The sequence below is a fragment of the Medicago sativa genome, chromosome 8 (genome assembly GCF_051527215.1).
Source record: "Medicago sativa cultivar Bolivia chromosome 8, Bolivia_mono, whole genome shotgun sequence".
Lineage (NCBI taxonomy): Eukaryota > Viridiplantae > Streptophyta > Magnoliopsida > Fabales > Fabaceae > Medicago > Medicago sativa.
In genome coordinates this window covers 69,854,718-69,969,391 of record NC_140756.1, presented here as the reverse complement: position 1 = coordinate 69,969,391, position 114,674 = coordinate 69,854,718, and the positions used below count along the sequence as shown (strand labels likewise).

At 33.6% G+C, this 114,674-nt stretch overlaps 9 protein-coding genes, 2 long non-coding RNA genes and 3 pseudogenes across 30 annotated transcripts in view; 8 read left to right on the top strand and 6 right to left on the bottom strand.

Moving 5' to 3' along the window:
* Positions 1-13,921: 13,921 nt before the first annotated feature.
* LOC146901021 (uncharacterized) lies at positions 13,922-16,106 on the bottom strand. The gene is made up of 2 exons (XR_015021035.1): positions 15,964-16,106; positions 13,922-14,256 (listed from the first exon to the last, which is right to left on the bottom strand). It is a non-coding gene; the product is annotated as an uncharacterized LOC146901021 (long non-coding RNA).
* Positions 16,107-24,272: 8,166 nt separating this feature from the next.
* Positions 24,273-26,542, top strand: LOC146901020 (uncharacterized). Its single transcript, XR_015022828.1, has 3 exons — positions 24,273-25,122; positions 25,254-25,370; positions 26,233-26,542. It is a non-coding gene; the product is annotated as an uncharacterized LOC146901020 (long non-coding RNA).
* Positions 26,543-33,439: 6,897 nt separating this feature from the next.
* Positions 33,440-35,359, top strand: LOC146901019 (uncharacterized). Its single transcript, XM_085735373.1, has one exon. The coding sequence runs from the start codon at positions 33,627-33,629 to the stop codon at positions 35,061-35,063; it is 1,437 nt and encodes a 478-aa protein (XP_085591499.1). The 5' UTR covers positions 33,440-33,626; the 3' UTR covers positions 35,064-35,359.
* Positions 35,360-38,453: 3,094 nt separating this feature from the next.
* LOC146901018 (uncharacterized) lies at positions 38,454-40,841 on the top strand (annotated as a pseudogene).
* Positions 40,842-42,162: 1,321 nt separating this feature from the next.
* Positions 42,163-43,852, bottom strand: LOC146901017 (UDP-glucosyl transferase 73CC6 pseudogene; annotated as a pseudogene). The gene has a single exon (XR_015021417.1). The product of XR_015021417.1 is annotated as a UDP-glucosyl transferase 73CC6 pseudogene (transcript).
* A 2,856-nt stretch (positions 43,853-46,708) lies between these two features.
* LOC146901016 (UDP-glucosyl transferase 73CC6-like) lies at positions 46,709-51,060 on the bottom strand. The gene has a single exon (XM_085739477.1). The coding sequence runs from the start codon at positions 48,377-48,379 to the stop codon at positions 46,907-46,909; it is 1,473 nt and encodes a 490-aa protein (XP_085595603.1). The 5' UTR covers positions 48,380-51,060; the 3' UTR covers positions 46,709-46,906.
* A 423-nt stretch (positions 51,061-51,483) lies between these two features.
* On the bottom strand, positions 51,484-52,014 carry LOC146901015 (scopoletin glucosyltransferase-like). The gene has a single exon (XM_085737004.1). The coding sequence runs from the start codon at positions 52,012-52,014 to the stop codon at positions 51,484-51,486; it is 531 nt and encodes a 176-aa protein (XP_085593130.1).
* Positions 52,015-62,403: 10,389 nt separating this feature from the next.
* On the bottom strand, positions 62,404-63,204 carry LOC146901014 (UDP-glucosyl transferase 73CC6-like). Its single transcript, XM_085737003.1, has one exon. The coding sequence runs from the start codon at positions 63,202-63,204 to the stop codon at positions 62,404-62,406; it is 801 nt and encodes a 266-aa protein (XP_085593129.1).
* Positions 63,205-68,702: 5,498 nt separating this feature from the next.
* On the top strand, positions 68,703-70,546 carry LOC146901013 (UDP-glucosyl transferase 73CC6 pseudogene; annotated as a pseudogene). Its single transcript, XR_015024247.1, has one exon. The product of XR_015024247.1 is annotated as a UDP-glucosyl transferase 73CC6 pseudogene (transcript).
* Positions 70,547-70,960: 414 nt separating this feature from the next.
* Positions 70,961-79,072, bottom strand: LOC146901012 (pre-mRNA-splicing factor ATP-dependent RNA helicase DEAH1-like). Of its 3 annotated transcripts, none has more exons than XM_085739479.1 (14): positions 78,865-79,072; positions 78,277-78,381; positions 78,032-78,159; positions 77,698-77,911; positions 77,513-77,584; positions 77,000-77,086; positions 76,055-76,110; positions 75,017-75,080; positions 74,303-74,382; positions 73,809-73,876; positions 73,640-73,697; positions 73,422-73,469; positions 73,278-73,346; positions 70,961-72,987 (listed from the first exon to the last, which is right to left on the bottom strand). In XM_085739479.1, exons 4-13 carry the CDS (start codon positions 77,878-77,880, stop codon positions 73,325-73,327), a joined length of 738 nt encoding a protein of 245 aa, XP_085595605.1. In that variant the 5' UTR covers positions 77,881-77,911; positions 78,032-78,159; positions 78,277-78,381; positions 78,865-79,072; the 3' UTR covers positions 70,961-72,987; positions 73,278-73,324. The 3 variants fall into 3 exon arrangements, 2 of the variants coding, with proteins under 2 accessions (XP_085595605.1, XP_085595606.1); XM_085739480.1 differs by having other exon boundaries at positions 70,961-71,204; XR_015024248.1 differs by lacking the exons at positions 70,961-72,987; positions 73,278-73,346; positions 73,422-73,469 and adding an exon at positions 74,018-74,182 and having other exon boundaries at positions 73,638-73,697.
* Positions 79,073-84,799: 5,727 nt separating this feature from the next.
* LOC146901011 (Ran-binding protein in the microtubule-organising centre protein) lies at positions 84,800-96,503 on the top strand. 4 transcript variants are annotated; one of them, XM_085738112.1, is made up of 13 exons: positions 84,800-85,179; positions 85,283-85,384; positions 85,824-85,904; positions 89,188-89,297; positions 89,416-89,551; positions 91,234-91,332; positions 92,289-92,376; positions 92,640-92,741; positions 92,835-93,088; positions 93,156-93,332; positions 93,461-93,658; positions 95,207-95,533; positions 96,120-96,503. In XM_085738112.1, exons 1-13 carry the CDS (start codon positions 84,919-84,921, stop codon positions 96,210-96,212), a joined length of 2,028 nt encoding a protein of 675 aa, XP_085594238.1. In that variant the 5' UTR covers positions 84,800-84,918; the 3' UTR covers positions 96,213-96,503. The 4 variants fall into 4 exon arrangements, with proteins under 4 accessions (XP_085594238.1, XP_085594239.1, XP_085594236.1 ...); XM_085738113.1 differs by lacking the exon at positions 96,120-96,503 and adding an exon at positions 95,980-96,039; XM_085738110.1 differs by having other exon boundaries at positions 92,640-93,088.
* Positions 96,504-97,713: 1,210 nt separating this feature from the next.
* LOC146901010 (BAG family molecular chaperone regulator 4-like) lies at positions 97,714-102,634 on the top strand. 12 transcript variants are annotated; one of them, XM_085738104.1, is made up of 11 exons: positions 97,872-98,038; positions 98,263-98,307; positions 98,385-98,545; positions 98,638-98,710; positions 98,987-99,133; positions 99,564-99,629; positions 99,782-99,983; positions 100,077-100,196; positions 100,968-101,024; positions 101,924-102,138; positions 102,252-102,634. In XM_085738104.1, exons 3-7 carry the CDS (start codon positions 98,415-98,417, stop codon positions 99,839-99,841), a joined length of 477 nt encoding a protein of 158 aa, XP_085594230.1. In that variant the 5' UTR covers positions 97,872-98,038; positions 98,263-98,307; positions 98,385-98,414; the 3' UTR covers positions 99,842-99,983; positions 100,077-100,196; positions 100,968-101,024; positions 101,924-102,138; positions 102,252-102,634. The 12 variants fall into 12 exon arrangements, with proteins under 12 accessions (XP_085594224.1, XP_085594235.1, XP_085594226.1 ...); XM_085738102.1 differs by having other exon boundaries at positions 100,077-100,306; XM_085738098.1 differs by lacking the exon at positions 100,968-101,024 and having other exon boundaries at positions 97,714-98,038; positions 98,215-98,307.
* A 3,418-nt stretch (positions 102,635-106,052) lies between these two features.
* LOC146901009 (pentatricopeptide repeat-containing protein At5g39350-like) lies at positions 106,053-108,224 on the top strand. Its single transcript, XM_085738094.1, has one exon. The coding sequence runs from the start codon at positions 106,053-106,055 to the stop codon at positions 107,799-107,801; it is 1,749 nt and encodes a 582-aa protein (XP_085594220.1). The 3' UTR covers positions 107,802-108,224.
* Positions 108,225-109,138: 914 nt separating this feature from the next.
* Positions 109,139-114,674, top strand: part of LOC146901008 (uncharacterized) — an 8,336-nt gene continuing 2,800 nt past the window's right edge. The window contains exons 1-8 of one of the 2 annotated variants that reach the window (XM_085738096.1): positions 109,139-109,270; positions 110,775-110,873; positions 111,722-111,809; positions 112,073-112,174; positions 112,268-112,521; positions 112,589-112,765; positions 112,894-113,091; positions 113,859-114,185. In XM_085738096.1, coding sequence (XP_085594222.1) covers positions 112,090-112,174; positions 112,268-112,521; positions 112,589-112,765; positions 112,894-113,091; positions 113,859-114,185 — 1,041 coding nt within the window. In that variant the 5' untranslated portion in view covers positions 109,139-109,270; positions 110,775-110,873; positions 111,722-111,809; positions 112,073-112,089. Of the gene's footprint in view, positions 109,271-110,774; positions 110,874-111,721; positions 111,810-112,072; positions 112,522-112,588; positions 112,766-112,893; positions 113,092-113,858; positions 114,186-114,674 lie in introns of both variants that reach the window. The other variant, XM_085738095.1, reaches the window with a different exon arrangement.

Here is a 114,674-nt window from a genome sequence, read left to right as displayed (position 1 = left end):
AACAAATTTTCCTATAATTCAACTTTTAATTATCTAAAGAGTTAAAAAAATTACAGTCTTCTATTTTGTATTCTCTAATTATGATACTTAATGTCTACCAAAAATAATATCTTACCCTTCTTAATCTTATGACACGTCATCAAAATTATATCTTTTTGTGTCTTTTGTTTCAACTTCCCCCTATTTTTTCTCTTTTAAAAATAAACTAAAACAAATTCACTCAATAAAACACACTAACCTAATCTACAAACAAACTTAATCTTAATCCCAACCAAAACATTAGGATGGATTGTTTGGGAAAATCTGAGTTTGATTTATGGAGGGAATAATTTTTTATTCGACTTTACTTACCTTCGGACTAAACTTCCGAATAGTAGGACCTATGTATTTCCCATAGGAACTAAAGGGTTAACACAAAATAAAAACGTTCAATTACAACAAAAAAAATTAGAGTTTTTAAATATGATTTTTTTTTTTATAAATATGAATTTTTAATATGAATCATAGTTTTAAAACTCGGCTCAGCCATTAACTCTACAGAGGTACTAAGTCACTAGGTCAATGGTTGAACTATAGGGTCATTGGTTGAACCGCATGACTGAACCGGATCAACTCGGCTGACTCAGTTAGATAACTCGGTGTTGAGATTAAATTTATATAAGTATTGAACCGAATTGACTCAGTGACTCAGTCAATTTAAAAACTAAAATAATGACACCTGTAAAATAAAAATCCAACAATAATAATTTCACAGGCTAATTACTCAAATTCAAAACATAGTCATAACTCAAAATACAACTAAAAATTCAAATTCATAGGCTACTACGTTTAAATAAAATATTTGACCATACCATTATACAGGTTTATATTGACGGTGTTTTGTTTTCTTTTCAAGGATATGGATGGTGTATTTTTAATCCTTAAAAAAAATTGATGATGCTTTAATAACTAAATAAACAAATTGTGGCGATGATTTCAATTTCCATTCAAAACTATGTTTATTGTATATTTAATATTAGAAGTTGTAATATTAAACAAGAGTAACATGTCGTCTAGTGGGTATGTTTATTGTATATTCATATTATAGGTTGTATATTAAACAAAAGTAACTTGTGGTCTAGTGGGTAAGTTATATTCCTTTACCTTTAACATGTGTGTTCTATGATCAATACCCTCCTGCTCCATTTTTTAACAAATTTATTTAATCAATACCCTCCTGCTCCATTTTTTAACAAATTTATTTAATTAAAAATGTGTTTATGTATCAAACTGGTCTGGTTTTTCAAAACCGTCGAGTCGTCGATTTTCACCGGTTCAGGTCGAGCGAATTATATGACAGATATGATGTCTTGTTCGACCCGGTCTAACCAGTCTGACTGACTGGGTCGAGCCAAGTTTTAAAACTATGATATGAACTCTTTTACAAAAAATTAGAATAAATTAAATATGGTTCTAAAAATTTAATTTTGAACTCATTTTTGACGGATAAACTTTCAATAACGTTTTTTTTTTTAAGAAGTCAAACTAGCTCACCTAAAATGGCACATGTGAGAATCAAACATGTTTTTTTTTTTTTTTTTGATAAGGCAAGGGCACGAAGATATCAAGAAAGAGAATAGGTGATTTCTCAACTATACTCTAATCTTGTGTGTCAAGTGCTCATATATATTATTAAAAAAAACGGAAAAAAATACATAATAACTAGGGGGACATAAAACCTGACCCAGTGAATCCAAATGAATCAACCTTGAAATACAACCAATAACAACAACACATTCGATCCAACCCTAGTCAAGTCTAACAAACAATCTTTGCAAGCATCAACTAGGTCTATAAGTTGGCGAATGAACCGAATGTCAACACATAATGGATCACGTACCATCAACTCCCTGCACCATTAGCAGCAAGCATTAACGACTCTTTCGAGTCCTAAACAGTCTCTACACCAACCATTCATTGAACAACAATGAATTCAAAGGAACAAAGTGGCGTAGAGGTTGACCATCATCATACCAAATTCTTGAAAGCAGGGAGTGGATCCAACCGCCAACACGGTAAATAACAAATCCACTCGCACCAACCATTTATTGTGATGAGCCACAACAAATTAACAGCCATTTTTGGCCAAACTGTCCGAATTCAAGCACGAAAGAGTGAACTGAATTTCACGACACGATAAGGACGGCTACCGAACACCAGCTGTGTGTCGACAAACTAAACTAGGAAAACTGCAGATCTCATCAGATCTGAAAAAATCAGAAATCAGCAAGTGGTTTATCAACACGACGGCGTGATTCCGGTGGCATACCAGAGAACTGCCGCCGGAATTGGAGGAGGCGCCAGACTTCTTTGTATTGGAGTCGCATAGATCCGAATTAGAACAAAACCACCCAAAGCCGACGCGTTTGGTAGTCCAAACCACCCACAAACACATTTGAAAATCCAAAAATAACCAAAAGCTTCCGCAACGGAGACTCCGTTCAGAAACAACAATCATGTCGCAACAAGACGCCGACGACTGCTTGTGACGATGGTGGCGTCGCGGCTAAAGAGGAGCCGATCGCACCACCGATAAAAGACGATTCAAGTTTAACTATTAGAAAAGAATCAATTAGCGACATAATTTAAAATAATGACTTTATTCGAAGAAATCAAACAAATGTATAAAGAAATAAATAATACGGTGAACGAAATAAACAGAAATATAATTTTATTAATAGAAAATACAAATAAAATTCTAGATTATACATTTAATAGAATTAAAATTGAACCTTTCAGACTTTGATGAGATATTCATGGAAAGAAAACAAGTAATTCAAAATAAAAAAGAAAACGTGAAGATAATCCGAACCCACATAATTCTTGAAAAAAATCAATAGTATATATATAAAGTAAGGTTTTTTATGCCACATGTCACTTCCACATTCATTCTCAATATTTTTATTATTTTTTCTATTTTATTTAACATAAATATCTCAACAAACTTTTGATCTTATGCACTCAGTATTTTTTATCTCAACAAACTACACATCAATCAATCAATCAATAGTATATACATAAAGTAAGGTTTTTTATGCCACATGTCACTTCCACATTCATTCTCAATATTTTTATTATTTTTTCTATTTTATTTAACATAAATATCTCAACAAACTTTTGATCTTATGCACTCAGTATTTTTTATCTCAACAAACTACACATCAATCAATCAATCAATAGTATATATATAAAGTAAGGTTTTTTATGCCACATGTCACTTCCACATTCATTCTCAATATTTTTATTATTTTTTCTATTTTATTTAACATAAATATCTCAACAAACTTTTGATCTTATGCACTCAGTATTTTTTATCTCAACAAACTACACATCAATCAATCAATCAATAGTATATACATAAAGTAAGGTTTTTTATGCCACATGTCACTTCCACATTCATTCTCAATATTTTTATTATTTTTTCTATTTTATTTAACATAAATATCTCAACAAACTTTTGATCTTATGCACTCAGTATTTTTTATCTCAACAAACTACACATCAATCAATCAATCAATAGTATATATATAAAGTAAGGTTTTTTATGCCACATGTCACTTCCACATTCATTCTCAATATTTTTATTATTTTTTCTATTTTATTTAACATAAATATCTCAACAAACTTTTGATCTTATGCACTCAGTATTTTTTATCTCAACAAACTACACATCAATCAATCAATCAATAGTATATATATAAAGTAAGGTTTTTTATGCCACATGTCACTTCCACATTCATTCTCAATATTTTTATTATTTTTTCTATTTTATTTAACATAAATATCTCAACAAACTTTTGATCTTATGCACTCAGTATTTTTTATCTCAACAAACTACACATCAATCAATCAATCAATAGTATATATATAAAGTAAGGTTTTTTATGCCACATGTCACTTCCACATTCATTCTCAATATTTTTATTATTTTTTCTATTTTATTTAACATAAATATCGCAACAAACTTTTGATCTTATGCACTCAGTATTTTTTATCTCAACAAACTACACATCAATCAATCAATCAATAGTATATATATAAAGGAAGGTTTTTTTATGCCACATGTCACTTCCTCATTCATTCTCAATATTTTTATTATTTTTTCTATTTTATTTAACATAAATATCTCAACAAACTTTTGATCTTATGCACTCAGTATTTTTTATCTCAACAAACTACATATCAATCAATCAATCAATAGTATATATATAAAGTAAGGTTTTTTATGCCACATGTAGGGCTGGAAATGAGTCGAGTCGAGTCGAACTCGTCTGAGATCGACTCGACTCGATAAGAATTAGTTCGGCTCGAAACTCGACTCGAGTTCGATACGAACCTTTTTTTAAGCTCGAGTTCGGCTCGTTTAAAATTAACGAACAACTCGGCTCGGCTCGTTAGGTTCAGTTCGTCATTTCAAATCATTTTTTTTAGCTTTCAATTTTTTTAAAGGGTATATATAAATTAAAAGCTATAACGCACAAATTTGTGCTGAATATAAAAACAACAAATCATAAACTTGCCACTCAAAGATAAAATAGCGCTTAACAAATGCTACTGTTGAGTGGTTAATACAATGAAGCACACACACTTCCGTCTTTTTATATAGCTGATCTTATCTCTATTGTTTTAAACCCACCGATGTGGGACTATTTTAACTTATGTAAAATCTTAGACTACTACAATGCATATGTTTTTAATTTTCAATGTGGAGCCTTTTTTCATCATTTTTTTTATTATTGTTAGTTGTTTGACATATTTCTTTTTTATGTTGGTGTGTAATTTATTATTTAATTAGAAAATACTTGAAATTATTAGTAGAACATACCATAAACCAACAAATTAGTGTATATAAGAGAGACAAAATCCAATAAAATTCAACCATTTAAATTGAGAATATACTCTTTCACTTTTAAACTATATATATATATATATATATATATATATATATATATATATATATATATATATATATATATATATATAATCGAGCCAACTCATGAACCAATCGAGTCGAACTACATATAGCTCAAGTTCGGCTCATTTATTTAACGGACTTAACTTTTAACTCAAGTTCAGCTCGTTTGGTTCATGAACCAAGTTCAACGAGTTAATTGTCGAGTCGAATTCCGAACTATGTTCGAGTTGGTTCGGTTCATTGCCAGCCCTAGCCACATGTCACTTCCACATTCATTCTCAATATTTTTATTATTTTTTCTATTTTATTTAACATAAATATCTCAACAAACTTTTGATCTTATTCACTCAGTATTTTTTATCTCAACAAACTACACATCAATCAATCAATCAATAGTATATATATAAAGGAAGGTTTTTTATGCCACATGTCACTTCCACATTCATTCTCAATATTTTTATTATTTTTTCTATTTTATTTAACATAAATATCTCAACGAACTTTTGATCTTATGCACTCAGTATTTTTTATCTCAACAAACTACACATCAATCAATCAATCAATAGTATATATATAAAGTAAGGTTTTTTATGCCACATGTCATTTCCACATTCATTCTCAATATTTTTATTATTTTTTCTATTTTATTTCACATAAATATCTCAACAAACTTCTTTTGATCTTATGCACTCAGTATTTTTTATCTCAACAAACTACACATCAATCAATCAATCAATAGTATATATATAAAGTGAGGTTTTTTATGCCACATGTCACTTCCACATTCATTCTCAATATTTTTATTATTTTTTCTATTTTATTTAACATAAATATCTCAACAAACTTCTTTTGATCTTATGCACTCAGTATTTTTTATCTCAACAAACTACACATCAATCAATCAATCAATAGTATATATATAAAGTAAGGTTTTTTTATGCCACATGTCACTTCCACATTCATTCTCAATATTTTTATTATTTTTTCTATTTTATTTAACATAAATATCTCAACAAACTTCTTTTGATCATATGCACTCAGTATTTTTTATCTCAACAAACTACACATCAATCAATCAATCAATAGTATATATATAAAGTAAGGTTTTTTATGCCACATGTCACTTCCACATTCATTCTCAATATTTTTATTATTTTTTCTATTTTATTTAACATAAATATCTCAACAAACTTTTGATCTTATGCACTCAGTATTTTTTATCTCAACAAACTACACATCAATCAATCAATCAATAGTATATATATAAAGTAAGGTTTTTTATGCCACATGTCACTTCCACATTCATTCTCAATATTTTTATTATTTTTTCTATTTTATTTAACATAAATATCTCAACAAACTTTTGATCTTATGCACTCAGTATTTTTTATCTCAACAAACTACACATCAATCAATCAATCAATAGTATATATATAAAGTAAGGTTTTTTATGCCACATGTCACTTCCACATTCATTCTCAATATTTTTATTATTTTTTCTATTTTATTTAACATAAATATCTCAACAAACTTTTGATCTTATGCACTCAGTATTTTTTATCTCAACAAACTACACATCAATCAATCAATCAATAGTATATATATAAAGTAAGGTTTTTTATGCCACATGTCACTTCCACATTCATTCTCAATATTTTTATTATTTTTTCTATTTTATTTAACATAAATATCTCAACAAACTATTGATCTTATGCACTCAGTATTTTTTATCTCAACAAACTACACATCAATCAATCAATCAATAGTATATATATAAAGTAAGGTTTTTTATGCCACATGTCACTTCCACATTCATTCTCAATATTTTTATTATTTTTTCTATTTTATTTAACATAAATATCTCAACAAACTTTTGATCTTATGCACTCAGTATTTTTTATCTCAACAAACTACACATCAATCAATCAATCAATAGTATATATATAAAGGAAGGTTTTTTATGCCACATGTCACTTCCACATTCATTCTCAATATTTTTATTATTTTTTCTATTTTATTTAACATAAATATCTCAACAAACTTTTGATCTTATGCATTCAGTATTTTTTATCTCAACAAACTACACATCAATCAATCAATCAATAGTATATATAAAGTAAGGTTTTTTATGCCATATGTCACTTCCACATTCATTCTCAATATTTTTATTTATTTTTCTATTTTATTTAACATAAATATCTCAACAAACTTTTGATCTTATGCACTCAGTATTTTTTATCTCAACAAACTACACATCAATCAATCAATCAATAGTATATATATAAAGGAAGGTTTTTTATGCCACATGTCACTTCCACATTCATTCTCAATATTTTTATTATTTTTTCTATTTTATTTAACATAAATATCTCAACAAACTATTGATCTTATGCACTCAGTATTTTTTATCTCAACAAACTACACATCAATCAATCAATCAATAGTATATATATAAAGTAAGGTTTTTTATGCCACATGTCACTTCCACATTCATTCTCAATATTTTTATTATTTTTTCTATTTTATTTAACATAAATATCTCAACAAACTTTTGATCTTATGCACTCAGTATTTTTTATCTCAACAAACTACACATCAATCAATCAATCAATAGTATATATATAAAGTAAGGTTTTTTATGCCACATGTCATTTCCACATTCATTCTCAATATTTTTATTATTTTTTCTATTTTATTTCACATAAATATCTCAACAAACTTCTTTTGATCTTATGCACTCAGTATTTTTTATCTCAACAAACTACACATCAATCAATCAATCAATAGTATATATATAAAGTAAGGTTTTTTATGCCACATGTCACTTCCACATTCATTCTCAATATTTTTATTATTTTTTCTATTTTATTTAACATAAATATCTCAACAAACTTCTTTTGATCTTATGCACTCAGTATTTTTTATCTCAACAAACTACACATCAATCAATCAATCAATAGTATATATATAAAGTAAGGTTTTTTTATGCCACATGTCACTTCCACATTCATTCTCAATATTTTTATTATTTTTTCTATTTTATTTAACATAAATATCTCAACAAACTTCTTTTGATCATATGCACTCAGTATTTTTTATCTCAACAAACTACACATCAATCAATCAATCAATAGTATATATATAAAGTAAGGTTTTTTATGCCACATGTCACTTCCACATTCATTCTCAATATTTTTATTATTTTTTCTATTTTATTTAACATAAATATCTCAACAAACTTTTGATCTTATGCACTCAGTATTTTTTATCTCAACAAACTACACATCAATCAATCAATCAATAGTATATATATAAAGTAAGGTTTTTTATGCCACATGTCACTTCCACATTCATTCTCAATATTTTTATTATTTTTTCTATTTTATTTAACATAAATATCTCAACAAACTTTTGATCTTATGCACTCAGTATTTTTTATCTCAACAAACTACACATCAATCAATCAATCAATAGTATATATATAAAGTATGGTTTTTTATGCCACATGTCACTTCCACATTCATTCTCAATATTTTTATTATTTTTTTTATTTTATTTAACATAAATATCTCAACAAACTTTTGATCTTATGCACTCAGTATTTTTTATCTCAACAAACTACACATCAATCAATCAATCAATAGTATATATATAAAGTAAGGTTTTTTATGCCACATGTCACTTCCACATTCATTCTCAATATTTTTATTATTTTTTCTATTTTATTTAACATAAATATCTCAACAAACTATTGATCTTATGCACTCAGTATTTTTTATCTCAACAAACTACACATCAATCAATCAATCAATAGTATATATATAAAGTAAGGTTTTTTATGCCACATGTCACTTCCACATTCATTCTCAATATTTTTATTATTTTTTCTATTTTATTTAACATAAATATCTCAACAAACTTTTGATCTTATGCACTCAGTATTTTTTATCTCAACAAACTACACATCAATCAATCAATCAATAGTATATATATAAAGGAAGGTTTTTTATGCCACATGTCACTTCCACATTCATTCTCAATATTTTTATTATTTTTTCTATTTTATTTAACATAAATATCTCAACAAACTTTTGATCTTATGCACTCAGTATTTTTTATCTCAACAAACTACACATCAATCAATCAATCAATAGTATATATATAAAGGAAGGTTTTTTATGCCACATGTCACTTCCACATTCATTCTCAATATTTTTATTATTTTTTCTATTTTATTTAACATAAATATCTCAACAAACTTTTGATCTTATGCACTCAGTATTTTTTATCTCAACAAACTACACATCAATCAATCAATCAATAGTATATATATAAAGTAAGGTTTTTTATGCCACATGTCATTTCCACATTCATTCTCAATATTTTTATTATTTTTTCTATTTTATTTCACATAAATATCTCAACAAACTTCTTTTGATCTTATGCACTCAGTATTTTTTATCTCAACAAACTACACATCAATCAATCAATCAATAGTATATATATAAAGTAAGGTTTTTTATGCCACATGTCACTTCCACATTCATTCTCAATATTTTTATTATTTTTTCTATTTTATTTAACATAAATATCTCAACAAACTTCTTTTGATCTTATGCACTCAGTATTTTTTATCTCAACAAACTACACATCAATCAATCAATCAATAGTATATATATAAAGTAAGGTTTTTTTATGCCACATGTCACTTCCACATTCATTCTCAATATTTTTATTATTTTTTCTATTTTATTTAACATAAATATCTCAACAAACTTCTTTTGATCTTATGCACTCAGTATTTTTTATCTCAACAAACTACACATCAATCAATCAATCAATAGTATATATATAAAGGAAGGTTTTTTATGCCACATGTCACTTCCACATTCATTCTCAATATTTTTATTATTTTTTCTATTTTATTTAACATAAATATCTCAACAAACTTTTGATCTTATGCCCTCAGTATTTTTTATCTCAACAAACTACACATCAATCAATCAATCAATAGTATATATATAAAGTAAGGTTTTTTATGCCACATGTCACTTCCACATTCATTCTCAATATTTTTATTATTTTTTCTATTTTATTTAACATAAATATCTCAACAAACTATTGATCTTATGCACTCAGTATTTTTTATCTCAACAAACTACACATCAATCAATCAATCAATAGTATATATATAAAGTAAGGTTTTTTATGCCACATGTCACTTCCACATTCATTCTCAATATTTTTATTATTTTTTCTATTTTATTTAACATAAATATCTCAACAAACTTTTGATCTTATGCACTCAGTATTTTTTATCTCAACAAACTACACATCAATCAATCAATCAATAGTATATATATAAAGTAAGGTTTTTTATGCCACATGTCATTTCCACATTCATTCTCAATATTTTTATTATTTTTTCTATTTTATTTCACATAAATATCTCAACAAACTTCTTTTGATCTTATGCACTCAGTATTTTTTATCTCAACAAACTACACATCAATCAATCAATCAATAGTATATATATAAAGTAAGGTTTTTTATGCCACATGTCACTTCCACATTCATTCTCAATATTTTTATTATTTTTTCTATTTTATTTAACATAAATATCTCAACAAACTTCTTTTGATCTTATGCACTCAGTATTTTTTATCTCAACAAACTACACATCAATCAATCAATCAATAGTATATATATAAAGTAAGGTTTTTTTATGCCACATGTCACTTCCACATTCATTCTCAATATTTTTATTATTTTTTCTATTTTATTTAACATAAATATCTCAACAAACTTCTTTTGATCATATGCACTCAGTATTTTTTATCTCAACAAACTACACATCAATCAATCAATCAATAGTATATATATAAAGTAAGGTTTTTTATGCCACATGTCACTTCCACATTCATTCTCAATATTTTTATTATTTTTTCTATTTTATTTAACATAAATATCTCAACAAACTTTTGATCTTATGCACTCAGTATTTTTTATCTCAACAAACTACACATCAATCAATCAATCAATAGTATATATATAAAGTAAGGTTTTTTATGCCACATGTCACTTCCACATTCATTCTCAATATTTTTATTATTTTTTCTATTTTATTTAACATAAATATCTCAACAAACTTTTGATCTTATGCACTCAGTATTTTTTATCTCAACAAACTACACATCAATCAATCAATCAATAGTATATATATAAAGTATGGTTTTTTATGCCACATGTCACTTCCACATTCATTCTCAATATTTTTATTATTTTTTTTATTTTATTTAACATAAATATCTCAACAAACTTTTGATCTTATGCACTCAGTATTTTTTATCTCAACAAACTACACATCAATCAATCAATCAATAGTATATATATAAAGTAAGGTTTTTTATGCCACATGTCACTTCCACATTCATTCTCAATATTTTTATTATTTTTTCTATTTTATTTAACATAAATATCTCAACAAACTATTGATCTTATGCACTCAGTATTTTTTATCTCAACAAACTACACATCAATCAATCAATCAATAGTATATATATAAAGTAAGGTTTTTTATGCCACATGTCACTTCCACATTCATTCTCAATATTTTTATTATTTTTTCTATTTTATTTAACATAAATATCTCAACAAACTTTTGATCTTATGCACTCAGTATTTTTTATCTCAACAAACTACACATCAATCAATCAATCAATAGTATATATATAAAGGAAGGTTTTTTATGCCACATGTCACTTCCACATTCATTCTCAATATTTTTATTATTTTTTCTATTTTATTTAACATAAATATCTCAACAAACTTTTGATCTTATGCACTCAGTATTTTTTATCTCAACAAACTACACATCAATCAATCAATCAATAGTATATATATAAAGGAAGGTTTTTTATGCCACATGTCACTTCCACATTCATTCTCAATATTTTTATTATTTTTTCTATTTTATTTAACATAAATATCTCAACAAACTTTTGATCTTATGCACTCAGTATTTTTTATCTCAACAAACTACACATCAATCAATCAATCAATAGTATATATATAAAGTAAGGTTTTTTATGCCACATGTCATTTCCACATTCATTCTCAATATTTTTATTATTTTTTCTATTTTATTTCACATAAATATCTCAACAAACTTCTTTTGATCTTATGCACTCAGTATTTTTTATCTCAACAAACTACACATCAATCAATCAATCAATAGTATATATATAAAGTAAGGTTTTTTATGCCACATGTCACTTCCACATTCATTCTCAATATTTTTATTATTTTTTCTATTTTATTTAACATAAATATCTCAACAAACTTCTTTTGATCTTATGCACTCAGTATTTTTTATCTCAACAAACTACACATCAATCAATCAATCAATAGTATATATATAAAGTAAGGTTTTTTTATGCCACATGTCACTTCCACATTCATTCTCAATATTTTTATTATTTTTTCTATTTTATTTAACATAAATATCTCAACAAACTTCTTTTGATCTTATGCACTCAGTATTTTTTATCTCAACAAACTACACATCAATCAATCAATCAATAGTATATATATAAAGGAAGGTTTTTTATGCCACATGTCACTTCCACATTCATTCTCAATATTTTTATTATTTTTTCTATTTTATTTAACATAAATATCTCAACAAACTTTTGATCTTATGCCCTCAGTATTTTTTATCTCAACAAACTACACATCAATCAATCAATCAATAGTATATATATAAAGTAAGGTTTTTTATGCCACATGTCACTTCCACATTCATTTTCAATATTTTTATTATTTTTTCTATTTTTAAAAACCAATATTTTATTTAACAAAAATCGGGTTTTCGGGTTACTTGATCGGATTGCTCCGAAACATCCCCAGAAAATCAGAAAAAATTCAAGGACCATGACTCCCGTAGAAGGGACTTCTTACGGGACTCCGCCCCTCAAAATCCAAAATTCCATGTTTAGACCCATTTTTCATTTTTATTAATTTTTCATTTTTATTTGATTTTTAGAATTTTTTGGTACTATTTTTTATATTTTTATGATTTTATTTGACAGGTTTTTAGCATTTTTTACTTAGTTTTTTGTTGTTTTTAAAAGGAAAACTCAAAACTATTGAAATGTGAGAGAGTCTGATGGCTGATTATACATAAGAATTGTCCGTATTATAAAATCCGAAATAGTAAACATGAATCCAAATTTTAAAATCCGGAATGCACAAGGACATTTTTAGAAATTTTACAGGGCGCGGGAGAAGGCAATAGGGGGGGAAAGTAATAGTCCATGTTTAAAGGACCCAAAACTATTACCACTTGGACTAATTCATTATTGATTTTGTTACACTTTTTATTCTTGCATTGGACATTCATCTTCATTTATATTTATTTTTAATTTTTTTTGAAATATTTATATTTATTTTTATGATATTATTATAATTGTAAATTTAAATAAATTCAATCTAATATACTGACACGTGTATTCGTGCACACAAACTTATAAAACTTATTTAATATCTAACCCGGGCAACGCCGGGTATCTAAACTAGTATGAATATGAAACAATGAATCAAATATGTTATACTAGAGTCAGTGGAAAATGGACAAAAATTTCAAATGAATTTAAACCCTATTATGAAGAAAGAAAATCGAAACAATTATTAAACCTGGACTGTGTAGGAAATCCATACGAAATTTTAGAAAAATGGTCTAATGACCTGATCATCTTTTTAGCAACAAATGAAAGATTTAGTAAAATAAATCTAATGGATTTTAAGAATTTAATAGCCAATAGAACACCAAGAAATGTGCAAAAAAAATTAACAAGTATTGAAGAAGAGACTTGACAACAATATGCTAAAATGGTAGAAAATAATCAACAATTCGCTAAATTAATAATGAAATTTGTGACACCCTTAATCCCCAAATGCAATAAATCATTTATTCGAAAGAGTTTAAGATATCACGTCTTCTTTTTCTCAAAACATGCATAATTCGGTTTTCATAAAACTCGCAGCGGAAAACAACATCATAAATATCTCAACAACATATAACAATCTCAACAACCATGTCTCAGGTCTTATAATACATCACCAACAGTATCTCAAATCTCATACATAATAAACAACAAGTCTCAGCAACAACATAAATATAACATTAAGTCCCGACGCTCCTAATCAAAGCCTAATCTAGACTCCAAGCAAAAGATAAAGAGGTAGCTCCAAGCTAAGCCTCAAGCACTCACAAGCAAAATGAACTTAAACCTGCACGTCGTCTACACCATTTTTTAAAAATAGTGAGGCGGTCAAGCAAACGACCACTGGGGTTAGATATCATTCACATAATAAGATATAAGCATAAAAATAGCATTCTAGGATTCCAACTAATTCATGCATATATATATATATATATATATATATATATATATATGTATATATGCATATTCATAATTTCTAGAATACTAACATCATGTGAATAAAATTGATCATAACAAATCCAAGCATATTTTCATTCTTTAATCATCATCAAAAGTTCATCATCTTAACGACATTGTCTCAAATATATTAATATCACCAATCAACATTACATGTACATGCTTTCAACATCATATAATGCATATACATTTATCACCAAATCAACAACAGATCATCAAAACAAAGAAGCAATATCACTTCATAAGCACAAATCACATAATAGACGAACCATCACCCACATCACAATAACCAACATGTTATACACCTAACTATATTTGGTTCATTCTTATTTCATCATGTTATCATGAATACAAAGTCATTTGCAAATTATCAAATCATAATTCCTTATTTCGCCGAAGTTCGTCTATTTTCACAAAATTCGTCTATTTTTAATTATTTCACCAAATCAATGATTCAAGCCCATACACACCTTCATGTTACCCCTACATGTTAATTGATATCCCATAAGTTCAAACATAGCATTATCTTTCCACAAAGTTTGTCTATTTCGCAAACATTGCAAAATTCATCTCATTTTCTCCATTTCTCAAAATCCTTTCATTTTTAAAGTATAGCTATGTTAAACCACTCATAAAAGCTCAATTACACTTCAATGAAATAAGTTTAGGTATTTGAGACTCATTGGGATGCATATCGGACCTTAAAAATACGAAAATCGACTTTATGGGACCCTGCACACTGCGTACGGTTGTGCAGACCAAGTGCGAATGGTTGACACGGTCTGTGCCTACAACACGCACGGTCGTGCGTGACTGACATCACAACATTTTCAAAAATTCATTTTCGCGTGCGGGAGTCTGTTTTCAAAACCGTTTTCGCTCCCAATCGCACCAAACGCGTCCCAAACACTTACACCATTTATACTCACTCAAAAACATTGTTTCCTAGCCCAAAACAACTTAATTCAATTCTTCCAAAATCACTTATTTCTCAAAAGTGCTTAAATTGAATTTTAACCCAAAAAACCAATTTTCTCCCAAACGATTCCACACCCAAAACCTTTGATTCAAAATAGAATTTCTAATCAATCTAAATCAACACAACAACCTCATTAATCCATTCAAAATCATCAAAATCATAATTCTCCTCTTTTAACCCATTTTCACAAAGTCTCATAAAACACAACAACTTAACCAAACAATCACATTTACCACACTCAAATTCATGGATTCTCAATACAAATACATACCCAATAACATTTAGAGCACATATGTCATAATTTCAACAATAATTAACAACAACATCTCCATTTCCACCAATTTAAGCTAGAATTTCAAAGTAAACAACTTAACATATATCAACAATGAAATTCATGCTTCAGCAACAATTTTCCAACAATTTTCACATACCCAAAATCATCTTTTAACTCCAAGAACGAAAATCAACATACAAACTCATTAATTTCACAATTCAACAAAGACAAACATGACACAAAAGATAAAACATGATTATAGCTTATATTATAGAGAACAAACCTATCCCCTTACCTCAAATTCCCTCAGCTCTAGCTAAAACTTCACTCCCTTCTTGAATCCTAGCTTGCTCTTCTCTTTACTTCACTTGGGTTCTTCTCTTTTATTCTATTTTCACTTTTCTCTCAATTCTCTCTATTTTTCTCTAGACACCCTTTTTTGTGAATGTGTGCAAATGAGAGTCTAACCCTAATTTTCACTAGTGTTATTCTTTTATACTCTAACTAATGGGCTAGGTCATCTCATCTTATAATGGGCCTAGTGTCTCTTACCACTCAATTAAAAGACTATTACTTTTCCCACCTCATCCATTTCTCGCGCTCCCTATTTTTTTTCTTCCAAAAATGTCCATGAGATTTTCTGATTTTAAAATCCGAACTCGTGTTTTCCTTTGTTATAGGGTGAAAAAAAAATGAGTTTTTCACCAATTCGGATTTTATAATCCGAAAAAATCCGAAAATCTAAAAAAATAGGGCGCGTTACTTGATTTTTTGGATTATAGAATCCGAACACCACCTATTTTAAGGGATATAATCCGAAAAAATCCGAAAATCTAAAAAAATAGGGCGCGTTACTTGATTTTTTGGATTATAGAATCCGAACACCACCTATTTTAAGGGAAAAACAGTTCAGATTATATAATCTGAATTGTATTAGCACAAATTATGAATATGTTTGTAACATGGACATTCATTTTAAGGACAATATTAATTTTTCTAACTCTCATCCTTCTGTTTTGGGTCATTGTTAGTTGTTCTTAGTCAAAAATCGGGTTTTTGGGCTACTTGATCGGATTGCTCCGAAACTTCCTCAGAAAATCAGAACTAAATCAAGGATCAAAACTCCCGTATGTAACAGCCCGATTTTCGCTAGAATTATTTTAATTATTTATTATGTGTGTTTATATGTGCTCATATGTGATTAATTTTCTCTGTGTGTATTTTATCCGGGATTGGTAGATTTTGGCTTAAGAAGGGTATTTTAATCATTTTGGACTCAAGGGTATTTTAGTCATTTTACGATGAGGATTATTTTTAGTAGTGTTTTGAGTGAGAATAATTATTTTTACTAAGTTACTAGTGAGTGGGGTAATTAAATAGGAGACGGTAACTATTCATTATTTTTATCCGTAAGTGAGTAGAAACTCGGTGAATTAGTTAGTGAGAACTTTAAGCCCATTAAGACAATTGAGGGTTGATCCCATTTATGTAAAGCCTATATAAACTTTAGTCTTAAGAGAAATTAGGTCTACACACTCATTTTCACAAACATTGAGAGAGGTAGAGAGAGAAAGAGCTAGAGAAAGGAGAAAAGGGTTTGAAGAGAAGAAGAGCTTGGAGAGGAAGAAGTGGGTAGCGATTGAGGAGAAAAAGTGAAGCCAAGGCTAGGATTGTGCTTAGTTGAGGTAAGGGGGATGGTACTCACTCATAATTTAAGTTATAATCACTTTTTCTACTTAATTCTATGAGCGCTTATTTTATGAATTGTGCTTTTTGTGAATTTAAATGATGAACTTCGTGTTCTTACTTTGATACTAAATTTGGGTATTCGAAATTGATGCTAAACATGTTGTTGATGTTGAATTTACATGTTTGAATTGTGGTTACATGAACCTTTGTTGATTTTTGCTCAAATTGGTATAAAATGGTGTTGTTGTTGTTGTTTGTTGATGAATTCATGTTTAAATGATGATGTGGCTGTTGTGAGATGTTGTTGTTGTTGTTGTTGTTGTTGAATTATACTATGGGTATTCCAATTTGTGAGGTTGTGGTTTGAATTGTGAAGTTGTGTTAAGTTTTATGTGTGAAGTACTAAAATGAACTTTTGATGAACGAAGTTGTGGACTGAAATTTTGATGTTGTTGAATGAGTTAAACCTTGTGGAATTTCTTTTTTTATGTTAAGGTTATGTTAGTTGAGTCGTTTGGGAGTGTGAAAAATCGACGTTTAAGCGTCTTTGAAAATAAGTGATTATGTGAGATTCTGGAAAGCTATTTTGGGATAGTTGAAACTTTAATTTCTCTGTAGAATATGATAGAGCTAAGTGTCAGGAGCGCGTAGGCGAAAACGGCATCGAAAACGGATTAACGGTTTGAATTTTATGCGCGAAATGGTGAAAACGGAAAAATCGGAAAATTTGTGCTGTCAAACGAGCACGACCGTGTGCCCTACAGGCACGGACCGTGCGTGTGGCTCGACATTGAGCTGCACGACCGTGCGTAGGCACGACCGTGCGTGATGTCAGACTTTCAGTTTTTGTGTTTATGTGCATTTTTCACCCATTTCTGTTTTGAATTGGCTTTTGGTGTAAACATGAAATTTTTAGATAAAGATGTTGGATTTCCAATGGCTTTGGTTTGACTTGAAAATAATTTTTAGATTTTACGTTATGATGAAAATACTCCAAGTAGGTTTGGTGAAATTCCACGAAAATTCAGCTTAACTATTTTTAAGTCAACCCAAAACTTATGGTTGGTTTCCAAACCTCAAAACTCTAGTACTAGGAATTTAATTAGGATGTTTAAGAGTATTTAACCTATGGAATGATGGATCAAACTTAGTTTCTTTTGATAATGAATTGGTTTTGCAATATGATAAAAATGAGACGAACTTTGCGAATTTTAAGAATTTGTCGTATTTGGCCGGTGAAATGCACATGTATACACTATTGCACTCATATTTGATTTACGTGTATACATAGTTGAGGAAATTGAACTTATTTACTTGGTTTTGGAGATTTAACCGGAAAGGTGGGAATTTTACCGAAATAGACAAACTTGGTGTGATTTTGTGATTTCTTGGAATTGGCCTAGGATACTCATATGCCTAAGCTACTATGAACATATGTGAGTAATGCATATGCTTTGTTGAGGCAATTGAACATATTTTCTTAGTTTTTGGTTGAATTCTAGAATTGTTTTAAAGTTGTGAACAATAGACGGATTTTATCGAATTGTGTCCTAATGGTATGATAACTTAAGGAATGTCTTGTAATCATGTTTATATGATTAGAGTATGATGAAATGAGGGTGAGTTGATGTTTGTTTTGATGAATTCTTTAATGTTGACTTTTCGGTCAAGGTGTTGACTTTCTTTGAAAGTGTTGACTTTTGATTACTATGCTAATGATGTTAAATTTGATGACGGTGTTTTGTGTCGTTGTTTATGTCGATAAATTATAACATGATAAATATGTTGTTGGTTGTTGATGTGTTGAACTCATACATGCTAATTGGTGATGACATATTGGTGGTGTTGCATGTATGAAAGGTGTCGGTGTTATGTCGGTGAGTTGTTGTATGAGTGTATGCATAGTTGTGTCATATGTTCATGCATTCATAAGTATTCAGAGGCGATGTTCAGAGGTGATGGTTATGATACTAATATGTATCAGGAGGCGACGTTTTGAGGTGACGACCTTGACGATGATTCGGTACCACATGCATATAGAAGTTGGGTCTAGGCGCATTGCATGATTTGACATGAGTCATAGTGCTTATGAGCTTTGTGATTGTTGTGATTGGTGATTTGTATATTTGATGAGTTGTATACTTGTGAGTTGCATAATCTTTGTGCTTTGTAGAAGCATTAAATGTTGATGAACTTGTGATAAGGTGAACCCATATATGTTGATGGATTATGTTGATATCGATCTATCATTTTGCTTGTTTTTTGAAGTTTAATTCGATGATTACCTTCTCATTCGATTATGCTTAATTATGAATTGTGGACTAATCCCCAGTGGTCGTTTGGTCGACCGCATCACTGTATTTAAATATGGTGTAGACGGTGTGCAAGATTAGCTTATCTTTTCTTGGTGAGTAGCTGGAGGCTAGCTTTGGAGCTACCTCGTCTACCGCTTTTGGAGTCTTAGTATAGGGCTCTGATTTAGGATGTCAGTCTTTCTTTATTTTGGTGTTGACTATTTTATATGTGGTTGAGACTTTGTTTACTCATATGTTGAGTCTGGAGATTTGTTTTGGTGATGTATTGTGATGGTTATGACATGGCTATTTGGAGATGTATGTTAATTATCCGCTGCGATGTTTTTGAGAAATTTTTATGCATGTTTTCTTTTGAGAATTATTGAAGACGTGATGTCTATTTCTTGAATATTTGTAATATCGCGTGTGTAATCGCTTTAATAGAAGTAGGGCGTTACACCGTAGAAGGGACTTCTTATGGGACTTGGCCCCTCAAAATCCAAAATTCCATTGTTTAGACCTATTTTTAATTTTTCATATTCTCAGAAATATCCGAAAAAATTTGCATTAGTTTTATTTTATTTTTAGAATTTTTTGTTTGTATTTTTATATTTTTATGATTTTATTTGACAGATTTTTAGCATTTTTTACTTTGTTTTTTTTGTTATTTTTAAAAGCAAAATTCAAAACTGCTGAAATGGGAGAGATTCTGATTGCTGATTATACATAACCATATTTCGGATTATAAAATCTGAATTCACTTTGAATGTTTTCAGATTTTATAATCCGAAAACCCGATGGCACTTTTGGAAATTTTACAGGGTGCGTGAGAATGCAATTGGGTGGGAAAAGTAATAGTCTAATTAAAAAGTTACTACTCACTTAACTCATTAAATATCTCATTAACTACCATCTCAAAATAATTACTTCAAGTTATTACCAATCTTAGCAAAAATAACTATTCACACTAAAACACTAAAATACTCTTCATTCTAAAATCACTAGTTTACCGTCGCTCCTCAAATGACCAAAATACCCTTAGTCCTAAAAATGACTTAAATACCCCTCTCACCTAAAAATCCACTAATCTCAATTCAAACACACAAACAAACAATTAAACACATATAATAATAAATAATAAATAAACCTAACGAAAAACTGGCTGTTACAAAATACATGGCTGTTTACACTAGGCAACAAAGGAATCCTTACTCCAACGCCTACAATCCAGGCTGGGCAGAACATCCAAATTTTTTATGGAGAAGAGACAATTCTCTTAACCCAACCCAAACACCAAATCAGCAATAGTCGAAGAAGAGTTTGGAAGAATTCTTAACCCAATATATGCAGGCAACTCAAAGTCAAATTGAAGCTCTCTCAGAAAATTAAAAAGAAGCTCAAAGAAACAATGAAGCATCTATCAAGAACCTCGAGATGCAGATTGGGAAGATTTCTACACCACTAGCTAACATGTCTAGAGTAGGATTTTCAAGAACCACCTTAGACAACCCAATGGGAGAAAGTTGAATAATGGTGATTAAGGAGGAAGTTGTTGAGAGTGAAACTGAAAGGGAAAAAGAAGAAAAAAGCTTGGATGAAGAAGAAAATGAGGGCACAAAAGTGGGAGATGTAGAGTCTTTTATTCATGAGCTGCAACAAGTTTTCCAGTAAAAACCGTCTCTCCAGAGAAGAAAAGGAAAACTGGCAAAGACACCAAGATCTATATAAACTCTTTAGGAAAGTGGCCTTAACACCAAACCTTCTAGAAGCATTACAGAAACAACCTGAATGGAGAAAAAGTTGAATTATTTTTCCATAGTTGACCAGTTACTTGAAGAAAAGCCAAACATTCAATCTCATAGAAGGAAGGACATGGAACATAAGGAAAAAATCTCAATCTGAGAAGGACTTTCAAAACTAGTTGAGGGCTTACAGACGTTGGAAAGCCAAACATCCAATCTCTAAAACTACTAACATTAATCCTAAAATTGGTAAGGCTACTCAACAACTTCAATCAACAAGCAGGAGAGTTATCAAGCAATATGGAATTTTTGACAAAAGTGGCAAATTCTTCAAGAGAAGAAGACCCCTAGAAGGAAGAAGACCCTGGCTGTTTCAACCTTCCTCACTCCAACAATGGCATCTACATCGAAGAAGCTTTAATGGACTTGGGGTCCAGCATTAACCTGATGCCCATTGAAACTTTTGAAAAGATTTAAGGTCTGCAACTGCAGCCAAGCAATGCTATCATAAGATTGGCTAATGGTTCTAAAACCAAGGTAGATGGGATAGTCAAAGATGTACAGGTAAAAGTTGACAAATTTTCTTTTCTTGCAGATATTACAGTTATGGAGATAACTTATTACCAAGAGTGTCCCTTGATATCATGAGTATCATTCCTTGCAACTGCTCAAGCACTCATATATGTGCACAAATGGAGGATTGTGATCAGATCAAATGGTGATTCTCAGACCTATGAAGTTAATGCCAACACTGAAGGACAACAATCCAAACAAGTGTGCAAAATGGTAAAAGCATTCAAGAGGCCACGACTCACCAAACCAAAGGATCTAGATTAGGAGATTGGTGACAATTCAAGCATATAGGAATACCTAGATAGAGCTGAATGAAGTTTCGAAGAAAAACCAGCATTTGAAACAAGAGATAAGGTAATGCTTTGAAATCCTAACAGGTTAGATCATCCAAGTCAATCTAAAAGGAAAGAGTGGTGCAGACCGTTCACTGTGCAGTCCATCACAAATGGTGAACATGTCATGATTCAAGATGATGTCATGAGTTACATTGAAGTTCCTAAGTCTGAAATTGGATTGGTGGAAGAAACATACAGGGACAAGCAAGAAGTAGATGAAGTTTCTTGAGAAAAAGAAAATTATTTCAATAGTTTTGTTGATTGGGTGAACTTTTTGGAAAAGGAAATAGAAAAGTGTGGATGGTCAGATTCTGAAAGGGATTGGACAATAGAGGAAGACAAGGAAGAAGAACACAAAGAGCCTGAAGGTTTGGGGCTCCAAAGGTCACCTTAGACAAATAAGTCAAGCTCGAGACTCTAAACAAGTGTTGAATCTGAGGCAACCCATACGTTTATTTTTAGTAATTTTCAATTTTATTTATTTCAAATAGCATTCCAACTACCAATTTCTTTCTTTTACTGTTTGCTAACTCGAAACTAGGCACATTGTTTTTACATGAATTGCATAACCTTTCCTTTTTCAAAAACCTCAAAAATTTTGTTTTAGTCTAGAAGAATTATTCCAACCATTAACAACGTAGGCCTAGCTTACTTCCGAAGTTCAAGAACATTTAACTTTTCAGGCTTGCTGCGGAAGATACTCAGAAATATTCTCCATTACAATTCTGTATAGTATAAACGGTGAGATTTTGAGCCCAAAAATATATTCCACTCTTTCTACTATAATTTTTTCTATATGTGTGTTCTATGTGGATTGTAATTTTTTCTTGAGATTGCAGTCGTTCTTTACAGACTATCAGTTGTTTTATCATACACATGAGGCACTTGTTTTGGTGTCTTGAGCCTTTCAAGCCATCCTTTATTATTATTGTTATATTCTTTGTGGAACCACTTTGAGCCTCTATGAAAATTTTCTTTCTTTGTTACTTATGTGACTTGAATCATGTCACAAGTTTTGAACCCTATAATGATACATTTGTTTGATTTCTTTTGGAGTTAGATAGATTAGTGAAATACTTGTCCTGATTTGAAATTAAGTTTGGAGTTGCTCTTTGGAACAAGTTGTAATTTTATATTGAAACCTAGGGGGTGAAATAGTGGTAAATTTTTCTGGAAAGTGATTATGAAGGTTTGAATGGAAATGCAGAAAAATAAAGAGTAGAGGAAAGAGAAAGAACAAAAGGAAATTATAGTGGTTCCCTTACAGGTACATCCACTCTTTTCACATTCCGAAGGAATTCACTATGTTAGAATCTTTGTTACAACCAATCTCATCCCTATTTCCCTAACAATCTTTCTAACATAAACACAAGAAAGAAACTCTCTCTTGATTACAACACAAACACCAAACACTTTTGGTGGACTTTAAATCTCGCCGAGTCAAAGATCATTTTACACCAATCACAAGATATTACCCCACTATCTTTACAAATTACAACAATTCCCACCAATAATGGCGAGAAACCTTTTACAAAAGTAATTGAAGAATAATAATAATATGGCAGTATCTTTGATCCATATCACTCTTAACACAATAAGAATCTTAGTGCTCAGAAAACTTTCATGAATGTTAAAACTATTTCTTTGAAGAAAAGAATTATGCCATGTATAATAAAATAATTGGTGTTGGCCACGATAATGCATGTTAAATATATTTATATGATAAAAATAGTTGTGCAATTTCCATAATAAATTATGGCTTTTCATGTAAACATATTTTTTTTTAATGTAAAATCACTTTTAGATTAAAATCATTGTGAGTGTGTGATTTATTTTCAAAAGATCTTTAGGCATTGCTTCATATGAGGATTTTAAAAAAATGTTTGTAATTATTTTCTGAGCATTCTAAGTCTTGTTAAATGTTAAGAATAATAGTGTCAAAGATAAGGACCATACTTACAAAATTATAACTATGAAGCCAAGTCTCATTATCTTCATTCTTCAACTTGAGCCTCCGTAAGCTTTCTTCTTTTGTAATGTGTGTTTGTTATCATTAAAACCCAAGCAAAACTAAGAAGGAAATCGTCTTCACATTAACAACATCTTAAATTTGGGGTGGGGTACCAGTAGAACTTGGTTATCAAAAGAAAAAAAATAAAAAAGAAAAATGTAGATAAAACATCAAAATGATGGTCTACACACAAAATAATAATAAGAGTAAATTACGCTCACCTCCCTCAAAGATGCTTGAATTACACTCCCTCCCCCTCTTACGTTAAAATATACACTTTCCTCCCCTCTTATTCAAAACATCCTTTATTATAAAAGCCTAACTTGATGTGCTGGCAGTGTTGCCCTAATCACTCCTATTTTTCCCTCCCTAATCCATAATTAATGCTAATCTCAACTGCCAACCACACCTTAAATCTCAGCCTTTGATCTGATGACCTTTCAAGCTTGCATTAAGTGCTGACCCTATCTGCCAAGTACCCACTCATGAACCTTCAATGTCCATCCAGTTTTCAAATGAATTTGTATTACCCGAGGTGTCTCTCTATCTCCCCATTCTCTCGACTCTTTTCCTATTCCCATTCACTCTTATGTTTTCAATGCCAAACTCTTTCCTCCTCTAACTCCTTCTTCCTTCGGAGAGAGCGATGAAGTACCTCATGTGTTGTGTCTTGCTTGCTGTTCATTTGGTTATGCAAACCGGATTGTAAATCGGTGAAGTTATAACTTTCACAAGAAAATCGGTGAAGTTTAGTTTGATGAAATTGTGAGGATTGGAGTACGAATTGGACCCTAAATATAGCAATTTTAGGTACCCCTTCTCTCACTATTTTTCTCTAATTTCTATCAATTTGTTAGGGTTTAGAAATCTCTACCACTACTTTATATTTGCAAATCATCTTTCTTTTCTCTCAATTAAATCTTTAATTCTTCATCTGTTAGGTCATAATTTATCTTACTCGGTGGTTCTATCAAATTTGATTCTATATCTGAGCTTTCCTTGGCAAGAAATGCAGCTATTTGGCAAAAAAATCAAAATATAGCAATTGGGGTTTCAAGGTAGTTGAGTTTTTTTTTTTTTAAAAAAAAAATTATTCTGTGATTTTTTTAACCTACACATCTGCAAGAAAGTTGTTAATATTATGTTTGTAGAAGAAAATTATGAACTTTTCAACTCAAAATCATTGGTTTCTCTATTATTTGTGAAATTTTGAACAAAACCATTTGCTACATTGGTTGTTTCTTTAGTTTTGTTTTGAAAAGTTTACAGCCTTAATTTTCTGAAGTTTTGCGGCCAGCAGCTGTTAGGAGTTTTGTTTTTTGGTTTTAGTTACCATCTGGTGTAGCAGTTCCATTACTGTTACTGTCTGCTGTTTTGAGCTGGATAATATCTGAGAAAACGATAAAAATGGTAGAAAGACCAAAGTCATTGATATCAAATTAGAAGATATTGAGTAAGATATATATTAACGTGGATATTATATATTATGTGAAGTGAAAATGAATATCATTATACATTGCAGGGGAAGAAGAATCCACTGTTCTTTTTGGGGTGAACTTGCAAAAACAATTGAGAAGTATTTTGCTGTGAATGATAATTCCCAGCCGATAATATTGATATTACGGTTTGGCAAAACTAGGAAATACTATATGGGTAGATACAGTCAACTCCACATCACAATTCATGTCTGAACTATATTGTTTCGTTATTTTTTTTTCTGTTAACACATTGCATACACGTCCACGTTGCAATGGGTGTGGTGAACTCATTCTTTGGGACAAAAGTTATTTTAAACGGCGATCTGCCTGAAGTTGAAATGTACAAAAAAAAGTATTGTGTTGTAACATATAAATACATGATTTTCGAACATTTTTACGCATGACCATGGTTAACAACTTTACGTATTTTGTTTGTTGATAGAATGGATTCTGCTGATGTACAATTGACTCAAGGTGTGAGCATGATGTCTTCATATAGTGCACGTCCCGTGGCTGAGGAGTTGCTGGAGACAATGCGGATGACTATAGAAGATTTAATAGAGTGCCATCAGGAAATTGATTACGACATCGCATTAGAAATGATGAAAGGATTGTGGTCGGTAATTCAGTAATTTTATGATATGATCGAAGGATTGTGGTTGGATTTTATTTTGTAGTTTATATGTGATGCTGAAAAAGTGAACTTTGTTGTTTAAAACCTTTGAAATGGAAAATGATTTTCTTAGTTGCTTTTTCTTTCAGTTCATATTAAATTCAGAATTCAACTCAAGTTATTTGCATTTTCGATTTGAATTTAATATCATGTTATCGCTAAAAAAAATCCGGTCATTAGAGGTATGATAGGTGATTATATTTACAAGGGTTTTGGTCGTGATGATTCGCTGATGCCTTGATTGATAACAATAGTTTTGGCTCAAAAATCTGTTTTCATAAAAGTTAGTGCTCTCAATTTACGTTTGCTATCTGTTCTTATAAATTTCAGAATTTAAGTCAAGTTTTCTGCAATTTGGCTATGATTATAATATCATGTTATAGCAAGTGTTTGTACACTTCTTATAGGTCTGAGATATGATTATCAATACAAACATTCCTTGATTCTTCTGCATGTTAGCTGCATACTGAATTTATTTACATATATTGATCATTCCAAATCAGAAATTCATGGACTGTAAACATATCATTCAATGTTTGTGTTTTCACTTTCTAATGATTTCAGGGTTATTTAAATATGTAGCTGACTTAATTAAAGATAACAATAACATGAGTATTGAGTCCCATTGCAGTATACTCTCTGTTCACTTTATTGGAGTTGCATGGTCTACTAGAGAAATGGAGTTTCTGTTTTTCATGTCCCTTATGATGTTTTGAATGTAATAGTTGTGTTTAAACTTTAAATCAATGTTTTAAAAATTGAAGTGGAACTCGAATGAGTCAAGAAATAAGAGTTTTATAAATTAAAAATTATTGTAGAAGTTTGAAGAACAGTTGAGAACTAAAAACCATGAGATCAGCACTTCAAAATCAAAAGACAAGTGAAGACAAAGAGCAAATAATGGGCAATGATGAAATTACTTAGATTAATTTGGTAACAATTAGATTCTCTTGATATACTTGAATTTTGAGTTCTATTATTTCTATTTTTCAAGTTTGCATTGTAACCTTAAGTTCCGAAACTTACTCAAATCAGAAGCTTAATTTTTTATGGAAACAGACCTTATGTCTTAAAACCAACTCAAATCAATTATAGTAATTATGTCACAACACTAGCCTGAAAAATAGGATTTTAATTTGTTTTGGGACTTGGTTGATTTGAGTTTATTTCAGAACATGTCAAATGATATATTGCTATTGATTAAGCGTAAGATCAACATGCTTCAAATGTCCTTCATCTCAGTGGTGTATTGATTCCTTAAAGTCCATGTCCTAGTAGGTAATTATAAATTTCCGCTGCATATGTATGGTGTAGGAAGAAGTTTTGGTATGGTTTTGTTAGTCTGGCTTTAAGGACATTTGAAGTTTTGGTATGGTTTTGTTAGTCTGGCTTAGACTTTGTTCGGCTATTATTGAGGAAATTGGATTTAGGTTTGGTATCTATGAAGAGGAAGCTTTATGTTATTTTGTTATGGGATTTCCAGTATTTGCGTATGTGAAGGGTGTTAGAACTACATCGATTATATATCGTCTAATTGTGAATGGATTCGTGAAGAGGGAAATTTTGGGATATACATGATATTTGGTCTGCTTAACTATTTCTGGCGTGTCATCTTTGGCTGTTCTGTTCTGCTGCACTGGTGTTCTTACAGTGGTAAGGATGGTTGATATATTCTGGCATTGAATCAAGTTGCTATTGAGATTTGCTGGTATCGGGATTGTGGTCGTGTGTACATGTCTGCTGCTATATTGAAAGCATATTCAAGAAATTTGTGGGTAATGTGTGGGTTGGAGAAGGAATTTGGTGGCTGTTCATTGGGCAGTTGTGTAACCTTATGATTATGATTATATTTTGATATTGATACTATCGTAGGATTGTTGTGTAGCAATATTAATAAACAGCCATCTATGTAATATTGTGTAATGTTAGTATTCACATGTTAGAGATTTGCCATGCCCCTGTATTATCACCCAAAAGTTGTGAGCATACATATCATCATCTCAAATGTTGTTTATCATGAAGTCTTTCGTAATGTATCTTGATGATTAAAGTTCAAACCTTTTTCTGAGGTATACTATCATCTCATTTTGTTGTTATTGTTGTCGTGGAATGGAAAATATTTTTAAATTTTTATAAGACTTCTATTAACTATAAACGTTTACATTGTTGCGATTTATTCGTTTAACTTCTTCTCGGTAGGACCCGTGCGGTAGCACGGGTCAAGAGTCTAGTATTAGAAAACTTTTCACTCCCCTCCCCCAAGAGAAGCTTGAATTACATTCCTCTCCCCTCTTATGTAAAAATCTACACTTTACTCCCTCAATATATTTTTTTATTTCTAATAATCTAGGAAAAAAATAATAATCTAACACAATTCGAAAAAAATAGTATTGCGGGTCTATTTTAATATATAAAAAAATTGAATACATATTTTTATCGCTATTTTTTATTCACAATTTCATTAACATGTGGTTTTAAACCCTATTATAAAATATGAGACAACCCAAAATAAAATTAAAATATGTGAAAAATTACTAAAGACAATAAAGCATGGTTATTTAAAAGTTAATTTTATACTCTAAATTATAAAATTAGTAGAAAAATATTTAAATTTAATTATCATTGACATTTAAATTATATAAAAATGAATTAATTTTTCTTAAATGGTGGTTCAAAATTAATATATATCATAACAATATTTATTTATGTCAAAATTGATTAAAGTGTAGTGCATATTTAATTATTAAGGGATGAGGTTGTAATTCATGCATCTTATAAGGGAGGGGAGTATAAATTTTACTTTTCAAGGGAGGGGAGTGTATATTTTAACATAAGAGGGGAGAGGAGTGTAATAAAATCATCTTTGAGGGGAGGGGAGTGTAATTTACTTTAATAATAATAATATAGTTTGGTCTCTTAAAAACAAAGTAGTTCTACCTGTACCTATTTCTCTTAATTAGCATAAAAGCTAGAATCTCATAAACATTAGTTGTGACAGATTGTGAATCTTAGGAACAGTGATTATGGCTGATTCTGAATCGAAAGCTACATGATGGAAGAAAAGTATTTTAAATAGGGAATTCTTAGGAAACTAACTCCAAAATATTTGTTAGCCTACTTTCTCAAATATATCCCACCTTTAACCTAAGCCACGTTATAACCTTGAAAAGACCTATACGTGTGTGTGGTAATATGTTCCTTGAATGTCTGTTTAAAATTGCTTCAATTTTAGAGCAAGGTACAATCACATGACGACTGGAGTGTGGAAAATGCCTTGACCAACCCCACTGGCTTTAGGAGCTACATACGTGTATCTTGGAATTGTAAGTGGTTAAGAGTAGAAGTATCTTCTCTAAGTTGTTTGCATGGAAGTGGTAAGTTAGTCAAGTTCTAACTTCTTGTTATTTTGTTGATTGAGGACAAGCAATGATTTATGTTTGGGGTTGTAATGATGGAATAACATATGATGTTTTTAGTTATGTTTTTAGTATATTTGTTTGCATTTAAAGGGGATATTTAAGGATTCGCTAATCACCATTAGACACTTGAAATCAACCAAACCTAATCTCGCATTGGGTAAGACAATTAAAACTCTACAATCACTTTAAATCTTATCTTTTATTTGCTTTTCTAAATAGATTCAGCTAATTACCAAGTTGAACGACAATCCTATGGAGGCGATTAACTTACTACTTTATTACTTGGTAAGATTTGGTGCACTTGCCTAAATTTTAGATCAATATTCCCTCTCCTGACTTATCAATAGTAATAAGACCATCATGATATTCCTCCTCCTGGCTTATCCATAATGATAAAACCATCGTGATATCTCCCCTCCAATCTTATCAATGATGATAAGATCAACATGATATGGTAAATTGTCTGTCCGCCCACACAATGACATAGTACTATTGATCTCTTAACCAAGTACCTCATATTAGAATGGTACCAAACAAATAAATGTTTAGAGTTCAAGAACACGTATATCATTGTTTGAATTGTGTTTGAGCTATTAGAATTTGTAGAGTTATATTGATGTTCAATCTAGATCATTTGTTGTGATGTTGTCTATACTTTATGATTTGATATGCCACAATTTCTATTTTGATATTGTGAATTATGTTGACGTTTGAGGTCGATGATTTCTTTTAAATGTGGTTATATATGATATGGTGCATACTTGAAAATTTGTATGTTCGTTTCACTTGTTTTATATTATTACATGTTTTTCAAAACTCACCTCTTCATTATGTGTGTTTGTCTAGCATGACCTTGCGTTTGTGAAATTGCAATATATACAAATTGATAAATCTTGAAGTCTAGATTATAGGAGAAGTCAGCTGTGATAGTGATACCAGGGAATGGTTGTAGTTATTATCTTCAGATATATTTTTGAGAAACTCTCTATTTGTGATGTGATGTCTTGAACCTTATAAAGGAATTATTATTTTTTTTTTTAAAAGTTGTCAATCTAAAATTTTCTGCTGTATATTAAACTAATTTTTTGTATATGGATAATTTCTTTTGAACACTCTTTAAGGGTGCTACACCCAATCCACCACTGCTTACATAGCTAAAAAATACATTAAAAAAAGAAGTAAATGACATGGGAAAAAACAAAAACAAATATTAAACTAAATACTAAATAAAATCAAAAAAGAAAAAGAAAATTTTTCACAACCTTCTCTTGCTCTCTCTCTCTCTCTCTCTCAAACGTACATCTTTCTCCCTCTTCATCCACAAACCCATCACCAATCTCTCTTTCTCAGATCCGAACGGTGGTGGTGGATGATGGAGGTGGTGGTTGGGGTTGATGGTGATCAACGACGGTGGTGAGAAGGACAATGGTGGGGTGGGGTTGGACAATAATGAGAGAAGGTGGAGCCAGAGGTGGGGGTGGAAACCGATCGGGGTTTTGGTGGACAATTGGTGGAGAGACGATGGTGGTGATGTCGCGGATAATGGTAGAGTGAATGTGAGGGAGGCGGATGTGAGAGAAATTAGGTATGGGTTTTATGATGGGAAGTGGCAGACGACGAACATAGTGGTGAGGAGGGCGACAGACAATCTGGTTGTGGGCGTGGACGGTGGTGGATGTGGTGGAGAGAGAGAGGGAGAAGGATGAAGATGAAGGTTGGGACTTTCGGTCACACTCATGGAAAACAGAATAGGTCCGATGGCGGTGGAGGAGAGGGTGGAGGGTTTGGAAGAAGATAAAAAGTTAAAGGTTTGTTTTAGACAAAATTGTCCCTCATTTTTTTGTAAATGGACAAACTTGCCCCCATGCCACATAAAGGTGTAGAGTGGGGTCTACCTCATATTTTGTACATGTATCACCACTCAAATAATATTAATATTTTTGGGGCTTAGGGTGTCACACTTTTTCTCTATTTGCATCAATTCATCAATATTCAATTGCATAATGATCGAACCAAAAGTGAATTTGTCGCAATCGCTACTAATATTTTTAATCTTTTCAAAAAGGTGTGTCTTAAGATGAGAAACACTCAATATATTAAACATAAAAGTGGAATACAATAGAGAGGATGGCCATACCAGACCTTCAAGAAACATTAACAAAACCTATAATATGAAAGGTTTAGCTTATTTCTAGCTAAGTCCTCCTTAATACAACAAAGAGTAGAGTTCCACAGATAAAATTATGGAGGACCTCATCTAAAGACCTCACAACATGAGTAGAGTTCCTACATGTCAAATTACGGATGTAAAACATGTGTCTCACCAATTAAATGTGTGGTAGACGTTTAAAATCAATTACACAATCTAAAAAGTCATGTTTTTCTTTATGTGGTGATTGGGGTTTGAACCTCAAATCTTGCATATATTATTCATTGTCCTTACTAACTGAGTTAAGCTCACGAGGATTAAAAAGTCATGCTTTGATCAAACGTACACAAATATGAAGAATGACTTGTTAGATCGATTAATTTAAAAAGTGTGTCTCGGCAATCACAATGACAGCCCAAAACTAAGACATTTTCAAAGTATGGTAGTTTTTTATATATATTTTTTACAACTAGAGTATTAAAAAAAAATTCCTCCACAAACTTTCCTAACCACCGAGATGTGTCCCCCACGAGGCCCCATGTGAAAACACCACCGTTGTGACCTAAAACTAAGACATTTCCAAGGTATGGTAGTTTTATATATATATATTTTTTTACAACTAGAATATTAAAAATAAAATTCCTCCACCGATTTTCCCAACTTCCCAGTTGTGTCTCCCACGAGGCCCCATATGAAAACACAACCGTCCACAAAAGTCACAAAACCAAGATATATAATAAGAAAGAAGGCTTAATGATATCTTTAGTCCTTGCAAATAGGCGCCATTTAAAAATTGGTCCCTGTAATCGCTAATCCTGACATTTTACCCCTGCAATTGTTAATCATTTAAAATTTGGTCCTTTGACCAACTTAATCAATGCCACCTCACCAGATTAGCAAAAATGGCATGGGAATTGACGAAATTACCCCTGGCTTATTTTTTTCCTTAAAAAAATAATTCAGTTTTTTCCCGAATTTTTTTTACGATTTTTTTCCGAAAATTTTTCAGTTTTAATTTTAACAGTTTTTTTCCGAAATTTTTTTTTACTTTTAATTATTTTTTCAGATTTTTTTAATTTAAAAAAAAAATTTTGAAGGAAAAAAAAAATTAGACCAGGGGTATTTTGGTCAATTCCCATGCCATTTTTGCTAATCTGGTGACGTGGCAGTGATTAAGTTGGTCAAAGGACCAAATTTTAAATGATTAACAATTGCAGGGGTAAAATGCCAGGATTAGCGATTACAGGGACCAATTTTTAAACGCCGCCTATTTGCAGGGGTGAAACACACCATTAAACCAAGAAAGAATTAACCTTTAAAAAAAAAAAAGACCTAACACGAGGAAAACGAGTACATGCACTAAAAATAAGAAACGAGTACATATGCACTGCAAATTAACCTTCCAAGACCCAAGATATATCCTCTCAACCGATGTGTCGAACGACATTTAACTGCTCGACATTTAACTGCCGCTCGGTGGATGCTTGAGAGGAATCACTGGATGCCTAAAAAGATAGTAAAAAAAAAGACCCGTGATATATAAGAAGGATATACTCTATGCTTTTTTTTTTTTTTTGAGGGAAAGGATATACTCTATGCTATATTGCTCATCTCATCACATTTCTTATTCTATTCATTCCCCTAATTCACTCAACCCCATGACAGGCATTCTACTTATCTCAACTACTACAATCCAAGCAACAAAACATGGTGATGATGAAAACTCAACTCACAAAATTATCGATTTAGCACCATGGGATCTCAAATATCTTAAACTTGCACCAATCCAAAGAGGTCTTCTTTTCCATAAACCCAAAACAAACCAAATCGACCATCTTAAACAAACACTTTCCTCCACTCTAAACTTCTTTCCACCACTCGCTGGTCGTCTTGTAATAACACAACACGACGAACCTAACAACGCCTCATGTTCCATCATTTGTAACAATGTTGGTGCATTGTTTGTCCACGCCACAGCAGAAAGCACTAGCATTGTTGACATCCTTCAACCAAAATATGTTCCTCCCATTGTTTCCTCATTATTCTTACTCAACGAAGTGAAAAACTATGAAGGCACGTCACAACCATTACTTGCAGTACAAGTAACAGAGTTAATCGACGGTATCTTCATTGGTTTTTCCGTTAACCATGTGGGTGTAGACGGCAAGTCATTTTGGCATTTCGTCAATTCTTGGGCTGAAATTTCACAAGGTTTTAATAAGCCAACAAAAATCCCTTCTTTCGACCGTTGGTTTCCAAACAACATTAACCGTCCCATTAGGTTTCCTTTCACAAAGGAAGCACAAAAGCAGCCTTTCACAAATGAAGCACAAAATCAACAGTGTGAAGTTTCGTCTTATCGAATCTTCCACTTTAGTAAGGAACAAATTCTTCAACTCAAATCAAAAGCTAATGCAGAAATCAGCAGCAGCAGTAGCAGCAATAGTAGTAGTGAGAAAATAATAATAATATCTTCATTGCAAGCGCTTTTAAGTCACCTTTGGCGTTTAATTATAAGTAAACAAAATCTTAAACCAGAAGAAAGGTCTGCTTTCGTGTTACCTATAGATTGTAGGACAAGAATGTGTCCGAAGTTAGAAGAGAATTTTTTTGGAAGTGGAATCGGAGCAACTGTATATGTAATAATGCAATTAGGGGAATTAATGGAAAGTGGGATTGGTAAAATTGCAATGGAAATGAACAAGGAGATTTCATTAAAATCTCATCATGAAAAGGTAGTGAGTAACTATGAGTCTTGGTTGAAAACCCCGTCTATAGCGGATCCAAGTAGATCATCAAGTAATTTGTTGATAGCAAGCAGTTCACCGCGGTTCAATTATTACGGTAATGACTTTGGTTGGGGTAAGCCTATTGCAGTTAGAAATGGTGTTGGACTTGAAAGAAATATTGGTAGAGTTATTGTGCTTGGTGGTGCAGAAGAGGGTAGTGTTGATATTGAAGTTTGTCTTCCTTATGATATTTTGGAGGCTATGGAAAATGATCATCTGTCCATGGATGCTATGACTGTCTAATACATGCAGATCGGTTCTTAGTTTCATCAATAAGGCTATTGGAACACAAAAATTTGACAACAATACAACACATAAGTATTTTTACTACTGTATTTATACGATGAACCGTACTTATGAAGGAGGATTTTCTACCACAAAAATGCATACGGTTAACCACTTTTTTAACATAAATCTCATTAACCACTTAAAAATTTCATTAACCGCAGAAATGAAAGGCATTAACTATTTGTTTTATATATACATGTACTTTTGTCATTTTTATAAAACTATGTAAAATAAATGGTTAATGTCTTGCATTTTTTGGATGATGACGTATTTAAAGTGGTTAATAAGATTTATGATAAAAAAAAGTAGTTAACATGGTACATTTTTGTGGTTAATGATGACACAAGTAAATTTTTGTGTTACAAAAATCCTCCTCTAAAAAAAGCTTAAAAAAAAAAAAAATTGACAAAAAAAAATATTGTTCATCTTATATACAGTGAACAACATATGATGCAGTATTTGTTATCCAATATTTTTTGGTGTCACAACTCTAGTTTTATCTCTCTATGTTAGTTCTTTTGGTTGGAGTCATGTTGTTAGTGTAAGCCCAAGAGGCTAATAATTTTATTATAACTTGATATTTGTATCAAATAATTATTTATTAATAATTAAGGAATTTTTTTTATTATGTTTATGTTTAAAAAAAATGGCATTAAGTCCCGTAAGTGTAGCTCAGTTGGTAGCTACTATGGACATTATGTGCAGGGGGCGAAGTTCGAACCCCGGATTCCCCACTTTTCTACACCCACACATAATGTGTTTGAATCTAGGCATTAAACTACCTAACTACCTAACCAAAAAAAAAGGCATTAATATTTTTAATGCCACTGATATCCTTTTGTTTGTCATGTTTATGTTTTATAGGGGATATTAATGCCCCCTTTTTTTTTTTTATGTTTTATAGAGGATATTAATGCCCCTTTTTTAGTGCCACTGATATCCTTTTGTTTTTTCTCACTTTTCATTTGCTACGTTCTCATAAAACTTCTTTCAAGCAACGTTAACGAGCACTGTTTTCATCAAAACTCCATCATCTGATCTCATCCTCGCCATCTGATTTCCTTCTCCCTTCATTATTTCTTTTCAATAAGTTTTTCTATTTTCAATAATTCCTCTGATATATCCTTGAAAATAGGTACCACTCCACACATTACTAATGTGTAGTGGGTGGTTTCTCCTTTGATCTCTTCCTCGCCTTTTTTTAGCCAACAATTTGCAGTTATGTTGTCTACTCTACTTAAGAGATTTACAGGTTTCAAGATATATAATTTTTTTTTTTTAAATGTAATACACCGACCTTTTCAATGACAACAACTCTTTAAATAAATTAATTTATGTTGTTATGAAATTCATGTCATAAACATTTTCTATAGATCGATCTAACGAGAGTCATTTGGTTCTATGATAGGTCATCCGGTTAGGCATGTGGCTCAACCAATGACCAGATGATTTGAGCAAAAAACCAATGATTCGTACCTTGATGGGATTAATCATCAATTCGGTTTTTGAAACACTGTTGTATTCCATTAAATGGTAGTGGATGGTTTTTGATAACTAGTAAGTGGGTGGTTTCTAATAATAAACATTTTTAAATTCTTTAATATAAACCAATCTAACTCGAGTCATCCGATTCAATATGAATTATCACATGTCTAATTTTTTAATTTATAAAAACCGAATTAAACAACCAGGTCATCCGGTTCAACCAGTAACCTAGTGTCTTTAATATAAACCAATCTAACTCGAGTCATCCGATTCAATATGAATTATCACATGTCTAATTTTTTTATTTATAAATTATAAAAACCGAATTAAACAACCAGGTCATCCGGTTCAACCAGTAACCTAGTGGTTTTGACCAATAAAGAAGTGACTCGGTACCTTGATCGGGTTGGTCATCGATTCAAGTGGTTTTGACCAATAAAGAAGTGACTCGGTACCTTGATCGGGTTGGTCATCGATTCAGTTAATGAATATTTCCTGATACTTATAAGAATCGAACCACGTAGAAGTTGGTAACCCATCAGCAATTTTACCATTACACCACCAATAATTTTTTTGATTATTGTTGCTTCCAAAGAATGATATAAAGAATGTTAACGCCTTTTTTTCATAATGCCATTAACTAACGTCCTTTTTGTTTAGTTTAATTTGCTACGTTGTGTCCTCGTGAGCTTAGCTTAGTTGGTAAAGTCCGAGGTTCAAACCTCGACCACCACCAATTTTTATTTTTTTTGCTACGTTCTCATCATAACCTCTTTCAAGCAACATACATTATCCAACACCGTTTTCATCAGGGGAGTGGTTATGGTGCATAAGGAAATCCTTATGCACCGTGCATAAATCCCAGCCCATTAACTGGTAGTCCACATAATTGCTTCGTACACCCCAACCCATTTTGTCATACACCCCCAAGAGAAACCAATAACATATTTCAAGGCAACAACCTTCGTGAAAAAAGATTCTTTATCCAAAGTACCCAAAAATTTGAGAGGAAAAACAATAACCAGATGACAAGTTCAGCCTGAATTTTTACTAATAGACCGAATTTCCACTTTGAACAAACTGTGCAATAAAGTGAAACTTAAAGAATCAGTTTTGCAATGCGGAAATGATCTTACAACGCAACAACCTTGCCTTCGTGACAAGGCTCGGCCTCTGAACCATAAGTCCAACAGATTTTTATATTTGATAGTTTTGAATCATATATCGTCTACTTTCGGTTTAACACCAATGATCAAAAATTAACGCTACTGTTTCAAACATATTATATTGTTCACCCATTAAGCACATTTTCAACTAGGGGAAAAAAGAGTAAAAAGCATTCTAAGAATTTTAAGAATTCCAAGGCGCCTCAGAATTCGTGAAACTCCGTACGTAACGGCAAGACAAATAGTCACTAATAACTCTCCTTAAAAAATAAAGGAATTGATGGTCATGGATTACTGAAACCATCAGTATGGTTTAATGATTTTGATAGTCATGTATGTGAAACCAAGATAATTGTGTAATGGTTTTTAATGAAATTATTATTGTTAGATGGTTTTGAATAATGATTAAGATGTTATACACTGAAATTATTACTGAAACCATAATTATGGTTTAATGGTTTTGATAGTCTTCTATGAGAAACCAAAATAATTGTCTAATGGTTTTGCTATGGGTTTGGTTTCTGTGAGTTGTACTCCAAAACCATTTTGTTGTGGAAATGGTTTATGTGAGTTGTACTCTAAAACCATTTTGCTCTAGAAATGGTTTATGTGAGTTGTACTCCAAAACCATTAGATGTACTTAATGGTTTTCTTTGATCCAGCAGGGTGCATATGACAATCAAAAATCAAAAACATATGGAATTTTCAAAAGGGCCCTTGTCAACCAAGAGAGATTAATTTTCCACTTACAAAATTTGGAGATTCCTCTCGTAAGTTTAATTTGGAATGGTATTCAAAATATGGCGGTTGGTTGGAATATAGTCAAAAGGAAGATGCAGCATATTGCTTATGTTGTTATCTCATGAGATCACATCTTAAAAAACATAGAGGTAGTGGTGAGGCCTTTATAACAGAAGGTTTTACAAATTGGAGAAAAAGTGATAGGTTTCAAGTCCATGTTGGAAGTGTAAACAGCGCTCATAATCAAGCATGGAGAAACTGTCAAGATCTAATGAAACAAAAGCAACATATCGATGGAGCTATGCACAAACAATCCCATCAAGTTAAAGTGGAATATCGAATTCGCGTGACTGCCATTCTTGATTGCATTCGATATCTGTTGATGCAAGGTTTAGCTTTTCGTGGTCATGATGAGAATTCATCATCAAGTAATAAAGGTAATTTTATTGAGCTTGTGGATTTTCTTGTTAACCATAATGAAACTATTCGTGAGGTTTGGAAGAATACTAGTGGAAATCTTAAGCTAACATCTCCTCAAATTCAAAAGGATATTGTTAGAGCTGCTGCCTATGAAACTACTAAAGCAATAATTCATGATCTAGGAGATGATTTCTTTGCTATTATGATTGATGAATCTCGAGATATCTCAGTTAAAGAGCAAATGGTTGTTGCTTTATGTTATGTAAACAAAAAAGGCAAAGTTGTTGAGCGTTTTCTTGGTATTGTTGAGGTTTCTAATACTAGTGCTTTATCCTTGAAATCGGCTTTAGAGGCATTGCTTGCAAAATATGGGTTGAGTTTATCAAGGATACGTGGACAAGGATATGACGGGGCAAGCAACATGCGAGGTGAATATAATGGTCTCAAAATCTTGATATTGAAAAAAAATTGTTCTGCTTTTTATATTCATTGTTTTGCTCATCAACTCCAATTAGCTCTTGTGACATTAGCAAAAAAACATTCTGACATTGCATCATTTTTTAATCAAGTAGCTAATTTGTCTAATGTTGTTGGAGGATCATGTAAGCGTCGAGATGCTCTTCGTGAAAGTCAATTTAAAAAGGTAGAGGAAGCATTGAAAGTAGGAGAAATAACTAGTGGGCGTGGCTTGAATCAAGAAATCGGGGTTAAGAAGGTGGGGGATACTCGATGGAGTTCACATTATGGTACATTACTTAGTATAGTTTCTTTATTCTCTTCTATGATTGATGTACTTGACATGATCGAGGAAGATGGAACAAGCTCGGAGCAAAGAGGTGATGCAAAGCTTTTGTTGAAATGTATGCGATCTTTTGAATTTATTTTCATCTTGCACTTGATGAAAAAAGTTTTGTCAATTACTCATGAGTTATTTCAAGCACTACAAAGAAGTGATCAAGATATTGTTAATGCCATGAAATTAGTCAAAATATCCAAACAAAAGTTACAAACTGTAAGGGATAGTGGTTGGGATTCTTTGCTCCATGAAGTTTCATTGTTTTGTGAACATCATGAAGTTGTCATCCCAAATATGGATGATACCTATCAAACATATAAAAAGTCAAAACGCAACTCCGAGAAAGTTTCTAACTTACATTACTTTCAAGTTCAATTCTTCTATCAAGTGATTGATCAACAACTTCAAGAGTTGAATAATCGTTTTTCAGAAGTGAATACTGAGCTGCTTCTTTGTGTAGCTTGTTTAAACCCAAGAGATAACTTTTCTGCATTTGATAAGAAGAAGTTGATTCGTTTAGCTGAATTTTATCCTTCAGAATTTTCTCCTGTTCAACTATTGGAACTAGATTCTCAACTTGAAAATTATATTTTAGATGTATGCTCTGAAGATGCATTTTTTGAATTAGAGGGGATTGGTGATTTGAGTATAAAGATGGTGGAGACAAGAAGACATATCATGTATCCGTTGGTATATTTGCTTTTAAAATTATCTTTGATACTACTTGTGGCAACTGCAATAGCTGAAAGAGCTTTCTCAGCTATGAAGATTATCAAAACCCAGTTGCGAAATCGAATGGGTGATCAATTGCTAAATGATTGTCTAGTTACTTATATATAGAGAGAGATTTTTATTGAGATTGAAAATGACAAAATCATTCGATATTTCCAAAATATGACAAGTCGTAGAGGACAATTGTAAATGTTGTTGGCAGCTGGATTTTGGTTTGGTGATGGCCTTTGTTGTTTTTGTGGTTTTGGAGCTTAGGCAGAGGTGCCCTTTTCCTACTATATATTACAAATTTTTCTTTTTGCCTTTTGCTGTAGTGCTGTTGTGTTTTCCTGCTATATATTCCAACGGCCTATTATAGGTGTTTATTTGTGTATTTTGTTCTTAGTTTTTTGGTACTTTGTTGTTAATATATATTTATATATTCCTGCTATGTTAAAAAATATATATATATAGTGCCTCCACTAGTTGAAATTCCTGGCTCCGCCCCTGTTCCAAGATGACTCAAATATGATGCAAAGATGGAGTGAAGCTCTACAACCATTGGTGCTAATATCTGGAAGGAAGCAGTACAAAAGAATGTCCATGAGCAGTTATTTTCTATCCCAAAAGGTAAGCTACTCGATTAAATCATGCCCAGTCATGTGCTGCTTATGGAGTATGAATTAACTTCTTCCTTTTTCTGCAGTTCTGGGTTGACATAGGTGTTCAGTATATCCATGCACTTGGAGAAATTTATAGAGTGGCTGGCAGAAATTGTTGGAGCTTCGGCCAAACTTCACAAACCATGGGTTTGACGCGGATGGCATCGCAAGGGAATTAGATGAATCCATTAAGTACATTCATGAGTTTGATGAGCATGCACTTCAGAGTATTTGTTCCATAAGCTTTGCTGTCTTTGAAACCTCATTGATAAAATATGTCTTGAAAGTTATGTTTTTAATAGGAAATATTTTTTCAATGTAACAAAGTGTTAACGTGTCTATCGATGATGAGAACAAATATTCTTTTAAGCATGTAAATTTTCCGTACATTTTTCGACAAGTATTGATGCATGGAATTAGGATATCTCTTCAACTTGGGTCCTTCAGCAATCTGCTGCATAGTAGAGATTTGACCCGGGGGAGTAAACTATCAAAACACCTCTAAATATATAAGGTGGAATGGGTCTTTCTTTATTATGTACTAATAGTTGAATATTGAACACCAATTTACATATGATTTAGTGTCTATTTGGATTGATGGCTGAGGCTATGCTTTTTATTAAGTGAAGTGGGAAATTAGGTCCCTAGAGTTGTGTCCAGTTGATACTTATGGATAATCTTCCCTTGAAACATTCTCACAAACTGCTCCAGTTCAAGGGATGTGAACCCCCCCCCCCCCCCCCCCCCCAGAAATTGGCTATAAATTTGCTACCATTTCCGCCGTAGCAAATCACTGATTTTCTTGGGGACCTGTAGGGCCCACGTGCGGGGTACCTGACATCCTTTTTTGAATTTTTTTTTTATAGAATAATTAATTAAAATATTATTTTCACCTGCTATAAATAAACCATTTCATCTTTCAATTTTTCACACCATTTCATATTTCCTTCTTACATCTTCTCTTAATATATATTCTAATAAAACTCGTGCAACGCACGGGTAATACACCTAGTAACCAATAATAATGTTAATAAACCACTAATTTTAATCATTTCACTACTTGACTCAAAAAATCTAAAATGTCAATTTATTTAAAGTGATTCAAAATTGAATACTAAATAAATAAAAATAGACTAAAAACTTAAATAAAAATACTCTAAAAAATATGATATGACAGATTGTTATCACTTCACGAAACAACAATGTCATTAGGATAGGTTGAAAAAACTTAGACAATAGTCCTTTGAATTAATCATGTGGCTTGAGGTCTCTCAATCTTTTAAGTTCGTCAATTAAAGCCAAATAATTATTATAAGACAAGCCACCTTCTTGAATAGCTTGTGTAGCCTTTTCTCCAAACTCTTGAGCAAGTAGCCTCATATTTTTAGCTTCCTCACCATTGTCCATCAATCTCCTCACTGCCATCTCTATGCTATCCCTACTCACCAACTTCTCTCTCTCCACAACACCATTCTTACACCATTCTGTTGCACCGACTTCCACTCCAATTCCTCGAAATTGTGTTATCAGTTTCTCATTGAAGAATTGATCTCCATGAACCGGCCACGTTATCATTGGAACTCCCGCACTAACAGCCTCTACGATTGAGTTCCCCCCACAATGCGTCATAAATCCCCCCACCGCAGGGTGGCTCAATATCTTAACCTGTGGGGCCCAACCCCTAATGATCAAACCCATCTTACTAATGTTTCTCTCTTCAAATCCCTTCGGTAACCACTTTTCTTTCTCTTCTTCACTCTCATCTTCTTTCCCTTTCTTTTCAGGAACAACCCATATGAATGGGTGACCAGATGCTTCTATTGCGCACGCCATCTCATATAGTTGTTTATCAGATAAATAGTTTATGCTTCCAAAACATATGTACAATACTGCATTAACTATCTGTGAGTTAAGCCAACTTAGGCTCTCGTGCATGTTCACGTCACCCTCGTCTCTTCTCTCTGCTTTCTCTTGAATAGTTCTACGAATAAGAGAAGTTGGACCAAGATGCCAAACCTTGTGACTCGTGGTTTTCTCGTAGTGTTGGATGCACTCTTCTCCATCAAGTTCAGCAAAGTTGTTGATGATGAGTGCTTTACTTTTGAGTACTGTCTCAAGCATCATTTTTAGGAATTTGCTAAGTACCTTTGGAGGTTTTTCGGACAAGGTGATACGATGAGGAAAATTTGGAACAAGAAAGGAACTTGAATCTGAATCAGAATTCGTATCAGAATGAAGTAAATTGTTTCTTATGAGGGATTCCACGAGGGAGACGGTAAAAAGTGATAATCCGTTGAATGTGAGGTTTGGGATCTGAAACTTATGGGCCAAGTCATTTGCCCATGGGTATGTGGAGTCGGAGATGATACAATCCGGTGGATCTTTCTCCATGAAATCCTCAATGGGTCCATGGAGGAGCATTGCACCACGGTGGATCTTCCAAGAGGTGATGGAGTCGGTGGTGGAAGTCATAGATTCAATGCCTTTTGGGAGGTCAACTTGTTCGGAGGGAAAGTCAACAGTGTGGAGGTGGAGGAAGAAGGAACCGGCGGATGAGAGTGATTTGGTAAGGGATTGGGCGTTGGAGGGAGTGGTGATGACTGTGACTTGATGTCCATGGGATGCAAACATAGTTGCTATGTCAAAAAGAGGGATCATATGTCCAGATGCTAGAAATGGAATGAAGTGAAGTTTCAGTGGTCGTTGAACTTCAACGCCTTCCATTGCTGATCAATTTATTATCTCTGTTCTATTCACGTTTCTATCTCTGTGTGTGACTTTGAGTTCATCTATATATTTAAGTTCAACGCTGCTTTGGTTTTATATAAATAATAATAATAATTTACGTATTTATTATTATGCTTAATTATTGTTATTATTTTATCCATGATCTATCTGCTCGAGATCCACGAGATAAAATTTGAATTATCTACCAAACCCACGAGGAACATTATGTGCACCGTTAGCTTGAATGCCGACTATTAAATTAATCAGCAACTTCTATTATATAAGATTAATGCCAATGAGAATTGTCACAAGTGGCTAAATGATTTTTTTTTTCTGTTGCAAGTGGCTTAATGATAGGGAATAATAGAATATCATGAAATGGTTAGTAAGGAAGATCCTTTTTTTTCCTCTAAACAAGTAGGGATAATCCTTTTGTTAATAAACACAAAATCACCCAAACCATAATTGAGTGGATAAAGAATACCAAGTTTTCAGCCAGAAACTGGTCCAGTTAAATTAGCTACAAAACAATTAAGTAAATTCCTCATAGAGGTATTTTAGAACTAATTTTAAAGCTAACATTTATACTTTTATTTTAAAAGTTATATATGCTAAAAGAAAATTAATGGACAAAGTCTTAAATTATTTTAAAATTCATGAAAAATTGAACACTTATCTACTAAAAAAAACTAACAATTTAGTTATTGAATTGATGAAACTTGGTGTCTACAAGTAGTTAGTGTTGGAATATTTTATTATTTAATTATATTCCAATTTCATTATGTGGCCAAATATCGTAATAATAATTATATGATATATTTATCAATTGTGATCCTTAATTGATTAGTGATCAAATTAAGTAATAAAGCTATTAGATTTCTAATTAGATAGTTAATTAAATATTTAATTAATTAACGAAATAATGAGAAACCCTAATAGTTATCGAATATAAAAGAGACTAGGGTCCCAGTACATCGACACAACAAACATTCTCTTCTCCCCATCTGAAGAGAACTAGAGACACAAAGGTACCGGTTGAGGAATAACCAAATCAGTCGCCGCTAACCTTTGCTGTTTGTTTCAGATCACCTCCTTTGTGTTTATCGTTGTTGTTAGGAGAGTGTTGTTATGAAAGCTTCATTCAGTATTTCTAATAACCTAATTCTTAATATCATTGATAAATCAAACATGTCGTAGATCCGATCATAATATGTTCAATCTTTTGTTTGGTTTGCTTCCGTTATTGATTCATAATTGTTGAACATGTTTTCTGAAATATGTTTTTATTAAGAACTAAATTTCCAACCGTTAGTTATTCAATAGAGCAATTTTAGCAAGAATAACTCTTGAAGAAAGTGGATCATAACTCATACTGGTACTATTTAATTAATACAGTTCCGAGTGAATGGACTGGTACCTTCAAGAATGGAAACCGTAGTAAGACTAGGCACTACTCCTCTATTTCAGATTTTATGCACCCGATCTCCGTACTATCACTAAGCAACTATGAAGCACAGACACTCCTCGGATTAGGCGTGTCCCGTTGTCGGACACATGTCGTGCCTGACACCGACATACATAATTATACTAATTTATATGATTTTCTCAAATTATTAGCGATGTCGGCATGTTAATGTCCGTATCGTGTCCGGTATCCTTGTCTGTATCCGTGCTTCATAGCTAACCTGACTATCTTCAGAGATGGCATATAAGTATAGATCAACTGATCTAACAAAAGCTCAAACAACTGTAGTGACCCAAGATTTTATTGAGACACTGCAAGCAGCCATTTCACTCCTTTCTGTCCATCATTGCTGACTACCTGCTTACAACAAGTGCTCCTTTATTACATGCATAGTAAATATTCAACACTTTATACTTAGAGCTAAGAGAATAATTTTGATGGACTAGTGTAAAACATTTTACACTGTCAACCGATCACAAACCATCACTTGTGTAACTTTTAAGTTAGATACGATAAAAGTCAAACATTTTCAATGATCAGACGGTTATGATAGACTGACAGAGTAAATAGTCTTTGCACTGTCAGTGTGATAGATGCAGATTATTAGGGAATAATAGAATTAGAAGGAATATGGATAACACACACTTTTATTGAATGCCTGCGGTTACTGATTACAACAGGACAGTTGCCAAGTTACAAACTACACTACATAAAACAAACACTGACATAAATAACCAATCAAATAAATTACAATGCTGCCAAAAATTCAGCTGGGTTTTCCTTATATATCAGCATTACTAAAGATCAATTATTTGCCAATGGCATACATACATCTCCTTCATAATTAACCAATAATCACTCATTCACCAGTATTTTTTATGAAAAATGATATATTGAGCGAAAAAATTCCCACGAAATCATCCCGAGTCCATGTATTTAGGCTTTCAAGTGTTTCGATTGGTGAATCATTTACCCCACCCACCATTTATTCCGGCCAGAAACAATTTTAAGTGGCTAAACTAGTTTCGCTATGCAATCGTGAGACAATTACTCGCGATGCATAGCACTCCTCATTTTTTATAAGTTCTCAAAATACATCTTATGAATTCATCAAAAATCATCTATTCACATACAACACAACACAACACAAAAGAGACTCATATCCTATCCGTATAGTAGCAGCATTAATGTTTAGTGTTTAGATTTCAAATGGAAAAGAGACAGAGAGTATATTGAATGAAACTCGGAATATTGTTTTCATAAAACTTCCTTTATACTTCTATGTATACTAAGAATCTAGGTCAAATAGATTACGGTTAGTACAAGTCTCATCTAATGACATGGATAATGTACCATGTACTAACAATATATCAGCTCAAGTACTAAATGTTTGATGAAAAAAAAAAAAAAAAAACTCAAGCACTACATTTGGTTTGAGATTGAGATGGAATATATTTGTCAAGTTTTGACAATGTTACACAGAAATGCGAACAAATTAATCATGTGAAAGTCAGACAAAAAAACACCAAATTGTTGATTGATGAATAGAATATCAGTCAGGAAAGGAGAGAAATCTCTTACAAGGGTTTTCCCATACATATTGTACTAAATTAATCATATTTGAATTATTCAAGTAGTTTGTGGTCTCTCGATCTTTTAAGATCGCCAATCAAAGCCAACAAATTGTTATTAGACGACCCACCTTCTTGAACAGCCTGTGTAGCTTTTCTCCCAAACTCTTGAGCACGTCGTCTGATTTCCTTAGCTTCATCACCATCGTCCATCAATCTCCTCACAGCTTTTTCAATACTATGTCTACTCACCACTTTGTCTTTTTCTTGAAAACCATGTAGAGACCACTCTGTTGCACCCACCTCCACCCCAATCCCTTGCACAACAGTTATCAGCTTTTCATTATAGAACTGTTCTCCATGCACTGGCCACGTGATCATCGGAATCCCTGCACTAATAGCCTCAACGGTGGAGTTCCACCCGCAATGTGTCATGAATGCACCCACAGCAGTGTGGCTTAAAATCATTGCTTGTGGGGCCCACCCCTTAATGATAAAACCCTTCTTATTTAAAATGTTTCTCTCTTCGAATCCTTTAGGCAACCACTTTTCTTTCTGCTCTTCACTCTCATCTTGTTTCCCTTTCTTCTCAGGAACAACCCATACAAATTCGTTACCTGAATTTTCGATTCCGCTCGCAATCTCATAAAGTTGTTTATCAGAGAAATAAGAGATGCTCCCAAAACATATGTATAACACTGAATTATCTTCCTTTGAGTTGAGCCAACTTAGACACTCATGCACACTAACATCGCTCTCATTTCCCCTCACGGATTTCTCTTCAAAAGTTTTGCGAATAAGACAAGCTGGACCAAGATGCCAAGCCTTGTAACCCATGGTTTTCTCATAGTGTTTGATGCAATCATCACCATCAAGTTCAGCAAAGTTGTTAACGATGAGTCCCTTACTTTTGCGGATTGTCTCAAGCATTCTTTCCTCAAATGCGATTAATTGCTTTGGTGGTGTTGAGCAAAAGGTGATTGAATGAGGAAAATTTGGATCAACGAACGAACTCAAACTCGAATTCTTGTCAAAATATGAACGGTTTATTCTTAGGGATTCTATGAGGGATACTGTAAAGAGGGAGAATCCGGTGAAGGCAATGGTGGAGATATGAGGCTTATTGGCCAAGTCATTGATCCAAGGGTATACACAGTCGGCAATGATGTAGTCAGGTTGTTCCTTCTCCACGAATTCTCTAATGGGTTCATGCAAGAGCATTGCACCTTTGCATATCTTGCCCATGGTGGCAGGGTCAGTGGTGGAGGACAATGATTCAACGCCGTCAGGAAGGTCGACTTGCTGGGAGGGAAAGTCGATGGTGTGAAGGCGGAGGAAAAACGGATCGATGGAGGAGAGAGATTTGGTAAAGAAATGAGCATTGGAGGGAGTGGTGATGATCGTGACTTGTTGGCCATGGGATGCAAACAGAGCTGCTATGTCACCCAAAGGAATCATATGACCAGGTGATAGAAATGGAAGCATGTGAAGTTTCAATGGCCGTTCAACTCCAACCCCATTTTCCATTGCTGATAAAAAAAAAAATTGAGGGGAAAGATTTGCTGATCAATTTTCTCAAATACTCAATTAGTCTCTTTATTATTCAACTTTTCAAGCTTTATCTCACTATTTACTTAGGAAAATGCTTTATATAGCGAGAAGTGGGTTCACGAAGTTTCACGATACGTTGAAAACAATACTCCCTTTATTTTTGCTAGCACCGTGTTGGCAAGTGGGGAGCTTATTATTGAATTATGTCCGCACGAGACGCATGAGATTATATTTTTTTTACCACGAGACACACGAGATTATTTATTTATTTTTTTACAGAAAGAGATTCGAATTAATCCTCAAAAATAACGTGTATAGATAAGAAGTGAAATTTCTCATTCTTAATCCTCACGAGATTATATTTATTATTGAATTATGTACGCACGACACCCGCAGGAATCTATTTTTGCAACGAGGCTCATGAGATTTTAAGCATAAGTATATGAGGTTAATCCGCACAAACAAAACGTTGATAGATAAGACGAGAAATAAATACATAGCCTTTTTAATTTAAGGGGTTAGCAAGCTTTTTGTGCATCCTTGTACACGTTTAAAATTTAATTAGTATATTCTGTTCTACAATTGTATTACACATGTATATAATGATACTCCCTCCGGTCACTATTATAAGCAAAAGTTGACTTTTTAAGTTCATTCAATAAATTATGTATGTGGTTTATATTTAGACTACATACATCATTTATTGATTGAATCTAAAAAGTGAATTTTACTTATAATAGTGACCGGAGGGAGTATGTTGTAACACTAATTAATGAATATAAAAATATATCTTGTTATATTCGTTAATTGATGTGTCAACATATTGTTGAATGTATGTTTAAAATAAGTGTACATCGATGAAACATACTAGTTAAACTCACACAATATAATGAATTTAATTTTTTTGGTTCTCATAGAAAAAACAACAAGTTTACTTTCTTATAAATATATTTAGCATGCAATATTAGTTTATGCTAAATTCAATTTCTTTTAATTATTTAAAAGTTTATTTTTTTTAAACGATTTTTCGAACATTATAAATATTCTTTTACATCATTTTAGGATATGAATTGTTCGAAAGAATCTGAGTTTGATTTCCGAAGGAAATAATTTTTTATTCGATTTTACTTACCTTCGGACTAAACTCCGAATTAGTAGGACCTATGTATTTCCTATAGAAACTGAAGGGTTAGCGCAAAAAAAAACGTTCTATTACAAAAAAAAAAACTTTAGTTTTTAAATACGATTTTTTTTAAACTATGAATTTTTAATATGAACCATAGTTTTAAAACTCGGTTCTCCCATCAACTCGGCAGGGGTACTGAGTCACTGGGTCAATGGTTGAACCATTAAGTCATTGGTTAAACCGCATGACTGAACTAGATCAACTCGGATGGCTCGGTTAGATAACTCGTTCTTGAGATTAAATTTATATAGGTATTTAACTGGATTGAATCGTTGACTCGATCACTTTAAAAACTAAAATTATGACACATGTAAAATAAAAATAAAGATCCAACAATAATAATTTCACAGGCTAGTTGCTAAAATTCAAAACATAATCATAACTCAAAATACAACTCAAAATTCAAATTTATAGGCTACTACATTTAAATAAAATATTTAACCATACCATTATCCAGGTTTATATTGATGGTGTTTTGTTTTCTTTTTAAGGATATTGATGGTGTTTTTTTAATCTTTAAAAAAAAAAATTGATGGTGCTTTAATAACTAAATAAACAAATTGAGGCGATGATCTCAATTTCCTTTTTTTTTTTTTTTTCTTAAATGAAGTGGTAATCCACTGAAATTAAACTCACACACAACTGTGAGATCCTGGGTTTGAACCTGGGTCACGACGTCCAGCCTTTTCAATTTCTATTCAAAAGTATGTTTATTGTATATTTATATTAGAAGCAGTTTATTAAATAACAGAAATGTTAACTAGTGTCCTCGGGGCACTAATTAAGAATTTTAAATTGTAACTTTTTATAAACCTTTGTGTAATCAATGTATTAGAAATTGAAAACGTTCACATTTTTAAAGAATAATTATTTAATTTATAATGTTTAAAGAATATCTAGAGGCACTCGTTAACAAAACCCATTAAACAAAAGTAACAAGTGGTCTAGTGGGTAAAGTTATATTCCTTTAACATGTGTGTTCTCTGATCAATACTCATTTATGTGCAATAGAAATTATCTAGTTTGATTAATATAAATTGAAGTGGACTCTTAAACATGATGTTTTTTAAAAATAAAAATCTAACATGCTTGTTTACAATTTGAATTGGAATATCCTTGATTTATAAAAAGAATACTTTTGAGAAAATGAGATAAAAAAAATTGTCATAAAAACAATAAAATAGCTTCAATAATGTTATAAAAAATAGCCAATGAAGATTAGAACACTTGATATGGAGTTAACTTATTCATAAGGTCGCATGTTTAACTTCCACGGTTAGTGTGATGGTCTCTTTGATGGGTGATCTGTAAGTACCTCAACTTACGTCGTACATGGACGTGTTTCAAAATAGTTGAATACACATAATAATAGGATTTGTTCAAGTGGTTTGCGGTCTCTCAATCTTTTAAGATCGCCAATCAAAGCCAACAAATTGTTATGAGATGACCCATCTTCTTGAACAACTTGTGTAGCCTTTCTCCCAAACTCTTCAGCACGTTGTCTAATTTCCTTAGCTTCATCACCATCGTCCATCAACCTCCTCACAGCTTTTCATATATTTTGTCTACTCACCACTTTCTCTTTTTCTTGAAAACCATGTAGAGACCACTCTGTTGCACCCACCTCCACCCCAATCCCTCGCACAACAGTTATTAGCTTCTCATTATAGAATTGTTCTCCTTGCATTGGCCACGTGATCATAGGAATCCCTGCACTAACAGCCTCAATGGTGGATTTCCACCCGCAATGTGTCATGAATGCACCCACAGCAGTGTGGCTTTGAATCATTACTTGTGGGGCCCACCTCCTAATGATAAATCCTTTATTGTTTTCAATGTTTCTCTCTTTGAATCCTTTAGGCAACCACTTTTCTTTCTCCTCTTCACTCTCATATTATTTCCCTTGCTTCTCAGGAACAACCCAAACAAATTTGTGACCCGAATTTTCTATTCCACTCGTAATCTCGTAAAGTTGTTTATCACAGAAATAAGAAATGCTCCCAAAACATATGTATACCACTGAATTATCTCCCTTTAAGTTGAGCCAACTTAGACACTCATGTGCGCTAACCGCACTCTCATTTCCCCTCATGGATTTCTCTTGAAAAGTTTTGCGAATAAGACAAGCTGGACCAAGATGATAAGCCTTGTAACCCATGGTTTTCTCATAGTGCTTGATGCAATCTTTACCATCAAGTTCAACAAAGTTGTTAATGATGAATCCCTTACTGTTGCGGATTGTATCAAGCATCCTTTCCTTATATGCGAAGAATAGCTTTAGTGGTGTTGAACAAAAGGTGAATAAATGAGGAAAATTTGGAACAACGAACGAACTCAAACTCGAATTCTTGTCAGAATATGAACGGTTTATCCTTAGGGATTCCATGAGGAATACGGTAAAGAGGGAGTATTGTTGACAGGTCATCTTACGTAATTCTTAGCATGTTTTTCAGTTTATTTTGGTAGGATTTAGCGGAAAAAAGGAGGAGTATTAGAATGATTGCTTATGATTTCGGGACTTTTGTAATATTTTCTATATTTGAGTCTGTAATTCTAGTTAACCCAAAACATAGCAATTTTAGGGGGTTTTTTGAAGTAATTCACGAAGAAACCATGCATATCGGAAAATCAAGAACATCTGAAGAATTGTGAAGATTCAAGAGACAAGAATAAAGATTCAAGAGGCCTCAAAAGACTTACAAATGGGAAGAATTCTGTTCCCAAAGTACCGAGGCAAGTTATTTGAAGAAGAAGATCTAAAAACGACGAAAAATCAGAGATTGGGCCCGGAAGAAAGACACCATGCACCTAGGAAATGAGAAAAACGCCTAAGGCATAATTTAACAAACAATGCGCCTAGGGAATGCATTGGCGTGCACACTATGTGTAACGCCCGTCTTAATTATTTACTTAATTTAATGAGGATTTATATATTTATTTATATATATATTTATATGATTTAAGAATTTAAATAGTTTGCATGATTTATAGATAAATTATGTGATTTTCTAGAATGATGTGAAGTATATTGATGTTGTGAAGTTGTTATGTTGGTGTGACTTATTTTATTATTAAATAAAATAAGATATGAGAAATAAAATAAAAATATTAAAGATTGGGCTGCGTGGTGAGATGAGCAATTAGTAGTGAGAAGAGTACAAAGGAGAGATAAATAGACAGACATAAGTTAGGAAAAGTAGTACGTACGTTTTTGGAGAAAAAGGGAGAAAAGTCAGAAAGAGAGAAGAACCAAAGGAGGGCTGCGATTCTGCTATTATCAGGTAAGGGTGAGACTAATTTTCAATATTATTAAGGGTGTAATTCTATAGGATGAATTTAGCATGATTAGGTTAAGTTTTGGTGAGAATTGAGAATTAGGTTTAGGATCAATTTTGATGAATGAATCAAGAACAGATGTTAGATTGATGCAAAATTAGTGTACAGACCTTAGATATGACTTAAGATGATAATTAGATGCTATTTGGATGAAGGAATCATGAATATAGGTGAAAAGTTGTGATTTTTAGGTTTCTGGCCGTACTGACATTCATCGCTCGCATCTGCGAGCAAGAACACTCGCAACGGCGAGCTAGAACCCAGAGCTCGCATCTGCGAGCAATGCAACTCGCAACTGCGAGTGACCTGTAAGCTCGCAACTGCGAGCAGAATAACTCGCCACTGCGAGTAAGGACTTAGGAACCCAGAATGCACGCTTTGCTCGCCATTGCGAGCAGAGTTACTCGCCACTGCGAGTTAGGCTGTTAGTTGCCCAAAATTGTCCCGATGCGATCCCTTCGCACGTGTAGTCTTGAGTTGACCTTAGAATTAAGTAAGAGAGCTGTTTAGGATGTTTTTATAGACCCTGCAGTCTGTTCAGGTGACTGAGATTAGAAGTGTGGTTGCATGAATGTTATAATGATGCTTTATGGTATTTATGTTGATGTAATTCATACCTTAGATGATGTTAACGCATTCAAATGTTATTAAATGTTGTATCTTGCTGCTGTTCCCTGCTTTTGACTGTTAGTGTCTTGAAGTTGCATGAGTCGGTCTATGTTGTAGAATTCAAGGAGTGGTCCATGATTATGAGTCGTATGAGTTGTTTATGTTGTTGTCTAAGTTGTTGGAAGTTGAGTTCATTGCATACTCATTAAAGTTGGGGGCTTTATGCCCGGCAGCCTTTGTGCTCATTAAAGTTGGGGGCTTTAGGCCCGGCAGCCTTTGTGCTCATTAAAGTTGGGGGCTTTAGGCCCGGCAGCCTTTGTGCTCATTAAAGTTGGGGCTTTAGGCCCGGCAGCCTTTGTTCTCATTAAAGTTGGGGGCTTTAGGCCCGGCAGCCTTTGTGCTCACACGTTGAAGAGCCATTATGCTCATTTTGTTGTTGATTGGTACCACATGCATTTGCATATCAAGAAGTTCATGATGTTTAAGTTGTTAAGTTGTTGTTGAGTTGATAGAGTTGCATGGTCAAAGATGAGTTGTGTCGTCAAGTTAAGTGTTAAGTTGATTATGATTTGTGATGAAAATTAGTAATGGTATTTGATGATTGTATTTGTTATGAAATGAAAAATATGCTAATTGTTGATATGTTATTAATGTTTAAGTTGTTAAATGCATTTTATTGGATTATATTCTTAATGTATTGATTATGAAATCTCACCCCTTCTGCGTATATGTTGCCTCGACCGTGGGTAATGTGCAGGTAATAAAGATTAGAGGCGTTCATGAGTGGACTCTCAGTTGGTGTCTAGGTGCTCTGATACGTAACGGGATGGGGGCTTGCTTTTACTTCTATTCCTTACGTGTTTCTTTTATGAACTAATTAATGAGAATTTCCAATAAGGCCTGCGTGCCAAGACTTTTAAATGTTGAACTATTTTCTGCTGCAACAGTTTAAGATTTTTCATGATGTTGATTTTGAAGGATAATTATTTTTATCTGTTTTGAGATGTTAAAGTAGTGTGTGGCATTCCGTAATGAATTAAATACTCTGATTTTAAATGAAATTTTTATGTTGGGAAAACGGGGTGTTACAATTGGTATCAGAGCAGGTCGGTCCGTCCGGCCAAGTAGTGAGTCGAGTTGTGTCTTTAGGAGTTGGAATACCACTATTATGATATTCTAAATGTTGTGTGTTGTGCAGAGAAGAGACCTGGAGGCTGCGAATCTTATTTGCTATAAGAGGACTAGAATGGCTGGAAGAAATGATGCTGTGATTGCTGCTGCTTTGGAAGCTGTAGCCCAAGCTGTGGGACAACATCCAAATGTTGGTGCTGGTGCGAATGCTGATGTGAGAATGTTGGAGACCTTTCTGAGAAATCATCCTCCTACCTTCAAAGGAAGTTATGACCCTGATGGAGAACAGACGTGGCTCAAGGAGGTTGAGAGAATTTTCAGAGTTATGCAATGTACTGATGATCAGAAGGTGCGTTTTGGAACGCATATGCTGGCTGAGGAAGCTGATGACTGGTGGGTGAGCCTCCAACCTACCCTAGAGCAGGATGATGCAGTTATTACTTGGGCTGTGTTTAAGAGAGAGTTCCTAAACAGATATTTTCCTGAGGATGTTCGCGGAAGAAAAGAGATCGAGTTCCTTGAGCTGAAGCAAGGAAACATGTCGGTGACAGAGTATGCAGCAAAGTTTGTGGAGCTGGCTCAGTTCTATCCACACTACACTGGGGACAATGCTGAGTTCTCTAAGTGTATCAAGTTCGAGAATGGTTTGCGTGCTGATATTAAGCGAGCCATTGGTTACCAACAGATCCGTGACTTTTCTGCTTTGGTGAGCAGATGCAGAATCTATGAAGATGACATCAAAGCTCATTATAAGGGCCAACAAAGTCGCCCAAAGCCTTACAGTGCTCCTGCTGACAAAGGAAAAGGAAGAGCTAATGATGAGAGGAGGTCAAATAAGAAGGATGCTGGTGCTGAGGTTGTTTGTTACACTTGTGGCGAGAAAGGCCATAAGAGTAATGCTTGTACTAAGGATATTAAACGGTGCTTTCGTTGTGGCAGTAAAGGACATACACTTGCAGAGTGTAAGCATGCGGACATTGTGTGTTTTAACTGCAAAGAAGAGGGTCATATTGGGTCTCAGTGTACGAATCCGAAGAAGACTCAGACTAGAGGGAAAGTGTTTGCTTTGACTGGTACTCAGACTGAAAATGAGGATCGTTTGATCAGAGGTACTTGTTATATTAACAATACTCCTTTAGTTGCTATTATTGATACTGGTGCTACACATTGTTTTGTTGCTTTTGATTGTGCTTCTAAGTTGGGTCTTGCTGTGTCTGATATGAGTGGAGAAATGGTCGTCGAAACTCCAGCTAAGGGTTCAGTGACTACTTCTCTTGTTTGTTTACGATGTCCTTTGTCTATGTTTGATCGTGATTTTGAGATTGATTTAGTTTGTCTGCCTCTGAGTGGAATGGATGTAATTCTTGGTATGAACTGGTTAGAGTACAACCATGTTCTCATTAATTATTTTAGTAAGTCGGTGCGTTTCTCTTCTGCTGAAGAGGAAAGTGGAGCAGAATTTTTGTCTACTAAGCAGCTGAAGCAATTAGAACGCGATGGGATCTTGATGTTTTCCTTGATGGCATCCTTATCTTTGGAGAATCAAGCAGTGATTGATAAGTTGCAGGTGGTGTGTGATTTTCCTGAAGTTTTCCCTGATGAAATCCCTGATGTACCACCGGAGAGAGAAGTTGAATTTTCTATTGACCTTGTTCTGGGAACGAAGCCTGTGTCTATGACACCTTATCGTATGTCAGCTTCTGAGTTGGCTGAGTTGAAGAAACAGTTAGAGGAATTGCTAGATAAGAAGTTCATTAGACCGAGTGTTTCACCTTGGGGAGCGTCGGTATTGTTGGTTAAGAAGAAAGATGGAAGTATGAGGTTGTGTATTGATTATCGACAATTGAATAAAGTAACTATAAAGAATAGATATCCACTTCCTAGAATTGATGATTTGATGGACCAGCTGGTGGGTGCACGTGTGTTCAGCAAGATTGATTTAAGGTCGAGTTATCATCAGATTAAAGTAAAAGATGAAGACATGCAGAAGACGGCCTTTAGGACGCGATATGGTCATTATGAATATAAGGTGATGCCTTTTGGTGTGAGTAATGCGCCTGGCGTGTTTATGGAGTATATGAATCGCATTTTCCATGCATTTTTGGATCGCTTTGTGGTTGTGTTCATCGATGATATTTTGATTTACTCTAAGACAGAAGAAGAACATGCAGAACATTTGAAAATCGTTTTGCAAGTGCTGAAAGAGAAGAAGTTGTATGCTAAATTGTCTAAGTGTGAATTCTGGTTGAACGAGGTAAGTTTTCTGGGCCATGTTATTTCTGGTAGTGGTATTGCAGTCGATCCATCTAAAGTTGAAGCAGTATCACAATGGGAGACTCCTAAGTCAGTTACAGAGATTAGAAGCTTTTTGGGTTTGGCAGGATACTATCGAAGATTTATAGAAGGATTTTCTAAGTTGACACTTCCGTTAACTCAGTTGACGTGTAAAAGTAAAACCTTTGTGTGGGATGTTCATTGTGAGAACAGTTTTAATGAATTGAATAAGCGTTTGACGACGGCTCCAGTTTTGATTTTGCCAAAACCTGATGAACCTTTTGCGGTGTATTGTGATGCGTCCAAATTGGGTTTAGGCGGTGTGCTTATGCAAGATGGTAAAGTTGTTGCTTATGCATCAAGACAGTTGAGAACTCATGAACGAAACTATCCTACTCATGACCTTGAATTAGCTGCAGTCGTATTTCTCCTTAAGATTTGGAGACACTACTTGTATGGTTCGAGATTCGAGGTGTTTAGTGATCACAAGAGCTTGAAGTATTTGTTTGATCAGAAAGAATTGAATATGCGACAGCGACGGTGGCTCGAATTGTTGAAGGATTATGACTTTAGTTTGAATTACCATCCGGGTAAAGCTAATGTTGTTGCGGATGCCTTAAGTAGGAAGAGTTTACATATGTCTGCTATGATGGTGAAGGAATTTGAATTACTTGAACAGTTTAGAGATATGAGCTTAGTTTGTGAAATGTCGTCTCGGAGCGTTAAGTTAGGAATGCTGAAAATTGATAACGATTTCTTGAAAAGTATTAGAGATGCACAGAAGGTTGATGTTAAGTTTGTGGACTTGTTGGTTGCTAGTAATCAAACTGAAGATGGTGACTTTAAAGTCGATGATCAAGGTGTGTTGAGGTTCCAAGGTAGGATTTGTATTCCAGACAATGATGAGATAAAAAGGATGATTCTGGAAGAGAGTCATAGGAGTAGCTTGAGCATTCATCCGGGAGCTACAAAGATGTATCATGATTTAAAGAAGCTGTTTTGGTGGTCAGGATTGAAATGTGATGTGGCACAATTTGTGTACTCTTGTTTGATTTGTCAGAAGTCGAAGGTAGAGCATTAGAAACCTGCTGGGTTGATGACACCGTTAGATGTACCAGAATGGAAATGGGATAGTATATCCATGGATTTTGTGATGAGTTTGCCAAATACTCCTAAAGGGAATGACGCAATTTGGGTGATTGTTGACAGATTGACGAAGTCGGCACATTTCCTTCCGATTAATATTAGTTTTCCTGTGGCTCAGTTGGCAGATATTTATATTCGAGACATTGTGAAGCTGCATGGTGTTCCTTCGAGCATTGTGTCAGATAGAGACCCACGATTTACTTCTAGATTTTGGAAGAGTTTGCAAGAGGCTTTAGGCTCTAAGTTGAGATTGAGTTTGGCATATCATCCTCAGACAGATGGTCAGTCGGAAAGAACAATTCAGTCACTCGAAGACTTGTTGAGAGTTTGTGTACTTGAGCAAGGTGGAACTTGGGATAGTCATCTTCCGTTGATAGAGTTCACTTATAATAACAGCTATCATTCAAGTATTGGGATGGCACCTTTCGAGGCTTTGTATGGTCGGAGGTGTAGGACTCCGTTGTGTTGGTTTGAGACCGGTGAAAGTGTGGTTCTAGGACCAGAAATTGTTCAACAGACTACTGAGAAGGTGAAAATGATTCAAGAGAAGATGAAAGCATCGCAGAGTCGACAGAAGAGTTACCATGATAAGCGTAAGAAAGACCTTGAGTTTCAAGAGGGAGACCATGTGTTCTTGAGAGTTACCCCAACGACCGGTGTTGGTCGTGCATTGAAGTCAAAGAAGTTGACTCCAAAGTTTATTGGTCCTTATCAGATATCTGAGAGAATTGGCACTGTGGCTTATAGAGTTGGCTTACCACCGCATTTATCGAATTTGCACGATGTGTTTCATGTGTCGCAGCTGAGGAAGTATGTTTCAGACCCGTCCCATGTGATTCAGAGTGATGACGTGCAAGTTAGAGACAACCTTACGGTGGAGACTTTACCTTTGAGGATTGATGATCGTAAAATGAAGACGTTGAGAGGCAAAGAAATACCTCTAGTGAGAGTTGTTTGGAGCGGCACTACTGGTGAAAGCTTGACGTGGGAGCTGGAGAGTAAGATGATGGAGTCTTACCCAGAGTTGTTTGCTTGAGGTAAATTTTCGAGGACGAAAATTCTATAAGTTGGGGAGAGTTGTAACGCCCGTCTTAATTATTTACTTAATTTAATGAGGATTTATATATTTATTTATATATATATATATATTTATATGATTTAAGAATTTAAATAGTTTGCATGATTTATAGATAAATTATGTGATTTTCTAGAATGACGTGAAGTATATTGATGTTGTGAAGTTGTTATGTTGGTGTGACTTATTTTATTATTAAATAAAATAAGATATGAGAAATAAAATAAAAATATTAAAGATTGGGCTGCGTGGTGAGATGAGCAATTAGTAGTGAGAAGAGTACAAAGGAGAGATAAATAGACAGACATAAGTTAGGAAAAGTAGTACGTACGTTTTTGGAGAAAAAGGGAGAAAAGTCAGAAAGAGAGAAGAACCAAAGGAGGGCTGCGATTCTGCTATTATCAGGTAAGGGTGAGACTAATTTTCAATATTATTAAGGGTGTAATTCTATAGGATGAATTTAGCATGATTAGGTTAAGTTTTGGTGAGAATTGAGAATTAGGTTTAGGATCAATTTTGATGAATGAATCAAGAACAGATGTTAGATTGATGCAAAATTAGTGTACAGACCTTAGATATGACTTAAGATGATAATTAGATGCTATTTGGATGAAGGAATCATGAATATAGGTGAAAAGTTGTGATTTTTAGGTTTCTGGCCGTACTGACATTCATCGCTCGCATCTGCGAGCAAGAACACTCGCAACGGCGAGCTAGAACCCAGAGCTCGCATCTGCGAGCAATGCAACTCGCAACTGCGAGTGACCTGTAAGCTCGCAACTGCGAGCAGAATAACTCGCCACTGCGAGTAACGACTTAGGAACCCAGAATGCACGCTTTGCTCGCCATTGCGAGCAGAGTTACTCGCCACTGCGAGTTAGGCTGTTAGTTGCCCAAAATTGTCCCGATGCGATCCCTTCGCACGTGTAGTCTTGAGTTGACCTTAGAATTAAGTAAGAGAGCTGTTTAGGATGTTTTTATAGACCCTGCAGTCTGTTCAGGTGACTGAGATTAGAAGTGTGGTTGCATGAATGTTATAATGATGCTTTATGGTATTTATGTTGATGTAATTCATACCTTAGATGATGTTAACGCATTCAAATGTTATTAAATGTTGTATCTTGCTGCTGTTCCCTGCTTTTGACTGTTAGTGTCTTGAAGTTGCATGAGTCGGTCTATGTTGTAGAATTCAAGGAGTGGTCCATGATTATGAGTCGTATGAGTTGTTTATGTTGTTGTCTAAGTTGTTGGAAGTTGAGTTCATTGCATACTCATTAAAGTTGGGGGCTTTAGGCCCGGCAGCCTTTGTGCTCATTAAAGTTGGGGGCTTTAGGCCCGGCAGCCTTTGTGCTCATTAAAGTTGGGGGCTTTAGGCCCGGCAGCCTTTGTGCTCATTAAAGTTGGGGGCTTTAGGCCCGGCAGCCTTTGTGCTCACACGTTGAAGAGCCATTATGCTCATTTTGTTGTTGATTGGTACCACATGCATTTGCATATCAAGAAGTTCATGATGTTTAAGTTGTTAAGTTGTTGTTGAGTTGATAGAGTTGCATGGTCAAAGATGAGTTGTGTCGTCAAGTTAAGTGTTAAGTTGATTATGATTTGTGATGAAAATTAGTAATGGTATTTGATGATTGTATTTGTTATGAAATGAAAAATATGCTAATTGTTGATATGTTATTAATGTTTAAGTTGTTAAATGCATTTTATTGGATTATATTCTTAATGTATTGATTATGAAATCTCACCCCTTCTGCGTATATGTTGCCTCGACCGTGGGTAATGTGCAGGTAATAAAGATTAGAGGCGTTCATGAGTGGACTCTCAGTTGGTGTCTAGGTGCTCTGATACGTAACGGGATGGGGGCTTGCTTTTACTTCTATTCCTTACGTGTTTCTTTTATGAACTAATTAATGAGAATTTCCAATAAGGCCTGCGTGCCAAGACTTTTAAATGTTGAACTATTTTCTGCTGCAACAGTTTAAGATTTTTCATGATGTTGATTTTGAAGGATAATTATTTTTATCTGTTTTGAGATGTTAAAGTAGTGTGTGGCATTCCGTAATGAATTAAATACTCTGATTTTAAATGAAATTTTTATGTTGGGAAAACGGGGTGTTACACTATGCGACCCGTGCATCTGTCATTAGCCTCGTGCATGCAAAAAGTCGGGGTCTAACTGTCTTTTCCTGCTTCCGTTTTGAGTAAAGCCTTCACTCTTAGCCCAAACCCTGGTAGAAACTCTCACTATAAATATCGGCCTTCCTCATTCAGAATTTCTCGTTCAGAACTGTGGCAAGAGGAAGGCAACTTTGGAGCTTCGGGAGAGTTTCTATCTTCTCCTTGATTTTCTAGAGTATGTTTTTATCTTTAGTAATTTGTTTTTAGTTACCATGTGTAACTAAGTCTTTTTCGGTTAGATTTATAAGATGAACCTCTGTATATTTTTGTTGCATATTTATTTATTTATTTAATATGTCATTTATTTTATTTATTCTTTTGTTCGCTATATTCTTTTGTTCGCTATTAAGTTTTATTAGGAAGTAGTTTTATTTATGTGAGAGGTGCAACCCTAGATCAGGTACTTAGGTTGTGACAGGGCCTAATATTGTTATCACTAACTAGATGATTATATCTTGATATTTATATCCCTTTACTGATAACTATCTGTCTAGGAAGTAAGTGATTATTAATTAGCCAAAGATACTGGAATAATTGTTGACCCTAGGCGTAGGTACCCAATGTTAAATCCCATTGGGTCGGGTGGTGCCTTACCGAACCTAGGAATTAACTGGTTGATAATTAGGGAAACAAGCACCTAGCTATCCTACTTAAAGCTACAACCTAATAGAACCATTCTCTTGAATCCCTTAGTAAGGTAGACGTAGATTAAGGTTGTCCGTTTGTAGAACTATTAAGAAAGCGTAGAGAGAGTGTGTTATAAGTGTCCTAAGATTCATAGATGGGAAAACCTAAGGGAACTTTGGCCTTCATTGCCTTGGGAAACACTAGAAAGCCAAGATAAATTTTATGTTTCAATTACCTTTGAATTAGCATGACCCCGCACGTAAGGATCACTGTGCGATCAGCAGGTGCAGTTAGCCATTGGAGGGAAAAGCCTAAATAGATACTCAGTGTTAAATCCCATTGATTCAGGTGGTGCCTTATCTAATTAGGAACATCCCAACGACCACATCACTTGTATAGTTTACCTAAGATAAATAAACGCGGCATATCTTTTACTTATTATCCAACAATGAATATACCAGGGGATTCGAAGAATCCTAACCGTTGCTTACTTTTTTGCAACCAAAACAGGTAAACTTGCTCTCCCAAGATGCCAAGCCATGTAAACCATGGTTTTCTCATAGTGTTTGATGCAATTTTCACCATCAAGTTCAGCAAAGTTGTTAACGATGAGTCCCTAATTTTGCGGATTGTCTCAAGCATCCTTTCCTCAAATGTGATTAATTGCTTTGGTGGTGTTGAGCAATAGGTGATTGAATGAGAAAAATTTGGATCAACGAACAAACTCAAACTCGAATTCTTGTCAAAATATGAACGGTTTATTCTTAGGGATTCTATGAGGGATACTGTAAAGAGGGAGAATCCGGTGAAGGCAATTGTGGAGATATGAGGCTTATTGGCCAAGTCGTTAATCCAAGGGTATACACAGTCGGCAATGATGCAGTCAGGTTGATCCTTCTGCACGAATTCTCTAATGGGTTCATGCAGGGGTATTGCACCTTTGCATATATTGGCCATGGTGGCAGGGCCAGTGGTGGAGGACAATGATTCAACGCCGTCGGGAAGGTCGACTTGCTGGGAGGGAAAGTCTATGGTGTGAAGGCGGAGGAAAAACGGATCAATGGAGGAGAGAGATTTGGTAAAGAAAAGAGCATTGGAGAGAGTGGTGATGATCGTGACTTGTTGGCCATGGGATGCAAACAGAGCTGCTATGTCACCCAAAGGAATCATATGACCAGGTGATAGAAATGGAAGCATGTGAAGTTTCAATGGCCGTTCAACTCCAACAACATTTTCCATTGCTGATCAGTTTTGTTTTGTTTTTTGAGGATTGCTGATCAATTTTCTCTAATACTCAATTAGTCTTTTTAATTATTCAACTTTTCAAGGTTTATCTCACTATTTATTTATTATTGAATTATGTCCGCACGAGACGCATGAGATTATATTTTCTTTACCACGAGACACACGAGATTATTTTTTTATTTATTTGACAGAAGGAGATAAGAATAGATTAATCCTCAAAAACAACGTGTATAGTATAGATATGAAATGAAATTTCATTCTTAATCCTCACGAGATTATATTTATTATTGAATTGTATACGCACGACACCCGCGTTAATCTATTTTCGCAACGAGGCTCACGAGATATTAAGAGTGTGTTTTGATGGAGGGTTTAGGAGGGAAGGGAGGGGAGGGCTTGCTTTTCTTTTTTAAATTACGGACATTATAAAATGATTTTTTAGAAAATTGAATTAACAACATAATAAATGATTAAATAATACTTCAAAAACACATAATTTATTTTAAAAAAACATTTTACGTTGTTCGTAATTTAAAAATTAAAAGTGAACCCTCCTCTCCCTTTCCCTCCTAAACACTCAATCCAAGCACACCCTAAATATAAGTGTAAGTATATGAGGTTAATCCACACAAACAAAACGTTGATAGATAAGACGAGAAATACATAGCCTTTTTAATTTAAGGGGTTAGCAAGCTTTTTGTGCATCCTTGTACACGTTTAAAATTTAATTAGTATATTATGTTCTACAATTGTTTACACATGTATATAATGATATGTTGTAACGTTAATTAACGAATATAAAAACATATCTTGTTATATTTGTTTATTGTTGTGTCAACATATTGTTGAATGTATTAATGATATGTTGTAACGTTAATTAATTAATGAATATAAAAACATATCTTGTCATATTCGTTAATTGATGTGTCAACATGATATTGTTGAATGTACTCCTTCAAAAAAACATATTGTTGAATGTATGTGTAAAGTAAGTGTACATCGATGAAATATACTAGTTAAACTCACACAATATAATGAATTTAATTTTTTTGGTTCTCATAGAAAAAACAACAAGTTTACTTTCTTATAAATATATTTTGCATGCAATATTAGTTTATGCTAAATTCAATTTCTTTTAATTATTTAAAAGTTTATTTTTATAAACGATTTTTCGATTATAAATATTCTTTTACATCATATTTGGATATGAATTGTCCGAAAGAATCTAAGTTTGATTTCTGAAAAAAAATAATTTTTTATTTTTTGATTTCTGAAAAAAATAATTTTTTATTTGATTTTACTTACCTTCGGACTAAACTCCGGATTAGTAGGACCTATGTATTTCCTATAGAAACTGAAGGATTAACGCCAAAAAAAAAAAGTTTCTATTACAACAAAAAAAAACTAGAGTTTTTAAATACGATTTTTTTTAAGCTATGAATTTTTAATATGAACCATAGTTTTAAAACAAGATTCTCTCATTGACTCGGCAGCGATACTGAGTCACTGGGTCAATGGTTGAACCATTGAGTCATTGGTTAAACTGCATGACTGAACCGGATCAACTCGGATGACTCGGTTAGATAACTCGGTCTTGAGATTATATTTATATAGGTATTTAACCGGATTAAATCGGTGACTCGATCACTTTAAAAACTAAATTATGACACATGTAAAATAAAAATAAAGATCCAACAATAATAATTTCATAGGCTAGTTGCTCAAATTCAAAACATAATCATAACTCAAAATACGACTCAAAATTCAAATTCATATGCTACTACGTTTAAATAAAATATTTAACCATACTATTATACAGGTTTATATTGATGGTGTTTTGTTTTCTTTTTAAGGATATTGATGGTGTTCTTTTAATCCTTAAAAAAAATTGACGGTGCTTTAATAACTAAATAAGCAAATTGAGGTGATGATCTCAATTTTTGTTTTTTTTTATCTTAGATGAAGTGTTAATCCTCTGAAATTAAACTCACACACAACTGTGAGGTCTTGGGTTCGAACACATGGATAACGATGTTTTGCATTGATAGTTCTTCATCTTTAACCTACAAACACAATTTCATTTTTTAACTATTTGTAAGACCTAACCATTTGTGTCAACAATTGTGAATTAAATTATGAAATAGAAGTTTCTTTTTCCTGTTTAAATTGATTTATGTGATTACAAATAGGTGTTTTTGGATATATATCGCGTTGGTTTTTGGATCAAGGATATTTCAATTCTAATTGTAAACAAGCATGTTAGATTTTTATTTTTAAAAAACATCATGTTTAAGAGTCCACTTCAATTTATATTAATCAAACTAGTGAATTTCTATTGCACTCAAATATAAAAAGAACTAGCAACAGACACGTGCTAAGCACGGGCCCGTATTACGCACGGGCTGAGCGTTGAAGTGCGGGTTATGCGTCGAAGCACATTTGCAATGTTATATGCATTGAGAAATAAGAAACAAATTAACGATAAAGTTGACGTTAATGATAAAAATATTGAAATAATTTTTATTAAATATTACCGCGTAGTAGAATAAAAATATGTCAAAATATTAAATATAGTAAAGATCTCGTGTTTTTTATATACCACAAGCAACTAACCCGTGCTACTCACGGGCCCGTGCTCTGCACGGGATAATTCGAAGCGGGGGGTGTGCATCAAAGCACATTGCAATGTTATATGAATTGAGAAGATAAGAAAAAACTAATGATAAAGCCGACGTTAATGATAAAAGGGAAAATTATTTTGACTTCCCTTGAGATTTTCTTAAATAACATAGACACCCCTTCTAATTTTTGAAACACATCAATCTCCCTTCATTTTATCTATTTCAATCACTTTGTAAATATACAATTTAATCAGTCATTTTGGTTTGTTTGTATCAGCTTTCTCTTTTCACAAATAAGTTAAATGAAGTGTTTTTCGCGCAATGGAGAAACAATGAAGAGATTAAAAGAGAATATAGAAATGATAAATTTTTTGGTGGATGGACATTGTGGTTGATCAATAAAAAGGAAATAATCTTCGATATATTTGTTTTGTTACATTAGAGTTTAAAAATTAAACCACCTTGACTCTGGAACAATAAGTTGGAAAAAATTACCTACATGAAAAATGGAAAGAAAAATGGTCGAAAATTAAATGAGTTTCATACTTGTATGAAGAAGTTAATTGCTCAAAATAAATGGAATTAACAAAGTTTAATCCATCTTATATTATAACTTTATAAGAGAAGTGCTTGTCAATTTGATTAAAAAAAAAGGGAGATCAGTATTTAGTTAAAAATTAGAGCGGGTGTTTGTGTTATTTAAGAAGATTTTAAGGGATGTTAATGTAATTATATGTAAAAATATTTAAAATAGTAAAGATTTCATTATTGATAAATATGTGGTTATGAGTCCTGTTTATAAATTGTACAACTATATTATTTATTGTGTTTATGGTCGATCCATTAATTGTTTTTCGCAGAGGTTCACTTTTGATATTTTTTTGTAACTTGGTTTCGCACCCGTACATCGGTTTGCTAAGTTGCGCCCGTGATTAGTGAATTTTTGTCAGGATAGATTTGGGTCGATCCACTTGATCTGATTTATTATGTTGTATCCCCGTTTTGGGTTGTACCTAAGTCAGGTCTAATGTCCTCAGACTCTTTATGTATTTCTTTTTATTTAATATAATTTTTCTTTTGACTAAGTATTTTTAGAAAAGAAGCAATCTTGAAAATGTCTAATTTTTTGAAAAATAGATATATGCCTTGTAATAAATATTTTGTAACTTTCTTGAAGTTAGGTTATTTATTTTTTAAGAATGAAGTTTTGTTATTTTGTGATTATCAATCAGAAATTATTGACTTTTTTTTTATTTTCTTAATGAAAATATTTTTTCAATGTTTTGTTAGTATCGAAGTTAACTGTCTCAACCATATTTTGTTATTTTATTGATAAGTGAAATGTATTTATTAATGTTTTTTATTAAAATTTAAATTTATGAATATATATTTTTAGTCTAAATATGTAAACAATTGTCATTTTTTTCATTGGATTACCTACAAAAGAAAAACTCATAGGAAGGTAGTTCTATTGCATTTTAAAAACTAAAAAATCATAGGAAGTTAGTTATGTTGCGTCAAATAGACTCAGTGTCAGATAAAAGCACATGATCATCATAAAAAAAAATTGGTACAATTACAAAACTTATTTTTAATAAATGTAAATTGAATATATGTTTCGATTTTAATAAAATAAAAATATATTTTGATATTGAATAAAAAGTTACTATATTTTGATATTCAATCATTTAGAGATTATTTTTGAAAAAGTGAAATCAGTTTTGTGTTTGTTTATCATAATAACAATCACTTCTTTGAAAAAAAAAAAATTGTTTGGATACAACTATATAAAATGGATTTTGTGTTACAAAATTATCTTCTTGTTTAAAGTTTTTTTAAAATTTATAGCGAACCCCGTAGGGCTTATTTGTTACAAATTCAAATAAAAATAATATTGACTTTCAATAATTTAGTGATTTTTTTTAATTTAAATTAAAATATCATAATCTATTTTGTGTTTGTTTATGGTAATATAAAATCATTTTAAAAAAATAATATATTGTAGTTTGTTTAGATACATCAATATAAGTCCTCGTGACCTTAGCTCTGGGGACAATGCATAATATATGCAAGGTCTGGGGTTCAAACCTCGGCCACCACCAAAAAAAGATACATCAATATAAAAGAAATTTTTTGTTGCAAAATCACATCAATCTTTTGAAATTTATGTTCTCTCTCAGCTAAATAGGTTCTTTTGTTACAAAAGACACAAAAAGATAAATATAAGTTGAGGTGTCAAAATATTAAGATGTGGCAAAATTGTGTTTTTACTGATCATTAACTTTCATTATTAGAGAAAGATATAATAGATTGTATTTGTTTTTTTAACTCTTTAGATATTTAAAAGTTGAATACATTTATAATGTTCGAAAAATCGTTTAAAAAAATAAACTTTTAAATAATTAAATGAAATTAAATTTAGCCGAAACTAATATTGCATGCTAAATATATTTATAGGAAAGTAAACTTGTCGTTTTTTCTAAGAGAAGGGAAAAAATTAAGTTCATTATATTAAGTGAGTTTAACTAGTATGCTCCATCGGTGTACATTTATTTTACATATACATTCAACAATATGTTATTATATCAATTAATGAATATAGCAGGTCATGTGTTTTTATATTCATTAATTAACGTTACAATATATCATTATATACATGTGTAAAACAATTATACAACATATAATATACTAATTAAATTTTAAACATGTATAATTTTTGTTAATTGTTAAAGGATGCACAAAAAATTAACTAACCCCTTAAATTAAAAATGAATTTCTCGTCTTATCTATCAACGTTTTGTGTGCGTGGATTAACTAACCCCTTAAATTAAAATTAAAAAGGCTGTGTATTTCTTGACAAGGATTAACCTCGTGAGCCTCGTTGCGTAAAAAAAGTTCCCGCGAGTGTCGTGCGGACATAATTCAATAATAAATAAATAGTGAGATAAACCTTGAAAAGTTGAATAATTAAAAAGACTAATTGAGTATTAGAGAAAACTGATCAGCAATCCTCAAAAAACAAAACAAAACTGATCAGCAATGGAAAATGGTGTTGGAGTTGAACGGCCATTGAAACTTCACATGCTTCCATTTCTATCACCTGGTCATATGATTCCTTTGGGTGACATAGCAGCTCTGTTTGCATCCCATGGCCAACAAGTCACGATCATCACCACTCCCTCCAATGCCCATTTCTTTACCAAATCTCTCTCCTCTGTCGATCCGTTCTTCCTCCGCCTTCACACCATCGACTTCCCCTCCCAGCAAGTCGACCTCTCCGACGGAGTTGAATCATTGTCCTCCACCGATGACCCTGCCACCATGGCCAAGATATGCAAAGGTGCAATGCTTCTCCATGAACCCATTAAAGAATTCGTGGAGAAGGATCAACCTGACTACATCATTGCCGATTGTGTATACCCTTGGATTAATGACTTGACGAATAAGCCTCATATCTCCACCATTGCCTTCACTGGATACTCCCTCTTTACAGTATCCCTCATAGAATCCCTAAGAATAAACCGTTCATATTCTGACAAAAATTTGAGTTCGTTCGTTGTTCCAAATTTTCCGCATTCTATCACCTTTTGCTCCACACCACCAAAGCAATTCGTCGAATATGAGGAAAGGATGCTTGAGACAATCCGCAAAAGCAAGGGACTCATCATTAACAACTTTGTTGAACTTGATGGTGAAGACTGCATCAAACACTATAAGAAAACCATGGGTAACAAGGCTTGGCATCTTGGTCCAGCTTGTCTTATTCGCAAAACTGTTGAAGAGAAATCTGTGAGGGGGAATGAGAGTGTGGTTAGCGCGCACGAGTGTTTAAGTTGGCTCAACTCAAAGGAAGAAAATTCAGTGTTATACATATGTTTTGGGAGCATCGCTTATTTCTCTGATAAACAACTTTACGAGATTGCGAGCGGAATAGAAAATTCGGGTCACGCATTTGTATGGGTTGTTCCTGAGAAGAAAGGGAAAGAAGATGAGAGTGAAGAGGAGAAAGAAAAGTGGTTGCCTAAAGGATTCGAAGAGAGAAACATTGAAAATAAGAAAGGTTTTATCATTAGGGGGTGGGCGCCACAAGTAATGATTTTAAACCACACTGTTGTGGGTGCATTCATGACACATTGCGGGTGGAACTCCACCGTTGAGGCTGTTAGTGCAGGGATTCCGATGATTACGTGGCCAGTGCGAGGAGAACAATTCTATAATGAAAAACTCATAACTGTTGTGCGAGGGATTGGGGTGGAGGTGGGTGCAACAGAGTGGGCTCTGCATGGTTTTCAAGAAAAAGAGAAAGTGGTGAGTAGACATAGTATAGAAAAAGCTGTGAGGAGATTGATGGACGATGGTGATGAAGCTAAGGAAATCAGACGACGTGCTCAAGAGTTTGGAAGAAAGGCTACACAGGCTGTTCAAGAATGTGGATCTTCTCATAATAATTTGTTGGCTTTGATTGACGATCTTAAAAGATCAAGAGACCGGAAACCACTTGAATAATTCAAATCTTATTATTATGTGTATTCAACTAGTTCGGAATAAATTGTCTTACTTTTTTTGTGGTCATAAGTTGTCTTACCCACTTTCTCTCAGTTTGCTTTCACTTTCACTCATCGAGGAGGGGTAGTTTTAGGTCATTTTTTGACCTAGAATCACCCCTCTGCATTTTTTTTCCATTTCTTTCAATATAAATAAGTGATTTCCACATATATCAAGTTTTTTCTTGTGTTTTTCAATGATTTCGTCTTCTTAGTGCTGCGTTGTGTTGTTCGTCGTCTTGTGCGACGTTGTTTGATTTCGCATCTTGTTGTGTGGTGTTCGTTTGGTTCTTATTGTTCCTAAGATATAATTTCTTTTCGTTTTTTTTTTGACAAATTTTTTTTTTACCATGTTCATGATTTGAAAACATGATTTTGTTAATTTTTTTTTTTTACTAATTATTTGTTTTGTGAGTCTTTTGACATGATAGCTAACCTAAATATTGTTATTATTTTTAACGTCATAAACTTTACTTGGGATTATTTAATGACTGTGATGATTGTTAGAATGTGTCTTGCGACTGAAATGTCAAAATCTCAAGAGTTGAGATTTGGACCAATTCTGTAACTCCCATACTAAACGTATCTAGAAAGTTTAGCATGTGCATTATCTTAGTACTGGATACATTAAAATTTACAACATAACAGCTTCAATGAATAAACACATCTATACGAATTCGTACGTTCAATACAACAATCTTAGAAACCCTATACATTTGTCTAGTGATCACTTGAATCCAAACAATAATCTTCGTCTGGTACGAACATGAACTCGATGATGATCCATTAAGCTACCTGCATAACGTCCTTTGCCACATAATCTGTTGATCTGAAACAAATAAGGATTGGGATGAGACATAATGTCTCAGTGAGTTCTACCTAATCCTAGGCTATAGGTAACCTAGGGAGAAACCTAGGGTCACCACATGTCTACAACACAACCAAACGGTTGATTATACGTGTGTGGAAACCTACTTATCTAGACGATCGTGCATAACTAAGATCACCAAGTCTCTACATACCATAACCTACAAGTCTTACTAAAAGCTCTGCATACCATGGCGGTCAAGGGAATTAAGACCACTATGTCGGAAACCGTCACTATCATGGCTTAACATATCATGTACATAGAATATTCTGACTGGACGATCGGGGAAAGCTATATCATCGACATTGAGTTATCATAAACTTGCTGCAGAAGCATATACCTATACATATCATAGCATAATCGTAATCGTATCATATCATGGTTCATAACTATTCATTATGTTAGAGAGTTAGCGTGTAACAAACAACATTATCTTGGTTCGTTTTATGGATTAATCCCGAGTGGAGTAACCTCGGAATATGACCCCATGACATAACAGGTGAAATTCCTATCTGAGTCTAACACCGTAACTCCTCTTAATGTCGTGCGGGCCTACCTTGTGGAGCGTATCCCGTCCCCCTAACGTGAACCTCTTGAAATCCCCCTGGCGTGGATCGCAGGAGACACGACATGTTCATATTACTTAGCTTATACATACGTGAGGACTTAAACTTGCTCAATGGGTTATCACGGATCCATAATCTACCCGTTTGACGATAACCCAATACATGCTTGTTCTTATTCATAAGTGGTCTAACTTGCTTAGCCTACAAGATAACATACTTGTTCTCGACCATCTACGTCGAGGCTCTTTGATTTCCCCAACACTTAGAGTTATTTACTACCAGGACGTAATTCATGCTTTACCCTAATATGCCATCCCTTGTTGAATTCGTTAACGTTTGCTCATGCATTTCACTTGAAAACATTTAGATGTAATGCACACTAGGCACTTGATGTTTGAGGAGTTTTAAAGTTATAAAAGATTGCAAGAAAATGCCTCAGAGGGCACTACTGGACCCTTAGAATAAAAATCAACACATGCTGTGCTGCAGTGGCTCCCTTAAGCGAGCTCCGAAGCGAGCAGCTCGCTTTCACCTCGCTTGAGCGAGCAGCCCTAGCTAGCTGCTTCTGCCTATATCTCGCTTGAGCGAGCTCCGCTCGCTTCAAGCGAGCATTAAAATTCCCATAACGGACGAGTGGGATATTACAAATTCCATGGCATTGAGGTGAAACACCAGGAAAATATGATTCTCTACTGTTTTATCAGTCCAAATATACAAGGGATTTGCTTCATAATGCTGACATGTCTGCGGCTGAATGTATCTGCCCTAGTTTTAGGCGGATGAGAGCTATACAAGTTTGCAGGTGATTACATGAATAACCCTCAATCTATTGATCATTTACCGGTCCTCAACAGAATGACACTGTTACTGGGCTTGTAATAGGCTATAGTATTGATAAGGTCAGCCAGTTTATGAGCCAACCTTTTGATGACCACAGGAAAACTGTTATTAAATGCATTTTTGGCTATCTCGAAGGACCCTGCAGCCAGTTTTTTTGGCACCCCCTCTTTCTTCTCCCTCATATATTAATACAGGCAAACTTTATTTCCTCCGATACCCCTTGATTATTTCACTATCTGTTACATTGACCATTCCCTCCTGGAGATGTCAATTCCCCTTGATTGCCTCTCTTGCAATCTGTAGCATTAACCAGTCCCTCCACAAAGAGACTAGATCCACTGCAGTCCATAATATACATATTATTTAATGGTGGTTGCCTGACAGCCACAAAAGTAATTAAAAATTGATCCTTGTTTAATTGAAAACTGCTCTTCCAAGCTCTACCCTCCATCATTTTATTTATTTTTAAAAACTAAAAAGTATTAAAATATTTTCATTTCATTCATTATAACATTATTAAATATTTATGGAATGAAACTTTCAAAAAAAATTGTTGATTGACTGACAAGGCAGTCCCTACCAAGCTCACTTAATAAAGCCATTATTAATTGAATTATTGAAATGCTACCTGAAGTGCCTCCGATGCAGACTTTGCTTTGTACTTTTCAATTGAATCTACCTTCTCATTGTAATCAAACTGCAAAGCAAGTCTGGCTCAAAAAGAAGAATATCACCATTAAACGTCATGAGTCGAGTTGAGTCAGTAACATACCTTATCACTGATGCCTTGATAAAATCAATTTGGTCCTTGAACACAAACCTACATACATAAATTGTAAAGAAGTTTATGGCCAGTAATGAGTGCACTCAAAGAAAGATACATAATAAATCACCTTCAATGCTACACCGAAAGAATAAAAGCACACTGAGTTAAGACTTCAGTGTCATCTGATAAATAACAACAGAACTAGATTAAATGAACAAACTTACTGGTAATCATCAGAGGCTTGTTTTTTATTTTTGGAGCCATACTTTAGCATTGCCTTTCCTAGAAGATGTTATCAAGAATGCACAAATATTAAAACAAAGAAAAAGAACAGGGATTAATTTTTTCGAAAGGTAGATATTATAAGGAGCGCAATAATAAAGAGATATTTACCAATTTGATGTTCCTCCCATGCCTCTTGTTCAGCAAATGGATTCATCTTTTCCTCAGCATTTGTATCCCTATTGATAAGGTTATTAGAAAGGAAGAATGAGAAAGAGTGAGAGAGAATCTAGCAGAGTTTAATCTGAATAATTCTAGTATATTCAATCTGAATGTGATAGTAAGATGATGTATTTATAATATAGAACGATGTAACTAACTTCTAACTGAACTGTCGACTGTATGTCAGCTGTTGCTAACTGTCTCTAACAGAATTCTGATTGGTGGAGGTTAGAGTGTTGAGCCAAAGCCCGACTCTTAATACAAGATAGCGGTTATGTTGTATATGTATATTCCTAATAAAGGCAAATACCTTTTGGAAACGCCTAGGATAAAAATCAGAGAAAATACATTATAAATGGTATCTTGTTAATAGTTCATATCTGATTCCCTTTTCTTTTCATATATTTTTCAATTGTAGTGGAGATCATGTGGTAAGTGAAAACCTGTAACGCTGCATAGCCACAGAAAACCTCTTTTCTTGATCAACACCACCTTCCTGATCATAAGCTTCCGGCATTCTATACTACAATTCCAGAAGAACGTGAGACTTTAGCAAACACACGAATAGATGTGTATTTAACTTATCACAATCCCTAATGACCCCTTTGCCAAGGATCCTATCCCAATTTTCCAAAAAATATAAGAGATTGTGATAATTTTATACGTTAATCCATTACAAATGAGAAGGATCACCATATTATAAAACGACACAGATTCAAACGCATTAAATAAGTAATCATCAACAGAAAGCAAAAGCATAACCAAATATATAACAAGGTTTGAATATGCCTTTAATCCCTATAAAATAACAACCATTCAAATTTAGCCCATCCAAATATTTTATTCATGTTTAGTCCCACTAATACTATTAAACAAAACATTTATGTTTTTAGTCTCTTAGAAGAGATTAAAAGCATAATCTTTGTATTTTACAAAGGCTAAATGAATAAAATTTTAATAGTGATTTAAAATGAAGGGTTTTCATTTTATATGCACCCGCAACATATTTAACCCTAACAAGAACAACGGGCAAATAGCTTATCTTGAATGAATAAAAAAAGTGAATACATTCCAACAACGATCAACCATGAAGGCAGAAAAAATATCTGATCCTGATCCAACACTCATTATTCATGAAATACAAACTTATTGATTACCTCATTCACATTGTCCGTCTCCTCTGACCGCTTTTTTATAAGTTCATATAGCTCTTTCTTGTGCCTGGGGAGAAATAGAAAACTTAAGAACTTTTTCATTCTAAAGATACAGAAAATATATCTTTGCTATTAGTGAATATAGAGCTCTTTAAAAACTCTGCATAGATGGAAGGGTTCTAGCTCTCATTTACAAGTGCAGAATACACAGTATGCCTCTTACTCCCCTAACAAACAGGTTTGAAATTTTAACTAAATAGAAAATAATACAAAGAATCTGTTTCAAGCATGGTTACATAGAGAATAGCACACTTGTATTGATGCGAGGCCCATAAAGCAATGGAAGAACGCATATAGAATAGTGCATCTATTTTGAGATATGACACGTACAAGACAAATATTATGATTTATTTCATACTAAAAAACAGCATCCTCATCTTAAAGACTTAAACATCCAAAGCACTAAGTATTTTAGTATTATTACTAGGAACAGAGAAACTGAAAAGTAGATAGATGGAGCAAAAAGAAGGACTCCGTCTACGGTGGGCTGCTAAATTAACCGGAAAAATTAAGCTGATTTCCGTTGGCAGTGATGATAGTATTGGTGAAGGCAGGAGATGATGATGATGGTGATGGAAGGCTGAGGTTGGGATTCAGTGAGAAAAGTTCAATACAGATGATGCACCGTATATTCTTGAGGTTTAGTAGATCCAAAGGTCCTAAATAAATTGCAAAGTGGTCTTTTGTGGACCACCTATAGGGTGACCCACTGTAGACGGAGCCAAAAAGAAGAATCAAACATCTTTGATCGATGTATCACAGGAAAATGAGTATGTCCTAATATTGCTCATCTTCTATATCATCTCTGCAATAATCGTGCAAATGGTTATCAAATTCAACTAGAAGATTAAGGAAAAATAAACATTATGACACATAACAGTTATGTTCAAGATACCATATATTAATTAATTTTTTCATCGACAGAAAATCAGAACTGGAAACAACCTTAAGAAAACAAATGAAACGGAAGTAGAACCATACCTCAGTTCTTCTAATTTCTTTTCCTCTCTTTTCTTCAAGTATTCTTGCCGTGAATACTTTTTGAAACAGCAGAAAAACAATAAGCGAAGTAACATACTGCAGCAACTTTACACATCAAAAGCATATCTTATTTTAACAAAAAAAAAAAATAAGTCAAAAACAACCGACCCTTATGCAATATATGTTGTTTGTTATTTGGGCAAATGACACGAACGGGTAATATCAAAAAACCAAATTTCAACAAGTCCATATGAAATCTTTTCCAAACTATTCCCTAGACGATTTTTTGAGATTATATAAGGATTTGTGAAGACTAGGATTAGTCGAGTGGTGTGGGGTTTGGGCAGTATGCATGAGGTCCTAGGTTCAACCCGTTTCCTCCATTGTACACCACAGCAAAAAATTTCATATACTTTATTTATGAAAATAGTTTTGTTATCTTCAGTTTACTCTTCTGTCTCAGAGACTAGTCAGATTTTTAAAGCATCAGTGTCCGCAAGATGCTAAGTAGTCAGTAGTACACCTCTTAAATAGCCCCAAAAAATATATTTCTTCTTCTGAACCCTTATCTTTATTACTATCCAGCAAATGGCAGAGTTTTGTGGTTCTTATGACTGCTAAAAAATATAATATTTCCACACAAAACACAACCATATATATATATATATATATATATATATATATATAGCAAACCTCAAACTACACATATTATTGTACAGAGTAATGCCCACAGACATTACTACCCATCTTCCACACATTTTTACCCATTCTTTCAAACAAATGTTCAGATTTTATTTTCTTCTTCTATCCACAAGGAAGCATCAATGTAGATACTACTAAGACACCAACTTGAGCATAATCGAGTCAACCAAAAAAAAATGCAGATTCATAAAAGAAAAACCTTCAAGTGCAATTGACCAAATAAATCCGACTATTAATGAGTACCTTCCGTGTTGCTGCAGCATCTCTTTCTCTCATACGCTGCACTAATTCCTCCTTTTCTCTTTGATCTTTCAATATTTTTTCTTCTGACTGTTTGCAAGTAGACAAGAAATCACATCATGACAGTTGATGGATATTTATTATAAAATAATAAAAATGCTTTTACTAAACCGATTAATAAGAGAGTTCTATATGCAAAGAAAGAAAAATTAACACTCTTTGGTATTATCAACAAAAATTAAACTATCACAAAATCCTTTTTTCTCTTTTAAAGAACATAAATCATATTAAATTAATTTTATTACCAAAAGAAAATAGAGGCCGAAACTCAGTGATCAATAGAGTTGAACATGTATAGCAAAGCTTACTGAAATGCACCCAGCTAGAAAAATATAAATCAGACGGACAGCACAGCAAAATTAATCAAACAAGTGGATATGGTAGGAATTTCATCATCGGTACCAGTTGCAAAACTGTGTCGTATTTAAGCACAACTAGACATTAAAAAAATGGTACCTCTGAACCACTCTCTTCATCAGGGGAAGTTCTTCTCTTAACTTGTCTTTCCCTTTCTTTCCTTGAAATTACCTGCATCGTTGCATTTGGTCAAAATAAGTCAAACCTTGTTAGAAGAAACACTGAACAGCAGCTTACCAATAGCACAAATATGAAATGAATCAAATAGGTTATGAACACTTTGCCTCGTCTTCTTGATCATCTTGAACTTCAATTTTCTTCCTGAAACGTTTTTTATGACTGTCTGGCTTTCTAGATGTAGAAGCAGTAGTTATCAACGATCTATCGTCACCACCAACAATATGGTCATCGTCGATATTATCATCATCCTTCAAAATTGTGTAAGTCCCCTGCTTCCTTGCCAACATTGCAGCTTCTCTCTCTTGTTTTTTGATATTGCTATTGTAAAGCACAAAAATATTAGTAACCAGCAGATACTAATTATTTCAGTATGAATGGATTTTCTGCTTAGTAGTGTAAAATGGTCGTATATTCATTGTGTCTTGGATCAAAACTCACATTAGAGCCGGACGATCTATGAGGAACTCTTGAGAAAATTTCTTCCGCAAACGCACGGGTATCAGTTGATGCGAACCCAAACTCCACCAGCTTTCCCACTAAATCAGCTGGTGAAGTAGCTTGCTTGGCTGCAAAACCAAAAAGATATTACTGAAATATAGCATGTGAATCCCAAAACACCGTTTCCGAAATGATTATATATAACAACTTTTAGGGTGATAAAATGATCTTAGATGAATAATTACATAGTCCAATTGTGTACTGTACAACTGTGGGCTGAGAATATCCCAGTAGTGACATCAACTTATCTGATACCCATGTCTTTATTTTCTCATCGCTCGCCATTTTCACTGCAAGGAATAAAATAAATAAGCCTAATTTTGGTTAAGCCGGACCATGATGTAAAAAATGTTTATCAGCCCAAATAGAACTCAACCAGCAGTAGTAAATAGAAACAAAGAATGTAAAATATATATAACCATTGCAAGAGGTTATAAAAGAAATTATAAAAGGGATGCAATGTAGGGAATCATATTCAAGAGAGAGCAATAGAGGATTTGTGGATAATAATTTCACGAAATAATTAACCTAATTTACATAACAAAGATCGATCAATAAAACATAACTCCTCTGCCAAAATTTACAGGATCAAATTCAAATTACACGATGTTACAATGTTCAATGATTTAGTATCAAATGCATAGATTAAACCCTCTCTCTTGGTGCATTTCCGTTATCATGGGAAGCTATCGCGGCTGCGAATTGCGATGGAATCGCTTGCGTGCGGCAGGAAAGGGGAAGGAAAATCGGGAAAGAAAAGGAAGAAGGGGAACCTGGCGGTGACGAACTCCGGCTACGTATTCCGGCGAGGTTATCGTTTCCCAGGGAAAGCGAGTTCAGTGAGACGAAAAAATTGTTCAAATCTGTCTATTTATATACTACGAGAATTTGTTGCGTAATCATTTTTGTCCCTAACGAATAACTACGATAGTCCCTTCTATAGTTAAGGAGTGTGCATTATGTTCATCAAAATAGGCATTTGCGTTGAAATGTTTGTCAATTTTGCTATATTACTACTTCAATATATTTCCTTATTATCATCGTGTTAGTTTTTATGACTACTTATTTATTATCATACCAGTTTTCATGTGAAAGACTATTCTAATGGCGGTACTACTTTGATTAAAGAAATGCATAGTCAATGACTATTTTTGAATTGATACATTGATGAACTATTGTGACTACCTGTTACACACATAGGAACAAAAATGACTACTATTCTTAATTTGTTTTTCTTTTCTTTTTTTAAGAAAGAGAAATTGTTTTATGGACAAAAATGACTAATATCCAAGTAGTGACTAATATTCTTAATTTGATTTTTTCTGGATCTTGTTGGGTTGAAGAAAGAAGGGTTGATGATGAAGATGTTCATCACTTTCCTGGGTTTTATTTTTTATAATTAAAAAAATAGGATTATCATGTGTGGCATGACAATTCAGCACTTTTTGAATAAAAAATGAAAAAAAATGATTTATTTGTGCACATTTTGAAAGTTAAAGGACTTGAGTGGGAAAAAAATAAAGATAAAAGACTAAAATGTAACAAATAAATAAGATAAAGGACTGCTGGTGTAATTTTACCTATTTAATTATATGTTTATTTTATCATATCTTGTTATAATTTTTTTGGAATATATCATAATTAAATAAATATATTTAATTTTTATAGTTGATTATTTTTATTTTAAAGGGATTGAACTCTTTTTTTTAATTAAAATTTTCATTAATATTGCATTTTGCTCTAAAAAAAATTAATATTATAATAAATTGTAATCGCAATAGTTTTAATGAACACCCCTAAAAAAAATAGTTTAAAGAAGGGTATAATTGAAAGAAAAAAAATACATCAAAATCATGTTATATGTTATATATAAGTATAGATGCAACTATGCAAGTTTTCTTTTATATCAACAAGGGCTTGAGAGTTCAAAGGAAGAGAAACTACACTGAAATTAAACAAGTAGTAATCCTTGTAGCATCAGCTACAAATAAATTTCTAATTTGAGTCGGGCGTTACTCATAAAACATCGTAGTATGATTTTAAGGGAATCCTAAATTTGCAAGCGCATCCCATTCTAAATCCATTAATCGACGAATCTTCTTAACCAGAGTGTGCCCCATGCAACTCCATATCCACTCATGTCTAATTCCATAAACCACGTTGAGAGAATAAATATTTAAGGAAAATGCTACTTCTCAAGAAAAATAGCTTCAAGAATTTTTCAAGACACAGTTGGCAAATTTTAATTGGATGATTTATTTGTCCACTTCCTATTTTTCAGTCACACTTCCTTGAATTGTGGCAAATAGTGCATTGTGATTGGCTATTCTTTATTCTTGAAGAATTCTTGATGTTATTTTTCTAGAGATATAGCATTGCTCAATATTTAATGTCATCGCGATCTATATCACAATCTTCTTGCATAAAGCAAACCTTCAAGTGCACCCTATAACTCGACAACGTAAGCAATCCAATTCCAACATATTTCGTAAAACCATTATCCGCTATCAATTACTCTCCATTATACAAGTGTTTTTTTAGTAAATAGTAACTAAAAAAAATTATAACAAAAGAATTACATCAAAATCATGTATTGTTTTTTCTAGATACTAATTATTTTTTATAAGGAAGATACTAATTCATTTATTTCATTTAATAAGTAAAAAATATATTAAATATTTGAAACAATATATAAAACATCAAATTTATAGTATAGTGTGTAGAGGGCTTCTTCATACCCATGTGAAAGCTACCCAAAAAAAAACATTAAATGTATAAAAAAAAAAATTATCTTTGTGTAAAGATACTTAAATGACTCAAAATATAAAAGACAATCTCCTAAAACTTTCAAATAATTTGATCCCTAAAATATAATTTATTTGTCTCACCATGAGCGTAAAATAACTAAATGTAAATGCAAATATATGACATCAATATCCAAGTTGACGATATAAAGAGGAGATGTCTTGATTGGCTATCGGAAGCAATATGACTCAATATCATTTGTGGGTCTTCCTAGTTTAAAGTTTAAGATTAGTGTAGGATCTGGTTGTAGAGTCTTGTATATTTCATTAATTTCCTTTTGGAGTTGTATTGTTGCGAACAACATTATTCATGAAAAATAAGGGGGTTGAGTAACTGTTCTGGTTGAGTTAAGGGATTAAAAGAGTTAAAGGTCGATGAGTCAAATTCTGATAAAGGAGAAAATACTAATATGATAGTTAACATACTAACATTTGTCATTCAAAAAATATGAGAAACAATTGTTATTACAATGTTTCTTGTTGAGCAAAGTGTATGAATTGTTATTTGAAAATTTATTGTTGGGAAATGTTTTTATAGGCAGGAAAATGGTTTATAAAGTGTGGAATTGAATCCAATCTTTGTTTTTGGAAAATAATTTTAAAAGAAATTTTTTACACTGATTTTAAATTAAAGATGATAAACAACATTTTATTCTTTAAATTGTTTTTAAAAGAAAAAAAAATGTCCTCTCGCTATTAAAAACCAGGATGTTACAAATAAAAAGCATCATTGACTAGTATTGTCAACATATGATTGTTAAGGCTCTGCCTATGGCAAAGAGCATCATTTACTCGTGCTGCCTACATATGATTATTAAGGCTTTGCATCTGATCAACAGTTTACAAACATTCACTGTCCCCTAATGCAAGAACAACAAGACATAACTTAACGTCTGATGAACAAGGTTTTGATCCTTTGGAAGCTTATCGCTTGATAAACAAGGCTCTAATTCTCTGGAAGCTTATTCTTTGTTGAGCAGGTGTTGTTCTCCAAAGCTTTCCATCGAGAAGTTACAATTCAATTGAAGAGACAACTGATGAATAATACATAAGGTACAATGGTATAAGTTATACGCTATTACCTGTGCAAGTCATCCAACAACTCTTTGTATGAACTATTGTCTCATTCCTCAACGCCACTTTTTTCAACGGATATATTCTTCAACGGTATAAATGAAATACTATTCATGCCGAAGAAGTGCGGGTGTGTGAAACAACACCTAAAAGAAAGCAACACGTCACATGGAGAAAACAATGTGCAGATACATGAATTCAGAGTCTGAATACATCGTTGTGTGTTGAAGACATATAACTTAAATGAAGGTGTTCAATGTCTGAAACCACATAATAACAAGACTGACACCAATCATAGAATATCATATGATATATGGTTAAGAAAGAATAAATTAATGTCATGAGATGTGTTAATTAAACATCAATGAATGAGAGGAGAGAAAAGAAAGAATAGAAATTGGAAAAAGGCTATGTTCAATTGTAAAAAGATATATCATGAAAATACCAATAACATGAACATTCATTTTATATCATATCAGTATAAGAGTAATTAGATCGTATTGTAAATCAATCAAGTTGGCTTTGTACACTTGCATTGATATAAGAACATATTGTGATGTCGTCTAAACGAGAGTTATTCAACAAATTCATACTTTGTATCGCTCAGATACAAACTCAACACATGTTGTTATCAACCCAGTAGTGGCAACAACCTTTATTTCAAAAAGGAAGTATGAAGAGACATTAAACACTTGGCACATCGTGGTTATAGCAATACAAAGTAAACTTAGTCTCTAAGTCAAGATATTTGCAGGAAACTCAACGTACTTAACAAAGTTATAATGTTGAGAAGCAAATGTCTTAGTTAGGTTGAGTACTTTGTGGGAAATCCATAATATAGATAATTTGGCAGAAAATGCTTTAATGATTGTGTTCTATCGATGATAGTAGGTTGAGTCATCAATCGTACCAAGGCAACACACTCTACGGGAGGACCGGATGTATCAGTCAAGTTGATTGTGAACTAGTATTAATATATTGTGTCGATTTCTCTTCCCTTACCTCTTTCGTTCAAGTTTTTTATGGTTTAACTTCAATCTTCGAGTTGGTTTTAATTAAAGTTGAATGGTTTAATAAAGAACTATCTGAGTTGTTGTAACATGCTAAGAAAAGCTTTTGATTTTTTTTCTTGACTTTGAAAATAAGAGAAAGAACTTTTAAACTGGTCAACAGTCAACACAATTCAAATCTCCCTTTTCTTGTTTTCCACCACCTTCTAAGTTAGCCCACCTTTGGGAGACTAGTGATTATTGAACCTGAAAGGTGTCAACCCTAAATGAGAATAGTACATAAGAACCAAGGGTCAATGGTCGGAGACTTCCATATGGAGAACCACTGGTTGGTTGTTCCCCGCCTGTCCCACCAACCATATAAAACGAGGATACGATCAAGACGACTCGCCACATTACCATCAAATTGATACCAAGTGAACCTTATCCATAAGAAGAGAAATCAACAAGCCCTATAAGCGAAACAAAGTTACCAAACTCACTCATCTCACTTGCCCCATAAATCAAGCCCCCTAATTTTATCCATACACAACAAAACTCTTTACATGGCAACCATAACCCATTTTTTGATGCCAAAGCTTAACCTTCTTAATGCTGGATATACTTACTATGGCAATTTCACCAAGAACATTTTATCCTTGCAAAACATAGGTTCCATCGCACTTTCGCCTCTCATGATCACCAATGACCCCTTTCAACTCACCATTTTGAGCATTGTAAGAACCCCTTGTTTCCTGCATCATTCAAAGTGAAACCAAGTTTCTCTTTAAATATGGTATATTTCTCACATCGTTTAGAATCCTCTCTCATTGTCATCATGAGTACAAAATCATATGTTGTTTACTCCACTTTACCAAACACATCGTTTATTCCATATAAAAGATTAACTTGAATCTAGAACCCACTCTTCGCCAAAGATCTTGTTTGTTGCCATCATCACATCAACAGATCCATATCCATTTGAGGCAATGGTCACAACATCTGAATCTCTTTCCTTTTTTATGTCCTTCTTTTTGTAATATTTCTTTGGGTCATGTTATCTTGTGCCTTTAGGGCACAAGTTAATAAACTAAAAATAGAATTAAAAGATAATTTTTGCATTGAAAATATAAAAGTTTAAACTTTTAATACAATGAATGTACAAATTCCAAGAAAAAGTTTCTATGTTTAATTTTTAAACTTGTGCCCCAAGGGCACAAGTTAACATTTCCCTATTTCTTTCTTTCAAGAGAATTCCTTTTGAAAATGGCCCTCCTTTTTGCACATAAATACTTTCTTGATTTGAACTTTGACTTTGATTCCTTTGCTTGAAATCTGTTTTCTTTAATATGGCTCTTGTCATAAGTCTGTCACCATTGTTATCATTCTTGCTTCAAGACATATTCTTCAATTCTTTTAACATTAGAACATATTAAACCTTAGAAAAAATTGTACCAAATTGTTATTACTATCTTATAATCAATATCGTTAAAAAAAATATAAAAAATGAATAAAACCAAATATTAATACAAGTTTTAAAAACTAAACGTTGAATCGAACCATTAAACTAAACCAAATTGCACTGATAAATCATGAACTAAATCGAAACGATTTAATCCGCAAACTGTTAGTCACATTTTGGATTCTATTCGGTTAATCGGTCTATTGGTTCGGTTCAATTCGGTTTTGTAGTGTTTTAACACCCCTAGCACTAGCAGCAGTTTGGAAGAAACATGTGAGCAGTGAGTCAGCTATAAATAAATAATTTCCAGAACCCCAATCCATTAAATTTACCGCAAATCTATTTTTCCCCTAAAAATCAATTTTTAACAAAAAAATTCACTTCCAACCAAACAAACAACACTCTCAAATTTCCCAACCCTTCTTCCTCTCTCTTTCTCTCACAACCCCACAAAATTTTCCCGAGAAACTTCTCGATAGAAAATCGAAGAAAAAAACAATGGAATCAACACCGGTGAATTGGGAAGCTCTAGATTCTCTTGTAATCGAATTCGCCAAACTGGAAAACCTAATCGAACATTCATCTTCCTCACCTTCTCCTTCATCTCCTTCTTCTTCCTCTTACCACTCGCGCCTCGTCATTCGTCAGATCAGACGCTCCTTGGAAACCGGCGAAATCGACACCGCCGTCGATCTCCTCCGTATCCATGCTCCTTCCATCCTCAATGATCACCGAATCCTCTTTCGTTTGCATAAACAGGTTCTATTGATTTTCTAGGTTTTGATATTGTGGATATTGTTAATTTTTTGTTGTTGTTGTTGTTGTTGATGTGAATATGAATTTGAATTTTGTTGCTGTGTAGAAATTTATTGAGCTTCTTCGCAAGGGAACAAATGAGGATCGTGATTCTGCTATTGAATGTTTGAGGACAGCTCTTGCTCCTTGCGCGCTTGATGCTTATCCGGTATTTGAATCTAGAAAATTTTAATTAATGTTGTTGATTTTGTCTTTTGGATTTAATTAGTATACACTATTGGTGTCAAATTATTTTATATGCGCAAATGTTGTGTAGCCACGTCATTTAAGAGTTTAATTGATATACACTGTCGGATAAAAAAGTTTTACTCATACATGATACATTTAATAAGTTAAAAACACATGAATTGTAGTACCTCATTAATTGAGGTGTCAACACATCATAATGCATGTGTAAAATTTTGTACACTGGCAGTGTATAAATTATACTCGTCATTTAATGTGGTTAAAAACACATGGGTTGTTATGTGGCAATACATCATAGGATGCATGTGTAAAATAACTTTACATAGTCAATGTATAGAAATTAAACTCGTTTTTGTTTTTTTGCTTAATGATTGGTTTTGACGGTTATCTTTATATTTAAGGAAGCATATGAGGAGTTCAAGCATGTTTTGCTCGCATTTATATATGACAAGGAAGATAAAGCCTCTCCTGTGGCAAGCGAGGTAGGTTTTAATTCTATTTTTACTGTGTCTGTTCGACTCGGCTGAGACTCCGGTCTGCTGATTTTTTAGACGATACTATGCCCTCTGCCTTTAAATATAGAACCCATTGAATAAATTGATATTGTTTTACAAGTTTACCTGTTACGAGAGAAAATTTGTTAATGTTTTGATTAGAGTATTTATTAAGGACGATAGAAAAGTATCCAACACAATTAGAGGTATGTTGGTAAAGAAATAATTAATACAGTTGAAAATTTGAAAGAGATCTTATAAATAGGGATACAGAAAAAACTCAAGAGGGTCTAATATTTAGGGAGCGGTAATAGTATATTGAGAAGATGGTGTTGAATGAGCCTTTATGTGTAAAATATTTAGTATATCAATCTGTATATTTTACTTACTTTAATTCAAGTGTTGTGTGTATAATGCTTTTATTTGTGGTATTTGATTGTTGATTGATGACGTCTTTCTAAGTGTCATTTATTAGGAAAACCAATGTTTTGGTATGATATCTTTCTAAGTGTCATTTATTAGGAAAATCAATGCTTTTATTTGTGGTATTTAATTCAAGTGTTGTCTTCAAGATTTTGGTTGTTTGGGGAGCAAGGATATAGAAATGTGGAAGGGATTGAAGATGAGAGCCGAGAATCAATGAATCAAAGGGTAGAAACGGATAAATAAGTTTGGGACATCTAGGAATCTTGGAAGTAGAAGGGGAACCAAAAATGGAAAGGAAAAGACTATGGTTTGAAGATGATGATCAATATCAGAAATGACGCACAAGGAAAATTTGAAGAAGAACTAATGACAAGGAATAAACAGAAGCGAGATAGAGTATTGGTAGGAGTTTTTTAGTGCACAATTGAGATGATGTGAAAGTCGAGGTCTAGGGAGAAACCTGATATTGTGGGTTCCAACAATAATAGAACATATAAGAGAGAAACAGAGAAGAGAGAACACGATAGAGAATTTGGGTCTCGTAGGCCGAGTCTCAAGGAGAAGAGAAGTTGGAAAGACGGGAAGACTCACAGCAAACTTGGTGAGGTGGGTATTGTGCAGGCCGTTTGGCGTCATCCAAACTTCTAGCCTAAGCTGATTCATAGAGAAAGTAGGATGTCAAACAGTGATGGAGCTATTTGTCTTGACATGATAGTCAAGCTTCCTACACCAGAATTGCCAGGTAGAGTTTGGCAACAATCCTTGGGCAGGTAAAAGCGAGATATTGGGTTAAAACAACACAATAAGTTTGGTATAGGTTTATGTGGCCATTTTGAGTCTGTGTAATGTAAACCCATGTACACCCAGTGGGCATTTCGAGTCTGTGTAATGTACCCATGGACATCGAAACCCGACCAAAATTGTTGATAGAGCACTCAAAAGATGGCTCAATGCAGGAAGTCAGGCTTAACTTTGTGATTTTGCATAAAAAATTGACTGAAGAATTCCCCAAAAATTTGGTCAGCCCTGAAAAACGAATACGGCCCAATCTCCTATACCCATACCAATACCGACCGACCACCTGCCCAACACATTTCCTGACCAACTTGATGGCCCAAATAAACATAAATAAGCTTCATTATAGTCTCCGCCGCCCAGGGTCCAGATTTATTATACACGGATGGTTAGGATTAACTCATCTTCTGTGAGTTAAGTGTGTCTTAACAAAATATTGTATTTTGATGATCATAGTTAAAGTTTAGGGATTAATGGAGATAACTTGAGAGTTAGAACGCACAGGCAGATGGCTCAGTTTAACGTTACTTGTACCCTCCTTCTAGTCTGGAAAGATTTTAAAATTTCAGTCACAAAAATTGTAACTCTGGATGAGAAAGGGTATAGTAGATGATAATATAAATCTAATCATTTCTATTGGTAAACCTAATTCTATTTTGACTTCATTCTCCAGCGTTAGTACTTTTGATGTTTATTAAATATCATTTTAATAATAGCAAATGTGATGAAGGCAAGTAAAAAAATCAAAGCTAGAAACATGTGAAATATGCTGAGCTCAAATTCCCTATTTTGAACAGGTCAAGTCCAAGTTTTGAATTTAACTCGGACTAAATAAATGAGCCAAGCTTGAATAGTGTCTTTTATTTTTCACAAATCAAGCTTGGTTTTGAAGGACTCAACTTAATTTAGTTTGTTTTCACCCTTACACTATGCTCCCTTCTTTGTTCAAAAAGTTAACCTTTGCCCCCTACTTTTATGTACTCTTTCTGTACAATTTCACTTTGTAAATAACAGTAAGATTGCAATGTATAATTTTTCAAAGAGAAGGGCCTCATATATAATTACAATTAATCTTACGGGATATCAATGTAATTACCTTTAACTTTTAGAACCTTTATTTTTAGTCACAACGAATTATGTACACTTTCCCAGGCATTGTGGTCCGGGTAGGATTAGGAATGTGTTGCGACTTTCGCTAGTCCATAAACGTCGGGAGGTTTTCTGGGGAAATATTCTATGCAAAAAGTTGTTTAAATAGTGACATAACACCTGGAATGTAGGCTGGTAATATAGAAGTATGCTTCATGTAATTTTTTTTTAATTTTTTTTGTGTGTATGATAGTTGATACATGTCCATAAAATTTGGTGTTGTATGATACATGCTGTTAATGGTAGAAACATACTGTTAATGACATAACACCTGGAATGTAGGCTGGTAATATAGAAGTGTGATACATGGAATTAATTTATTTTTTTTAGTCTATGATAGTTGGCAGATGTCCAAAAAATTTGGTGATGTATGATGCATGATGCATACTGTTAATGGTAGAAACTCTTGTTGGCCGGTTTTTTATTTTTACTTTTTAGGATAGCATTGTAGGTGTCAGAGATGCATCTTCACCTTGCAGCATCTTGCCAACCAGTTTCTATTTTTAATGACATGCCCCCTCAGATTTCTGTTGTTTGTGCATATTTGCCACCTATTAACATGTTTACCCTTAGGAAAGAGGGACATTGTCGAGTCATTTGCAAGTTTATGACTGAGTGCAAAGTTGTAGGCGGGGAGGGTTGGTACTTCAGTAGAAACTTATTCTTTCTCTGGTATAAAAAAAAAAATACAGAAGACAGAACATGCAATTTCCTGTCAACTTTTCATCTTTTAATGTTTTCACTTTTCAGATCAACTGATTAAAAACTTTAATTCATAATGATGTTGAAAATTGTATCTACCTTCTTTTTGAAAAGGTTAGAGTCGTGTTTGATCTTATACTTCAGGTTTCAAGAATGAGTTTTTAATCTCACCATCAATTCATCATGGTTTATCTTGCAGTGGTCTGAAAGGAGGCGGCTTGACTTAGCTGGATTTATGTCTTCTATGTTAAGAGCTCATTTAAATGCATATGATCCAGTTTTTTCGATGGCTCTGAGATATTTGATAAGGTTATCCATCAACTTCATCTCATTTCGTTTTTATTAACTGGGAAAATAAAATTATACTGGAATTTATTTGTCAAATTTTACAATGTTTTTCTTTTGGACTTCCTGCCTTTTTTTATAGCATACACAGGGCATATTGTTTACGTCAAGGTGTTACATCACCCATATCCGATCTGACTGAAAGACTGCTCCTGGAGGAACGTGACCCACCTGCAACACCGCAGGACATATTATATGAAGTACCGCCATTTGATGAGGTGAGATATCTATGTTGTATAATTCTTAAGTTTCACTACATATGGACAAAATGGTATTGATTTTCAGGGAAAATATGAATTATATCTATGTTGTATGTTTCACCATTTGAACAGTACCAGTAAATGAATTTTCAAGGTTAATATTGGACAGGGTTTGGTTAGGATGCTCAACACATTTGGAAGGCCATGATCTTTTCCTCTGACCCTCTCTTCTCTGTTCTTTCTTACCCTGTTTTCTCTTGTTTTCCATTCCTGTGATAAGTCTGTTAGGTGAGAGAGATATTAGGTTAGTTAGGCTGACAGTTAGAAGAAACAAATAGTGCCTGTTGTGTTGCCTTTAAGTGAGTGGAGAGTGAAACTTGTATAGTCATTTGTGAGAGAAGGGGGGACTTACGGTAGGTTGGAAGGTTACTGACTCACCGAGATCTGCATTCTATTCATTAATCAGGTGAATTTTCACCAAATCTTCTAATAAAATATCAACTCCTGTCAACTGGTATTAGAGCCCTCTCGTCCATAGAGCATCACTTGCTGGGCATGAGAATGGACCCACAAGTTGAATTGGTGGAATAAGGCAGCAGAGCTATAGTAGTGCATGGATTTTGGTGTTAGGATACATAGGCTATAGCGCTAGAAATTTTGTGCTAGAGGAACAAAATTCTTCGGAACTTGATGCCCCATGACGATGGGACTTAAGAACATTGGTAAACATAGTTCTTTGGCAAATAATAAGTGTCTAGAAGGTAGGACAAGAAAACACGTTCCCAGATACTTATATATATGGACATGAAAATACGTTCCCTTTTCCACACTCTGGTTGTCAGCGACAAAACAGGGACTGAGATAGGCGAAAGAAATAAATTTGACATGTTTCCTATATATATGGGGTGATGTGAAGATATCTAGGGGCATTTGGAAGAGCTTATGAGCCTTACATTGTGATGTATAAGTGTTTGGAAGAGCTTATGAACATAGTTTATGTTATGTTCATAAACTGTTTTCAGCTTATTTTCATAATCTACTCCAAATAGCTTATTGATGAGGTTGTTTTCAGTTTATGGAGAGTTTTTCCTTATTTGCTCTGTTATTGTCGGAGAAACAATTTATTCATAAGCTCTTATACAATAAACATTTGGCTAATTGAATAAGTGCTTATTCGATGCACCCCAATGGCATTTGTGATTGAATCGGGAGACTTGGGACATGCATTACTTGATTTTTCCCCTCTACCCTATCTGCCACATGATCAGGTTGTAACAATGCAAACCCACAATGTGCTGATCATACACCTTTTAGAGACGCACATGCGTAACACTCGCATGTTCCTGGTTGTTTGCTGCCGTTTTCTTTTCTTCTGTTCTACATCGTAGTTATGGGAGGGTATCTATCAGAAGTCGCATGTAATTAATAGTGAATGTGAATGTCATCATTTTATGAAAAGACTTATGAATACATTTCCACGGTGTTATAATGATGCATCTGGCACCTATTTTTCATGCGACTTCAGGTATCTATCAGAAGACGCATGTAATTAATAGTGAATGTGAATGTCATCATTTTATGAAAAGACTTATGAATACATTTCCACGGTGTTATAATGATGCATCTGGCACCTATTTTTTCATGTGTTCATACATGTATCATTCTTAAGCTGAAGCTATATGTTCGACTCTGAAATACAGGTGGACATACAGGCTCTTGCACATGCTGTAGAGCTTACCAGACAAGGCGCAATAGATAGCTTGAGATTCGCCAAGGGTGATCTATTCCTGGCATTTCAGGTTACATATAATCTTAATAATTCATCTGTTTTTGGCTCCATTTTAAATATTACCCTTTAACTGTTTCTTTTATTTCTGAGTTACTTCTAGTTTTTTGTTTGTTCAATATATAATTTGGCAAATTGTAGAAGGCTTTTCTTTTTGTTTTGATAAAAAACTAAAATCTAAAATGTCAGTTTCTAGCATTGCATCTTCTGATTTTGCTTTCTAGTCAAATCCTCCTAGACAATCCATTGTACTGTTGTTGACTTTCTATCGTCGCTGATTCTAGAAAATTTAGATTAAAAAAAATTAATTTTTTCCACGTTTTAATTGGATCTAAGGATCAATATTCCGAGCTACTCCCTCGGAATGAAATGTAAGAAAAACGAACTCATTTTCTGGAATGAAATATATTTCAAATCTTAACAACTTCTCTTCCTATTTAATGACAGTTTCTGTATCTCTAAAATACTTCTCATTTCTCCTCGTGAGCTTAGCTCAGTTGGTATGGACAATGCATAAAATATGCAAGGTCCGAGGTTCAAATCCCGGCCACCACCAAAAAAAAAAAAAAAAAACTTCTCATTTAATTTGACTTTTATACTTCCAATGACCAAGATCCATTAGTCATTGAGGACATTTAGGCAATAGACTTAAATTTTTATTAAGATTGTATATTAATGCGATCAACCATCTTTCTTGATATGTGGAATTTGATCAATTTTTTGCTTATAATTCATTCCACGAAACAAAATTCCCCTTAATTTGTTTTTCCATTTTCGATCCTAAGAAATAATTTCCTCAACGTGTCAGCAGTAAGGGATAAGGAATTCAAACATAAAGGGATGATAAAGAAAAACAGGTGTTTGTTAGTGCAAGATATGACTGAGTGATTTTTGGCTGATTTGGTGATTTTGTTAATATTTATTTATATATTCCTTCACATATTCATTATTGTGTCCTTTTTGTTCCAGAATGAATTGTGTCGGATGAGATTGGATGCCCCATTCCTTGATCAACTTGTTCGTGAGTATTGTGTGTACAGAGGAATTGTCGACTCTGGTATATAGTCTCTGTTGAACTCAGTTCTACTTTTGTTAGTGAGATATGTGTAGAAATAATTCCATGCTACTAGCTTCCAGTAATTCATATTTTTTTGTTGAATTTTCCAATCATTAATCTTGCATTGGATATCATGTCTTACTCAAATTTTGAATTAATGTTGAGTTGGTCATTTCTGGTGTTTTTACAGTAGTGTAATATTTCAATTAAATATTTTTTCATTTCTTAATTGGATTACATCTTCTCAATTTATGTGAACTTAGCATCTGGGAAGCAGCATATGCCAGAACCTGTAAAATCCAACCAACAAGACCCTGGCTGTTGCTCGTCAAGGGATTGTTCTCTTGAGCTAGATTGTAATGCCGGTAAGCAATCTGATGGTGAAACTTCCGTTACCAATGCTCAGATGGATGGTTCTCCTGAAAATAACACTGATGTGACGAGCATGCAAGGAATAGATTTTGAAGTACGATGTCCTTCTGAGCTTGCAAGTATTCATGAAGACTGTAGCACCAGTGGATCACAACACCTTGAAGATCCAAGTATTTTGCATCGAAGTAGATTGCCTGGAAGTGGAGAAAGGGCAACGCGTAAACGATGGAGAGGACGATATGAAGACGATAGTTACATGGCTAATGCTTCTTTGGAGGAGCACAACAAGCAAGAACGTAGCATTAGTACCACTGTTTCTACTTTGACAAAAGAAAAACAGGTACCTGTTTGATAATTTTGATGTTTTTCTTTCGAGGAGATCAATCATGACAGAATATTGTTTGCAGGGCTCTGAAAAGCTTTCTGTACTTGACGTCGGTAATGTGGAGGATAAATACGAGATTCTGTTGGGTATGAAGGAGTTAGCTAGCAAAGGAATGGCTGCTGAAGCAGTTGAAGAAGTCAATACTATTGATCCTAACTTCTTCGGCCAGAATTCTGTTTTGCTCTTCCAACTCAAGCAGGTGAGTGGCTTCTATTTGCTGTCAATAGCGTTTTCTTTATTAATTTTATAGGAGAGGGCTTGGGGATGTTGCAGGCTCTGCATAACATAATCATTAATGTTATTTCGATGGGGGATTTCTGGCTGTAGGTTGAATTCCTGAAGTTGGTCAGTTCTGGTGATTATAATGCTGCTTTAAAGGTTGCTTGCTCTCATTTGGGTCCTTTAGCTTCTAGTGATCCTGCTTTATTAAAGCCGTTGAAGGAAACTCTTGTAGCTTTACTACGACCAAATGAAGATGCTCTCGGAAATACATTACCTCTACATGCTCTTGCTGCTTCTCTCCAGGTATTGTGTTTTGCTGATCAAGCAAGGCAACTATTACCATTGTAATACATCTCTCTGTTTCATGTTGATAGGGATTCTCTTTCGTGGTGTTTTCCTAAGGAAAATTTATGATAGAATTGTAGACAAGTCTGGTTTTTCATTCCGACATTATATTTGAGGAGTACTGTGTTAGACCCCTCATTACGGATTACTATAGGAGGAGAGACCGAGAAGGCCAAAACTGACTTTGTTCAGTTTTGTGGCAGTTATGTTTTTTTTTTTTTATTACTAAAGTATGTTTGTCAATTGTGTGGTTCTTAGTAAGAATAAATAAATAGGTTAAGGGCAAGGCATAATTGGTTATCAAGGAGTTATTGAGTGGTTACTTGGGTGGGAGAGAACCAAACTATCTAAACTTTGTAGAGAACGTAACTTGCAATTCCTGTTTACTGTTTAACATTTTAATTCTGTAGCAGTGTGTATGTATGTATTTCATCTCTGATTTAGAGCAATTATCCAGGGATTTATAAATAAAAGTCATTAGTTTTTCAATATAATTATTTGGAGCTGTCTAATGGGCTGATTTGACAAACATGACAAAATGTAAGGCCTGTGTCTTAAAATTTTGGCCCAAGTTTTTCCAGGGAAAATCCTGTTACGCATATGTGCTAGCCCGCATGGGCCACATGTAGCTCGCATAACTTACAAACTCAAAATTCTATTTTTGTTTTTGAAAAAATAATACAGCAAACCACCCATTGTAAACTGCCACCAGAAACTCAGTTTTTGCCTTAATGATTAGCCTTGATTTTAGTGTAATATAGTAAAAATTAAGCTAAATGTGTAGAGACAAATTCAACACTGTACACAGAAAAGTAAAAAAAAATGTTATTTGGCCATTGCTCATCAATGAAATAAATAGGTTGAATTATCAATGCCATTGCTCATTTTATATTTTTTTTCAAAAACATCTTCACAAATAATATCGTGGGATTATTTTTTAGCTTTTCTTAATGGGCTGGTCCGTTTTGCCTGTATAGGGCCGTCTCAGGTAGATATTTTAGAGCCCATCTTTAAACAGGGCTTTTTGGCCCGGCCCAATGAAACCTGAAGCCTGTTAGGGCCAGTCCTAACGGGCCGGATATCCCGTTTTGACAGTTCTTTGGTACCAATTTCTATCATACTAAAAGAAAAAGATGGTAAACTGGTAAGGGATTTACATATAGTTTAGATTGTGAATGAGCTATATGTGTTCAAGCTATGACAAACAGTAAACCAATTTAGTGTCAATACCTTAGCAATCCTAAATAACATTGACTTCAAAGGAACAGTAAATTATCTGGTGCCAACAGTATTTGTAACACTTACCATATGTCTTTTGTGTGTGATATTTTATTCCCTGATGGTGTGCCGTTTATGCGGTGTTCTGTACCTGAAAGCTTTCCCGTCAAGGACTTTATTCTATTGTTTTCTAGATACTAATATTTCAATACAATATGAATGTTAATTAAAAGTATAAATTCTCCTTTAAAAAAATATATATTTAAATCCTTATTTCATTTTACATAGGTTGCTGTTGGCCGGACGCTTGGTATTGAAGAACCTCAACTCATGAAAATAATGCGAGCTACACTTTATAGTCATAATGAGTGGTTTAAACTTCAAATGTGCAAAGATCGTTTTGATGGTCTTATGAAGATCGATTCATTGAAGGAAGCTAGTACTCCCTTCCGTGCCCCAGTATATACCTCCAAGTCATATGGTGATAGCTGCACAAATGGATCTTCTCAGGTTACAGTATCTTCAGGCACCAAAATGTCAGAGGATGGTAGCAGTCCAACCCAAGAATCTTCCAGGGATGTCATCTGTGATGAAAATGCAATACTCAAAGTAATGGTAGGTTATGGATTCTTGCTGTTAACTGTTTCCTTTTTTCCTTGCTGGTTTCGATATCTCCCTATTATATTTTTCTTTGCAACATTAAATAAAACTTCATGTTACACATTTGTAGGAAATAGTGATTTCTCTGTTGAGTGTTGACATTTAATTATTTTCCCCTGGTTGTAACTATGACATAGTGATTTCTCTGTTGTTTTTCATTCTTCGGGATAAGCAAGTGATTTCTCATATGGTTAAACCAAAGTAACATCACTGTTTTAGTTTCATTACTTTCTTTTATAGGCAAAACATCATTAGTGATTTGATAGGGGAGGAGGAATTTTTTAGGAGTAGGGATCAAATCATGGACCTCCTTAATATTCCTTCAGCTTCTCAATCCATACCACTGAGCTACATATTTGGACTAGTTTCATTAGATATGCTGATATTCTTAATTTAAGCAGTGTTTTGGCTTTGAAGTCCATTCACCCTCCCCATTTATTCTTTAGGTCGGTATTGATCTGCTGCCTTTCTTTTCACTAGCAGTAGACTTCGGTTCAATCAAATAATATTTGCTTACAGGGTTTCTTTTCATGTTATGCAGGAGTTTTTGGCTTTGCCTAGGGCTGATGCTATCCATCTCCTTGCCCAATACAATGGAAACGCGGAGACCGTAATTCAGCAGATATTTGCGTAGGATGGAGCACGAGTTTATAAAATTTGCAGACAAGTTTAATCATTTTTTCAATATTATATTTATTCAAATTTGTGAAATTTTTTATAGCACCGTGTAAATGTAGCTGCATGCAAAAGAGGAAGTCGTTGTGTAACGTTTGAAATCTGAATTTGACACAAACTTATTCTCTGTACAGAATCTTTTGATTTATATTCTCAGTTTTAGTATGAGAAAGTTGTAAGTATTACTATAATAATCGGTGTGTTCAAATGTTTCATAAGAAGATCAAAGATACTTGGATATGATTTTCAACAGAGGTACTTAAAAGGGATTCGAGCATAATTCTGTTTATGTGCTCGCATTGTCCATGCCCTAACAAATCTAGATTTAGTTGAGTTCATGAAAAAAAAATGTATCAATTGTAAGTGTTTCCTTCACGTGCATACTCATGTATAGGAAGCTCAATATAGCCCAGATAATGATAAAAACTTACGAAAGCATTAACAGTGTTGATTATAAATTTATAATACTCATTCCTTTCGTTTGTGAATTAACAGTGTTGATTATAAATTAACAGTGTTGATTATAAATTTATAATATATAGGAAGCTCATTATAGTAAGGATCCTTCTTTTTGAAGCAGTGTGCTTCGAATAGCTTGGCACTGACTTTTGTTACCGACCTTTAAATTGGTGTTAAACTTCACAATCATATTCATAATCAATTACACCCAAGAAATGTTCTCTCTAGCTTTTGAACTTTCACTTGTAGAAATTAGTAGTTTCTCTTGAAAAAAAAGAAGAAATTAATAGTTTCTACAATCTTATTAAGAGAAACTCTTTGGCTGTGTATGGATTGATGGAACATAATGGAGTGGAGGGGAATGAAACAAAATGGAATGGAGTGGAACGGTGCGGAACGGAACAGAGATCTCATTCCATTGTTTGGGAAGTGAACGGAACAGAATAAATTATTATTGCTTCTTAATTCCATTTTTACCCTTATTTGAAAAACACTATTATTTTGTAAAATATATTATTAATTATTAAAGTAATATTATTACTAAGAGCGATGCTAAGGTCAAGCGCTCTAGCAATCGCTAACGGAAACTCGCTCTAGTAATAAGCCACCTATTTGTTATTTTATCGGTTACCGACTAATTAAGTTTAATTTTTTTAACACTATTTTTATTTGTTAATTATTTGGTAAAGCTATCCCCTAGAAGCTGAAGCAAATCATTATATGACTCCAAACAATCCTTCTTCTTCTCCATAATCTTCTCAACTTTCAAACATTATCCTCACAGTCGTTGCCATGCATTCACAACAACCTCTCCAATTTTGCTCTGATTCGTTTCTGTTGGGATCTCTCCATTTTTTTTTTTAGGGATTTTATTTTTTGATGACTACCCAAATCAAAAGTTTTAAACTGATCTTCCCAATACTCAATTCCTCCGCAGTGGGATGTTGGGTCGGTTGGTGATGAACTAATCTCTGCAATAAAAATGTCAAAAATCAAATCTACTAACCTAGATAAGAAAATAAATGTCTGTGTTTTTGACCATTTTGCCCTTCTGAGGGCATTTTGGTAATCTACTTATTTGAGAAGGGGGCATTTTAGTAATCTCATTGTTTCCACTAACATTTAGGCAATATATGGAGTGGCTCTGGAAAAGGAAATAAAAAAAAAACGCGTTCTGCTTTCTCTAAAATACGCGTTCTCTAAAACGCTCTCTCCGTCACCTGCGATCTTCACTGCCGCCGTCAATCTCGCCGTCGCCGTCGTCGATCTCGCCGTCGAACACACTAATCTCCACCGTTCATCATCTTTTTCAGCATGCATGTCTAGGTTATTGATGTATTTCATTTTTTGTTTTGTTTGTTTTTATTAATTTTTTCTCTCTTTTTTGATTTGGCTGTTTTATTCATTTCCTCTTTGATCGATTGAGAGAATTGGGTTTTTGTTGTTCTCATTTGTTGATCTCATGATTGAATGCTTGATTTTTGTTTTATTGTTTTTTCCAGAATTTTTTTTTCTCTGTTTCGATGGTGATTAGGGTTTCATGTGTTTAGAATGCAGATTGGCCTCAACAGGACTCTCTGAATCGCGTCCAACTGGTATGGGTTTTTTTTGTTTTTGTGTTTTGTCAAAGATTGTATTTTTGGGTTCATGCAATTTTGGATTTTCACTACAGGATCTGTTGGAGGCATTTCAAGTTGCAATAATGGATACAGGTTTAAGAAAAACATTGATTTCTGTTCTGCTTATCAAAGAGACTGGTCAAGCTATTAGGTCCACTGGTGTCAAAATATTGATTGTTTTCTTAGCTCCCACTGGTCACCTTGTGAATGAGATATGTTGTTCATAACTTTGTGTTTAATTCACTATTTTTCAATTCACAAGCATGATCTTTTTGGTGAATTAAGTTGTTTCTTGTGCATTCACATTGCAGCCTATGGTTCTAAAGGAGTTGATACATGGAATTTGAAGAGCTGGCAGAAGGAAATTAGTGACAATGATGTATGTTTATCTTTTCCAGAAAATTACTTTAGGCTTCTTTTGTTCATTAGTGATTTTACTTTCATGATTTGGAGTATTGATCGCTTTTTAGGGCTCATGGACTTTTTAACTTTAGAGCTTACTGTCAATTTATTTTTGAATTTATAAGAAATTAGTGACAATTTATTTTTAGGTTTGTTAATTGCTTGATTTATTTTTGAATATTATTATCATTCATTATAGAAACATTATAACTTGAACTAGATAATGAAGATATTACTGATTTTAATTTTGCAGGTGTTGGTCTTGGATGTGGCTGTCAATGGAGGGACCAAGGTTTCTGACAAAGAATTTGTTGTGACTACAGAGTTACTTATGAGGAAATTGCTAAAGGTGGATGGTATTAAGGCTGAAGGTGATGCTAGGTTGCAGAGAAAAGCTGAGGTAATGTTTATGGTGTTGAGAGTTACTGACTTGAAAGCTTATGATTGAAGATTTTATTTTGCTCAATTTACATTGTTATAAGAATACCATATATGTGCCAAACAAAATCATGGTATTAAAGATGAGAAAATTATTTCTTTTTGATTCTAAATACAACAAAACAATTTTTTTTGAGATAGGTTAGAATAGAGTAAGCTAAGAATAGAAGCTACAAATAATGGTTCATCTTCTATATATGTTAGAATAGAAGTTTGGCAAGTTTACAACACACATTGAAAAAAGAGTGTATGCTTATGTTTTCCTTCTATATTATATATGTTTAAATTTGTTGTTTGAGTTTCATTTCTGAAGAGATCAGTTGAACCGATAAAATAGCAAACATGAGACAATCATGTGATTTGGAGAGTTGACTGAATATATTTTTTTGCAGATTGTGCATTCGATTGCTCTATTTCGGGTTGACTTCGCAGGAAGAGGAGAGCTTACTGAGCGCCAGGTCTGTGAATTAGTCATTACTTTAGCCCATTATTTTAATCGCAAAAGTTCCTCTTTTTATTATTTCCTTCTCTAGGTTTGTTTTATGTGAAGGTTTATATGATGTTTTGCTTGATGATGGCTTCCTTAGATTTTACTTACTGTGTTTTATAGATAATACCTACAACATCAACCAACAACACGAGATTGAGCCAAGGGAGACAATTGATCTAAATCTCTATGATGTCATTTAAGGAAGCTCAATACTTTGTTTTTCAGATGTCACATTCATTGTCTTCTTTAATTGTATTGATTTATTGGAAAATTTCAATTGCTCGACCGATTCCTGGAGCGGCTATTTGCACGGAATCACAAGGTATGCTTTAAAGTTCTGTGCTTGTGCCTTTCTGCTTCCTTTTTGTGGCCAAGCTGCTACTCATCTGCACCTGCCTTTGCTAAATGCTATTAGGTTCTGATCTTCAGTCAGTGGACCAAAGTGCTAGATATAATGGATTATTATTTTAGTGAAAAGGGTTTCGAAGTTTCCAGGATTGACGGTTCGGTGAAGCTGGATGATAGGAAACGGCAGGTCTGTATCAATGCTTGGATAACACAACTTTTAATCATACACCTCAACTTACTTTTGATTCACTTTGACACCTTTTGTCCTTTTGGTGTTATGCATTTTCTTCTTATGAGGTATGTGGATGTAATTATAAGCATAATTCAGATGGTTTTTAAGCACTTTCTTTCCTATTGCAAATGGCAGATTCATTCCCATTATTGACACCACTAATTTATTGAATTTCAAAATAATGAGTATTATCACAAATCATCAAAAAATGATGTGAAAGATCTTTTTTATTGATTAATAATTTCATCTCCCTGATATGTCAGTGTTCATGCATCCTCTTTTTTGCATTTGTTCATGCATCCTTCTGTGATGTGGTTACAAAAGAAATGGCTTGGTCTTCCTGCCCCGTTAATTATTTCTGGTCTAATTGGCTACTACGTGCACTTCTAAAATTTATCTTCCTACTATAATATATTGATCAATTGTTTCTTTGTCTTTACATGCATATGGAATTTAATGAAATATAGCCATTTGCATGTTCCTATTAGATGAGCCAAGGAATAGAGTCAATGTAAAGATATTCCATGTTTTGTTAAAAAAAATGAGTTTGCTGAGTTTATCTTGTCTGTTAATAGATAAAAAGTATGTGGTTGTTCTATTATGTGTATATAGCTTTGATCTATAATTTCTTAAAGCACATGCTCTTCTATCTGGATGAAAAAATGCAGTTAAAGTTGTCTATTGTTATTTTATTAAAAAAATTGATTGGCGTTGATTTGATTGAAGTTTTGGCTTAATGCAAAGTAGAATCATGGACAATTTGGTGTTCAAGTTGAAATAGGGGTAAAGTTTCCTCCACATTAAAAGTGCATTATATAATTTTGGACTGTATCAACGTACTCCTTTTTTTCTCGAGTTATTACAAGTAGACTAAGCAACCTGTAAGCTTACTATGTCTAAGCAACCTGTAAGCTTACCATGTAATTGACTAAAAGCACATCACAAGGCATACTTATATAAGTTCAAAATTTGAGTACAGTTTGTAATTGATGCAAGGTACGTTTGTTGAATCTGAACTGTTTTAAAAACAAGCGAGAACAACAGTTTGTGTGGATCAATTTTTATAGTTTGAGTTCGGTTAGTGTAGTGAACCATGTTTGAAACATCAGTTCGTCATATCAGAGAAACAGTTTGGTTCTTTTTAGTGTAGTATGATTTGGTTTTATAGTTGGGTTCTGTTTTTCCGTTTATTTGAACAGTCCTAACTAACTGCTAAGATAGTTCTTTGAATTCCCAGAACCAAAGCATTTTCTTAGTCCTCTAGGAATGTTGTACTCCATATTATGTTTTTATGTAAAATAAAATGATTAGGTTTTTATATTATGAAATAGGGTAAGATGATTTTATTGGTAATTTTATTTGACTTCCTTGAATAATTAGCTTTCACTCTATCTATTGAAATATAAAGGACTGCCACAGCTACTAACATAAATATAATATTCTAAGTTTTTTCTACCCATTTTTTCTATACTTCTATTCTTTTCTACCAAAAATAAACCGTTCTTTCTTTTTTCTTCAAAAATTTATTCCACCTTCCTTCTTGCCCCATACTATTATTCTCAATATTATGATGTCTTTTCTGCTCAGGAAATTTGTGAATCTTTTACATACATCTTGGTGTGGGTTATGCAATTTTGTGGTATAAATTTCATTAAGCAAAACACTTTGTTAAATTTCTATAGGATCCATGGCATCTTCCCTCAACAATGGAGATAAGAAGGCTGTTAATGGTGCAGGAAGTTGATTTCATGGCTTAGAGGATCAAAGATTACATCGGAGAGAAGAAGGCTGTTAACAGTTATGTTCTTTGTGGAAATCTTTGCAGAAATGGTTTCACCGTGTTTATTAATTGAGTTCCAGAAATGAGTTATTCAAATTAGTAGTTTTTGTACAGCAGGTAATTTTTGGGGGCATGACTAGCATTTTATTGATTCAACTTAACTTTTAAAATGAAATTTAGATACCTCTTGGTGTAGTGATTTTACTGATATTTGGTGTATTATGCTGTAGGTGGAGAGCATTTGGATATAGATAATTTCACTTGGCTGCAACTTCGCAACGGCGATGAAATAATTCAAGAATGCAAAAGCCCTTAATCGTTGCCTTATAGATTTGTAATGATCATTTTTTCCACCATTAGATTCAATTCTTATTAGCAATTAGAAAATTATTATCATGTATTTTCGTTAGTTGCTTTCAGCTGTTTCTCTGCCCGTTCCTTTGCAATTCTATTAGCATTGTATTGGTGTAATTTATTATGTTTTAATTTGAGTTTGGGATCTGGTTGCTGTTATTTCAGCATTTGATTGTATTGTTGATTGGTCTAGACTCTACTTGTGTTGAGACCTCTATTATCTAATTTGTCAAGAGTAGATATTCATTTCCGAGTTAAATTCTGTTGCTCTTTATGATAAGTTTTTTATTTTATTACATTCCATTAGTCATTTTTAGTTTATGATTCACAACGACTTCTCAAATATTATTGATGTTTTTTTTATGTTATATTTAGTTATCAAAGAGGTACAATATCTTAATAAAATGTTCTGTTAGTGTATGTTCAAAAATTGTTGTTGCTAAATAATTGAACAAAACAACACAACGAGTTCTCAATATCCACGAGAATGATAGTAACAATTTGTACTAAAGAACATATATTTTTTCTTTCTGAAAGAATTCTGCAAAACAACTTTTTTGTCAAAATTTATTATTTTTTAATTTTAAGAAAGTACTGAGATTATTTTTCAAAAAATTCCTCTCATTGTGTGCGCCATCCACACCAAATTATTACATAGCGCCAGAGGTAAAGCAGTGAGGCCTGAGGAAGGAGCTCAAATGATGGCCAAAGTTGCAATAAAAGAGAAATGAAATGATTTTGTATGGAAGACACACCATTAATTCGATAGAGCTTCAACATCCAAGAGGATCATACACAATCCACCAACGATCATTTATTCAATATTAGAATTGACATGAACGAACATTATACTTTTTAAGTCAAAAAGGTCTTTAACCACTCATTTTGTTTCTTTGGTTCATTTTGTGTGATGTGAATATTGGTGTTAATCCGGTAACTCTGTGACAGTTGCGCTTGCTTTTATAAGTTTGGCTAACATGTAATCGTAATTTGCACATCATTGGTTCCTTCATTGGTTCCAATTAGTTTAATCTGAATTATGTTGTTTTCCTGACTTCATGAACAAAATATATGTTTTTTTCTTTGATAAATATTTCTAATGTTTGTGCAATATTCCTTAATTTGCTTATTTTTCCTTTGGAACAATTTTTTTTACAAGATACGTTGTTCAACCTATGCGAAGCACGGGTTTGTAACTAATTCTCTTAAAAATATTCATCTTCCTTCAAAATCAAATCATTCATCTTATAAGATAGTATAATGGGTAAATTCTGAGGTGTGTGTGTTTTTCTCAACAAAAACATCTAAAACACACAAATTTAGAGAAATGTAATGTAGTATCCAAGTTTCTTGAAGCAAAACTATTGAAATTGAATCTGAAATGATGGGGGTGGGAATATGGGAAAAAACAGTTATGAAAATCGAGCTTCATCTTCGAGCTCCAAGTTTAATGGTGTTGTGAGAGTGCTTAAATGTTGGTGTCCTAAAATTTGTGTTGTTAGAAAATCCAATACTTCAAAAAACCCAAGAAGACCAATTTATGTTTGCCCTATGGCAAAGTTCTAATGAAAAGAGGTTGAAGATGATTGAGGAATGTAACATTTCTGTAATAATATTATCATCAAATTAGTCCCTGAATTATTTCTCCATCTATCAAATAGATCCCTACGTTATATTAAAAAACCATCAAATAAGTCCCTGGATTGTTTAATCAGATATCAAATTGATCCTTGAAACATATGTGTGCAAAATAAACTAAAAAAGCCAGAACACACAAATTGAAACCGAAATATTATATGGGCAAAAGTCATAGGCAAGTCTTTTAAACTCCACGAAGCATCACTTCTTTGGAAATTCAAGAGTTGGTATAAACTCCATGAATTTAGTAGGTTAAGTCGAACCGGGTGGACCATAGGTTGGATATGGAACCCTAATTATGCCAACAGAAGTAGGATGAGCTGGTGCAGGATCCCTCATTGGTGTTTGCTTAAGCCTATCAGCTGAAAGAGCTGGTCCTCTAAGGTCATGCCTCCTTGGTGCAACACCCTGAAATTGCAAATTCAATCAAATTAGTCCCTAAAATCATAACATAATCAATCATATCAGTCCTTCAATTAATATACTAATTGCCAAACTGATCCTTAAAATTTAGGAGTCATGTCAGTCCAGCATTTGCAACAGCATTTCCTGCAGTTTCTACATTTCCAGGCACAACATTTTCTGGCACGGTTTAGTCTTAATCACAAACAAAACAACATCAAAATACAAACCCTCTTCAGAAACTGTTTTATTCAACCTATAATTTCCTTCATTACTTTAAAAAGTTTTTAGCACAATAGTTTTTCGGTTGGATCAAGGTCCACTTCTGGAACCCCACCCACATTAGTAGATGCAATGATCCTCTTTAGTTTATAAATGTGCAACTTTGATTGTTTATCATTTTAGAGTTATTAATCTGCAACATTTACATATATGTTCTTAGATAAATTGTATCAACATTGTTAAAAAGAGTAGAAACCTGAGCGCAAATATGAATCGGTTTTAGTAATAAATAGATTTTCTAAATTATAACTTATTCAAACATATAATAAAGAATTTCAAAACCATAGTATTCTAAATGCCCACGGATACCCGTGGGTAAAATCTGTCACGGGCATGGAGCGGTTAGCTAAACGGGTATCCACGGGTATAATAAACGGGTATTTGACTACCCATTATTATATGGACACAGACACAGATTTGATTGTATCCATAACCACGGGTACCATACCCGATAATAAATTAAGTAAATTACTAAAATATTTTTATATATTATATCTTATTACTTAAAGTTGTTACCTTATTGAAGAAAATTTTACCGCCCACCTAAAAATCCTCAATGATAACCTATTTTTATTTTAAATTTTTTTAATTCATCTTATTAGGTTCACCGTTTCCACTTCATTCACATCATAAAACATATAGATTATCTAAGAATCATAAATTTCCTATGGATTATATATGATTTATGAAATTTTGAAATATTATGTATTGATGTTTAAAAGTTGAGGTTTTTTGGTAATTAAAAAATGTTTTTATTTGTACCAAAAAATAAATAAATTCAAAACTTCATGGGTACCCATGGATACCTGAATACCCACGAGTACTCGTATAGTGGGTACCCACGAGGTTAGATTGACTCTGCATAGTGCAGGGGTGGTGGATCAGATCAAGTACTCAGTTCACAATTATTCTACTAAATTAACTTTACAGTTATTGAGTTGTTGAAAGCCACTACTTTTCCAATGCACGTTTAGCCTTCTCAATTGTTGTCTTCGCTGCAACTTGCTTTGTATCTCTCTCTACAAAAAAAAATCCTTGACGTTTTCATTTGTTACTCGTGATAAGCCGTTTTGAACATTTCATTTTCTAACCCGTGATGCAGGAGTACTTTAAATATTGGGTTATGGTTTATAATTATCTGTCATTTCGCAATCTATCTGTCCGATATAATATTTTGTCCAAAAAGTAGCTAACCCCCGTGCGAAGCACGGGTTTGTAACTAGTTTTTATCCAAAAATCGAATCTTTATTTAAAAAAATTAACTTTTAAATAACACAACCTAGAAATCAAAATTCCTTCAACAAAATTTTTGACAGATTGAATATTTTCATAGAAGAAATCTTTGCGATCTTACCATGCGTCCACTCTCACACACACAATCCTTCATCTCTCTCCTCCAAGCATGCTCCATTACCAAATCTCTCAACCAAGCAAAACAGCTTCACCAACGTTTCACACTTCTCTACTCTTCCAACCCTAACCCTTTCTTCCCAATCAAACTCATTCAAATCTACGCCGACTGCGACGACATTCGCTCCGCCACCAACCTCCTCCACCACCACCTCCCCCATCCCAACATCTTCGCCTTCACTTCCATCCTCTCCTTCCACTCTCGTCATTCCCTCCACTCCCAATCCATTCAAACCTACGCTGAGCTTAGAAGAGTGAAAACCCTAGTCCCAGATGGTTACGTGTTCCCCAAGGTACTCAAAGCGTGTGCGCAATTAAAATCTTTTCATGTGGGTTGTGTTGTGCATAAAGATGTTGTTGTTTTTGGGTGGGATCCCAGTTTGATAGTTTGTAATTCTTTGTTGGATATGTATGCTAAATGTGGTGATGTTGGGTCTGCGGGGAAGGTGTTTGATGAAATGCCTCAAAGAGATGTTTTTTCGTGGAATTCGATGATGGCGTGTTATGTGTGTAATGGGTTTTATGAGAAGGGTTTGGAGATGTTGGATTGTTTGAGAATGTTTGAGCCTGATGTTGTTACGTGGAATACTGTTATGGATGCTTATTGTAGGATGGGTGAAGTTGATGAGGCTTTAAAGGTTTTTCGAAAAATTAAGGATCCTAATGTTATTTCTTGGGCGACGTTGATCTCTGGTTATACCGGTGTTGGGAAGCATGTTGTTGCTTTGGAGTTATTTAAGGAAATGGTGAATGTTGGGATGATTCTCCCTGATGTTGGTGCTCTTTCTGGTATCCTTGTTTCGTGCAGGTTTTTAGGGGATTTGAGAAGTGGGAGGGAAATTCATGGTTATGGAATCAGAAACATGCTTTGGAATAATGCGTTTTACAAGTCTGCTGGTCCTGCCTTGTTGACATTGTATGCTCGGTGTAGTAGACTTCATGATGCTGAGAAAGTGTTTCGTATGATGGATGAATCTGATGTTGTTGCATGGAATGCCATGATTTTGGGTTACATTGACATGGGGTTGGGACGTTTGGCTTTGGAACGTTTTAGAGAAATGCAAGGAAAAGGTGTGAGAATTAACGACACAACTATATCTACTATATTACCTGTTTGTGATTTGAGATGTGGAAAACAGATACATGCATATATCAGGAAAAACAATTTCAATTGTACGGTTGGAGTTTATAATGCACTGATTCATATGTACTCGATCGGTGGATGCATTGAATATGCATATTCTGTGTTTTCTACTATGGTTAAGAAAGATTTGGTTTCGTGGAACACTATTATTGGAGGGTTTGGAATGCACGGACTTGGCCAAACTGCTGTGAAGCTTTTGCAGGAAATGAGTGATTCGGGAATCAGCCTTGATTCAGTGACATTTTCTTCAGCACTTTCGGCTTGCTGTCATTCTGGACTTGTGGATGAAGGAATTGAGCTTTTCTACAGAATGATAAAAGATTTTGGCTTGACTCCAGTAAAGGAACATTTTTCTTGTGTTATTGACATGCTGGGTCGTGCTGGTAGGCTTGAAGATGCTTTTCATTTCATTAATGAAATGCCCCAAAAACCTGATAAATATATTTGGGGAGCTTTACTTGCAGCATGCCAAAAGCACGAAAATGTTAATGTTGGTAATCTGGCTGCAGAAAAATTAATAGATTTAGAACCTCACGAAGCGAGTCATTGACACTGTCAAATCTGTATTTAAGAGCAGGAAGATGGAATGATGTTGCAAGAATAAGGACGATGATAGAAATAACAGTAAGATTGAAATGTATAATTTTTCAAAGAGAAGGGCCTCATATATAATTACAATTAATCTTACGGGATATCAATGTAATTACCTTTAACTTTTAGAACCTTTATTTTTAGTCGCATAGAATTATGTACACTTTCCCAGGCATTGTGGTCCGGGTAGGATAAGGAATGTGTTGCGACTTTCGCTAGTCCATAAACGTTGGGAGGTTTTCTGGGGAAATATTCTATGCAAAAAGTTGTTTAAATAGTGACATAACACCTGGAATGTAGGCTGGTAATATAGAAGTATGCTTCATGTAATTTTTTTTATAATTTTTTGTGTGTGTATGATAGTTGATACATGTCCATAAAATTTGGTGATGTATGATACATGCTATTAATGGTAGAAACATACTGTTAATGACATAACACCTGGAATGTAGGCTGGTAATATAGAAGTATGATACATGGAATTAATTTATATTTTTTAGTCTATGATGGTTGGCAGATGTCCAAAAAATTTGGTGATGTATGATGCATACTGTTAATGGTAGAAACTCTTGTTGGCTGGTTTTTTATTTTTACTTTTTAGGATACCATTGTAGGTGTCAGAGATGCATCTTCACTTTGCAGCATCTTGCCAACCAGTTTCTATTTTTAATGACATGCCCCCTCAGATTTCTGTTGTTTGTGCATCTTTGCCACCTATTAACATGTTTACCATTAGGAAAGAGGGACATTGTCGAGTCATTTGCAAGTTTATGACTGAGTGCAAAGTTGTAGGCGGGGAGGGTTGGTACTTCAGTAGAAACTTATTCCTTCTCTGGTATAAAAAAAAAAAAAATACAGAAGACAGAACATGCAATTTCCTGTCAACTTTTCATCTTTTAATGTTTTCACTTTTCAGATCAACTGATTAAAAACTTTAATTCATAATGATGTTGAAAATTGTATCTACCTTCTTTTTGAAAAGGTTAGAGTCGTGTTTGATCTTATACTTCAGGTTTCAAGAATGAGTTTTTAATCTCACCATCAATTCATCATGGTTTATCTTGCAGTGGTCTGAAAGGAGGCGGCTTGACTTAGCTGGATTTATGTCTTCTATGTTAAGAGCTCATTTAAATGCCTATGATCCGGTTTTTTCGATGGCTCTGAGATATTTGATATTATCCATCAACTTCATCTCATTTCGTTTTTATTAACTGGGAAAATAAAATTATACTGGAATTTATTTGTCAAATTTTACAATGTTTTTCTTTTGGACTTCCTGCCTTTTTTTATAGCATACACAGGGCATATTGTTTACGTCAAGGTGTTACATCACCCATATCCGATCTGACTGAAAGACTGCTCCTGGAGGAACGTGACCCACCTGCAACACCGCACGACATATTATATGAAGTACCGCCATTTGATGAGGTGAGATATCTATGTTGTATAATTCTTAAGTTTCACTACATATGGACAAAATGGTATTGATTTTCAGGGATAATATGAATTATATCTATGTTGTATGTTTCACCGTTTGAACAGTACCAGTAAATGAATTTTCAAGGTTAATATTGGACAGGATTTGGTTAGGATGCTCAACACATTTGGAAGGCCATGATCTTTTCCTCTGACGCTCTCTTCTCTGTTCTTTCTTACCCTGTTTTCTCTTGTTTTCCATTCCTGTGGTAAGTCTGTTAGGTGAGAGAGTTATTAGGTTAGTTAGGCTGACAGTTAGAAGAAACAAATAGTGCCTGTTGTGTTGCCTTTAAGTGAGTGGAGAGTGAAACTTGTATAGTCATTTGTGAGAGAAGGGGGGACTTACGGTAGGTTGGAAGGTTACTGACTCACCGAGATCTGCATTCTATTCATTAATCAGGTGAATTTTCACCAAATCTTCTAATAAAATATCAACTCCTGTCAACTGGTATTAGAGCCCTCTCGTCCATAGAGCATCACTTGCTGGGCATGAGAATGGACCCACAAGTTGAATTGGTGGAATAAGGCAGCAGAGCAATAGTAGTGGATGGATTTTGGTGTTAGGATACATAGGCTATAGCGCTAGAAATTTTGCGCTAGAGGAACAAAATTCTTCGGAACTTGATGCCCCATGACGATGGGACTTAAGAACATTGGTAAACATAGTTCTTTGGCAAATAATAAGTGTCTAGAAGGTAGGACAAGAAAACACGTTCCCAGATACCTATATATAAGGACATGAAAATACGTTCCCTTTTCCACACTCTCATAAACTGTTTTCAGCTTATTTTCATAATCTACTCGAAATAGCTTATTGATGAGGTTGTTTTCAGTTTATGGAGAGTTTATCCTTATTTGCTCTGTTATTGTCGTAGAAACAATTTATTCATAAGCTCTTATACAATAAACATTTGGCTAATTGAATAAGTGCTTATCCGATGCACCCCAAAGGCATTTGTGATTGAATCGGGAGACTTGGGACATGCATTACTTGATTTTTCCCTCTACCCTATCTGCCGCATGATCAGGTTGTAACAATGCAAACCCACAACGTGCTGATCATACACCGTTTAGAGACGCACATGCGTAACACTCACATGTTCCTGGTTGTTTGCTGCCGTTTTCTTTTCTTCTGTTCTACATCGTAGTTATGGGAGGGTATCTATCAGAAGTCGCTTGTAATTAATAGTGAATGTGAATGTCATCATTTTAACACTTATGAATACATTTCTATGTTGTTAATAATGATGCATCTGGCACGTATTTTTCATGCGACTTCAGGTATCTTTCAGAAGTCGCATGTAATTAATAGTGAATGTGAATGTCATCATTTTATGCAAACGCTTATGAATACATTTCCACGTTGTTATAATGATGCATCTGGCACCCATTTTTTCATGTGTTCATACATGTATCATTCTTAAGCTGAAGCTATATGTTCGACTCTGAAATACAGGTGGACATACAGGCTCTTGCACATGCTGTAGAGCTTACCAGACAAGGCGCAATAGATAGCTTGAGATTCGCCAAGGGTGATCTATTCCTGGCATTTCAGGTTACATATAATCTTAATAATTCATCTGTTTTTGGCTCCATTTTAAATAATACCCTTTAACTGTTTCTTTTACTTCTGAGTTACTTCTAGTTTTTTGTTTGTTTAATATATAATTTGGCAAATTGTAGAAGGCTTTTCTTTTTGTTTTGATAAAAAAACTAAAATCTAAAGTGTCAGTTTCTAGCACTGCATCTTCTGATTCTGCTTTATATTCAAATCCTCCTAGACAATCCATTTTACTATTGTTGACTTTCTATCGTCGCTGATTCTAGAAAATTTAGATTAAAAAAAATTAATTTTATCCATGTTTTAATTGGATCTAAGGATCAATATTCCGAGCTACTCCCTCGGAATGAAATGTAAGAAAAACGAACTCATTTTCTGGAATGAAATATATTTCAAATCTTAACAACTTCTCTCCTATTTAATGACAGTTTCTGTATCTCTAAAATACTTCTCATTTAATTTGACTTTTATACTAACAATGACCAAGATCCATTAGTCATTGAGGACATTTAGGCAATAGACTTAAATTTTTATTAAGATTGTATATTAATGTGATCAACAATCTTTCTTAATATGTGGAATTTGATCAATTTTTTGCTTATAATTCATTCCACGAAACAATATTCCCCTTAATTTGTTTTTCCATTTTCAATCCTAAGAAATAATTTCCTCAACGTGTCAGCGGTAAGGGATAAGGAATTCAAACATAAAGGGATGATAAAGAAAAACAGGTGTTTGTTAGTGCAAGATATGACTGAGTGATTTTTGGCTGATTGGTGATTTTGTTGATATTTATTTATATATTCCTTCACATATTCATTATTGTGTCCTTTTTGTTCCAGGATGAATTGTGTCGGGTGAGATTGGATGTCCCATTCCTTGATCAACTTGTTCGTGAGTATTGTGTGTACAGAGGAATTGTTAACTCTGGTATATAATCTCTGTTGAACTCAGTTCTACTTTTGTTAGTGAGATATGTGTAGTAATAATTCCATGCTTCTAGCTTCCAGTAATTCATATTTTTTTGTTGAATTTTCCAATCATTAATCTTGCATTGGATGTCATGTCTTACTCAAATTTTGAATTAATGTTGAGTTGGTCATTTCTGGTGTTTTTACAGTAGTGTAATACTTCAATTAAATATTTTTTCATTTCTTAATTGGATTACATCTTCTCAATTTATGTGAACTTAGCATCTGGGAAGCAGCATATGCCAGAACCTGTAAAATCCAACCAACAAGACCCTGGCTGTTGCTCGTCAAGGGATTGTTCTCTCGAGCTAGATTGTAATGCCGGTAAGCAATCTGATGGTGAAACTTCCGTTACCAATGCTCAGATGGATGGTTCTCCTGAAAATAACGCTGATGTGACGAGCATGCAAGGAATAGATTTTGAAGTACGATGTTCTTCTGAGCTTGCAAGTATTCATGAAGACTGTAGCACCAGTGGATCACCGCACCTTGAAGATCCAAGTATTTTGCATCGAAGTAGATTGCCTGGAAGTGGAGAAAGGGCAACGCGTAAACGATGGAGAGGACGATATGAAGACGATAGTTACATGGCTAATGCTTCTTTGGAGGAGCACAACAAGCAAGAACGGAGCATTAGTACCACTGTTTCTACTTTAACAAAAGAAAAACAGGTACCTGTTTGATAATTTTGATGTTTTTCTTTCGAGGAGATCAATCATGACAGAATATTGTTTGCAGGGCTCTGAAAAGCTTTCTGTACTTGATGTCAGTAATGTGGAGGATAAATACGAGATTCTGTTGGGTATGAAGGAGTTAGCTAGCAAAGGAATGGCTGCTGAAGCAGTTGAAGAAGTCAATACTATTGATCCTAACTTCTTCGGCCAGAATTCTGTTTTGCTCTTCCAACTCAAGCAGGTGAGTGGCTTCTATTTGCTGTCAATAGCGTTTTCTTTATTAATTTTATAGGAGAGGGCTTGGGGATGTTGCAGGCTCTGCATAACATAATCATTAATGTTATTTCGATGTGGGATTTCTGGCTGTAGGTTGAATTCCTGAAGTTGGTCAGTTCTGGTGATTATAATGCTGCTTTAAAGGTTGCTTGCTCTCATTTGGGTCCTTTAGCTTCTAGTGATCCTGCTTTATTAAAGCCGTTGAAGGAAACTCTTGTAGCTTTACTACGACCAAATGAAGATGCTCTCGGAAATGCATTACCTCTACATGCTCTTGCTGCTTCTCCCCAGGTATTGTGTTTTGCTAATCAAGCAAGGCAACTATTACCATTGTAATACATCTCTCTGTTTCATGTTGATAGGGTTTCTCTTTCATGGTGTTTTCCTAAGGAAAATTTATGATAGAATTGTAGACAAGTCTGGTTTTTCATTCCAACATTATATTTGAGGAGTACTGTGTTAGACTCCTCATTACGGATTACTATAGGAGGAGAGACCGAGAAGGCCAAAACTGACTTTGTTCAGTTTTGTGGCGGTTATGTTTTTTTTATTACTAAAGTATGTTTGTCAATTGTGTGGTTCTTAGTAAGAATGAATAAATAGGTTAAGGGCAAGGCATAATTGGTTATCAAGGAGTTATTGAGTGGTTACTTGGGTGGGAGAGAACCAAACTATCTAAACTTTGTAGAAAACGTAACTTGCAATTCCTGTTTACTGTTTAACATTTTAATTCTGCAGCAGTGTGTATGTACGTATTTCATCTCTGATTTAGAGCAATTATCCAGGGATTTATAAATAAAAGTCATTAGTTTTTCAATATAATTATTTGGAGCTGTTAATGGGCTGATTCGACAAACATGACGAAATGTAGGGCCTGTGTCTTAAAGTTTTGTTTTCTATTGTTCATGCGGTGTTCTGTACCTGAAAGCTTTCCCGTCAAGGACTTTATTCTATTGTTTTCTAGATACTAATATTTCAATACAATATGAATGTTATTTAAAAGTATAAATCCTCCTTTAAAAAAATATATATTTAAATCGTTATTTCATTTTAAATAGGTTGCTGTTGGCTGGACGCTTGGTATTGAAGAACCTCAACTCGTGAAAATAATGCGAGCTACACTTTATAGTCATAATGAGTGGTTTAAACTTCAAATGTGCAAAGATCGTTTTGATGGTCTTATGAAGATCGATTCATTGAAGGAAGCTAGTACTCCCTTCCGTGCCCCAGTATATACCTCCAAGTCATATGGTGATAGCTGCACAAATGGATCTTCTCAGGTTACAGTATCTTCAGGCACCAAAATGTCAGAGGATGGTAGCAGTCCAACCCAAGAATCTTCCAGGGATGTCATCTGTGATGAAAATGCAATACTCAAAGTAATGGTAGGTTATGGATTCTTGCTGTTAACTGTTTCCTTTTTTCCTTGCTGGTTTCGATATCTCCCTATCATATGTTCTAGATTTTACTTGCATTGTTTCTGTTTGTAAATCTGATATTGAGGAGGCAATACATTTACGTGAAAATAGTTTGGAAACAATGAAGGCTCTAATATACATTGATTCTGCCTTTTTCTCAATGGGGTTTACATTGATTTTATTTATTTACTTCTGTTGGTCTTCTGTCTCATTTAATTTCTGTTTGTTTAATCCCATTCAAAGCTACACTATCGACTACCATTTCTTATTTAATCAGGTGAAAAAAACATACCTAAGCAGTTTCAAGAACTCTATATTGCATGCGAACCCCCCTCCCCCCAATGTCGTGTATTTATAAAACTTAAACCCTTTATTGCAAGTTAACTTGAGAGGCTACTCTGTTGAGTTTTGACATTTAATTATTTTCCCCTGGTTGTGTAACTATGACATAGTGAT

Coding starts and splice junctions, on each gene's coding strand:
- LOC146901019 (XM_085735373.1), top strand. CDS start 33,627: ATGCTATATTGCTCATCTCATCACATTTCTTATTCTATTCATTCCCCT.
- LOC146901016 (XM_085739477.1), bottom strand. CDS start 48,379: ATGGAAAATGGGGTTGGAGTTGAACGGCCATTGAAACTTCACATGCTT.
- LOC146901014 (XM_085737003.1), bottom strand. CDS start 63,204: ATGGAAAATGTTGTTGGAGTTGAACGGCCATTGAAACTTCACATGCTT.
- LOC146901012 (XM_085739479.1), bottom strand. CDS start 77,880: ATGTTGGCAAGGAAGCAGGGGACTTACACAATTTTGAAGGATGATGAT. Junction 76,111..76,999: donor ATGCTGCAGCAACACGGAAG/GTACTCATTAAT, acceptor TGTTTCAAAAAG/TATTCACGGCAAGAATACTT. Junction 73,698..73,808: donor ATGGGAGGAACATCAAATTG/GTAAATATCTCT, acceptor AACATCTTCTAG/GAAAGGCAATGCTAAAGTAT.
- LOC146901010 (XM_085738098.1), top strand. CDS start 98,415: ATGGATACAGGTTTAAGAAAAACATTGATTTCTGTTCTGCTTATCAAA. Junction 98,546..98,637: donor GGTCACCTTGTGAATGAGAT/ATGTTGTTCATA, acceptor GTGCATTCACAT/TGCAGCCTATGGTTCTAAAG. Junction 98,711..98,986: donor AGGAAATTAGTGACAATGAT/GTATGTTTATCT, acceptor TTAATTTTGCAG/GTGTTGGTCTTGGATGTGGC.
- LOC146901015 (XM_085737004.1), bottom strand. CDS start 52,014: ATGACCTGTCAACAATACTCCCTCTTTACCGTATTCCTCATGGAATCC.
- LOC146901011 (XM_085738110.1), top strand. CDS start 84,919: ATGGAATCAACACCGGTGAATTGGGAAGCTCTAGATTCTCTTGTAATC. Junction 89,298..89,415: donor GCTCTGAGATATTTGATAAG/GTTATCCATCAA, acceptor CTTTTTTTATAG/CATACACAGGGCATATTGTT. Junction 93,333..93,460: donor TGCTCTTCCAACTCAAGCAG/GTGAGTGGCTTC, acceptor TTCTGGCTGTAG/GTTGAATTCCTGAAGTTGGT.
- LOC146901009 (XM_085738094.1), top strand. CDS start 106,053: ATGCGTCCACTCTCACACACACAATCCTTCATCTCTCTCCTCCAAGCA.